The sequence below is a fragment of the Phodopus roborovskii genome, unplaced genomic scaffold (genome assembly GCF_943737965.1).
Source record: "Phodopus roborovskii unplaced genomic scaffold, PHOROB, whole genome shotgun sequence".
In the NCBI taxonomy this organism is placed as follows: domain Eukaryota; kingdom Metazoa; phylum Chordata; class Mammalia; order Rodentia; family Cricetidae; genus Phodopus; species Phodopus roborovskii.
The window spans coordinates 11,111,039-11,255,217 of NW_026126459.1; positions in this window are offsets into that span (position 1 = coordinate 11,111,039).

Sequence of the window (144,179 nt, forward strand, 5' to 3'; positions counted from 1 at the left end):
TTAAAAAAATAGAAAGAGAGTAGCTGGGTGTGGTAGCACACACCTTCAATTCCAGCACTCAGAAGGCAGAGGCAAGCAAATCTCTGTGATTTCAAAGTGAACCTGCTATGCAGAGTAAATTCCAGGGCAACCAAAGTTACACAGAGAAACTGTATCTCAATAAATGAAAAAATAGAAGTAAAAGAAATAGAGTGGAGGGATACTCCCTTAAGTCCTAGTCCCTACTTCAAATGACTTGACAGATTTACATGACCCCATCTGGATGGCATTCCCCTACATGTGGGGTGGGAAGATGGGAGGGGAGGGTGGTCAGGATGCATGTGGGGGGAGGGTAAGAGGGAGGCAGGGAGGGAGGGATGGAGAGGGAACTGGGATCGATATGTAAAATAAAAAAATATAATAATAAAAATAAATAAATAAATAAGAAATAGAGTAATAAAAAAAGCCATGTAAAAATGGAAAATGCAGGAACAGTTTGGATACTGTATGCCATTGTGTTGTCTTTGAATTGCTCAATTGCTAAGGAACAACAACTGCTAAAATACACTTTAATAATGCTGCTGAATTAATACAAATTATATATTTTAAACATGCTTTGACTTCAAAATTTAAGTCTAAGGACAGGTTACTGGGGAAAAGAATTTTTGTTTTTGTTTCCACAGAAAATGAAAAGCTATGAATTCCTTCCAGACTAATATAGTTTGATCAAGCAAGACCACCTGAAGCAGTGTCCCAGGTGATCCAACATTCAAAACAGCTGGGAAAAGGCATTCTTGCAGACCAATAAGCCAGGATTTCTGTGTCTTCTTAGGATCCCCATGACAGTGCCCCCTGCCGGCAGGAAGCAGATTGGAACGAATGACACCCAAATTCCCAAATATTGTCTATAAATGTTTGTGTTCATTTAAATGTGATTGGTTACAAGTGGTAATGATCACAGTCAATCTCTTTTTAAAGGTAAAAAGGTGATTATGGTATAGAAATGAATGCTTTGTTTTGGAATGGATTTTCATTTATTGATACAAATTTAAGGTCAATTTTATGATATGTGTATTTCTCCTCTTGTTTTATTGTGTTTATATAGCTCATTTAAAAATGTAATATAAGTACATATTGTAGGTAGTTACCTATGATAGACAAAACTTACAGTTAAGTTAGGTTTTCTAGATATATAGAAATATATTTCAAATTAATAGACATTCAACAAACCTTTCAAAGACCTACAGAATATGGTATTTAAAATGGCTTAAGGTTTTTCTTAACAGTGAGACATAACTGCTCCTGGCAATATCACCTGTGTCAGAAAGGAAAATGGACATCAAAGAAACTCGTAATGGAGTTTACTCCCAATATGGCAAGACTAGCCATCTGGGCAGGAAACTGCTCTTGTCTGAACTGTTTGACTTTATGTTATATAAACGGACATGCAGGACCCACAGGAAAGTGACTGCTAAAACAAGATGGACAGTGCTACAGGATTCCTGCTTCATGGAAGAGCCTGCCAGACATTCTACAGGACAAACTACTAATACAGGTGGACAGTTTAAAGTTTCCTGCTTTGCTGAGGAGTCTGCCAGACACACTATGACCTATAGGCTAAAGATGAAACATTACAGAAGAACTTCAGGTGACTGACCAGGCAAGTTGTCTTTGTCATTTCTGGAGTTTATAAGCTTTCCTTCTGTGGTCTTTGATGCAGTTGAAGTCAGGTAGTTATCATTATAGTTTTCTTTAGTATTAAAAAATGTTACATATAAGACTTTAGACTCACAAAGATATGATAGATGATGGAATATTTTCTTTAAATCTTACTAAATGTTAATGGACTATATATTGTTAACTATAGTTCTTGCTTAATAACTGTTTGTTATATGTAATTTTACTATGTTAAAGTTAAAACACTTCTTTTTATTTAGACAGAGAAGAGGAGATGATGCCGAATGTTCTTCTGTATATGTTTGCCTTATTGGTTGATTAACAAAACACTGATTGGCCAGGCAAGAAGTGTCATAGCATGACAGATACTGCCACTAGCTAGCCATAGATGTCTGGAGGTCTGTACAGACAGGCAGGAAGTGACATAGCCGGCCAGAATCAGAATACAAGCAGGAACAAGCAGGAAATCACTCTTCTCTGCAGAGATGTAGCAGGCAAAGAGGATGCAGGTCTGGCATCCTGGTAAGTCAAGACCACGTGAAAACACTTAGATTGATAGAAATGGGTTAGTATTTAAGACAGAGCTAGCCAATAAGAAATGCTAGTATCTAGCCAACAGTTACATGATTAATACAGAGGTTCTATGTGCTATTTGGGGCTGATGCGGCTCTAGGATCAGGCTGATGGGAAACAACTTGTAACACCAGACGTGGCTCTTGTCACCCACAGACTCCAGCTGAACACACACTCTTTCAAAACACAGCATTAGACAAACTTTCTGTTCCCAGTGGCACCACTTTTGGACCCTTGGTGCTATAAGTGGCTATTGCTCAACCTAGACACTTCAGCCTAGGAATAGTGATCAGGTGTTTTTCAGGCTCTCCTATTCCCCAGGAGTCATACTGGGCCTAGAGGCTCATGGGAAAAAGGTAGAGTCCCTCTATCACTGTTCTCTGGCCAGCTCATGGATCTGAACAGTAAGGTGTATCTTTCTACTGCCATCTCCATTCCTTCCAAGTTAGCAGCTGTTCTCAGTGAGCCCCACACCCAGCTGGGTCTAGTTCATTGTCTTTACATGCAATGACCTCATTATGAATTCACTGTGATTTTTTAAAGCTTTGTCAGCATATATTAATTACACACAGTAGTGAGTCTCATTATGACATGTTCATGCATGTATTTAATGTATGTTGATCATATTCTCTGCTGCCACCCACCCATGTCCCCTCATGCTTCTTATCCCTTTTCTCTTGCTGAGTCCCTCTTCATCGTTGTTGTCTTTCTTTCTGTCACCCTATGTGTTGCACTAGACTTTCTTATGTGAACAAGAGTAAGGGGTTGTGTTACGAGTAGGTTTTTCCTGCTGATCTGGTCCTGCTGCCACACTTGCCCCAAGTAACACACAAAGACTCTGTATTAGATATAATTCTACTCCTAACAGGGTTATTTTCAGAAGTGCAGGCACCTTGCTTTATGGTGTAGTTCCTGGTGAAACTGCAAATGAAAAATGGGTGAATATGGTCAAATACATTGCATTTTGAGTCTAGCACCTCTGTGATATGATATGACTGCCTCTAGGACATCATTCTGCCTTTGGCAGCTGTGGCTTGCGGCTAGCCCTGTTGCACTGTGCCTCCTGTTTTTGCTTGTTTGTTTGTTCCATTAGGTTGGCACAGTATTTCAGAAGGATAAGACAGAGATGATTCTTTTCATCCCCTGCAACTTTGACAAATGATGAGTAGCTAGCTGGACCTATAGTGTTTAGATAAGTAGAGTTAAGGAGGCAGAAGCAGTAAGATCTCTGTGAGTTTGAGGCCAGTCTGGTTCACAGTGCAAGTTCCAGAACCATGTCTCAAAATTACAAAAACAAAACAAAACAAAACAAAAAACCTAGAACTTTCAAAGGCTCTAGAAATACTCATTGAAACCTCTACTACCACAACATTGGTCTGTCTTTCCATCCATGTTAGACCTTTATGGTCTCTATTGGTCCCTAGTTATCAACATTGGAATTGTCCTGGCCTGTAGAGCCACACACCTACAGTCCTCAATCAAGCTTGCTGACATCCAAAGGCTCCTTGTGATGTTCAGATTTGGTATATGTCATGCTGTACCACAATTTCCTTGCTGGTTGAGACAAGGTAATCTGTGATACAATGGGCCAACTTCAGGAACCACCCACACAGCATCAACTGGAGAGACCAGACATGAAGCCCTCCATAGACAGCATACATTGGCAAAGTCACAACCTCATGAACTTGGAAATTGACCCTTTGCCAGCCCAGCCTCAGCTGTGACCTCAGCCCTCACCAGCATCTGGACTGAATTGCTATTCTACCTGCTGACCAATGGAAACTGTGAGATAAGCAATGAAATAAATGGGTACACATCTGAAGGATATCACAGCTTCATACAAAGCACAGTGATGTTGACACAGGCCAGGACTGGCAGTACCAAGAATAGACCTTCCTTGCCATATTTCATGTTCTATTGGCAACACCTTTTGTGCATGTGGTCATTCCAGTGCCACTAGCCTAAGTGTCCCTTTCTCTGACATTGGCTGCTTCATCGCAAGCTCCTGAAGAAAGGTGCATGCCTATTTCTGCAGCTGCTGTTGGATGTCTGGGGTCTCTCTGGAGCAATGCTCTGTATTTTCAGAGACCCCCACATCCAGCTCCTATCTTCTATCCAGGCCTGGCTTGCTGTAGCATAAACTCTCCTGCACACATCCATGCCTCTAAAGTGATGATTGGATGATACTTTTTGTGAAATTTTCCAAAAGATAATTACTCAATTTTCATCCATTTAGACTTCATAGCTTTCACACATTTCAATATTATCTGGCTAACATTTTTCTTTCTATGATTGGACAGAGGAAGAAAGGGTCAAATATGTGTCTTCGAGCATTTCCCAGATCTCGAGAAAAATCTATATACTGCTGAGTCTGTGAATAAAGAGACACATCTGAAATTACACACCTAACACCCAGAGGAGTCAGAGCCAGCACTCCTAAACATGGATGGAGATAGTCCAGTCTGTGTTTGAAGATCATAGCTGCTGACAGTGATGCACGATAGTCTTATTATCTTCATCATCATTATTTTGGACAGTAGTCATTGGTCATTTCCTATGAGGCAGGCTTTCTACAAGAGTAGATAGATCAGACGATTGATTTTTTTTTAAATCCCCATAACAATTTGGCACAGTTCTGTAAATACACGCTTTATAGACTTCCTGAAACTGCCTGGCTGGGTGCTGGCCCTGCACGGATTTATTGCTTGCCACTGACCCGATGGTATGTAATGAGAAACCACTCGCTGCCCACCATCGGGCTGGCTCAGCGCAGGGCTCACCTGTCCCATGGAGAGGCAGAACACTGCCATCCGTCCTTAACTCCAAACAGTCCCCAGACATATCGATCTCAGGACCAAATGTCAAATACCCCACTTTCCACAACAAATGTCTCTCTTGGAAGTTCTGTGTAAATTGAATTTTTATAAATCAAATTGCAGTTATGGAGCCAGGAAAGAGAAGTGCTGTTTATGGGAAGCTTGCTGTGTCCCTCCACAGGCAAGGAAAACCGCGCCGTGGGAAATCCTTTACTAACTGCTTTGCAAGCTTTACAACACTGTTTTTAGTTTTATGGCATCAAGGTATGATATGTGCATGTGTGTGTGTGTGTGTGTGTGTGTGTGTGTGTGTGTGTGTGTGTGTGTGTACAAGAGACTGATGCCAGGTATCTCCCACTATTGCAGTTTACACAATCTTCTGAGCTTTGGGAATCCCCATCTCCATCTCCCCAATGCCACAGTCATAAATATGTATAGCTATGCCTGACTTTTTTACATGGGTTCCAGGGATCAAACTCAGGTCTGCTTGTTTTCTTGACAGGCACCTTACTGTCTGAGCTGTCTCCCCAGCCCTACTGTATTCTTTCTCTATATCACTCCAGGAGATGTGCTGTGTCTCAAAAGGATATAAGTCACTGGTGGGCTTAACCAAGCAATTGATCAATCAATCAAGTAAACACTTGGAAACTCTTCCATCTTCTTGGAATCTCTGCAACTCAGAAATGTGGTGGATCTCAATTTGTCTTCAATCCTCTTTGGTCTGACACCCTTCAAGCTCATTTCCACATATATTCCTCAAGTTTCTGCTGGTGAAAATTAGCAAAATCTCGTGGGTTTTTTTCACACTGTATGCTATGCTCGCTCCTCTCAGGGCAGACTTTAAACTTGTCCCTTTGCAAAACATGGGTATTGGTTCTCCCATAGGCATTGGAGTGAAGAGGCCCATTTTGGTGAGATTGACACCATTTTATAAGTCACCTGCCTTAGGGGAGCGTACTGCAATGTTGCCAAACAAGGGCAGGTTAACGGAACTTCTTAGAGTTAGAATAACGTCTGCTGGCTAGAGATCTGAAGAGAGGATTGGGAGTTTAACAGCCCAACTTTAGGGGCTAAAGGGATGAGTCCATGCATAAGTGCATGTGCTGCCCTTGCAGAAGACTCAGGTTCAGTGGCCAGCATTCATGTCAGACAGCTCAAAGCCATCTACTGCCCTCTTCTAGACTCTGTGGGAAATTACACACAGGTCATGTATGTATTTTCACATGAGCACACATGAAGTACACATAAATAAAAATCAATTAACTTTAAGGAAAGATTTCCAACATTACTTCCAGATGCAGCCTGTTGAAGTCTCAGCATTTTCTCAGTCAGCTCTCTGACTCTCAAGGAAGATGGTCAGTTAGCTGCATGGTCTCAAATCATATTGACAATCTGAAACCTGGGCAGATGTACCTTGACTCTGCCTATTGAGAGTCCTCCTGACATCAAAGAAAAGAACAAGGCATTGAAGTGGCTCTGAAATTCCCTTGACTCTTAGGCCATGACTGGAGCTGAACTTCAACTGTCAGCTCCCCCCCCCACACACACACACAACTCTCCAGTGTGGGAGAAGCTGGCTTTTACCCCCTCCAGCCATGCAGTCATGTGGTAAATACACCACTACACTATCATGATCAGGTGACACAGCCATCTGGTCCTTTGCAACATTTGATAACCACCCACCCCACCCCACTTCTGCATTGCTGTCAGCCCAGTGCATTTGAGCTTAATGTCACATTAAAGGCAACGAGTATGACCAAATAAAAGGCACAACCGAAGGAGTGAGAAGTAAGGATAGGTTACAGCTGGGTGAGGAAAAGAAGGGGTGACCTTTCTGGTCCCAGAAACCTTGGAGAGGGCTGCCAGGAGCATGACCTGACCCTCAAGAATAGAACAATCCCCCATTATTGCCACTGATGATGAGGTAGTGCCTCCTCTGACTCTGGCTCCATCTGCCAGCCTGGCTCCTGGGAGTCTATGTGTAGAGCTTGTTTGAATGTCAGCTAGAAGAGAACAATAGACAATAGAAGCACAAATGGGTGATTTGCTGAGAACACAGACCTTACTTTGAAAAGAAGAAACACAAGAGCTCAGGGAATTGGGGTTCATTTAGAGGCTGAGAGATGAGCAAAGGGGAGGGGGTTCTAGGCTCCTTATGAAAAGGAAATTGAGAGAGACACTAGAGGGGCTTCTGAAGACATTTCTTAGCAAATGCAGTTCCACTTCTCTGGTGCTCTGGGGGAAAGATGGCATCCAGGTTGGAGCTGAATTGAGGTTGTCATTCTTTTCGCAGGTGTGGAGAGAGCTCCTCTACCTCATTGCCATGCTCAGCTCTGCAAATTGGAGCCACCCACTCCCCATCTCAACTGCCTTCTATTCCATTAGGGAGACTCACAGTCATCCTTGCCTCTTCCCTCCACATCTGCATTGATGTGTTCCACATGTGTGGTTAGATTGATGTGAATGGCTGAGAAACAGGCAACCCTTATGCACAAACACAAATGTATTGAAATGTGTGTGGAACAGTGCTATAGATCTTTTTGTTCATTTTTTTCATATTACACAAAGCCCCACATACTTAATTTTGTCATTATTGTTATTGTTGTGGATCTATAGCTCATAAGCACTGTCAGACAAGCATGTAGAATGACACATGCCACCTTTTGAGGCTAGTTTATTTAAGTCCCAGTCACAGACTCTCAGATGTCTGATGTCCCCAACACTGCCATGCACCCAAATACATTTGTCAAGTCTCAGGTCTGCATCGAGGAAATAAGGAAACTTTCTTTTGTTAAACTGAGGAGTCATTTCCATGGCACACAGTTTACCTTATAAAGAACACACACACACACACACACACACACACACACACACACACACCCCGACATCTCCACTGTCTAATTCCAGGAGATTTTCATCAGCCCATAAAGAAACCCCACCTCATTAGCAGTCACTCCTCATCCCTGCAGCCACAGCAAGCCATTGACCTACTTTCTCTATGGATTTGCCAGCATTTCTTTCCTTTAAAAATGGGGTTTATTAAGTTATTGGCCAGTAGATGAGAAAAGTTCAATCAATTATATGTCTCAGTCCATAAAACATGACCCACTGTCTGCTTGCCCTCTCTCCTTTCTTATCTCACGTCTTCCCTTCTTTCCTCCTTTCTTCTTTTGTTTACTTTATCTTCCTTCCATTTCTTCTTCCCTCCCTCACTCACTCCTCACTCTCTCCCTCCCTCCATTTTTCTTCTTTCTTTCCAAAATCATCAGCTTCTTTTCTGTCGCCAGTCCTGATGCCCTGGCTAACTGATGTTAGCCCTGATAACACAGGTTAAGCGCCCTTTTATGTGGGTTTGGTCTGTGCATGAGTGTGTGTGCTGCGCCTTCTTCCTTTCTCTGTGCTATAGCTTGGGATTCAGAGCATAGCTATAACTTTGTTTAGGAGTTAAAACACTTCCTACTGAAAGGAAGCAAAACCCTGAAGAACTGGCCCAGTGGCAAGTATAGGTCAGGAGCTGCTTTGGGCCCAACATTTCTCTTCAGACCTGACAGTGGAATCAACCAGAGGTACTCCTGGTCATGGAAGCTTCCTCAGAAAACAACCTTGAGATCAATAAAGACTTGAAGCCCTGGGAACTGGAAAACATCAGACATTTAAATCTGTAAGTTTGCAGTATCACTGAAACAAATCTCATCGACCAATTGTGGAGGATGGCAGGCAAGGGATGCATTTAACCTGAAACCCGTATTAGGAAGCTATGTTCCTGCTTTCCTGTGTCTGAATTTACCTCTAGGCAACAAACTGCCATGAGCAGAAGGTTCTCCTTATAACATGAGAAATTACAAAAATCAGAATATCACACTGTTTTGGGTCTCATGGACAATGGTTGTAAGACAATAAATACTAATAGTTGTTGACAAAAATGAGGGTCATGTAGACATAGTACAATTTACTGTAGATGAGCAATATGATACCCAAGAAATGCTTCCACCATGACAGAGCAAAACAAAAACAACAAAATATAATCACATTTCCAGAGCCTTCAATTTCCAGGAATTTCACAGGGCATGTGAATAACCCAAATCACACCCTGTCAATGCAGTCAGCAAAATCCAGGCACCCAGAGATCCCAGTCGAGGATGCCGTGGAGGTAGATTGAAGGGGAGAAAATGCTTCAGTGTTCTCATGCAGTAAAGAGCCCTGTGAATTAAAATACCAACTTTCCAGGCAAGATGACTTGCTGGTATAGTGGTGGCTCAACTGTGACAGGGACAAGTGGCATTCTCTGGTTTTGAGGCCCATTCCACAAGAATGAATTCGTGCTTGGTACTGTCAATCCAATTAAAAACCCATCGCTGGGGTTGTCTTGGGTACTAGGATGGAATTTATTACTATTGCTTAGCTGAATTGACCCAGCACCATACTTCCTTCTAAACACTTGCACTGGCACCCATAGACAAACACTGCTGTCAGTCTTAGTCAGAGAAAAGTCTCTTCCCAGGAAGCAGTGGTGAATACTGAGGCTGCTCAAGGTGCTAAGCAGTGATAGTTGGGTGTTCAGTCCTAAATAGGACAATTCCTATCACCACCACCTCTCCCTCCATCAGGCTCAGGGAAGAAGGAGAGAAGAGTGTAATAACTGGTAAATAGGGAGAGGGATGTGAACAGATATCTCCAGGCATGGTGTAGCCAGTGCAAACATGGTCTCACAGCAGTTATGGCTGGCTACAGTGAGCTCTTGCACAACTAGACTTACAAATAATCAATTAGAAATCAAGAAGAGCCATACCCCTTCCTGTGTCCACTGATAGATTCTGGGAGATGGGACATATTCTTTCTTCAGTTGTGTATATACCTAGATACCAATGAACCCTCCGGGCTCTCTAATAGATAGTCACTAACCCATGCTCACATGGTCAGCCCTGGCTAAACTCAGTGTGGTCACAATGAATATGGAAAAATGGCTTGTACAGTGGATGGGTGACTCAAGCCAGCAGGAATAAAAGTCCTGAATGGCAAGGTTTCAAGAGAAAAGCAAGGATGAGGAATAAAGGAGGGGAGAAATAAAGAAGACAATAGAAATGGCTGGGAACAGGTCTTGTGTAAGTGGATGATATATGCTAAGCCAGTTTATAAAGTGTAGCATTTTATCTACTACTTGTAGGAGGAAAATGGCCAAGATCAGCAGAGAGCAAAATTGGACAATGTTGGCAAAGACAACACAGGATACCACAGACATAGCTGCCTCAGGACTCATATCCACAGCCCAAGAGGAAGAGTCAGGTCCCCAGAAGTTTCAGCTTTGCCTGCTTCAAGGCAATAGCTCCAGCCCCAAACCAACCTTACCAAGTCTATTGTGAGGAAACAGAACTTAAGTTCCTTTGTCATTTTATCAGGCCCTCTGAGAAAACCTCACATTGGTCTGGTTCCCAGCAGAAGGATAATAAGTAGTGTGAGGGAGATAAGGGAGGATGGAAAGTGGCAATAAGCAAAATGCAGTGTGTGTGTGTGTGTGTTTGACTGTGTATGAAATTGTCAAACACACACACACACACAAATTTCTTGAAATATTTTTAAAAATCCAGGCCCTGGGAAGTACAGGAACAAGTATCTCAGACTGAGTCTTCAACAACATTTCTAAGAGGAAGAATGAAGTTGTGAAACAAAACAACAGACATGCACACCAATCCCAGGCACAGCTGCCTTCATAGGTACGTGGTCTTGAGCTCAGAGATGCAAGCATGTAGGTTGCTAGAATCACTTGCAAATGCTCATAAAATGCAGACACCAACAGTTTACTTGATGATAGTAAAGAGTGGTGGTTGTAATATTCAGAATGGAGCTAGAATATTATGAGTTAATCCACTGGGAACTCTATTCAAAGAAAAATTCATGTTTCTGAATGATGTCCTTAAAGAGAAAATCATATTCTCTTTAGGATTTTGCTTCAAAAATAACCACACAGGATGGGGTAGGTGGGTGGAGGCACAGCAAAAACAGGCCTGGCTGCTGATCTTTAGTGTGAATGCTGAGGGAGTGCAGGGAGTTCATGATCCAATTCTCCTGTTTCGCATATGTTTGAACTTTCCAATCATACAACTACAAGCAAAAGCATAGTTCTTTGGAAGACCTTGATCTCCACACACCCCATATCTTCCTTGTTCCATGGAGTGGGCCCTCCCTTAACTTCTCAGACCCTCTGTTTCTTCCTTTGTGAAGGAGAGATCCAACAGTTAATCATATTGGAGAACATTTAATTTAGCATATAAATCAAGGTTTGCAGAGCCATGTGGTACTCTACAGATATCCAGCTCGGTATGCAGGACTTCCACAGATAACTTCATGAAATGGCCTCAGTCAGCTAAGCAGTCTGTAGTATAATCAGAGGAGTCCTCTAGCCTGTTCCCACACATAAGAGGGCTTCAGATGACAAACCAAGGATGGAGATTGCTGTGTCAGGGGGCATTTGCAAACATAACTTTTCTAGTGACTACCAAACTGTCAGTCTTTGTGTCTGGACATTTGTGACATTATCTTCCTATCTGTTGCAGTGTGAGTCTTATTTTTAATTAACTTTTGCTTCTCTCTTAATTTGATTTCTATTACTATGATAAAGACCAAGGCACATAGAAACTTGAATTAGAAAAGGTTTACTTCATTTTACAGTTTACAGTCCATCATGAAAGGAAGCCAGGGAAGGAGCTCAAGGCAGGAAGTGAATCAGGGGCCAGGGAGGAATGTTGCTCACTGACTTGCTCCCATAGCTTGCTTAGCTTGTTTTCTTACAGTACCTAGGATTGGTGCTTTGCAGGGGTGGAATTATTCATTCAGGGCCCTCCACATCAATCAGTAAAGGAGAAAAGTCCCACAGGTTTGCCTATGGGTCAATCTGTTGGAAAAATTTTCTTCAGTTCAGGTTCCTTCTTCTCAGAAGACCCAGATCTCTTGCCCATTCAGCTTGCCTGTCCTCAAATGGCCTGTCACAGTCTGGGTCGACATTTTTTTCTTATTTTCTCACAGGGAAACCCAAAGGCCCTTGCAGATGCACTTTGTATATTTTACTGTCATGCAAGTCTCCCCTCCCCCCGCCCCCCCACATCCTTAGTCTGGTGTCTTTTCTGAAAGAGAATTTAATTTCTGGTCAGGTTTCCTCACGCTATCACTTTCACCTTGACTGTGCTTTCCAAGATTTGGTTGAAAAAAAAAAACTGTCTCCCTCTGACTATCACATATTCACACTGTATATTGCACATACTATATCTAGTTGATCCAAAGAATCTTCTTGCTGATTAGTTGTAAGCTTCATGCAGGGTAAAGTTTCAAATATATCCCTTTGAAATGTTCTTTATTCTTGAGAATTCTGTACTGGTACACAGAATTGCCCAAATTCCCAAATATTGTCTATAAATGTTTGTTTTAATTTAAATGGACTTGGTTATATAAAATAATAAATAAAAAATTTAAATGAAAATAAAACAAAGGGAACATATACAAAACAAAACAAGCCCATGAAGACAGTTTGTGTTGCCTAAGTGTTTCCAAGCATGAGGCCTGCTCTGGGATGTGGTTGATAAACTCTGTCATTCCACTGCAGAAAATCAACTTTCCCTCCCCAGCAGTTGTCAGTTGCAACTTCTTCTCCATTCTGTCTGGTTTGAATTTGTACAGGTGTTATACATATTGCCATAGTCTCTGTGTGTTCCTACGTGCATAGCCTTGAGTCTGGAAGACTGATCCAGTGGAGCCATCCACCATCTCTGCCTCTTAACAACATTTCTGACTTTTCTTCTTCACAGACCCCTGAGCTTTAAGGAAAGTGATGGAGGAGTTTGATGAAGACACCCTTTTTTTAGGGCTGAGTGCTCCAAAATCTTAGTCTCTACACACTGTCCAGTTATAGGTCTTTGAGTTTAATTCCCATTTACTCTAGGAAGCTTCTCTGATGAGGGTTGAACAATATTCTGCTCTGTTGCTACAGTAGTATGCCAATAGGAGTCTTTTTATTGTCCTTTAGCCAAATAATAGTAGTCAATTTTCTCTTAGGTCTATGACCTACATAGTCTCAAATTCTTGGCCAATTTAGTGGTGTTGGGTGTGGGTTCCATCTCATGGGATGGGTCTTAAATCACTGAAAAGCAGTTGGTTAGCCTGCAAAGTGTGTGCTACTTTTGAACTAGTATTTTTTCAGGCAGGTCACTGTCATAGCTCTCAGTGTTCATAGCTGGGTTAGATTGATGATTGCCTTTTTCCTCTGGTAGTTTGTATGGCAACTTTTAGCCCTGTGAATGCTAGTCCATGGGGATTAAGTTTCCACCTGAACACCAGCTCAATTTGTTGTTGTTCTTCTTATTATTATTATTGGGTTGCAAATCTTTTTTTTAACCTATTAAGATTTAGGTCCCCAATTACAAGTTTCTCATAAATGTATTCTTTCATTGCGTCTTGTCTTTTTCACTTTGCCATCAAAATTTCCTGGGGAACAAATATGTTTCACTGTTATAAATTCTGAGTGTTCAACAGTCTTACATGGTATAATTTTGTGTCTTGTGAAAAGATCTATGAATGACAAAAATGTTCTCCACTTTTTAAACATGTTCTTTGGAGACTTTTAATTTATTGTTATTGACAGTCATCTCATCTATTCTTTGTCATTTGAATTTCCATAAACTTTAGAGCAGTGGTGGTTGTCAACCTTACTAATGCTATGACACTATGACACTGTTCCTCATGTGGTGATCCCCAGATGTAAAATTATTTTGTTGAAATTTCATAACTTTAATTTTCTACTGTTATGAATCATAATGTAAATATCTGACATGTGACCCCCATGTTGGGAAACACTGCTTTGGAGTCGTGTTGCTTGCTTTTTTTTTTTTTTTTTTGGTTTTTCTTCTTTCTGTGTATGTGTGGTGCTGGGGTTTGAACCCAGAATTTTTCACTCCTAGGTAAGTACTCTATACCAAGATACATCTCTAGACCTTCATTTTCTTGCTTTCTAAAAGAAAAAGATTCCCAATTTTGTAGCACTCTACTGAACGTTTCACTTAACCAAGGGATAATTCACACCTTAGTTTTGAACTGTAGGCTTTATTACTATCCATAGAGCAAGGCCAACAGATCAATAGCTGAGTATCATTGAGTAAGCAAAGCACTTTATGCATCTGCCCCAAGAGGAGAGGAAACAACAGTGGGAGGAGCTTGATCAGGAGCTTTGACTTATGGGAAAGGCAGTACAAACCAGTTAACCAGGAATGGTTATCTCCAGTTGTCTGGTCCCCAATCTGGGATGCTTAAGACAAAAGAATCTTGCTTCAGTGGGTGAAAGAAGTAGGTAAAGGAGGCGATAGTTGTATGGACAACAAACCAGTCTCTTATGTGAATGGGGCACTTTGGGTAGGATGGTTCCTCTAAGGTTGGTTGGCAAGGCCAATCTCTCCCCAGTCAATGAAACCCCAATACCCAGAACATCAAGAACATAGAAAATAAAAAACCAACACAAATTTTAAAAATGGTAATTATTTCAGACTATGAATGTGGGATTTTTTTTCATTTCCTCCCGTGTTTGAGAATGGCATGCATATTTCACACACAAGGCAGAAGAAGCACCTCTGTTCACATTGTATTTGCAGTCAGGAAGGGAGAATAAGCAGGAAGTGTGCCACAGTTATAAAATGTCAAGGCCACCCCAGTGACCCACTTCCTCCAGCAAAAGTATACATCTTAAAGGTCCCACAACCTTCCCAAACAGACCACCAGCTAAGGACCAAATGTGAGCACACAAACCTCTATAGGGCATCTCTCATTCAGACCACAACAGGTACAATCTGAGCAGAGCTTGTAAACATTCAGCATTCACTCTTTCATGGTGAGTGTGTAAAATTAAACTAAATATAACCTCTAAAATTTATTTTAGCCTCCCATCCTGCCAACTTGCTGAGTGTGATCATTAATCGGTGCAGCTTTCATCTCTAATTCAGTTCATGTTTTCTTCTGTCTTTCTGTACACAGTGTGCTTGCAGTATTTGTTTAATAACCTGGATTGCTGATCCTGTTTTCTTTTGTCTTATCAGTGTCTCTGCCTGGACTCCCATCCTGCTTTGTGACACAATGTGGCTTCTGCTGGTTATGGACACTGGTTTCAGGGTGTTGGCTGCAGGTGTTGGAACACTTTTAATATCTTACTTCATTTCAGCAGGCACTTAAGTTTTCTAGTATCAGTATCATTTTTTTATGTTTGATTTTAAGCTTTATTAGGATATTAGGAAGTAGATAAACTGCAGCAAATTCCTCCCATTGAGCACTGTATTTTTTTTTTTTTTTTTTTTTTGCATTTTGATGCTTTATTTCTAAGCCATGGTGGACTGCAATGGAAACAAACACATGACCACTGCCAAGAGTCTGAGGCTGTTTTTAAGACAGAGAAAGAACATGTACTTGGGAGTGTAAGGAGTGGGATCTGGAAGGGGCTGGGGGTTAGGAAAGAATATGATAAAAAATGCTGCATGAAAGTCTCAAAGAATAAATAAATTAAAAAAAAAATGAGTCCAATATCTTTGCTGTCCACTCTCTCTCCTCCTTCAAAGGCTCCTTTTAAGAGACCCAGGGTTCCTTCCATTGCCTTGGATGTGTATAGCACAGTATGGCCACTTCTCCTATCAAGGAGTGAAGAAATGGGAGGAGAGAGTGGGCTTTGCTCTCTGTGCTGTTTTGAGAAAGACTCATGTGGCTGCAACTGCTCCACAGCAGAGCATCCGGATCACATAGGGCAACTGGACCAAGTGGCATTGTAGCAGCTTTTAGTTAAGTCAGGCTGTACAGCTCAGGCCATGGACGTAGGAAGCCTATTAGACAATAGCTCCGTTTGACAGTATCTCTGATTGAAGCACTGTATTTTTAAGGAAGTTAAAACCTCAAATACTGTGTGATGCTTTGGGGACACAAACACTGTGATCACACACACACACACACACACACAAACACTGAATGTCTAGTAACTGTCAAGAAGATCGACACAGCATTTTGAATTCCTGATTATGTATTGTTATGATTGGTTGTTCAAGTTGATGTCGGGAAGTATTTCCAAATGTAGTGCCCCTTTAGACTAGTGAGGCTGCTGAACACACTGTGATCATCCCATTTTGCACTATTCTATACAGTTAAATGTTTCCTTTGAGTTTCATTTTGCATTTCTATTTTTATGATGTTTATTTTCATTAATTCTCATTATATAAATTAAAATTCTTTAATAAAATAAGGGAGGGCCTGAAAAAATTAAAAGGCCATTATATTTCATTGTTCTTGTTTATAAAACAATAACATGCATCTATCAATTTGATAGCATTGGGGAAAACACAGAAAACAGGTTTTTTTTAAATTTGGTTGTGAACTTACAGGTCACTAGGTATTTAAGAAGCTATTCTCTGGTTTTGATATATTTCCTCAACATGACAAAGGTGATGATCATAATGGTGGTGATGGTAGTGATGATAATGATGGTGGTGATGGTGCTATAATGGTGATGGTGATATTGATGATGGTTATAGTGATGATAGTAATGGTGAGGTTGATGATGGTGATAGTGATGATAGTAATGGTGATGACGGTGATGATGATGATGATGATGAATGATGGGGATGGTAATGATAATGGTGATGATGATAATGGTGATGATTTTGATGGTGAGGATGATATCAGTAATGATGATGATGGTGATGGTAATGATAGTGGTAATGGTGAGAATGATTTGTAATGCTGGAGATGAAATTTAGGGTCTTACTTATATGAAACAAGCAATCTACAACTGATCTGTGGTCTCAGACTTTCTGTATCTTTTTTATATTTTGAAGTAGAAATAGAATTTCACTTAGTTATTCAGGATCACCTTGAATTTGTGTTGTAGCTCATGCAGGAATTATGCTTCAGCCTTCTGTAGATAGGATTGGCAGGGCCCTGTTCTACTATAATTGTTTTTGAATGATATTTTGGGGGAGTAGAAGTTAATCTTATCAGTAATAGGAAAATCTCTGGTCTTGCTGCAATGACTGAAAGGGAAGTAAAGATTACTCTTAGTGCTGGTTGGTGGGGATTGTGAGGCTCACACATAGGGTTGGGGGAATGATGTGGTATACAAATGGAATCTGTAAGTATATTCACTAATGCCCAAAATACAGACATGTAGGTGTTCAGTACCTGGAAGACACTCAATAGTTCTGACATGCTCTCGAGCCATGTACATGAGATTTGTGGCAGCCCTGTTCACTACAGCCCCACACAGCTGATAGTTCTGTGTTCCATCAACTGAGGGATATATAGAAACCATAACAGACTCATGTAGTGCAATTTAATTCAGGAAGAGTAGTACATGTTAAACAGTAAAGTTCAAGGGTATTTTCAGAATAACAGGAATGAAAAGAACCATCCCAATATACAAGGGAGAAAAACAGGGGGGAAAATCATAACCAGGATAATCACAGTGTCTGGGGTCATATCAAAGGTCACTGTGGTGGCTGGAATCAGGTGCAACATTGAAATGATATCTCTGGGCTTGAGTTGGTACCCGAGAACTTGGCCATCATATGTTTCTGAGAATCATGGGGCTCTGAACATTGCAATATGAATGCCAAAAGATGGGACAATGCCTGGTATGCCCCTGATCACCCTCAACAGAACTACATCTGGGTAGATAATGCTCATGAGGGTGGCTGAATCAAGTAAAAGGCCAGCTAGATTTATCCAATCAATCTTTTGGTTGTTGGTTAATGCCAGGGACTTGGGAGATAGCTTAATTTGGAAATAAGCTACCTTGCAAGCATGAGTACTACAGTTTGGATCTCCATAACACACATAAAGTTGGATGCAGTGAGGTAGGTGTGGTGGTGTACATCTGTAATTCCATTCCTACAACAATATGAAAAATAGAGACAAGAGAATTCCTGAAAGCTCATGGGCCACCCAGCCTAGACAAGAAGAGACACTTTCTCAATCAAGATGGAAAGTGAGTACTGAGACCTGAGATAGTTCTCTGACATCCATATGCATGCTATGGTATACTTGTGTTCTCTCTCTCTCTTCTTCTTCTCTCTCTCTCTCTCTCACATGCACACACTTTCACACCAACTAAGATTAAACATAATAAACTATCAAAGAGTTAGAATTCTGGGATGCCAGTTCAGTGGTAAGGACATTGTCGCTAGGTCTTGGTTTCACTGTAGGGACCAGGATAGTGAAGCTGTCCTGGTTGGGCTTTTTGGGATGTTTGTCTAGTGTCTATAGTTTCAAACCAATCAAATTATGAAAAGGGGGATGAGGATGTGTGATGGGAGATGTCATTCTGTATATGTTTCTCATACTGGTTAATAATAAAGCACTGTTGGCCAATAGGAAAGGAAGATAGGAGGGACTAGGAGACAAGGAGGAAATAGGAAGTAGGAAGGAGGAGTCAAGATGGAGAGTCTGGAGAAAGCAGTATGCCGCCGGCTCCCGGGTAAGAGAAATACATAGATCAGCAGAAATGGGTTAATAATTAAGACAGAGCTAGCCGATAAGAAACTAGTAACTGGCCAACAATATAATATCTAATACAGAGTCTCAGTGTGTTATTTGGGGCTGGCTTGGTGGCGGAACAAGAGCAGGTGGCGGGCAGAAAAACCGTACGCCTTACAAATGGTGTACTGCTTGCCTAATATGCATGGAGGATTTGGCACACATAAACAAGGCATGGTGGTACACACCTGTAATGACTCAGTAAGTGAAGGTAGGCAAATAAAGAATTAAAATCAATCTGGGATACATAAGAAGTGGCTGCAACAGCAAAATGTTAACCCAGGAATCCTGACTCAAGGTCCATGGGCTGTCCTGCCCAAGGAAGCAGAACTTCTCACACTATGATCCTGGGTATAAGTAGCTCCCCTTCTCTTCCACATGGTCTCAGAAAAAGCACCCCTGGTGTCCTGCTTAGAGATATCTCATCATCTAAAAGGTCTCCAAAAGAGTATTGCTGGTGTCCGGTGGAGAAGCTCCTATTATTAGGGACTCCCTTTTGGTATCAATACAATGGAGAAGTGATGGTCAGTCTCAACTAGGGACTTGACAGGATGTATAATGACCTGGAAGCAAATCTCTGAGCTTGTTTGTAAGGAGCTATCTAGATTAGGTTAACTGAGGTGGAAGTACCCATCTCAAATATAGGTGGTACCATTCTGAAGGTGAGAGTCCCAGACTAGACAGAAACAAGAAAGCCAACTGAGCACCAACGTTCATTACTCTCTGCCTTCTGACTGGGGATACCATGTGACCAGTGGACTCAGGCTCCTGCCACCATGTTGTCTTTGCCATGGATTCTATCCCTTGAAATTCTAAGCCTGAATAAGCCTTCCCTTTTTAAAGTGGCCATTGTCAGGAATTTTGTTTGAGCAAGGAGAATGGTAACTGATAGAGTTCTCATGTGCATGGGAGAGCAACCCAAGCCAGTCCAAGGCTGGGCAGAGACTAGCAGGCCTGGTAGGCTAATAAGAGGAAGTCCTTGTCTGTGTGACCACCTGTGTCCCGTCTGTCTACTCTCCACTATGTTCTCCTCTGAACAAGGCCTAGACAGTCTGGCCTCTGCCCTTATTTCCTGTACTGTATCTCTGCCATCATTCATTGCAGAGAGGCTGGAACTTTCAGAGACATCTCCCTATAGCCTGACTGTGAAGAAGAAATGTTAGATGGCCAAGAGGCAATTAAGTATGAGACAACTTCATTGATTCGTACTTTAAGCTTTTGATTCACCTACACCTCAATTTGAATTCCTTCCCATAAACCCTACCAATTGCCCAATGCAAAGCAATGGTTAGAGAGCTCCAGGGACCAGAGCTGGAAATGACAGCAAATGGCTTCAAAAGCAGTGTGTATGTACCCTGTCCAGTTTTTCTCCACAGAGGCCTGAAGTCATTAAACATGCTCTTATGAATATAGCTTAATATTGATCAACAGTGGGGTTAAGGGGGATGTTGAACCTTGAGGGACTGAGAACTGAGAGATGGACTCAATGATTTTCTTCCTGGTGGATCATTAAAGAGATCTCTGTCATCATGCAATTTTCCAGACAGTTGGATCAATGATGTCAACTCTGACCCAAGGGTCTGAGTGATGACTCAGGTTTGGAAGTTCTGTATTAATGGATAGAGGAGACAGTCACGTCCTCCCTAATGGATAGTTATAGAAGCACCCAACGTGACCCACAGGAAATTACTCACTAGACTGTTCCCGAAGACAAAAGCAATCGCCTGTCTTCTCCTCCTGGGATCTCACTTATTTTAACTGCCACTGCACATCAAAAATGTATTTTCTGCGGCGAAAGGCAGCGCGTTGAGGTCATCTGAGCTGCATTTCTGTCTGAGGTGTTGTCAGTGATGGAGAATTCCAGCAAGCTACAGAGATGTCTGTGTATCTCAAGATACTATGCAAGAAGCCCAGTCCGACAGCATCTTCTCCTCTCTCACAGGAATGGTGGAGACTTGGAGTCGCAGTGTAGCCTTACCTCAGTATCTCACACAATACCTCTCAATGACGCTTGGTGTCTTACTTTTGGTGTGCCCTGCACCTACCTACCCATGCTTGTCTTCCACCCTGGCAAATCCCTTTCTATTCTCAGCATAGTAGATGTCAACCCAAGTGCATGTTGAAGCCCTCCTCCCTGAAAACAAGTCCCCAGTGTGACGATAGGTACATGCAGGCCATACCACACTATCACATTTTATCAGCTCTGCCTGTAAACCCAGAGATGTTCCAAGGTTGCTTGTGATTCTCCTAGGAAGACTTGAATCGGAGTTTGTGGTGCTGTCCTTCACCACTTGACTTGAGGTCCCTACAACCTCATATTCTCTGTTCCTTGTTTACATAGAAAGTCTTTTCCATTTGGGATGGGCAATTCCTGTCACCATCTTCCCAGATATGCATTTGCTCTTTCCCAATCCAGCTGGGAACTCCAACTATGTAAACCCGCCAACCAATGGTCATGGGGTCAAAGTGTGCAGCATGCCATTCAAATGGTCACACAAACTCCCGCTGTCTGTTTTTCTGGAGTGTTAGAGTATGCCTTTTTACTGTTCCCTTTGCAGTGAACACAACAAGTTAGGCAGAACGATAGGAGAAGCTCAGCCAGAGAGACAACTGTGTGTCTTGCTTGTTTTGGGGTAAACCTGGCTCCAGCACAGTCAGTACAGTGTTCAAAGGTCAACCTATCACACATCAAGTTTCCTTGGCTCTCCTGCTGTTGTTCTCTGTGCCTTCCCTGATGGAGGACTGGATGCTGTGGGTTTTGCTTCCTCATGGGCTAAGGAGATTCTCCCGGCTCAGCACTGGCTTAGGTGGAGGTTCTTAACCTATTTACACCATGATGGCCTCAGTTTTTGACACCCAGATTATGGAGTTATAAAAATTCCACCCAGCTTAATTATGACCCAGCCCTTTCCAGGCCCCCTCCTCAGTCAATCTGTGTAGGATGTTGCGGATTTAGTCTTGGCAAGAAACATGCTGAACCTGTGCATTAAGACTCTGACACTCTCTTAGTATCTGAACACTTTGAGCCAGTTCCCCATCCTCCACCAGCCCCAAGAAGTATCTGATCACCCTGGCCTGCCATCAGTAACAGACCCATAGTGTTGGCTTAGCACAAATTGCTTCCCCTCTCAGTAATCTCCAATTTGCTGAGACCCTCACTCCTGCACCTTAACTACAAGTCTCTTGCTCATACCCCTTGCTGCTTCATCTCTTTCCCTCTCTGCAATATTCCATTGCAGTAATTCCTGTTCTCACCATTACAGTGGTCTGAACACTTTTCTTGGCTCTACTTTTCACAGCCAGTTGCCACCTTTTCCTTTAACTAAGTGTCCTTAGCTGTAAACACCTTGACCTAGGTGGTACAACACAGAGAAGAGATCCTGATTTATTTACCCTGTGCCCATTGAGGTATGCCTTTGACCTGCTTGAGCTGCCAGCCTGGTCATCCACTCCGCAAGCAGGGATTTCTTCTCTCCATAACCTTCACATTGTATTGTGATGGCTGGTGAACTAATTTTCCTTCACATCAGTAGTAGCATGATGAGCTCTGCATCTCAGTCACTGATCATGCCACTTGGTATGATGGCTACTCTTAGTTGTCAACTTCACTTGGTTAGAAAAAAGGAACCTTAATTAAGGAATTGCCCCTATAGTAACTGGCCTCTGGCCATATCTGTGTGGAACTTTCTGGATTTCGATGATTAATGACTATGACCAAGGAAACTTTAGAAGAAAAAGAGCTTAAGGTTAGGGTTCCAGAGGGTTAGAGTCTGTGACAGTAGAACACACACATGATGACAAACAGCTGAGAGCTCACATCTTGATCCACAAGCAGGAGGCAAGAGAACACACTGGAAATGGTATAAGGTTTTGAGTACTTAAAGCCAGCCCCCACCAGTATCATACTTCCTCCAGCAAGGCCACACCTGCTAATCCTCACTCAAACCAGCTGAGAACCTTTGGTCCCCTAATCTGCTTTTTCCTAAACTGGCAGCCATATTTCTGTTCCCAAAGGCACAGCTTTTTTCCACCCCTGCACCTGCTGACATCTGCATGTCTTCCACCCATGCTATCCAGTCTGCCAGGGCCAAATGCCACTGAGTCAAATCTCAGATACTATCTCTGCTGAGTCCTTGCCCTTACCAAGAAGACCTTTCTTGTGCCCCTACCTTTGCCAGTGGCAGGCCCATCCACTCCACATTGAGGGTCTCCTTGAGTCCTGTCACATAGTTATTTCTCCCATAAAACCATCACTCACTAGGTAGTGGCCCTGTGTCATATTATCACCCCTGCTCCCCCTTAACTGTCCCTGATGAAGGGAGATACAGATGGGTTCAGCTAATGTCCACTGCTTGACCAGTTTCCACCAGAAATCTGGTTTCTTAGCTAATGAAGCTTCTAGTCTGAAAAATATCCCAAAAGAAGAGCTGCACATCACAGTGATAGGCAGATATAGGCAACTCTATGAATATTTGCTGCATTTAATGGAATTGAATTTCCTAAAGGCTGAACATTTCCTCCATCAAATATCCAATATGTCTTAACCATGAGCGATAGATAATTGAGTATCCCATCACTCAGCATTTGTGGCCAAAGATAGACAGTTTGTTAAGGAACAAAGGCACGCTGGGAGGAGGTCTCCTGAAAGATGCTTTGAAGAGCTCATTAGCTCCCTCCCTTGGAAAGGGTCTTGCTTGATAGCAAATGAAGGGAGATGGATGCAGCTGCCCTCACAGAGGATTTACTGTGTGCTTTGAATTGTTTGTGAGAGCACACTTGTTTTTCCCTTCTCCTTAGGGGAGAACATGGTTCTCAGAAGTAGACATCCACCTACCTCAGAGTATAAGCTCTGAGGTCAAGGTTGGCTTGGTGTCAAGGTGCTGGCTTTTGTTCTACTTAATATGCTTCCCACTTGGGAGAGAAAACATGAAGACATTAAGAAAACCTGGGTGATGGTAGTAAACTGGGTGTCACCTCCCTGAACATATTCCCACACTCATCCTTTGTGTTTTAAGATATATATTTAATTAGATGCAGGTTAGGGGTGTGTGTGTGTGTGTGTGTGTGTGTGTGTGTGTGTGTGTGTGTGTGTGTGTACATGTGTGCATTGAGTGCAGTAATCTGGAGAGGCCAGAGGAAGACACCAGATCCCATGGAGCCAGAGTTCCAGATGGTTGTAAGATGATACTTAATGTGGGTGCTGTGAGCCAAACTCATGTCTTCTGGAAAATCTGTAAGTAATCTTAATAACTAAGCTATCTTCCTAGCCCTCATGTTTTAAAGTCAAGTTGGAAAATGCCCTGTGGGTCTAGGTGGGTTCATACATGCTGAGTGTTATATATGTGTCCCATGCAGTGGGGCTGACACATAAAATGTGGGATACCCATGAAACATTAATTTTGAAGATGCAATAAATAAAAGTTTAGTGTCAGGATGCAATTTAGGCTCTAGTCCTGCCTAACTTAGAAGGTAGAATACTTCAGCAAGTAGGGCTTGGTTGATGGCAAGCTATAGAATGTCTGAGCCATGTTCAATGATTGGTTGAAACTATCAACTGTATGTATAATGAGAGGCTCTCTGGGCCTACTAAGAATAGTGCTAAAGGGACAACTTCAAAGACCTTTCTAAAACCCACTTTCAGATATCCATCCAATTGTTTCACCTGCTTTTTCTTCCTTCCATCTAATTGTACATTCATCAATAACAGATAAGATCTCAGTGATGTACACTCCTGTAGGTGTTGGGCACAATACAACACATATGTGACAGGTTACTTCTATGCCAGGTAAAAAATTAATTACAACTCTACCAATAATGATGATGGAAGTAAAGTCCAGGTATGGCAGGATTGAAGATAGGCATTAAGATTGACCTATGAAAGAAGCCAGTTGTCAGAAAAGACTGAAAGCCCTTTCCCACATGGGCTCCATGCTACAAATAGAGCATGCCCAGGATAAGCCCTTCATAGGCAGTTGCTATGAAAATGACTTGTAAGGGTCATGTGGTGGTCCATGGTCCAGTACTTCTGAGCAGATGTCTATTTCCAGTACTAGTTCACTCCCATTCTTAAGAACACTTTCTTTCCTTAATAAACTATCTTTGCTTTCACTGCCCAAACTCTTGCCCTGGTACAATTCTTTGTCCTAGAAGAAGAGAATACAGAAACTTCAGATGATGTCCCCAGTACTCAGATCTGCACCTAAATCAGTAGTCCTGGCAGATGCATTTATAGATTGACAAGCTCCTCTTTGCTGTCCCTTTTCTTTTCAACACATTGGAAGCATCTGTTATCCAACCTACTGGGTATGTGTCTGCCAAGTCTAGAGTACCAGGACATGTGACACTGAATAGAGCACAGGATGCATGGTGCTGTGAGTACAATGGGGACAGGATACTGGAGCTGGGACATAGGCCTCCAGGGAAAATGAACCCTACAGAGCAGGCTGTCCCCAGGAGTCTACCATGGGAATATATTCTTGGCCAGCTCTCTGCTGGCCCCAGCTTGCTACCTTCAAGTTACCTCAAGAGCAGCCCTGTTCTGAAACAAATGGCTGCAAGGAAGCATGCTCAGCTCTGCTTGCCTTAACCAACCTGAGATGAGTTTTTATAGCTGTGCTTTTCAAAGTTTCTGCCCCATCTCCGTTTCATTACCCATAGAATTCAGAAAGTAAGAAAAGAGATGGATTTTTCTGTAAATCTACAAGAAAGCTGAACTGAAGAAAGTGAGGGATCTGCACAAGGGCCAGCTCACAGGTCAGCCACAGTCAGACGTGAATCTGATCCCTGGTCACAGGATAAAGTATCTCTCCCTCTTAGGCAAAGACTAAGCTGTGCTGATGTGACAGCTGAGTGTTCTCCCAGTATCCTCCACAGTGACCCTAAGCTTAATGCACAAATCCCATTTAATGTGCAGCCTGCGTCTGCTGCAGAGAATGGTTTCCTACAGTCACCCAGCCCCAGGTGGCTATGGACTGGACAATGGACAGAGCATTTGGAGCTCTTGGTGAAAGGACTCATTGAATTACAGGGCTTTATTCTCCTAATGTATTGGAGACATAAATTGTCCTTATCTCAAACCATTCTCCATGAGATTAAAAAGGAAATCTGCATTTCTTTGTAGGATGAAGAATACCAGGCCAGAGGTTGGGTTTGGACACAATGGGGAACTGAGACAACAAAGAAATCCAAACCAGAGCCCACTGTTCATCCCTGTCTATCACTGTGCTGTCCACCTCTAGTATGGGGATGTGAGAAGGAGAAGGGGGCTTTTTGGACCACCAGTCCCTGCTGCCCTCTGGATCTATGGATTTACAGTGCTAGGTAACCGAGTCCAAATAAAAGAGACATCATAGGGCAGATGGTTCAGGCCTGGAGATGATCCCATCCCATCACTGCCCCACCTGGGGAGCTGGGATCAGAGTTTTCAGCTCTCTGCACCTCATTTTTTTCTTACCTAAATCTGTGCTTTCCAACAAAAGAGCATCAGGCCATCTGTGGCCATTTAAATTCCAAGTCAATGTGATTAAAATGAAATAGAGAGTGAGGCTCAGTTGGTAGAGTGCTTGCCTTGGCACACAGGACACCTTGGATTTAATATTCAGTAAGGTATAAACTAGGTATGGTGGTTTATGTACATCTGTAATGCAAGTCTTCGGAAGGCATTAATGGTGCTGAAAGTGATCCTAGGCCTCATAAGGAGTTCAGGGTCAGCAAAGACATCTGTGAACCTATCTCAAAGAAAGAAAGAGGAGTGGAGAGGAGGGAGGGAAAAGGAACCCCCCAGTTTCACCAGCTACCTGAAGTATTCAGTAGCCCCTAAGGTCTAATGGAAAATTCCAGGCTGAGATGAAACTTGAAATGCACCCCTCTGGTCTGAGCACTATTTTGAGCAGATCAGTGTAAGAATATAACTTTAGAATGCAGCCTTTATTGGGGACATAATAGTTTCAATAGCCTTCCTCCTCTGACAGACACCCTACTGAGACAATGTCTGTGTGTCCTTAGCCAGCAGACATCCCAGTGTCAGGGTTTCACACCCAAGAACTGAATTAACATCTAAGTGGATGTCTGCTATTGGCAGTACACAGCCCTGCTACCCATCCTTTTCTCTGCTTCCAGTCCCGAAATCAGACAGCCTGACTGTAGACTCTCCCTGAGAGCCTCCCCATCCTCAAAGGGTCTAGGAGGCTCTCTCATCCTCTATGGAGGCTCTGATCTCTTCAGAGACTCCAGTGTGCTGTCTGTCTCTGGTGCTAGCACCTAAACTCTCCTCAGAGTCGCTGCCATACTGTTGCTCCTCTATCTGTCTGTCCAAGGTGTTAATGACTCCTCTAATAAATGCCTCACTCCTAGTAACCAGTCTCATTGTCCTCTTGAATCTGACCAATCAACTGGAGGCACTGCCTAGCAGGGAGAGTCTCTAATAGCAAAGAGAAGTAAACTTTTTGTAAAAGGAATTCCTGCCTACAAAGGTACTCTCTGTCCATCAGGGTGTCCCCTCTCTGCTTCAGGAGGTGAGGCTGACTCACTAATCTATGGGAAGGCACCCACATCAGTCACAAAGTAAGCCCCACCTTGTCTGCCACTGGTCCCATCCCCACCACTTCCCTGACACCATTCCTCTCCCTGTTTCAGCAGGAGGAGGTGCCAGAGTATGAGCCCCGAGCTGCCGTATGAATGTTCATGTGTCTTTATGGTACACGTGTTTTGTTCTTCATTGGTTATTCTGCCTTTCTTTGAGGGATTCATCTCAAGAGAAAGCTGCAAAGCAGTGAGGGATGTATTCTTCCAGTGACTATAGAGAAGTCTTATAGGTCCAGGGTCAGAGCTGTAGAGAAGGCAAGGAATACTGCAGTCAGGTGGTCATGAGGTAGGGGTTACACCCTGGGGAGAATGTTTTGACTATCAGTGCTGTGAATATTTCAAGACCCTACCAAAGGGCTCTTGTATAGGCAGAAGCACAGTCAGAAAAGCTGGATGGAGTGTGGGAAGGTGTGAGGAAGAGCATTATAGAGCATAATAGATCAACATGCTTCCCTGAGAGGACACAGTTCTCAGAAGGGTTCTGTGCTGGGCAAGATGAAGTTGACCAAGGTTCCAGGTTCTGGAGGAAGTGAGTCTCTAGCATTGGTGGCTAGTGGCCTTTTGTCCAATTTGAACAATGGAGGCTGATGAGAGATGTCATTCTGTATATGTTTCTCATACTGGTTAATAATAAAGCACTGTTGGCCAATAGGAAAGGAAGATAGGAGGGACTAGGAGACAAGGAGAAAATAGGAAGTAGTAAGGAGGAGTCAAGATGGAGAGTCTAAAGAAAGCAGTATGCCGCCAGCTCCCCGGTAAGAGAAATACATAGATCAGCAGAAATGGGTTAATAATTAAGGCAGAGCTAGCCGATAAGAAACAAGTAACAGGGCCAACAGCATTGTATATAGTTTTGTATTAAGCCTAAATCTTTTCTTTAGACTAAAAGGGAAATTGTAGTGAGGTAGTCCTTCTGTAGCACTGACCACGCCCATTGGGGGGTGGAGCGATGGGCGGAGGTGACCTAAGGAAGGAGGTCGGAGGGGGCCAGGAAGGCGCTCTCTTTCTGGCGTGACTCGGACAGGAGAGGATCGGGTTGAATTTCCTGGTGTTCATCTGTCTAGGTTGTAAGTTATTTCTCCCTGATTAAACATCTATTCGGCCTATTTGTTTATCCTGATCCTTATTTACCGCAATAGGAGGCCATCCCTCCTGAGGCACACAGTGGGACTCCAGAGTGAGTATGGCCTTGCCATGGGTAAATGAGAATCAACCATAATTCTCACCCAGCTCAAGTGAAAAGGGGGTTTCCTTTTGCAATGAGCTATTACTGGAACATAAGTGAAGAGGGCATGTCTTAAACTTTTCTCTTTACTGTGAATTCAGTAAAATAGATGAAGATGACACAAGGTGTGAGCTACAACAATCATGTGCCTCAAAGGGGGCCCTACAAGGAACATACCTGACTTTATGCTTTCATTGCAAAACCAAGGACAAAGTAGTGATGACACAGGATTCATATCCAGTTTTGAAATTACAGACACAAACACACATGGAAGCCACAGTCAGGGCAACCTCCCTAAAATTGCCCTTCCCATAGTAGTCAGAGATGGTGAGTTAGCTGCCTGTGACTGAGCTTAGACACTGGGCAGCATAGACTCAACCCTCTGCCAACTGAAATATATCTGTGTCAAGGACCAGAAGGGGATTTCTGGGTGGGAAGCTTTCCTAGACAGATATCCCCTTTCCTTTGTTCAGAGTTACCACCTGACTTGCTCCTGCTCAGACCTTTATGTCCTGTCTGACTCAAGCAAGTGTCTCAATAATTGTAGGCTTTGTCTGCACCTCCTTGGGTCTTTTATCTCTACTCTCCTTGGGCCCCCAAACCAGCACCAAAAATACCATTTGCCCAAATCACATAGGATGATGGCATTTGGAATACACCCACCCAGCAGACGCTTCCCTCGGCTGGTATCTACAGACAATGACAGTAATCTCTTCCTTTTGTATTTGTGGTAAGAGAACAGCAGGACAGTCCCCCGCCCTGAGAAGGTGCCCATTGAGAGAGAGACACTGTTTTGTGGGCTCGCCAGCTGCAGCCAGCAGTAGAGCTGCCTCCCTTTGTGGCATGTATTCTAAAACCTTGCTCCAGGTTTGATCTGTTGCAAAACAGCTCCCCAGGGGAAGTTCTGTCTTGTCTCTTATCTGGAATACCACTTCACACACATACACTTTGTGTGTATAACTGGACCCATCCCTCTGTTTTCCAAAGGTCAGTTACTAATGACTGTTGGTCTGTCCCATAGCCTCCTCTCTCTAGTCTGAGCAGGGCAAACTCTCATCCCCTGGCTGGAGCCAGTGGGGTCAACTGTGTCCTCTAGAGTCCCATGACCCTATCCACACAGCACAGAGGCTATCCTGAAGAAGTTCTGAGAGACCTCAATGCATTTCCACCTAGCCCCAACCATGTCCCCAAAGATGATTCAGACATCCACCAAGTAGCAGCATTGACAAACATCAGAATGCCTCTTGTCTCACCTGTCTTTAGTTATTCTTCCTAATTAGTTCATTCTGGCTGCCACAGCAAAAGTCGATAAATGGAAGCATGTGAGCCTCAAAAATGACTTATTTGGATGCTAGTGGCTGGGCATGTGAGTTCAAATTGCTGACAGACAGGCTAGTGAGGGCTATTTCCTGTTTCAAAGACACCTTGTCACTGTGTTCTGGCATTGTGGAAGGAAGAGACAACTCTTTGGTCTGTGATTATAAGGGCACAAGTTGCATTCATGTAGGCTTCACCGTTGGGATTTAATTCCTTACATCCTCACACTACCACCTTGGCAGTGAGACAAGTCAGAGGGAGACTCAGCCCTCCATTCCACCTCCCACATGGGTTTGTTCTGTTTCCTGGATGCTTTTTCCCTCTCTTCCTCTGAACACTTCATCCCACTCTCACTCTCCACATCTCCTGGGCATGTGTGAACCTGGCCTCGATTTGCACTAGCACTACCATCTCCCAGCTCTCCAGTGTCATGTACAATCTGTCCCACCTCCCTTATCCTTTCTACTGCTGGTTTTCTTTGACATATCAAATGTTCCTCCCTCCATAGAGTATCTCCCCAGGCCCGTAGAGTCTCCAGGCCCTCGCTTTCTACATTTCTGGCCCTATGAGCAGTCTGCTATCTTAGCCAAGGATTGATCACATGTATGAAGGAGTTCCCTCAGCCACCTATCTTTGTGTTGATGTCTCGGCATACTGGGCAGGCACTGAGTCATCAGCAGCTTCCAGAAGGATTCACTTGGAAAGATTAGTAAAGCCGCCCTCCTGGACTTAGGTCTGAGCACATCTAGCATCTTATCAACCTGGCTAAGAGGAGCTCTCAGGATGTGGGCAGCATCCTGAGAGGTTTTGTCTTCCCGGGATTTGGACTTCCCAGCCATACCCGAATCATCTCTGTGCTTCCTGATGCCAAGGTAATTGAGAAGGCAGGCAGGCTGTGGTGGGGCCTGAGTGGAAGGCTGAAAACTGGTCTTCTTGGTTTTGTGAGGAGCAATGGCATGGAGGCACTGCTATGTGGGTAGGGGTTATCTTTGCTTTCTCTCACTCTGGGTGTTTCCTGCTTCCAGCCATAGAGTACCTCCCCAGGAACTGCCCCTCAGCCCTGTCTGCACAGAATTCACTCCCACCCCTTCCACTGAGCTGCACAAGCTGCTGCCTCTGGGGATAGCTGGTGCGAATGTCTGGGAGCACCTGTTCTCCAGGGTTTCCGGATGCCGTGTTGTAGGCAGATGTCAGACAGTTGTGATCCATTTCTAGCTCTCTTATTGTTACTCTAATTTCATCTCAGAAAATGACTGATGGAGAGTGAGATGCTGAGCAGAGACTAATTCACAGCTAATTCTTCAAAACAGAAGCAACTGGCTGAGCAAGTGTGGTAAATGCTGCTTTCTCTCTCAAGTTGTCTTTTGTGCTGGGGAGGCCTGGCAATGACCACTCTTGGGATCTTGACCTGCTGATAATTGTAAGCATGGAGCCAGGGATGCTATGGAGGAGAAGAGCTAGCTTTGCAAAATGCACAAAGGGCCAGGAGCAGGGAAGGACATGGAGAGCCTATTACAGACCAAGGTGGCCTCAAACTGCTGCCACTTTAAGTACATCAGAGACCTTACCGAGTACCTTTGCTGGGTTGACATTGATGCAGTTCTACTGACCAGAGCTAAAAGCAAGAGGCACTTTCTGGAGGGCTTGCTAACCTCCCTGGGCAATTCTGGATAAGAGGAGCTTGCTGTATGGCACACCACCAAAATTGTTAAGGGGATGGATGAACCGACAAGGAAGTGAAGGAAGGACCTCTGCCTAAACTTGCACTGTCCTCTGCAAGTGAAGCTATGTCTACCTACTCTGCACTGTTGCTTGTTTTGAATTTGATAGACTTTGACTCACATAATATATAACTATCTGCACTTGACATAATGTTTGGGGATTTCATTTATGTGGCTCTGCATGTTGATAATATATCTTTTTATAAATCATTATGGAATGTTTCACTGTATTCTGATATTACTCCAATTTTGATAGTCATTGGGGCTGTCTCCAGTTTGCGACTGCCATCTATACTATGTGATTATTCTACAGACATCTTGGTGAATTTATGCATGTTGTCTTGTTGAGTTCACATCTAAGAGTGAACTTGCTGGATTCTGCCTTCTGTGTGTATATGTCTTTCCTAAATGCTATCCAACAGTTTTCCAAACTAGCTGTAAAAACTCCTCTCTTGCCAGCAGAATTTGAGTGTTCCAATCACTCCATGTCTCTGCCAACACTTGATGTTGTCAGATCTTTAACTTCATCCTTCTGGGAGACATGTACTGGTTAAGGATAGGGGTACACACTGTTTTATGGATTCTGGGTGGGTAGGATACCTATGTGGAAAATGTCTATTTGTATTTCATGTCATGTGTTTTTATTTTCTCATTGCTTTGGAAACCTTTGGTATTTGTGTATAAACATGCCTTCCAGTCAATGCTCTGTAAAGGTCCCTGGTGTTTTGATAAGCTCAAGTCTGAATGTAAATATCAGTGTGGTGTTCTGTGTGGTGACTATAGCCACAGGCCACTGAGACACTCTCCTCAACTGTCTCTCTTCCATATTGAGATTTATGTCTTTGAAAATGAACTTGGCATGTGATGTGGAAATGACAAGATTTATCTTTGTCCATCAGCAGCTCCAATAGACTCAGCCATTTACCAAGAAGACATCATTTCCCGCTGCCTGGGACACCATGGCCATCAGTCATCCACCTGTGGTCTGCATCTCTACTCTCATCCACAGTGTCCTTGTTTGTCCTTGTGTCACAATGCCATTTTAACCACAGTATCTTTGCAGTTAATTTTGATTTCTGGCGAAGCAATCCCCCAGACTGCTCTCTTCTTTGACCTTTACCCTTTGCAGAACTGTAGAAATCTTAGAATCCGTTCCTAAGTTTTAAAATAGACTGTTTTGCATTTTTCTCGGGATTGCACTAAATCTATGGCTCTACTTGGAAAGAACTGATGTTTGACTATTATGTACTTAAATCCATTTTTTTTTCTTTTTGTTCAAAGTCTCTGAACAGTATTTTGTCATTTACTATGAAGAATGCCTGCATATTTTGCTGCCCATAGGAATTCAGATGTCCTTTCAATAATGGTTAATAGTATTCTTTAAACTTTTTAAGTTTTTAAAGTTGCTTGTAGCATATAGAACTGACATTGAGCTTCTCATTTGACCCTGTCTCTAATGACTGTGTTAACTAGCTATCTTGGGTCATTTGTACAGCCTAGCCCTTTCTAAAAGCATGTGATGACTTCAAGGAATTACTTTTTGAAATTTTTTTCAGTTGTATTGACTTAATTTATTTTTCATGCCTTATCACACTGTTTGGAACACTCTGAGTAGAAATGTGGCTTATTTGTCTGGCTCCTAACATTGAATAAAAATACTGTCTTGTTCTTTCCCTAACCATAACATTCACTGTGGCCATTACATAGCTTTTCCTATTAGAATCAGTAGGCTGGCTCTATTTACATGAAACCCCATAAATATTTTTAATGACAATGAAACATTGGAAATTTTCAAATTTGTCAAATGTTTCTCTTAAGATGGCCATTTGATTCCCTGGAGGAGCAGCTCTTTGCATCTTTCATGCTTCAAAGTCTACTTTGTCTCATTTGTGATGAAGTTACATCACACTGTGATCAAGGACAGTATTACCTTTCTTACTGTTGACTTGGCATAATACTTTACTTTTCTCATTTTAGGCACTGACCTTCTTGAATCTCTGATATCATACTTATAAGAAATAAATAGCTGTATTTTCTTTTGATGTGAAAATCTTTGTATTTTAATTAATGTAGTTATAATATATCTGTGTAATATGACCATGATTTTAGAGTATTTATTTATTTGTATATGTATATATCTGTACTTGGGGGTGATGATTGTGCATGTGAGTAAAATGGCCATAGAGGCTGGAAGAAGATGTTGGATACCCTGAAACTGGAGTAACAGTTGTGAACCACCCAATGTGGGTGTGTAGAACTGAATCCAGGTCCTCTGAAAGAGTAGTTAACTGTTTAGTCAACTCACCAGCCTTTGAAAATTGTTATGTTAAACTTTGGATTCCCTCTTGATATTTCTATTGCCTCAAAGTGATGTGATTCCACTTTCCTCTCCTCTTAACTGTTTTTTTAATCTATATTCCAATCCTCCCTATTTTGTGTGTGTGGGTCTTTTGACTGCATGCATAGTGGTATCATGTGCATGTTTGGTGTCCCCAAAGGCCAGAACATAGCATCATGTCCCCTGTAACTGTTGTAGATGATTGTGAGCCACTATGTGGGTGTTAGGACTTGGGACTTGGACCTGAATTCTCTGGAAAAGCAACTAATGGTCTTAAAATCTGAGCCATTTCTCCAGATTTATTCCAATATTTTTATAATTCTTCTCTACTTCATAATTTACTTAGCTACACAGTTAATAGTTAACCCATATTATTACATTGTCCTTCAGCTTTCAACATCTAGAATAGTTATTCATTGCTTCATTTTGTTATTTGGCAATATGTGTGTATGTGTGTGTGTGTGTGTGTATACACATATTGCATTATGACTACTTTCCTACTTTTATCTTCCTCATTTCTGTTAATAATTACCCCAAATATCATTATCTTTCTTAGATTCATGACTTTTGTGGTTCATTTAGTTTAAAAAGAACCAACTACATGGCCATTGAATTGAGAATGTCTATCTACAGGAGACTATCAGGATGATTGTAGGTATAAAGCTAAAGTGAATGACCCTGGCATTCTGCAGGCCTTCTATCTACCAGACGTTACATTGTCCCCTCTTTTGTAATGTTTCTGAAACTTAGAGAGAATGGTATAAATGCCTTATTGAAGGTTGAACATTTATTTGTCACTTAGTCTTAGCACCTTGTACAACCATACTTCTCCACATTCACTTTAGAAAGGAGTTTCTCTTATCAAGGACTATGTCTATAAGTGTAGACATAAACACTTTCAGAAGGTAGTTCTATTCCATGTAAACTTAGCCAAACAACAGTGTCCAGCTCCTCCCCAGAACCTTTGATTTTCCTTGGCATAGCTTTCTGGCAAGGTTTGCAGTACCAGGCATGAACTCCTCCCAGTGGAACAGGCCTTAAATCTAAGTTGAGAGCAATGGGTTGCCACTATAACATTACTGTCACTATTGCATTAGTGGGAACTTATTGCCTGGCAGATTGGCCTTGTAGTTTGTAGGGAATGCAGTTGAGGAAAGACTACAAATACTTTCTATCCATCAGCAGACTGCATATCACCTTCCAGGACCATGAAGTCTAGCTAGCAGGGAGAAAGCTCTTAGGCAGTTCTAGCTTGATTTCTCTGTGGAGAGGGACATTTGGCTTTCAGTGCTGTAACTATGTCATCCACTGTCTTTGTTACTTTGACTCTGATGAGAAATCAGTCTCTAGATCTCCATTGTTCCCCTGTGCCTGAGAATTGTTTTGTTCTTGCTGTTCTCAAGACTATTTTCCATTTTCAATCTTGATTAAATGTGCCTCTGTATATGTCTGATTAATTATATCCTACTTGGAGGAATTTGAGTTGAACATTTGAATGTGCACACTTATTCAATTTACAATGCTTGGAAAATTTCAGGTGTTATATCCACAATATTTCTTTGTTCTTTGTACTCTCGTTGTCCCTTTGGGAACTCCTATCACTAAGGCTGGTGAGTTCCATACCTCTGCAGATATCTGAGATCCCATTCTGTTTCCCTATTCATGTTTTTATTTACTTTACATTCTTCAATTTGACTGGCTTCAATAGGCCCCTCTTTAAATAGGGGCTATCCATATCACATCTTCTGTAGACTAGACTTGGGGATCATTGAAGAGGTGGGAAGAGCATAAGAGCCAGAGGTGATGCATGACTACAAGGAAACTGTTTCTCACACCTGTCAACAGCTGCACATATTAACTTATAGTGGTTGTAACAGCACACACAAGGCCTGTATAAGCTTAAGGCAGACAAGATTGGGGTTGTGATTCCTGTAACTCACATCATGGCCATTTAATGACTTCTTTGAGTTAGTCTTGTGAAATCTGCATTATTTGCTATGTGACATTCTGGGTGTATGTTTTTGCAGAGCCCAGTGGTTACCAATTGCATGCAAAAATCTTCAGAAACTAGAACCAATACATTTCCCGGTTTGTCTCAGAGGCTTTGAGCTTTGGGAGGCCCAATAGCCACTCTGCCTCCCTCATTTCCACTTTCTTCAGGTCCTCTAGGTTAGAATAGAGCAAGGTTTCTCAGATATCCCATAGGCATCTCCTTACTCTCATTCCCTTTTAACTCTCTGCATCACCTCATAGTTTATAACTAACAAATGATGTCGGCATCTGAAATGTTAAAGCACTTATCTGTGACTGTTTTCAACAAAGGTGGGAGACAGTGAGCTCCATGTTGGCCTTGTGAGAGATTGGCTCACAGAAACCATTTGACATGTCAAATACTGATGAGAAAGTCCTTCAAACAAGCCCCAACTCTGCTCTTCCCTCTGACACTAGGGGAAATGTGCTATTATTTTTCAAGGCTTCTCTGAGCTGAACAGCAAACTACTCCACAGACAAGAGTTTCTTTGCATATGTTTGCTCATCTACTTTCCTGGAATGGATACTCTTCCAAGCTCCTTTGAGTCCTTAATTAAGTGTCACAGTCCAACAATACAGCTGGTTCTATTAATTCCTGTCAGTCAGTTATTTTCATTGATTTTATGGACAAATGAATTTTGTGACGTTTACACTGTGTTTTCATTGACCTCATTCCACTGGCCTGTCTTAGGCTCCATTTTCTTCAGCACCTTGCTGAAGTTCTTACTGCCATATTTTAATTATAAATTCAGCCCTTATTTTTCTAAATACATTCAGTGATTGTAAATGACTTCACTCTCTTGGTATCTAGGTATCTTGTGGGGTCTGTTTCTAATGTTGGTTTGTTCTCTTGGCCTTTGTGCCTTTGCTTTTACAAGTGTGAGCATTGAATCAGGTAGAACTGATTGATTTTCTTTGGATATCAGATGCTGTGTATAAAAACTGTGTGGATAATTTGGTGACACTATCTTACTTCCAGGACTGCTTTCCATGTAGTCTGGCAGGCTCTGGTGCCAGGGCTATTTCAAAACTGTGAATCCATTGATTTGAAGCTTGGCTTCAGTGTTTGCAAATCCTTGTTTCATTTTGGCGTGCTCTAGCTCTTCTATTGCCTCCCAGACATTCCAAATAAAAGTTTAGAAGTGTGTTCTAGGACCTTTCTTTCAGAGAGATAATAAAAAAGAAGCATGTTTCCTGACCACACAGAGGTTCCAAAGCTCTGCTCAGTTTCTTAGGCCCTCTTCTGTCATCATAAAACATGCAATATTCAGGAAAACGAAGATTAGCCAAAGCCAGCCTTGAGTGGTTGAAAATCCCCGAAGCCTCCCTGAGCTGCCAGGCTCTGAGTGAGGGGTAAATGTTTTGGGGAACCAAGTGGTTGTCTGCTGGGGACCTTTCTTTCCTAAGAAACTCCTCCCACCTCTGCACCTTTGCAACTGTAAACATCTCATAGATAAGGGTTTTTCTCCAAGGCTGTTTTGCTGTCCAGTTAGAAGAATGTATTCACATATCAGAATCCACTTTGCCTTGTAAAATTCTATAAAGCCTCATCTAGATTCTTCAATCCTCTCATGGTCTGAATACAAACATCTTTCAGAACAATTCAGAACAATTTTACAATGTAATCAACCAGTAATATGGGTACCTTCTTATGTACCTTGCAAACTGGTTACTGTGTCTTTGACTCAAAGCTCAGTGTATAGCACTAATTTTTTGGTTTGATACAAACTTGCAGAATGAGGGGCTGCGGTGACAATGGCTGACAATTGTCAGGAGTATGGTAAGTGCTTTTACAAACATGGCATTCTAAGTCTCACATTAAGTTCCTGAAGAAACTGCCCATGCCAACAAGAAAAGAATGCTCTCCAAAAGCCTTTTTGGGCACTTCATCAGTGAGGGAATTAGACTTCAATGAAGTTAACTTGTTGGTTTGAGATGATAAACTTTATAATAGAGCTGGGATTAAAATCCACAATCTTTCCATTTTGCTACATGCCATATTCATATAAGCTGTCTTTCATGAATATGCCCATGCTATCTGAAGCAAGGTCTTTTGAACCAAGGTTGGCTCTCTGCCAGGGTTAGCAAATACCATTATTTTCACAGTGGGAACACAGAACTACTATTGCTTACAAAATTTGGAATTCATCTAAGGGATAACTGAATTTTCAGACACATCTTCCCCTTTATCTGGGAATGTTCACAAGGCAAAGGAAGGTCAGCAGCTGCTTCCTGCGCTTCTGTGAGAGTGTGATGCTTGTGTTGGTGAGGAGTGATGCCAGGAGGCTGCTGGCAGCTCTCGTCAGCTGACATAGAAACATCTGTTCCTGTAAACACCCTTCCCACAGACACATTTGCAGGGAACAAGTGTCTCCTCTGGTAATGTAACTGCAGGCCCAATTCAGTAGCCTTGGTATGGAATTTGGGTATTTTCTGGGCCCCTCAAGCTAAGCACTAGAGTTTAGGATTACCAGTGTGATCTATGATCAGGAAAAGGTCCCACAGAGTTGATAGCTTTGGAGTGACTTTCCAAGCCAAAAATGATTGCCCCAAATTGTCTGGCCTGATGAGTAATAGGCAAATGCCTCTGGGCTAATGTCAGGGTTGGACTCTGAAAGTGCCTTTATCTAGTTCTGAGGCAGTGACAGTAGGGCTATGAGTAATAGGACTATGATAAGGATGGGAGACAGCAAAGAAGAGGTATCCCTATTTTCTTTGAATAGTTGAGGGAGAGGGGTCCTGCTGGTGTGACTGGTGACTCACATGAATGTGAGTGCTGCCTCAAGACTCTGTCAGAGTGCTCATAATTTTGACTTCTGAATAAGGTGCAATAGGACCCCAATGCCTATGGCCACCTACACTGCATACAGCCCAAGTCTCTACTCCCTTCTCCTCCATAGTCCTCCTCTCTGTCCAACTCGCCTTGGCATTGTGTTAGAATTCACTGTAAACACTGTCAAAACACCTAAGAGACTCTGACCACATTCCAATGGTTCCATAACCTTCCTAAGCAGTGCTACCAACTAGGTATCAAGTGTTCAGATACACGAGCCTCTGTGGGATGTGTCTCATTGAAACTACCACCACAGTACTCAGGGAACAAAAACCATTGCTTTCAGGGTCCTGGATTAATGAATGAAACACTCCTGCCACTCTCTGCTGAGCAAGGTCGGCTCCAGGAAAGGAGAACACACATTTCTTTTATTCAGTATATTCAACAAAAATGTGTAATTCAAAAAAAAAATTAGAAAGTGCTAAACAGCCAAACTGCAAATGCACAAACTCCTTCCAGAATGTACTTAATGGCAACTATTAAACACACAAATGAGAACACTGGTGTATCCTTTCTCCGCAAAACAGCACTGGGTCTTGGCAGTCTCGAGCTACACTCAGTAGTAGCTGGAGATGCACAGATTCTGACCTACATTTCTTTGCTGGTTTGGGTGATTAAGATCACAAATGAAATCACTGTTAATTGACTCTATAAATTTTTACATATGAAAAGAAACACTTTTTAATGAGTGCAACTTCATAATTTAGCTATGTTTTTAATAGTGGCTTAGAAAATTAAAAAGCAAACAAACTCGTGATTGTTTCAAAGCTGCACCTCATGAAACAGAAGAATCTTCTCTGGGCTGTATTCATGTGTGGTAGCTCTTTGGGTGCTTGCAGAACCTCTTACCTAAGCTGGACATGATCTTGATTCCTGGAGGAGCTCAGTCCCACCCCTGCACTGCATCCCTCCTCCCTTTTTTATCCAGCACAGGGATCTGTCACCCATCTTTCAGGAGACAAAATGATTTGTTAGGCTCCAAAATCCTCACCTGAAACCTCTAACAAGATCACCAGTACTCCCATCTACTTCCAAGTCTCTCCCAGATGTCAAAATGTTGACTTCGTCCCTGCTAAAATGTAGCTCCAGAAAAAAATCACATCTTTTCAAATTTTGCGCAATTCCTGTCATTTAGAGCATATGTTCGTGCATAATGATGTTCCTAAGTGAAATGACATTTCAGAGTAATGAGGCTTCACTGACAACGTGTGAGAGATGTGACAAGCTTTCTGTAACATGGAAAAGAAGCATAGACGACCCAAAATCTGCCACCAAAGCCACCCAGCTGTGCTTGTGGCTTGGCCTTTCAACCTGCAAGGGATGTAGCAAGGTAAGGGTGAAGGCTAGTGCTTCTTAGAGTTTGCGAGACACGGTGTGCAGCCTAATACAGGCCTGTCTTCAGCCATTCCCAATAGTTGAGATGACAAGCAAGACCATCTGCCCATGGGGTTGCATAGAAGGGAGGATTTAGAAGATTGTGACAGGGAATGGAGGCCAGCTCTTCACCAGTGCAGAGCTGGGTTGCATAGAGCCCCACCAGCCATCTTTCACCTCTACACACCCACACCAGTCATCCTTTCCAGGAGGTCAATGGTAATCACGTTCCAGGAATGAACTTGATAAATGCAGAAGGGACTCCTTACCACTCCAGCTGTGGTATGAAGATGTCCTCCATGGTCCCTGCATTGGAAACTTAATCTACAAGGCAGAGATATTCAGAGGTGGAGCTTTTAAATATCAATTAGATCGACAGGAGGTAGTGGTGCACGCCTTTTATCCCAGCACCTGGGAGGCACAAGCAGACAGATTTCCATGAGTTGGAGACCAGCCTGGTTTAAAGAGGGAGTTCCAGGTCAGCCGGGATTGTTTCGCAGAGAAACCCTGTCTGGAAAACAAACAAACACAAAAATCAATTAGATCATGAAGGGTCTGTGCTGGTGGGCAGATAGATTAAAACCATCATTTCAGGAGTGGGTTGCTTATAAAAAGATAACTCTGTCTCCTCTTTCTCTTTATTTCTCCTCTCCCTGAAATGACTGGTCTGCTCTTTACTTTCCATTGTATGAGACTTTTTCTAAGGAGACAAGCAGAGGTCTACTCACTACTGATGAAGAACACACAACAGACCAAAGTCCAACTTGATGAACCAGTGAGTTTACTGAAGCAGCTCTTAGAAGTGTGCTTGAGGGGTCACTTACAGGGTCATGAATGACTCAAAGGTAATTGCATCAAGGAAAATCCCACTTCAGCCTGAGTGACAATTTACGAAAATTGTATCTATAGAGCTCTCCATATGACTACAGGCAACTGGAGAATATCCTCTCCTCACTTACTGCTTATACAAGCTTGGGTAGAAAGGGGCCAAGGGCATCTGGTCAGTGTCAGGAACTTCCTGGGAGTTGTGGGTTGCTGACCTCCTGAATTTTAATGAGCCTCTTCTTAGAACGTTTTGAGTCTTAAGAAGCTGCCCTCCAGGATGGAAAGTTTTTGTTTGTTTGGTTTGGTTTTTAGGTTTTAGGTTTTAGTTTTTTGAGACAGGGTTTCTCTGGGTATCTCTGTCTGTCTTGAAACTTTCTCTGTAGACCAGGCTGGCCTCAAACTCAAAAGTCCACCTGCCTCTGACTCCGGAGTTCTGGGATTAAAGGCATGTGCCACCACTGCCTGGTCTCAGGATGGAAAGTTTTAACTCAGAGGAAAATGCTGTCTAATACCTTCCACTTTCCACTTTGGGATGATTCAGCAAGGAGGCTCTTGTCAGCTGCCAAGTCTTTGCTTTGTCCTCCCCTCCCCACCGGACCCCAGAATTGTAAGGAACAAATCTGTGTGCTTTACAAGGCATCCAGCCTTAGACATTGTAACATGGTAACACAGAATGGACCATGAATATCAGCTCTTATTTTAAAATGTGTTTTACTTTTTAACAAAGTGGAAGGACCTTTATGGAGAGGACTCTGGAAACAGAGGCCTTATCTGCTCACCTCATTGAAGGAGGGCTGCTTCTATCCTTGGTCATGGTAGTACCAAAGGAGTTGGACACAGGACCATCTCAGACAGCACAGGGTTTTGCTGCATTGCTGTTCCTCCATCACCCCTTGGCTCTTCCTGATTAGCCCATGGCTGCTGACTCTACCCCATGAGAGCCAAGAGAGCACAACTTACCTCATCCCACCCTATCACGGATCCCTGACCAACTGGGTCTTACCAGGACAATAGAGGTATATAGACAAGGGCAGTCCTGGTTCACCCACAACAGCAGAGGGTACCAAAGATACTGTTGTACACCCAATGAGCTACTTTCAGGGACTGGGGGGCTATCTCACTCATGTCACATGGGGGACATCTGACACCCCATCATCTCATTGACATGACAGGTCCTCCATGTATTCCCTGACAAATGAAATTTGTCTTAGCAAGGCCCTGGGGCAAGTGAGGTGGAAGCATGCTGAAGGAGAAGACAAGCAAAGGCAGGTACATGAAATTAGTAAGGAAGAGGCAATTGCAATGAGTGTTCAGATGGGGCTGCATTGGACAGCAGTGGGTGGGTGATAGACAGGGTGACTTTGGACTCCATTCCTTACTGTTCCCTTCATAAGGGAGGCCTGATGGTTCTTTTGTCTAACATCCATTTGTTTAATTCTTGCCTCCCTCGAAAGCCTCCAAAAGCTACATTAATAATAAGTGATATTTATTTAGTAGACTAGGGTGACTCTAGGCTCAGAGGTTGACACAAATTACCTCATTTCATTCTCAGCCTATCTTGGTGGAAGTTCTGGGGTTTTCTATACAATAAAGAAGTTAGAGGCTAGGCTCATTCACAAAAGCAGGAACCTTGTGGTGGCTAGTGTGTAGGAGTGCTCAGCCACATCCAGGCCCCTGGCTTTTAATGGAGCCCCTATTACCCACCTGCTCCAAAGGCTAGGGTTCCGGTTTGCTCTTCCACCCTGGACCATCTCCAGCTGCACGCACAAGCACCTGCCAATCTCATGTTCAGCAAACAAAGGAAGAAAGGAAGGAGCCAGCCAGATGACCCAATTCCCCATCTGTCATAGTGATTGTTACTGTATCAGGAACCCAGATCTCTGTCAGAACAGCATTCAATCCCATTACAGGCCATAGTGAACCATAGTGACAAATACCCTGCTTCTCTCTGAGTGGGGAAACACAAGGAGTGCCTTTGAGCTCAAGGGAGTAGATCGGGCCTTTTACTCTTAGGGTGGACTTGGGGGAAAGGCTCTCTAGTTGATCATTGGCAAGTTCCACAGGGACAGAGCACATGATGTCTTTGCAGAGAACAAGACAGCATTCAGTTAAGCTTGACATAGTCCCCTCTACACTGGCCTGGGGAACCTCCTTTCTTGATGCTTAGGCAATAAAGGAGGGTAGAAGTGGTTCCCACTAAGTATCTAGCATGTCTTAGGCAGTTTAAACTCTACTCCACTCTGTGAAGCACAAACGTCTTTTTATGAAGAGGCAGGGGAATTCGACACATGGAGCCAACCAGGTTTTCGGAGTCCTTGGGTTCCATTGATAGGTGCAAAAATGGACAAAAAGTCTGGGGTGCAGGGGAGAGTACCTGGGCCTGGAGCAGGAGGAGTCTGCTCTGAGTATTCACTGGCTTGCCTGATCAGTGGTCAGCTTTGTACAGTATACAGACTATTGTGTACCTTTGCTGCAGCTCTCAAACCCTATGGCATCCAGAAACATGAACATGTACCCAGGAATCCCAGATAAATGCAGTAGCACACCCAGGAGCTGTGGGTCTCAAAGGGTAGCCTGGACCAGAGGTCACAGACACCTGCCTATCCAGGAGGTAGTGATCCAATATGGAGCTAATCCACACAATTATCTCATTTTTGAAACTGAATGCTGTTCTGTTTTGTGGCTCTGTGTTCAGGAGCTGTCTCTTTGCTTAATGTATGCACTGTGCATGGCATATCTTGATACCTGTGCAATACCCTTGCATCTGGCCCATGAAAACTTGTGAGGGCATGGGGCCTGTGCTAGTTAAGTTTCTGTGAACTTGACACAAACTAGGGTCATCTGGGAAGCAGGAGCTTATTTGGGGCTGGTGTGGCTGTGGGACAAGGCCGGCAGGGAAAACCTACTCATAACAAAATGGCGCCCAACTTGAACCGAAGAACTTCCACTTGAAACTTAACAAAAGCTTAAAAAAAGGTTTTAGAAACAAAAGAACAGAGACAAGCAAAGCTTCTTGGTAACAGCATTTTTCTCAGTTGGACTCTGTTTACTAGAGAACAGCCGAGATTTGCGCTGCTCCTTTAAGGGAGATTTCCTGATGCAGCATAAGCAGCAATTAAAAAAAAAAAAAAAAAAAAAAAAAAAAAAACAACAAAAACAAAAAAAAAAAAAAAACTGCATGACTTTAAAAGAGCTCTGCTAACAACTTAATGGTGCGTACAAGAGCTGGCAATGGCAGTGACCACATCTCCAAGCAGGCAACATACTGTTGGATGGCAGCACAGACCAAGGCAGTGAGCACAGCTCTCAGTTCTGGCAGTAAAAATACCCGCCGCCATCTTGGCTAGACCAAGGCTAATACAGCTGTGGCTTTCATTTGACCAATGTTGTTTACCAGATAAAATACTTGTGGCCAGAAAAAGATAAAGATTTATAGTAAAGACAAATTCAGATTAAGAAAACCCTCTAAAGGTTTACAGTGTGTTTTAAAATATGCGTAGGCTTGGGGGAGAAAAAGAAACAGGATTCAATGGTTTAAAAGAAAATAATGAAAAGACAGAGAGTAGCCGGGTGTGGTGGCACACGACATTAATTCCAGCATTCGGGAGACAGAGGCAAGCAGATCTCTGTGATTTCAAAGTAAACCTGGTATACAGAGTTAATTCCAGGACAGATAAAAATTACACAGAGAAATGAAAAAATAAAAGTAGAAAAACTAAAGTAATAAAAAAAGCCATGTGAAGATGAAAATTGCACAAAGAGTCTGGATACTGTATGCTATTATACTGTCTTTAAATTGCTCAATTACTAAAGAAAAAATAATTGCTACAATACACTTTATTAATACTGCTAAATTAATCCAATTTATATATTATAAAAATGCTTTGACTTCCAAATTTAAGTCTAAGGACAGGTTACTGGGGAAAAAGGATTTCCATTTTTCTTTCCACAGAAAATGAAAAGCTGTGGATTTCTTCCAGACTAACATGGTTTGATCAAGCCACACCCCCTGAAACAGAGTCCCAGGTGATCCAACATTCAAAACAGCTTGGACAAGGCAGCCTAGCATACTACAGCCGGGATTTCTGCTGCTTTGTAGGATCCCCAAGACAATGCCCCCTACCAGCAGGAAGCAGTTTGGGAAGAATGATGCCCAAATTCCCAAATATTGTTTATGTTTGTTTTCATTTAAATGAGATTGGTTAATGAGAACAACCAATCTCTTTAAAGGTAAAATGGGATTATGGTATAGATATGAATACTTTGTTTTATAATGGATATTCATTTATTGATACAATTTAAGGTCAATTTTGTGATATGTATATTTCTCCTCTCGTTTAGGTATTGTGTTTCTATAGCTCATTTAGAAATATAATGTATAATTTAATACAGATTATAGATAGTTATCCATAATAGTCAAAACTTATAGTTAATTTAGTTAGGATTTCTAGATATACAGAGATGTATTTGAGATAAATAGGCTTTCTTCAAACCTTTCAAAGACCTACAGAATATGGCATTTAAAATAGCTTAGGGTTTTTCTTAACAGTGAGGCACAACTGCTCCTGACAACACCACCTGCATCAGAAAGGAAGATGGATATCGAAGAAACTAATTAAGGAGTTTGCCTCTAATATGGCAAGACTAGTCATTTGGCCAAGATACTGCTCTTGTCTGGACTGTTTAACTTTATGCTGTATAAACTGGACATGCAGGACCCACAGGAAAGTGACTGCTGATACAAGATGAACATTGCTACAGAGTTCCTGCTTCATAGAAGAGTCTGCCAGACAGTCTGCAGGACACAGAGAAAAGTGACTGACAAACTGTCGATACAGGTGGACAGTTTAAAGTTTCCTGCTTTACTGAGGAGTCTGCCAAACACACTATGGCCTATGGGCTGAAGATGGAACTTTACAGAAGAACATCAGGTAACTGACCAGGTAGCAAGATGTCTCTGTCATTTCTAGAGTTTATATACTATCCTTCTGTGGTCTTTGATGAAGTTGAAGACAAATAGTTATGGTTATAGTTTTCCTTAGTTAGGATTAAAGATAAGTTAAATATAGGACTTTAGACTCACAAGGATATGATAGATGATGGAATATTTTCTTTAAATCTTGCTAAATGTTAATGAACTAAATATTGTTAACTATGGTTCTTATTTGATAACTATTTTGTTATATATTTTGCTATGTCAAGGTTGAAACCGTTCTTTTGATTTTAGACAGAAAAGAGGAGATGACGGGAGATGTCATTCTGTAAATATGTTTCTTGTATTGGTTATTGAATAAAGCACTGTTTGCCAATAGGAAAGCAAGATAGGTGGGACTAGGAGACAAGGAGGATACGGGAAGTAGTAGGGAGGACATTCAAGATGGAGGACCTACAGGATAGTATGCCGGCTCTCTCCGGTAAGATAAGACCACATGGAAATACTTAGATTAATAGGAATGGGTTAATAATTAAGACAGAGCCAGCTGATAAGAAACTAGTAATTGGCCTTATATGAAAGTAATTGGCTTTATATGAAATACAGTGTCTCTATGTGTTATTTGGGGCTGGCACAGCTGTGGGACAAGGCTGGCAGGGAAAGCCTACTCATAACAGGGCCCTCCATTGAGAAAATGCCTCCATCTTTAGACATGTCTGTGGAGATTTTCTTGATTAATGATTGATGTGAGAGAACCTGCACATTGTGTGTAGTGCCATCTCTGGGCAGGTGATCCTGGACTCTATAAGAAGTAGCTTGGAAAAATGGAGCAAGTCAGTAAGCAGCATTTGTCCCTGGGATCTGCTTCAGTTCTTGTCATCAGGTTCCTGCCTTGTTCCTGCCCTTACTTCCCTTTGAAGGACTGTCATGAAGCTATCAGGTGAAACAAATGCTTTCCTCTCCATGTTGGTTTTAATCGGTGTTTTCATCACAGAAGCAGAGAGCAAACTAAAATAAGACCCTAATGTCACATGTACAGCAAACAGGTTTTCTCATGTCCAGAGGGATGGCCCTGTCACCTTGGACAATAACATTGACCCAGCCAGATCACTGCTTCCACTTAGTGCTGGTGGCTTTGGTCCCATTGTCCTAGGTGGCCAAGTGCATTAGGACACTCCAGGAAGGGATGGGCTTCCTCCGTGTCTGCTCATATGAGAGGGGGCAATTTTTGAGAATGGCTGGGAAGGGAATGTGCCCAGGGATTTATGCTGGCCTTTCCCCCAGGAGCCCTGGCTTGTACAAACCCCATCATTCCAGCTTTTATGTACTCATTACAGTGGTTTGGGAAACATTTCAAAATTAGACAGGCATTAGCTTAGCTTATAAAATTAAAAATAAACGGTAACAGCTTTAATGGTGTTGTATTAAATGCCAGGCCTAATAATACCTCACATTACTTTAATATTTTATGGCTTGAAACACACTTTTAAATAACTTTTCATCTTGTATGGTTTTTCAGAACAACCCCATCTGGCGAGAGCAGGAGTTGCTGGCCTGTCTCTCACATGGGGTGGCTGGCAGGCTGCGAGGGAGGCTGATTTCCTGATTCCCAGTTAAGGCCTCTGTGTGGAGCATGGACAGATTTGAAGTCTGATGGAGAAGCCAGAACTGTACGTTGGTATCTCCTTAGCACACTGTGTCCCTCAGATTACCTCTGATTTCCCGCCACATCTCTTAGGAAGACAGGGACTTCAGGACCTCTCTCACTGACCATGGAGGACAGACTCTATGTGACGGCTCATGCTCCCTCATTCTTGTGGCATGGATGAGGTCATCTAAGGACATGCTTTTGAACTGCCCATGTCCCTAACCACTCCAAGCCTCCTCCTCTCTCTAGTGGAGTAACTTGGAACAGTAGAAGAATATACATCATACAGATTCACCACACAGTCAGATGTAGTGAGCTTTCATTAGTGACCAGCATCCTCTCATTTTTAACTTTTTATCAAATTATTTTTATAATATTTTAAAATTATATTTGATTGATTAATTGAATTTGTGTATGTGTGTGTGTATCTGCATTTGTGGATGCACATGCACATGCACATGCCGTGGTACATACATGGAGGTTGAAGACAGCTCTCCTACCACCTGGGTCCCAGATTTTCAACTCAGATTGTTATGCTTGGCAGCAAGTGCCTTTACATCCTGCCTGAGGCTTCATCTGTGATACAACCAACTCCATAAACCCTGAAGCCATAGAGCCCCCCAGACCACATCAGGTGCAGATATATGGTTTTCAGGACTCTCAATGAGAGTTCAGGACAGTAGGGACTTTAGCCTTGTACATCTGCAAATGAGTCTGTGCTTCAATGGGTGTGCCTAGAGGCTTAGCACACAGGGATCCCTGAGTAGGTGGGTAAAAGCAATTACTACTACAGGGCTAAACAAGAGCTCCAGAGAGGAAGGACATAATTGCCAACCACTGCAACCCTCTCTCCAAGGAAGTCTTAGGCCAAGGGAAGTCCCTGTGCCAGGGTAGGGGGCTGGAAGTCCTCAGAGGAATTATACATCCATTGCTGCCCTGCAGGCTCAAGATGCGTTGGCCACAGTGGTGATGGCAGACTTGGAATTTTCTTCCCTGCCTGACCTGGGCACTTCTGTGAACTTTATTCTTACAGTGACAGGACATACCACAGCATTTAGAATAAGTATGTCTGGAGTAGAACCTATACTCCACTGTCCAGCTCATCTGCAAAGCTTCATTCATCAAGCAACACTCAACACCAGCTTGACAGGCTAGTGACAAGTAGAGGATATGGGCATGGTGTGGTCATAATTTAAATTCTTGTTGCCACCCGCAAGAGCCTGAGGTCTTGACCACTCTGAATTCTTCCTACAGGTGTTACGTCCTGTGGGAGACCCCTAAACACAAGAGTGAACATAGGGGCCAATACACTGCTCTGCTCCATTGAGTGACTTGGAAAACTCTTCATCACTTTCTCACATCTCACTCTCAATAATGGGAAAAACATTCATGAAGAGCCTGGCTAGTGAGATAAGCCATGGTCTTCACGCCATAGTAAGATTACAGCAGACTCAGCAAAGCAGCTTATTTTATGGTCTTGCAAAGTGAAGGGTTAGCCTAGAGAAAAGGCAGATGTGGTTGGCCTGACAATTTAATATAAAACAGTAGGTTTATAGTCCCTAATTTTACGGCCAAGTCCTAAGTCCTCATCAGCTAAGTTTTTCAGGGAGGTATGATCTTCTGTGTCTAGCCCTGTCCCCTTCCCAGATTCCCTGTCCTTTCAGTTCAGGTCACAAAACCATATCTAATGTATATGTTGGGGACATATCCCCCTTTTTTGCTATGTGGCCTCAGTCATGTGGCAGACTTGCTCCTAAACAAGCAGGCACCAACAGGCAGCCCGGGAAGACCAGGGCCTAGTGCCTCCTGGTTGCCTGTGACTCTGATGAGATCTAAGAACACTTCATACTGAAAATAAACTATGATGGTTTACTTCTTGCACCAAGAAAACAGAAGGAAGGCCAAAGATCTGGCTCCTCCACAGGACCAAGGGAGAGGAGAGTAAGTGCTGATCTTTCTTCCTTCTTCCCGACTGACTGGTGCTCCCACCAGGGTCTATTCCCAGGTCACTACCACCCCAGGCCCCTGAACCTTCAAGTGTCTACTCCCCAGGCACACTGCCATGGGCCCAGTGGCTTTTCTCTGGTCCTTCTTGGTCCATGATGACCTAGAAAAGAACAGAACTGGATCTTGTAAGCTCCTTGAACGAGGGAAAGCTCTCTTCCTCCAGCTCAGTCCTCCAGGAGTGTGTCCTGTACCCTGCTTGTAATGACAGCATGAGCATTCATAGTGTTTAGTTTGAGTTGCCTGTCTAGAAACGGCATGGAGATAAGATGGGCAATGAGGTATTTTGTTCTTTGGCTATGACCTGGGAAGTTCATACATCTTTCTATATGCATGATACAGGAAAAAAAATTATAATCTTGTTAATAAGATCATGAGCTGGTCCTGAAGTGGACTGCGACTTTAGTAAGTTGCTTGGCATGGCTGCATGTGTCTTTCTAACACCAGTTCATCAAGCCTTCCTGACAGCTGATTGACTGCAAAGGAAGGTCTATTGCAGAGAAAACTCATTCCCCACTTCCAGAATAGAGAGGGCTCATTAGAAGAGTCGCCCTCTGAGACGTCTGTGTCGACTGCTTCAGTGGTAAGGGCAAGATTTCTAGAAAGGAAAAGAAACTGAGAACATGCCCTGAGCCAATACTTCCAGTTTTTCCTTGGCCTCTCTTGATTTACAGGCAGTTTGCTTCTGACACATGAGCTTTGGTGCCTCAGGGATCATGTCCTGTGACACCCACATGGTTTTTGCTACCAGTGCACGTAGAGGCTGGTGTGGTTGTACTTTCCTATACTTTAGACCAGTGGTTCTCAGCCTTCCTAATGCAGTGACCCTTTAATACAGTTCCTCACATTGTGGTGACCCCCAACCATAAAATTATTTTTGTTGCTGCTTCATAACTGTAATTCTGCTACTGTTGTGAATCATAATGTAAATATCTGATATGTGGATGGTGATTCCTATAAAAGGGCCATTTGACCTTTAAAGGAGTAGTGACCCACAGGTCCTGGAAACAGATCTCTGGATGTGTCGGTGAAAGAATCTTGAGATTGGGTTAGTTGGAGTTGAAGAACCCGTCCTGCTGTGGGAAGTGTCATTCTATTGGCAGGATCCAAGACTGCATGGAGGAAGTGAACTGAGCACTGGCCTTCATCTCTTGCTATTCACTGAACTTGAACTCAATGTGACCAGCTGCCTCAAGCTCGCACTGCCACATCTTTCCAGATGGACCATACCTTCAAATTGTGAGCTGAAAGACCCCTTCCTGCTTCATTTACTTTTGTTACATATTTTGTTTTGGCTAAGAGAAAAGCAACCCATAGTACCTATGGCTGAGCGTTCAGCAGGGAGAAAGGACTGTGTGGGTGAGGGTGTGGGGGTGTGTGGGGGTGTGTGGGGGTGTGTGGGGTGTGTGGGGTGTGTGGGTGAGGGTGTGGGGGTGTGTGGGGGTGTGTGGGGGTGTGTGGGGTGTGTGGGGTGTGTGGGGGGGGTGGGGGTGTGTGGGGGTGTGTGGGGGTGTGTGGGGGTGTGTGGGGTGGGGGTGTGTGGGGTGTGTGGGGTGTGTGGGGGTGTGTGGGGTGTGTGGGGGTGTGGGGTGTGGGGTGTGTGTGGGGTGTGTGGGGGTGTGGGGGTGTGTGGGGTGTGTGGGGTGTGGGGTGTGTGGGGGTGTGTGGGGGTGTGTGGGGTGTGTGGGGGTGTGTGGGGGTGTGGGGGTGTGTGGGGGGGTGTGTGGGGGTGTGGGTGTGTGGGGGTGTGTGGGGGTGTGTGGGGGTGTGTGGGGGTGTGTGGGGGTGTGTGGGGGGGGTGTGTGGGGTGTGTGGGGGTGTGTGGGGTGTGTGGGGTGTGGGGGTGTGTGGGGTGTGTGGGGGGGGGTGTGTGGGGGTGTGTGGGGTGTGGGGGTGTGTGGGGTGTGTGGGGTGTGTGGGGTGTGGGGGTGTGGGGGTGTGTGGGGTGTGTGGGGGTGTGTGGGGTGTGGGGGTGTGTGGGTGTGTGGGGGTGTGTGGGGGTGTGTGGGGGTGTGTGGGGTGTGTGGGGGTGTGTGGGGGTGTGTGGGGGTGTGTGGGGGTGTGTGGGGGTGTGTGGGGGTGTGTGGGGGTGTGTGGGGGGGTGTGTGGGGTGTGTGGGGTGTGTGGGGGTGTGTGGGGGTGTGTGGGGTGTGTGTGGGGTGTGTGGGGGTGTGGGGGTGTGTGGGGTGTGTGGGGGGTGTGGGGGTGTGTGGGGTGTGTGGGGGTGTGTGGGGTGTGTGGGGGTGTGTGGGGTGTGTGGGGGTGTGGGGGGGTGGGGTGTGTGGGGTGTGTGGGGGTGTGTGGGGTGTGTGGGGTGTGTGTGGGGGTGTGGGGGTGTGTGGGGGTGTGTGGGGGTGTGGGGGTGTGTGGGGGTGTGTGGGGTGTGTGGGGGTGTGTGGGGGTGTGTGGGGGTGTGTGGGGTGTGTGGGGGTGTGTGGGGTGTGTGGGGTGTGTGGGGGTGTGTGTGGGGTGTGTGGGGTGTGTGGGGTGTGTGGGGGTGTGTGTGGGGGTGTGTGGGGTGTGTGGGGGTGTGTGGGGGTGTGTGGGGGTGTGTGGGGTGTGTGGGGGTGTGTGGGGGTGTGTGGGGGGGTGTGGGGGTGTGTGGGGGTGTGTGGGGTGTGTGGGGTGTGTGGGGGGTGTGTGGGGTGTGTGGGGTGTGTGGGGGTGTGTGGGGTGTGTGGGGGTGTGTGGGGGTGTGTGGGGGTGTGTGGGGGTGTGTGGGGGTGTGTGGGGTGTGTGGGGGTGTGTGGGGGTGTGTGGGGTGTGTGGGGGTGTGTGGGGTGTGTGGGGGTGTGTGGGGGTGTGTGGGGGTGTGTGGGTGTGGGGGTGTGTGGGGTGTGTGGGGTGTGTGGGGGTGTGTGGGGGTGTGTGGGGTGTGTGGGGTGTGTGGGGGTGTGTGGGGTGTGTGGGGGTGTGTGGGGTGTGTGGGGTGTGTGGGGTGTGTGGTGTGTGGGGGTGTGTGGGGTGTGTGGGGGTGTGTGGGGTGTGTGGGGGTGTGGGGGTGTGTGGGGTGTGTGGGGTGTGTGGGGTGTGTGGGGTGTGTGGGGTGTGTGGGGTGTGTGGGGTGTGTGGGGTGTGTGTGGGGTGTGTGGGGGTGTGTGGGGGGGTGTGGGTGTGTGGGGGTGTGTGGGGGTGTGTGGGGGGTGTGTGGGGGTGTGTGGGGTGTGTGGGGGTGTGTGGGGTGTGTGGGGTGTGTGGGGTGTGTGGGGGTGTGGGGGTGTGTGGGGTGTGTGGGGGTGTGTGGGGTGTGTGGGGGTGTGTGGGGGTGTGTGGGGGTGTGGGGGTGTGTGGGGGTGTGTGGGGTGTGTGGGGGTGTGTGGGGTGTGTGGGGGTGTGTGGGGTGTGTGGGGGTGTGTGGGGGTGTGTGGGGGTGTGGGGGTGTGTGGGGTGTGTGGGGTGTGTGGGTGTGTGGGGGTGTGTGGGGGTGTGTGGGGTGTGTGGGGTGTGTGGGGGTGTGTGGGGTGTGTGGGGGTGTGTGGGGTGTGTGGGGTGTGTGGGGTGTGGGGTGTGTGGGGGTGTGTGGGGTGTGTGGGGTGTGTGGGGTGTGTGGGGGTGTGTGGGGTGTGTGGGGGTGTGTGGGGTGTGTGGGGTGTGTGGGGTGTGTGGGGTGTGTGGGGTGTGTGGGGTGTGTGTGGGGTGTGTGGGGGTGTGTGGGGTGTGTGGGGGTGTGTGGGGGGGTGTGGGGTGTGTGGGGTGTGTGGGGGTGTGTGGGGGGTGTGTGGGGGTGTGTGGGGGTGTGTGGGGGTGTGTGGGGTGTGTGGGGTGTGGGGGTGTGGGGGTGTGTGGGGGTGTGTGGGGGTGTGTGGGGTGGGTGTGTGGGGGTGTGTGGGGGTGTGTGGGGTGTGTGGGGGTGTGTGGGGGTGTGTGGGGTGTGTGGGGGTGTGGGGGTGTGGGGGGGTGTGTGGGGTGTGTGGGGGTGTGTGGGGTGTGTGGGGGTGTGTGGGGGTGTGTGGGGGTGTGTGGGGGTGTGTGGGGGTGTGTGGGGTGTGTGGGGGTGTGTGGGGGTGTGTGGGGTGTGTGGGGGTGTGTGGGGGTGTGTGGGGTGTGTGGGGGTGTGTGGGGTGTGTGGGGGTGTGTGGGGGTGTGTGGGGTGTGTGGGGGTGTGTGGGGGTGTGTGGGGTGTGTGGGGTGTGTGGGGGTGTGTGGGGGTGTGTGGGGTGTGTGGGGTGTGTGGGGGTGTGGGGGTGTGGGGGGTGTGTGGGGGTGTGTGGGGGTGTGTGGGGGTGTGTGGGGTGTGTGGGGTGTGTGGGGGTGTGGGGTGTGTGGGGGTGTGTGGGGGTGTGTGGGGGTGTGTGGGGGTGTGTGGGGTGTGTGGGGTGTGTGGGGTGTGTGTGGGGTGTGTGGGGTGTGTGGGGTGTGTGGGGTGTGTGGGGTGTGTGGGGGTGTGTGGGGGTGTGTGGGGTGTGTGGGGGTGTGTGGGGTGTGTGGGGGGGTGTGTGGGGTGTGTGGGGGTGTGTGGGGTGTGTGGGGGTGTGTGGGGGTGTGGGGGTGTGTGGGTGTGTGGGGGTGTGGGGGTGTGTGGGGGTGTGTGGGGGTGTGTGGGGTGTGTGGGTGTGTGTGGGGGTGTGGGGTGTGTGGGGGGGTGTGGGGGTGTGTGGGGTGTGTGGGGTGTGTGGGGGGTGTGGGGTGTGTGGGGTGTGTGGGGTGTGTGGTGTGTGTGGAGTGTGTGGGGTGTGTGGGGGTGTGTGGGGGTGTGTGGGGTGTGTGTGGGGTGTGTGGGGGTGTGTGGGGGTGTGTGGGGGTGTGTGGGGTGTGTGGGGGTGTGTGGGGGTGTGTGGGGGTGTGTGGGGGGTGTGTGGGGGTGTGTGGGGTGTGTGGGGGTGTGTGTGTGGGGTGTGGGGTGTGTGGGGGTGTGTGGGGGTGTGTGGGGTGTGTGGGGGTGTGTGGGGTGTGTGGGGGTGTGTGGGGTGTGTGGGGTGTGTGGGGTGTGTGGGGGTGTGTGGGGTGTGTGGGGTGTGTGGGGGTGTGTGGGGTGTGTGGGGGTGTGTGGGGGTGTGTGGGGGTGTGTGGGGTGTGTGGGGGTGTGTGGGGGTGTGTGGGGTGTGTGGGGGTGTGGGGGTGTGTGGGGGGTGTGTGGGGGTGTGTGGGGTGTGTGGGGTGTGGGGGTGTGTGGGGGTGTGTGGGGTGTGTGGGGTGTGTGTGGGGGTGTGTGGGGGTGTGTGGGGGTGTGTGGGGGTGTGGGGGTGTGTGGGGGTGTGTGGGGTGTGTGGGGTGTGTGGGGGTGTGTGTGGGGGGTGTGGGGGTGTGTGGGGTGTGTGTGGGGGTGTGTGGGGGTGTGTGGGGGTGTGGTGTGGGGGTGTGTGGGGTGTGTGGGGGTGTGTGGGGGTGTGTGGGGTGTGTGGGGGTGTGTGGGGGTGTGTGGGGGTGTGTGGGGGTGTGTGGGTGTGTGGGGGTGTGTGGGGGTGTGTGGGGGTGTGTGGGGGGTGTGTGGGGTGTGTGGGGTGTGTGGGGGTGTGTGGGGGTGTGTGGGGTGTGTGGGGTGTGTGGGGGTGTGTGGGGGTGTGTGGGGGTGTGTGGGGGGTGTGTGGGGGTGTGTGGGGGTGTGTGGGGTGTGTGGGGGTGTGTGGGGGTGTGTGGGGTGTGTGGGGTGTGTGGGGTGTGTGGGGGTGGTGGGGTGTGTGGGGGTGTGTGGGGTGTGTGGGGGTGTGTGGGGGTGTGTGGGGGTGTGTGGGGGTGTGTGTGGGGTGTGTGGGGGTGTGTGGGGGTGTGTGGGGGTGTGTGGGGTGTGTGGGGTGTGTGGGGTGTGTGGGGGTGTGTGGGGTGTGTGGGTGTGTGGGGGTGTGTGGGGGTGTGTGGGGGTGTGTGGGGTGTGTGGGGGTGTGTGGGGTGTGTGGGGGTGTGTGGGGTGTGTGGGGGTGTGTGGGGTGTGGGGTGTGTGGGGTGTGTGGGGGTGTGTGTGGGGTGTGTGGGGTGTGTGGGGGTGTGTGGGGTGTGTGGGGGTGTGTGGGGGTGTGGGGTGTGTGTGGGGTGTGTGGGGGTGTGTGGGGGTGTGTGGGGGTGTGTGGGGTGTGTGGGGGTGTGTGGGGTGTGTGGGGGTGTGTGGGGGTGTGTGGGGTGTGTGGGGTGTGTGGGGTGTGTGGGGGTGTGTGGGGGTGTGTGGGGGTGTGTGGGGTGTGTGGGGTGTGTGGGGGTGTGTGGGGTGTGTGGGGTGTGTGGGGGTGTGTGTGTGGGGTGTGTGGGGTGTGTGGGGTGTGTGGGGTGTGTGGGGGTGTGTGGGGTGTGTGGGGGTGTGTGGGGGTGTGTGGGTGTGGGGGTGTGTGGGGGTGTGTGGGGTGTGTGGGGTGTGTGGGGGTGTGTGGGGGTGTGTGGGGGTGTGTGGGGTGTGGGGGTGTGTGGGGGTGTGTGGGGGTGTGTGGGGGTGTGTGGGGGTGTGTGGGGGGTGTGTGGGGGTGTGTGGGGGTGTGTGGGGTGTGTGGGGTGTGTGGGGTGTGTGGGGTGTGTGGGGGTGTGTGGGGTGTGTGGGGGTGTGTGGGGGTGTGTGGGGTGTGTGGGGGTGTGTGGGGGTGTGTGTGGGGGTGTGTGGGGGTGTGTGGGGGGTGTGTGGGGTGTGTGGGGGTGTGTGGGGGTGTGTGGGGTGTGTGGGGTGTGTGGGGTGTGTGGGGGTGTGTGGGGGTGTGTGGGGGTGTGTGGGGTGTGTGGGGTGGGGGGGTGTGGGGGTGTGTGGGGGGTGTGTGGGGTGTGTGGGGGTGTGTGGGGTGTGGGGGTGTGTGGGGGTGTGTGGGGGTGTGTGGGGTGTGTGGGGTGTGTGGGGTGTGGGTGTGGGGTGTGTGGGGTGTGGGGTGTGTGGGGGGGTGTGTGGGGTGTGTGGGGTGTGTGGGGTGTGTGGGGTGTGGGGGGTGTGGGGGTGTGTGGGGTGGGGGTGTGTGGGGTGGGGGGGTGTGGGGTGTGTGGGGGTGTGGGGTGTGTGGGGTGTGTGGGGGTGTGTGGGGGTGTGTGGGGTGTGGGGTGTGTGGGGGTGTGGGGGTGTGTGGGGTGTGTGGGGGTGTGTGGGGGTGTGTGGGGTGTGTGTGTGTGGGGGTGTGGGGGGGTGTGGGGTGTGTGGGGTGTGTGGGGTGTGTGGGGGTGTGTGGGGGTGTGTGTGGGGTGTGTGGGGTGTGTGGGGTGTGTGGGGGGTGTGTGGGGTGTGTGGGGGTGTGGGGGTGTGTGGGGGGTGTGTGGGGTGTGTGGGGGGTGTGGGGGTGTGGGGGTGTGTGGGGGTGTGGGGGTGGGGGTGTGTGGGGTGTGTGGGGGTGTGTGGGGGTGTGTGGGGGTGTGTGGGGTGTGTGGGGGTGTGTGGGGGTGTGTGGGGGTGTGGGGGTGTGTGGGGTGGTGTGGGGGTGTGTGGGGGTGTGTGGGGGGGGGTGTGTGGGGGTGGGGTGTGTGGGGGTGTGTGGGGGGTGTGTGGGGTGTGGGGTGTGGGGGGGTGTGGGGGGGGTGTGGGGGTGTGGGGGTGTGTGGGGGGGGGTGTGTGGGGGGTGTGGGGGGGTGGGGGGGTGTGTGGGGGTGTGTGGGGTGTGTGGGGGTGTGTGGGGGTGTGTGGGGTGTGTGGGGTGTGTGGGGTGTGGGATGTGGGGGGTTCAGGGGATGCTGGGGTTCTGCCACCAACCCTTTAGTACTGTGACTTAAGTCCTCATCTTTTCAGGTTCAGGGCGCTGCAGGCAGACCTCACATCACACAACCTTGCTCAGGTCACTGTCACTCTCCTCCATGCTCCTTATCATACTTGCCTCTACTCAGACTCACAGCTGCCCCCACACACCAAAGGACATAAGACCTGCCTTCTGCGCCTCTTCATCCTTCACAGACCACTGAGACATCCAATGGCTTGTACACCTGTGAAACAATACTAAGTACCCTTTCCAGGGGGAGTTTTTTTTTGGTATTGTTATTGTCTCCTGTAAATCTACTTCTTTCCTTCTAGGACATGCATGCAACTTGCTCTAGACCTTATAATTTCTAGACCCAAACTTTAAACCTCCAATTACCTAACCTTATAATTTCGGACTGTGCAGGTTGAAAAGAGTCCTTGAGATTCTTAGAAGGAATATTTCTTACCAATTACACTTCCAGGGCTAAAGATTACAATTTTATAAATATCCTTAGTCATTTCAGAATAATAACATACTACAGAATAATAGATTTTGTAGCATAAAAATAAAACAGACTAATATGATTTGTTTATATTGGGGATAAGTGATTCTGAATGGGGTTGCAGAATATCCATGTAATTATCTGAGCAGGGAAGCAATGTTTTAATCCATATAAGAACATAGATTCATTTTAGTTTGTTGTGAATGTTTAGCAAATACTGGCTGCTTTATAATCCTTCTCACCCCCAAATCAATACAGTATTTACAATAGACAGATAAAAGTATCATTTGAAAATGAATATAAGGCAAGAATGATCTCACCAATGCATTGTTAAGGCTCTGCCAATCATGTTGAGGGTTAACTTGTAAAATAACACCAAGAAGCCTTCAAATTCCCATCTCCTGGTGGCTGAAGAAACATGTGTCCTAAAGCTGTATAGGTATAAATAATTCTGTCAGGTCTTGTGGTTTTCTTTTAGTTCCTCTCGCTTTTGATTTTCTTGTTTTCTCCCCTGGAATGGTCTTTATCCCATTTTAAGTACACTTTCTATTTAAGGCAATGCAATATCTACAAAAAGCCATGGGCGGTAGTACTAGTAGTACTTGGCTTCTGCCAAGCTCACACCTCCTGTCCCCATTAGCATCTCACAGACTAGTGTGGTGGGGATGAGGTCACCCATCAGCTACTGTGGACTGCCACTCTCTGATGTCTCCACTTTATCCCTATTCAGTTTTCTCTGAATTTCACGTTAGACCGCAGGACCCTGTCTAGGCTCATACATCATCTGTAGTCTTGTCTTTGAGTCTCTTCTGTGCTTGGGGTGTCTCTCAGACACTCTTTTTTTGCTGAAGGTACCTGATACTTTCCCATCATCTGACAGGGCTTCTGGATTTTCAGAGAAGATTCAAGTGGGGAAGTGCCACACCTTCCACATGAAGCTTTAGCCAGATCCTGTCACTTCCCATTGGTGAGAGTGGCAGGCTCACCTGAGTGAGAGTGAGGAGATAGCAGGTTCCTCCGTATAGGGCCCCTTTCCACCCCAGTTTTTATACACAGTCTGGTGCGAAGTCACATGTGCAGTCAGCATTCAGGAAGAAGAAAGCTATGCACATCCACAGAAAGTATCCACAAACTGAGATTGGACTACTTAACAGAGTCACCCTTGCAGCCTTAGTGTGCATACTGGGCAACACTCAAGCAGTCCTTTATTAGCTCTGTGGGTAAAAATGACGCAGCTTTGGCCTTTTAAGATTCTGTCATGGCTCTTGTGCACCTTTGACATGAGTTATTATGTGTGTATTTTGTGTGTGCATGCATGTCTGTGCTAGTGTGTGCACATGTGTGGGGGTGTTGGCATGTTCATATGTGTATACATATGCATTGGTTTTTGTGTAGGAGTGTTTGTAAATGCTTACATGCAGGTGTGTGTATATTTATGAAAAGGTGTTTATATGTGCAAACTGTTTGTGTGCCAGTGTGTATGTGTTTGTATAGATGTATGTTTATATGTAGGGAGATGTTTTGTGCAGGTAGAGGTATGAATGAGTTTGTGGAAACGTGTTTGTATGCAGAAGCTGCTTCTGTGTGTGTGTGTGTGTATTTGTGAGGGTTGTGTCTGGGGTGTGTTTGTGGATATGTCAGGTATCCATGTGTAGATGTAGGTGTGTGGCTATGAGAGTATTTGTATGTGTAACTCTTCCTTTCTTTATGGCATTCTAGGAACTGCATGTCCATCTTACATCCACTGAGTCTTTGTTTCCAGTCAGACATCTTCCCCAACAGGCATTGACTCCTTTCATGGAAAGAGAGGTGAGAAGCCAAGGAAGAGCCCAGAGATGCATATGCCATCATTTAATTATGTGCACATAGTCTATCTGTGTGCATATTCAGACCCCCAAGATTCACTACCTACCGCTCTAACTGTGGAGCACGCAGGCCTGCTGCCTTTGTGAATCTTCACCTTCTCTGGCAGTGAGACCCTTTATTTGATTGTTCTGTTTCCATTGTCCATCTGGATTAGATTTGAAATTTCTCACTCGCACTCCTGTGGGAAATAACTATCTGCTAGAGCCTGGTGAATGTCTACAACTGCTTCCACCTTCTGCCTCTAGATCCCTTGGCTCCAAAGTCACCAAGGTCAGCTTCTTCCTCTTTCCTCCCTGGCTATAAGGTGGTGTCATCCTTGTAAATACAGTTGTGTTCAGTCAGGCAAGCCTCTGTACAACTAAATTCTATGGGATTTGAGAAATGCAATCATATGTCACCCTCCTATAATGGCGGTGTACCCTCCAAAGTCCCGTACCCTCTCTCTTCATCTTGTGCCAACTACTGAAGGATTGACTGCTTCTGTAGTTATGACCCTTCCAAACTGCCATACAACCAGAGTTTCTCAGGGTGACGGAACTTCTTCAGACTCACTTCTTGCTTAGCCATGTGCATTTGGGTCAGTGAACAAGATGGTGCTCAATTGAGGGTTCATGTTTGGTTCATCAGTTCGCTCAAGCAAACAAAATCCTTCATGCAAAAATTAGCAATATCTTTATTCACACACATCAAGAACTGGACATGAGCAAGATTACCTTCAATGCTTGTTTGATTATGGGTGAATTTTCAAATCCCAGCAGTGCCAGGAGTATATTTACAGGACACTGTAAGACTGTGCTCAGCTTGGTTTCTAAACTGCCTGTCCAGGAGCCACCATGAACTATTGCTCCACTCTGAGGCAGAAGTTGCTATTGTCGTTTACTTATTTTAGGAGTTTTATCACGTGTATTCTGAATAACACTGTTATTTTACTTTGCAATTTTCTATTGTCCCCAGTCTACATGATGTTTGTTTGTCCAGTGATTCCTTCCTTTTATGCAGTACTTGCTCAGTTACTATTTCTTAAATGAGTTTCTTGTTTTCTTACGGTGTCTTTATAAGTTGCTCCTTCTGAATTTTGGATATACATCTCTGCTAGTGTTGTCTTATACAAATATTTTCTTCCAGTTCACAACTCATCTTAAAGCTACCCTTAGTAGACTAGCTGTTTCGAATTTTAGGAGACATGTGTACATATCTTTGCAGAGGTTAATCCCCGTTATCACCTTGATTGTATTGTGCAGCACCTGAGAGATCAATAAAGCATCGTCTGGCTGTGTCTGTGAGGACATCTGCAGAGAGGATGGACCAGAGGGGCAAGACCAGCCCAGAATGTGGGCAGAACCTATCCTCATCAGCTGGAGACTAGCTAGTCAAGCATCCTCCCTTCTCTCTCCTCCCTCTTTCTACCCTTGTCTCTCCTTCCTCCTTCCTTTCCCTCCTCCTCTCTGGCCTAGATGATTTAAGCTTCTTGCTCCCTCACACCCTCCCTGCCACACTAGGCTGAAACTCTTAGGTGGAACAGACCTTTCCTATCTCAGGTTTCTCAGGTATTTGTTGACTGTGAGGGGAAGCTGACCAGCAGGCTCTTTGCTGGGGGAAATTTCTGTTGTATCTAAGGCTGCTTGCCAAAGCCAAGACCACATGTGACTTTTATAAGGGTATTTTCTCTCCTCTGTGTCCTTAGATATTTTTCTTCATTCAGCATCTAGGTTTTCATCTTTTAGCTCTATTGCTTCTATTGAGCTATTTTGTGCAAAATGTTTAAGGCCCATGTCTAGGCTTATGTTTTTAAAATGTGGAGAGCCAATTGCTCCAGCAGAATTTCTTTTCTCTATATCAAATTGCCTATGTCCTTTTGTCAAAGATTGATGGGCTGCACTTGTGTGGGCTCTCCACCCTGTTTCATTGATCTGTGTCCATGTTTTTGTCAACACAACACTTTTTTGATTATCATGACTCTGAAGTCTTGAAACCACCCAACATGAAAACTCAGCTCTCTCCTTCTTCAGTGTCATGGCATCTAATCTCTTTCTACTTTTCATATAAACCTTAGACTCAGTTTATCAATATCTACAGAATACATTTCTGCGGCTTTGATTTGAATTGAATCAATGTTGTGGGTGGAATGTGAGAAAAATCACCATCTTAATAGTATCAAGTTTTTTGACCAATAAGCACAAACTATCTCTCCAATGAACTTGGCTATTTTAATGTCATTCATGCAATTCCCTTCATTTGTGATTAGATACATATCTAAATACTCCTTACTATTGTTTTAAAGTTTCCAACTACAACTGTCTGCTGTTAGTACACATGAGAAGAATAAATATCTTTTGTCTATCATTCTTATATTCTGTGACCTTGCTATAATTGCTTATTATTTTTAAGGGTTATTTGATTTGGGGTGTGTGTGTGTGTGTGTGTGTGTGTGTGTGTGTGTGGATTTTTTCCAAATGTAACATCAGGTATTTGCTTTGGCTTTTAAGGCTATTTATTTATTTATTTATTTATTTGTGGCTCCTGTACTCCTTTGACATGATTGTGTGTGTGTGTGTGTGTGTGTGTGTATACACCCGTGTGTGGGTATGAGTCATGTTTATATGTGAGTACGTGTTTGTCAGTGTGTTTGTGTGAATGTGTGTTTCTAAATGCAGGTGTGGGTATATATACAGGAGGATGTTTGTATGTCAGAATTCTTTGTGTGCATGCATGTATGTATTTGTATGGGCATGTATTTATATGTAAGGAGGCATTTGTGTTCAGTTATGGGTGTCTGTCTGTGGAAGGGTGTTCATATGAAGGGCTGGTTGTGTGCATGTTTGTTTGTGTGTATATGTTCTTTCCTTTTCTTATGGCCGTACTGGTTTTGAAAGAGGTGCTTGCCAATAATGTGGAGAAAGAGTTCCATATCCCATCATGAGCTGTGGGGTAAAGCTGGAGCTTTGTATAGATGTTCTTATCAAGGTCACCCTCCTCCAGTCCTAGTTTCTCAGGGTTTTTCTCATGAATGATGTTGGATTTGGTCCACTTCTCTTGAGAGAAGATAAGGTGCAATTCCTTTGGTTGATTGCTGGTGCTGAATTGGTCTTATACACTACAGTAAGGTCCATTCAGCTCACCATGTACAGGTATTGTTTATGTGGCTAGATTTGACCAGCTATCATTTTGTTTTTTAAGATTATTTTTAAGGTTTCTTTTAGTGTCTGTATGTATGTGTGTGAAGTACATGTAAGTATAGATGTTATTACAGGCCAGAAAAGAGCAATAGGCACTTGTGAGCCACTTGACGTGGGTGCTGGGAATCAATCTCTCATCTTGTGTAAGAGCAGTCAGTGATGTTAACTGCTGTGGCATTTCCCCATCTCATTGTTGAGGAATTCTTGTGAGGTATTTCCTTCTGTGATTCTCCCTTTGCTAAGTCTCCTGGTTTTGGTTTTACTAAAAGGTTGTCCTCAGAAGATGGATTCCCTCTAAGTAATTGGTGCTAGGTTTTAATTAAGTAGTTGATAGAAGGCACCAATGAAATAATCCTGGATTTGGTTTTTATTTTGTTCTATTTTCAGTTTATTGAATTATTTACTTTTTAAATTTAGTTTACTTACTATATATGTCTATTCAAATCTATTCAAGCAATCTTTCTCTGCTAGTATACATTTTGGCGGTTTATATCTTTTAAAAATTGATTTGTTTCATCTAAAATATAAATTTTATGGTCATAGCCTTCTTTTAAATGTAAGTTTTCATACAGTATATTGTGATGATTTCCCCCTACTCAAACTCGTCTCAGTTTCTTCCTAACTTCCTACCCATCAATCTTCATTCGATCTTCATTTTTTTTGTTTCTATCTCTTGCCCTGACCTCTTGTTCACTCTCTCAAAAAACAGAAATCAAAACTAAAGAATGGAAATCCTGGTGCATCAACCACAGTCTAGGGCAGGCCTCATGCCCAGGAGTAGTTGGCCAACACAGAGAATTCCATGCTTTTGTTGGTTTATATATATATGTGTGTGTGTGTTTGTTTTGTGGGCTTCTTGTTTTATTTTGTTTTGTTTTGGCATCTGAGGTAGATTTATTTACACTCCTTCACCTCCATGAGGTAGATTTATTTACATTCCTTCACCTCCATAGTTTTACTAAGGCATTAGAGATTTTCATGTTTGTGTGGTTGGATACTGGAGTCAGCAACAATGATGACCCTTACTTAAGTTTTGACATTGATAATATGTCTTTTTTTTCTTGTTTTTTATTTTCTTTTTCTAAATAGAAGTCTACTGGTATTATAATAACTTTCAAAGAATCAACTTGAATTTTGTTGATTTACCCCATTATTTTCCTGGCTTAATTTATTAATTTCTGCTCTCTTTGTCCTGATTTATTTCCTTCACATCTTAAACCCTGCTCCTTCCCCTGGGCTCTGGGCTTTGGGCTCTGACTAGGGGGTCTAGATCATTTATTTTGTGTCTCTTATAATTATTTGATATGAATTTACTTCTGGTGATTTATTTTTTGGTTTTTATTTTATTAATTTATTTTTTACATTCCAATCCCAGTTCCCCCTTCCTCCTCTCCTTTTCCACCCATTCCCTGCCCCCCACCTCCCATATGCTCCATGGAGAGGGCAAAAGCCTCCCCTAGAAAGTCTACTAAGTCTGTCCCATTATCTCATTGAGGCAGGACCAAGGCACCTCTCCACCCCTACACCCCTATGTCCAGGCTAGGAAAGCCTATTGACTTATGATTGCTTCTTCAATCTAGGTATCTTGTAGAAGTACAGTGTCTGTCTCCAAGTACTGGAGGGTTCTCCAGATGCCTCTCTGTCACTTTCAGAATTCGAATAGTAAATGCGGTTTTTCCACTGGTCATGTGTGTGTGTGTTGTTGTGTATGTATGTGAATGTGCATATGGCAGTGCACAGAACCTGTGTGTGCATACATGAGAGACTAGAGATTAGCAAGGGATGTCTTCCTTTTACTTCCCACCTTATTTTTTGAAGCAAAATCTCTTACTGAACCTGGAGCTCAGCAACTGGACAAGACTGGCTAGCCAATGAGCGCCACTGACTGCATGTCTCCTCCTCTTCAGTGCTAGGGCCACAGGAGTGCCCTGTCACACCCCAATTTTACTTGGTTACTGATAGTCCAAACTCAGATCCTCATGTTTGCATGGTGGCCACTTTACCAACTGGGCCATTTTCCCTGCCCCTTTCCTTCATTTAAATTTGTGAAGAGGCCCCTATGTCCTCAAATGCAACCTTTATTGGAAAATATGCTCTTGAGCTTGAGAGAAGTATGTGTTCTGCTGCAAAACAGAGTGTTCTGTAAATGTCAACAAGATGTGGTTGATTGATGGTGCTGCTCAGGTCAGCTGTCCCCGTAGTGATTTTCTGCCTGCTTGATCTATCCTTCGCAGATATCAGGGCATTGAAGTCTTCCAGTGTGATAAAGTTTTGCCCCTTGCTTCTTTCCCGTGTTGCCTAGAGTGTTTTGACACTCCACTGGGTACATATACTTTTAAATTGCTGTGTCTTCTTGGAGAATTGACTCCTTTATCATTATGTAGTACCCAGCCTGGTAACTGTTCCTGTTTAGCAGTCAGCTTTGTCAGTATTTGTACAGCTGTTCCAGGCTTCCTTTAATTAGCAGCAGTGTCTCTTCACTTTTAACAGAGTCTTTATGTGTTAATTAGGGACTTTGTGGGAAAACATATACTTGGATTTTTTTAAGCTACTTTGATAATCTCTGTGTTTTAATTCGCATATTTAGACCATTCACATTTAAAGTAATTTTATATAAATGTATTAATATATACCATATTTGTAGCAGATTCTTTCTTCTATCTCTTTCTCTGTCTGTGTCTGTATCTCTGTCTGTCTCTTCCCCTCCCTCTTTCTTTTTGGTAACTCTGTGTGTTTGTGTGTGTGTGTGTGTGTGTGTGTGTGTGTGTGTGTGTGTGTGTATTGTATATGTGTTTGCTAGCAGAGGTATGTGAATATATGGGTACAGGTATGCCACAGCTGGAGGATTCCAGGTTTCCTTTCTATTACTCTCCATCATATTCCCTTGAGATAGGGTCTCTCATTAAATCTACAGGTAAGCTGTTGGCCAATAAGCCACATTGATCCCCTATGTCTTTTCCCTGAACAACAATGGGGTTAGAAGAATATGGGAAGTGGGGGACAGTGAATGGAGAGAGAAGTAGGAGAAAGAGAAGGGGAGGAGAGGAAAGCACATGCGACTTGGGAGATTGAGTCAGGGTAGGAATAGAAGGTGTGTGTGTGTGTGTGTGTGTGTGTGTGTGTGTGTGTGTGAGAGAGAGAGAGAGAGAGAGAGAGAGAGAGAGAGAGAGAGAGAGAGAATGAACATAAAAGAGGGAGCCATTATTGGTTTGAAGAGAAAACTGAACCTAAAGAAAGGTCTAGAGACCTACAAGATTGTGGCCAACTAACAATTTGAGCAACCGTGGAAAGGCTATCATAAATGCCCTTCCCAGATAGTGAGGTCAACAACTAACTTATCCACCATTATGGAGCCCTCATCTAGTACCTGTTGGAAACAGAAGCAAACACCCATAAGTAAACACTGAGTAGAATTAGAATCCAGATGCAGAAGGAAAGGACAAGACCAGGTTGCAGAAACACATAGAAACAGCTGACCTGAACAAGGAGGAGCTAATGGGCCCCCCAGACTGATAGCTGTGAATCCAGCATGGGGCTGATTCAGGCCCCCTGAATATGGGTCTCAGCTAGAAGGACTGAGCAGTCTAAGGGACCTCAGACAGTGAAACCAGGATGTATACCTGGTACACAAAAGACCTTGCAGACACATCCCCAATGGAGGGACGCTTCCTTGATCTAGAGACAGGAGAGAAGCCCTAGTCCCTATTTCAAATGACCTGACAGATCTACATGACCCCACCTGGATGGCATTGCCCTTCATGTGGAATTGGGGTGGGGTGATAGGAGAGGATGGTGGTCAGGGTGCATGTGAGGGGGCAGAGAGGGTAAAAGGGAAGGAGGGAGGGATGGAGAGGGAACTGGGATCAACATGTAAAATAATAAATTAAATTTTAAAAAGCCTCACTTGTAATTGCTACTTCTTTCAAATTTGAAATGGAAAATAAACAATATGAAAAAAAAAGTCACTTTTAAAAAAAATAAATAAATAAAAGAAGCACACAGCCACATCTGCTGTTTGTATGGGAGTGTTCTGGGATCCAAATTCAGGTCCTCAGGTTGCAGCTCTTACCCACAGAGAGAGCCTTTGACTTCTCAGCCCACATATTTATGTTTCAATTATGGTTGTTCTTGTTTTGTTTTTTTTTCCAAATATCCCCATCTTTGTTATGTTGTTGTTTTATCCATCACACATGAATGAGAATGGTGATGTTTGCCTTTCTGTGTCTGGTTTCTTTCACTTATCATAATTTCCTCTTGTTCCATCCATTTCTCTATGATTGGCTAATTTACTTTTTCTTTATGTCTAAATAATATTGCATATTTTCTTTGAAGGATAGTGTCACTGAAAATAGGATTTTAATGTTTACTTTTCTCTCCTCCTGCTATGTCACATTCTGAAGAAAATGCTCCTGAATTCCTGACATCCTCTCATACAGGGAAGGGGCTTCCTCTGAGCTTATCTCTTCACCCCTGGTTTGTGGGTCCTGAATGCTAGAGTGTTAGGTACTCAAGTCTTCTTCTTTTCTTTTGTCAATCCTAGGTCTGCAGTTTACAAGCTCAGCAGTCATTCAGTTGTCTTCTCACTGGTCTGTTTCTCTTTCTGGTGTACACAAGTATTAATGTTTGTGCCTCCCTCATACTCCACATAGGTGCCAAGACCCCAGGGTGATTTCTTTTGAGATAGATCTTGAAAGGTCCTAAAGGCCAGACCCTGAGGAACAGATTTAATGAGGTCTAGTGCTCTAGAGAGGGAGAGAGACAGGGAGTGAGAGTATGAGAGAGAGACAGAGCTCGTGTTTCTGTCTGTGAGGAAGAAGGCATCTATGGATGGGTGAAACAACAAGTTCTCATCTGAAAGAGTCCACTGATGCCTTGCTTTTGGGCTTGCAAGTCTCCAGAAATAGTTCTGCCACCTGGAGGAAGGTGATTTTCACACAGAGGGATGGACCCAGACCATCTTTGAGTCTGCCACATGCACCTTAGGCACTTATTTACTTGTCTGCTTCCTTTTTGCCTCTCAGCATCCCACCTCTGCCTTTCCATCCATGAGCTTGGACTGAGCATAAACTCCTCAGTTGCATTTCAGTGGACACTCTTTAGTTTCTGGTGTTTCCCTTTTATTCTTGGAGTTTCTGTCTCTCTGATTATTTTCCTCCACTTTCTTGTTACGTTCTCTTTGTCCTTTGGAATCTCTGGGTTAGTCTACCCTCTGACTCTCATTCTCACTCTTGCTTTGTCTAGAGATTGATTTTGCAAAAGTGTAGGGGAAGGTGGGCCACCTTCTGCTGTAAGTGGTAGGAAACAATCCTGCCTATTATAAGTATCCTTGTGGAACAGAGGGGTTGAGGAATACAGTCTGGGACCCGGTCAGAGTCCAGTCTCTCCCTGCATTCAGCCAAAGGCATTCTCCAGGTTTTTGACAAGAGCATCAAGTTTACATCTGATTCAGAGTTTCTCTGTCTTCCCTGAGTACTATCCTTCCCATAATCCCCATTTCCCAGGTTCTTATGTCCATTTAGTCTCCATTTACTCAGGCACATTTCTGGGCGGGCTATTCTCATGAACATAAAGTAAGACATTATTCAGGTGAGAGCTACTCACCCAGGCCACCGAGACCATGGAAGGAACCACAGAAGACAATATGGGGGATCCACAGGAGACCAAGTAAAGATGATGCCAGGACTGCATGAGCACTGACAGAAGACCACACAGGTTACCCACAGGAAGCCATAAAGCTTCTTGGGAGACTATATAGCAATCCACAAGAAACCACACAATAACCCACAGGAGATCCCTCGAGGAAGAGAGTGGTAAGTTAGACAAGGCTTAGCTGGCTTTGTCCAGTGGTCAGGCATTTCCATAGCTCCAATCTGATGGCTACTTTCTGGGGATCTTTGGATGAAGGCATTATGATTTAATTACTCAAATGCAGAGTTCTTTCCCATCCTCCCTCTCACAAACCTCTCTCTCCCTAGCAGATCTTAATATGAAAAAAAAATTATCTTTCTATGTAAAATCCTCTTTGGAAAACTCTGGCCAGGATTTCAGGGAAACTAAGGCAAGGGATCTGCCTTCTGCTTTAGGTTTCTCCACCAAGGCAGCTATGATTCTGTAATCCAGGCTCAAGGTGGGAGTCATATACCATCTTAGTATTTCCTGGTTCTCTGACAATCCTTCCTCTCTGGCCCTCAGCCTGATGGGGTATGACAGAGATCAGTGATGTTCAGGGAGGAGTGGACAGCAGCTTTTACACAAAGAATTGACTCTAGGTTTGGTTACAGGAGGGATCCTGGTCCAGGTGGGGTCTTGAGGATTTTGATACTAATGCTCCAAGATTCTTGAGTCCCCAGGCAGGAGAGCTTCTCACAAACATGCCCTGCCAGCATGAGCCAGTGTGTCTATAGTCTCCCAAGTTCCTTGCAGGGCTCCCCCTACATTGTAAACATTTAGCAAATGTTTGTTGAGCTAAAGAATAGAAATTATACCCTGGAATTTTTATAAGTGCCATCTTGGGAATGATAATGAACAGATAGAGTAATTTAAACCAGATGCCAAGGAGATTTTTAAATGTCCCAGGGGATGGCATTCCCATCATCTATTTGGTGAAAACTGCTCTCTGCTCCATTTTGAAGCCAGCTCTTTCCTGGCTCTGGAGACACCATTTCTAAACAGCATTTAATTCCAGGACGCTCTTCCCGCTTTCTGTTCCTGATCCAGTTTGACTTTAGGCCAATCCTGATTGGCCCAACATGCTGCAAGCCTATCTCTCCAGATCTCACTGCAGGCAGCAATGGCCTCTCATTTTTACAAGACATAGTTAGAACACGAAGGGACCTCACAGCACCTGTGTGGTACCCTTGCCATACAGCAGGCCCTGATTCTTCATTTGTGCAGGGAGCAGGAGCTGAGCCCCTGCCTGGAGTGCTCCATGAAGGGGAGACTGGTGCTATCCCAGAGGGAGGTTAAATAAGGGGCTAATTTTAGACAGAAGTGGAGGGTGGGGTCCAAGAATTGCCAATATGGGTATGGTGCTCAGGGGGGCAGGGAGGCACAGGAAGGAGAGGAAGGACTGTGAGATTACTGAGATTACTGGGATATCTGCATACCACAGAAACTCTGGGGCTATGCTGATGGTAGATGTCATTCTGTAAATATGTTTCTCATACTGGTTAATGAATAAAGCACTGTTGGCCAATAGGAAAGCAAGAGAGGAGGGACTAAGAGACAAGGAGGAAAGAGGAAGAGTAAGGAGGAGCCAAGATGAAGAGTCGGCAGAAAGCAGTATGCCGGCCGGCTCCTCGGTAAGAGAAATACATAGATCAGCAGAAATGGGTTAATACTTAAGACAGAGCCAATACTTAAGCCGGTACTTAAGCCAATACAGAGCCGGTACTTAAGAAAGTACCAGGCTAATAGCATTGTATCAAATACAGAGTTGGTGTGCGTTATTTGGGGCTGGCTAGGCAGTGGGACAAGACTGGGCAGCGGGTAGAAAAACTGTACACCTTACACTATGCAGGGGGGGGGATCCAGATAGCTGAGTTTGGGACTAACAGCCTGAGATGGTAAGGCAGTTAGACCTGCTCTTCCTGGAGGCCAGTGGTCGAGGGGGAACTCAGGGTGCATATACTACAGGAAGCCCAGAAACAAGATGTGAAGCACAGTGAGCTGAGCCCAGCCGAGAGGGATCTATGACTGTGGAGAAATAGGAGCATGGGGCATTCTGATCTGGGGATTTGGTGTTAAAACACAGGACAGTCAACCACACTGAAAGCTATTTAGAAAGACACACACACACACAATGCACACACAGTTGAATGCATAAGTGCACATACACACATACAAACAGATGTACAAACATAAATGTACACAGTTATACACATATCACACACACTTAAACACAAGAGCTCTTGTGCATGCCAGCAGGTTGTCAGTGGTCTTGGAAAACAGCGGGATCAGGGAGTGACAAGCAGAAGCAAGACTAAATTGACCTTAGGAGAGAGAATGAGCGAAGCAAAGATGGAGACAGACATCGTGTTATGCTGGGAAAGTGAGGCTGTAATTAGTGGGGAGAGAGATGACATCAAGGCTGAGCTATATCAGGTTTTAGTTTTTAAGGAGGTACATGCATATCACTCTGCAAAATTTTGGAGGATATTGGGGTTCAGTGGGCACTGATCACAATTATTAGATTCTTGTTTCCTGGCACAAGGAATTAGAAATACAAGGACAGTAACAACATCAGAAACAGCCAAGAAAGAACACACTTCCCAGGAAGGATCTATGCTGGAACAAGAAGGGAGGTTGGAAGCTCGAAGGTTTCTACCCGTACACAAAAGGTGGGGACTTTCAGCAGCTAGCAGAGCCCTCACTGTAAGCACAAGGATCTGGGCACGTAATCTGTCTCTACCACTATATCTCTGCACACTAACCATGCCTCTGCCATACAGCTTCACCATTCTGCTAGACCATGTGTCACCCTAGGTCTAGTCCTGCACTGCTGTCTCTGCTGGGAAACCTTTCTCCAGAAAGGTGGGTGCTGGGCTTCTTTGACTTCTTCCCTTGTTCAAATGTCAATTTCCCAAGCAGCTTTCAAAGTCTTCCAGTCTCTGCAGCAATCCTGGCTCCAGTATTTTTTCACCCCTCTGGTTCTCACACAATGTATATCCGTCATTTCACATCTGGCTATACTCACATGTAAACATTTGGACAAGGTTTTTGTTTTTTCTTTTTACCCATGTGGGTTACTTCATTCTTTGTGTTCCAAACATGGAAGCTACTTCACAGCATTTGTTTTAATAAGTATCCAATATATGAACATAACTATTTACAACAACATCTGTGACCATGAACTATGCACCCTCTGCAATTTCTGCTTTCTCTAAGGGATGACTTAAAGTTTTAAGTATGAAATAACTCCATTTACCCAGAATATTGTGGTAGAGACTATTCTGTAGCAATAAGTGTAGCATTTCACAGTAACTAAAATCTTCACACACCAAGAGTTGGCATCTATGACTTTATTGTTTTGCCTACTTGATCTGTCAAAGAATAGAGAGTAACTGTTCAGCTCTCGTGGGCACTTAACACATTCTCTCTATATTTCAATCTGGCTTTTCTCTCTCTGGTTTGATTCTCCATTGTTTGGTCCATGAAGGCTCTCAGCTGTCACCTCCATGTATCAAAATGAACACTTTGTCAATAATTCACTGTCCATTTTGTCCTGTTTAATGTTTTTTTCACTTTGATTTTGCTCTGTACTGAGTGTGGATTACCTCTTGAGCTCTCCCTGAGTTTTGTGTGCTGCACATCTGTCCAGCCCTTCACTTTTAATCTTCCCAGACTTCTTTGCTTTGGCCATGTGTCTGTTAGTGTGCAGACTGATTTCTTTTTGTTCCAGCTTAAAGGTCTTTAGTGATGAACTTAATCCCTTCAAATGTACTGCCAAAGTGTTTTATTTGGTCAAATTCCTCATGCTCTTTTTATTCTAATTGTCTTCATTTTATCACTGCAGTGCCTTCCTTTTGTGAATTAGGACTGTGAGCATCTCTGCAGTGTTGATTCATACCTTCCAAGTTCTGCATACACAGATGCACACATACACACTTAATGTAAACACAAGCACACAGCACAGATGCATATATTCATACCTGCATGTATACACATGCATAAACATATACAGAGTACACATTAGAGAAATTCTGCATTGTGCAAAGTCACACTTCCTAGTGTTACACACACACATACACACATTTTCAAATCCTTGAAAAATTAAGCCTCCAGATTTTCAAGTTCTATTGTATAGTCCACAATTTAACAATATTTATTAGCTTCAATTCCTTTTCCTTATATATATTCTAGTGTAAGAATTATTGCTATGTGGCCAGGAGCCACAACCACAGCAAACATTAATTGTGAATTTGAATGTTTCAGTTCAGAGTTAGCATCTCTTCCTATGGTCCTCCTGTTAATTCTAGGTGGCTATGTTTCCTTGACTCTGTTTCCAGGTCTATTAGTGTGTTAAACTCTTTGTCTAGACAACAGGACTTGCTTGCTATAACTTCCTTTTCTTTTTTAAAGAGGGAATCTTTGTAAACCCCTGAAATTGTGATCCTGCCTGAGTCCTTGAGTGCTGAGATGGCATCCAGTAAGACCACTATGTTTTCAAATCCTTTGTGTCAAGCATTTTAAGTTTCAGATGAGATTTAATATTTTTTAAAGCTCAGTTTCACACAAAACAAGAATAGGATATGGGAAAGCTTCCTACTTACCTTCCTCTTCCTGAATGCCATGAAGAGCACAGAGTACTGCACCATTGCATACCTATAGAGGCTGTGAAGTGTGAGGCAGTGGCTTTTGTTCAGGGAACCAGATACCCAACACCCAGGACCAGGCATCAGCCTCACAGAGGAGGCTAAGGAGATTCCTGGTGTTTGGATCACTAAAACCTCTCATGGCTTCTTAGTCATAATGCATTTTCACCCTCCTTCCTTAGCCGATAGTGAAGCCAAGCTTAAGGAGTGACAGGTTGGCTAGGTCCTAGGCCAGGTATGGGGCCAGGCTCAATCTATCTTATCTGTTTGCCAATGCTGCTCTCAGAGTGGGTTTGACCTGCTTCCCCTCCCCATCCCAAGGTCACTTTCTCATCAGTGTGTTTTCCTCAGGGAGATGTACCCCAATATATGATCAAGTCAGATAAGAAGGGCAGAGAAAGAACAATAAAAATGGCCTTTTAGGTTCCAGTGCACCTCTCCCTAGGGGATATGTTGCCCTATCTGGTCACACTGAGATTTAAAGTGACCCTCTGGTTGCTTCACATGGTTACTATGATTTTACTAGAACAGAAGTGGCTTGGGGCTGGTGCAACGAATACAGCCAGGTCACCAATTCAGACTGCCATTAGAAGTGGGGTGAAAATAGAAAGAGCAAAGAACAGAAACTGAGCTTCCCAGAAGAGCACGTTTCCTACCTGAGGAAGCCAGAGATTACCTCATTGGAGAGAAGAAGTCAGAATAAAATTAGCAATAATATTTTATCTTATAAGAGATGCATATGTGTATCTATAATTAGCAAAGACACTAAGCACAAGTCTGATAGGTGTGTTATAGAAATCAAAATCAGAAAGAGTAAGGAAACCTAACCACACAGTCCAAAGCAAGGGCTGGGTGCAAGATTTGCTTAGCTTTCATGGGAATCACAAAGGCTGCTGAGTCTAGCCTGGGTGCTGAAGTACACAGCTGGTGACAGAGGAAACACACCTATATCTGAGGGTTACTGTGTCACTTACTTTTCTCTTGTTATGGTAAAATACCATGGCCAAACCAACTGACAGAATGTTTCTTTTGAATTAGTGTTCCAGGATAGAATCCATGATGGCAAGAAAGGCATGGCGTTGCAGCAGGAGGAGAAAACTGGCTAATCACAGTTTTATCCACACATAATGAAGAAAGGAAGAATAGAAAGTGGGGCAAGGCTATAAGTCCTCACAAGCCCACCCCCAGTGGCATACTTTCTCCAGCAGGGCCCACACCTCCAAAAGGGCTCATAACCTCCCACAGTCAGTGCTGTCAGGGGAGGCTCAGGTTCAAACACATGAGCCTGCAGGTGATGGTTCTCAGTCAAACCACAGCAGTGGTCAACTTAGGAATCTACTCAAGTTGAGAGATCCTTCAGATGTTGTGCTGGGAAAACTGTATAGTGATCAGCTATTGCATGTAAGCACCAGTGGTTACTTACTGAGCCAGTCTTCTGATAAGGTCAGTGGAAATATATCAGGCCAGGTTGGAGGGTTCTCAGCAAGAATGAGGCTGAGATAAATTTATTCCAAGCCATTAGGCTTTTTATACACTTATTAAAACAGAATATAATGGCAGTTTCCATGATATAATTGCAGTTCCAAGCCAGACAGGGTATGCAACATTGATGTCTAATACTAATTGTTAGCCAAGCTTCTACATGCTTCGCTGACTTCTGAGGAACAGAGGAAAACAGGTAAGCTACATGCTTCACTGAAGGGGTATCTCAGTTTCTTAGGAACCAAGAGGCACACAGTGCCCCATGAGCTGTGCACTGAAACCTTAGAAACCCACGATGCATGCATGCCTCTGAAGGCAGTGAGACCAGGCCAAATCCAAGATTCCATGAAACCATGTAAACTAGTTACTGTTTCATTGATGTTAGCAAATATTCAATAGGAAGAAACTTAAGGTGAGGTTTATTTGGGTTCAAGGTTTGAGAGGACAGGCCATAATAGTAGGAAGGTAAGAGAGTAGAGAAATCATAGCATTACTGAGGTATCAAAATTGACATATAAAGAAAGGCATTAGGCAGAAAGTCTTGAAATCCCTCCCACCAGGATTACAAAAGTGTTGCAGAGCATCTTCACAGTTTAAACACATAGTCAATCATAGCAAGGAAGCCATGATAACAGGAGCATGAGGCAGCTGGTCACACTGCCTCTGCAGTTAGAAAGCAGAATGAGTGTCCATATTCAGCTCACATTCTCCTTTTTGTTCAGTCTGAGACCCTAGTTCATGGCATGGGGGTACCCTCCTTTAGGGTTGGTCATCCTTGCTCATTAAACCTTTCTGGAAACACCCTTATGACACACACAGAGGTGTGTTTCCATGGTTATTTTAAATTCATCTGAGTTGACGATGAAGATGAGCCATCACTGTTATCTAGGATTACAGCTTCACAGAACTGACAGGGCCATGATACGGGCCAGGTGCAAAGTATCAGAAGCCAGGAGAGGAGGTCCCTGGATCTGCTGTGCAGCAAGAGGACTATAATTACACAGCAATGTGGAGACTTCACACATGCTCAGAATAAATGCCATAAAGAAATATTCAGTGCCTGATGTGTTCAGTGTTTTAATTAATTAAATTATTCTACAATACTCGTATAATATCACATTGTGCTCCATAAATGTATGCAATTGTTACTTGGCAAAATTTCAAATATCTCATACCAAAAACTGACAGGTAAATGAAATAGGAATATGTTAGTGGGATTTATGCAATCATTCCACATTGTATATAAATATAATAGCACAATGCATGCCATCCATTTACATATAATTATAATTTGTCAACTAAAAATATCATTAATTTAAAAATAAACTATACAAAGGGAATGAGAATCTATCAAAACTGAGAATTACAACAAAATAAATCACAAAATATGTGAAAATAAAAGGATGTTTAAATTCACTCTCACATTTTGACTCAAAAGCTGTTCAAATATAACATCCTTGGACTAAAATATAGACACCATGAAGTTATAAGATACTGGTACAGAAGCATGTGAAATGGAGATTTTGGGGGCTTGGGTAGCAGAAAGAGATTATATGAGCTTTAAAATTCAAGGGGAAAGAGAAAGGAGAGACTATATAGAAAATGAACTAAAACTTTTCAGTGTTTATGAATACTAATGATTTCCACAAAGCTTGCCCAGCCTCTAGCAAAGTTCAATAACTTCAAGCCCATATCCAGGTAAAGCATCACATCAAAGGCCAAAGGAAGACCTGAAAGGTACCAGAAACACACAGGAAGCATTACCTTCAAAGGAGCTATGAGTAATGGACTCTTGTGACCTAGTGGAAGCCAGAGATACCAGAAGACCAGCCATGTGCTGAGAGAAAATTATTGCCACCTGATGTGTTCTTAGGGAGTAGAGATGAATATTTTCACATAGACAACCCCCTCCACACACACAAACACATGCACAAATCAATATCAGACTTGTATAGTTGGGCTAGGGTTATCTAGAAGGACAAACAGAAGGGAAATGTATAAACAAAGCTAGATGGGGGAATCAGAAGAGGACTGGCTCACCTGATTCTGGAGACTGAGTCCCAAAGTGAGCATATTGCAAGGGGATGCTCTGGGTTACCATAGTTAGTCTGAGTAGTCTTAGAGGGCTCAAAACTAGACAAGACCCCCCCCCCCCGCCCATATTTCTTTGCCTGAGGCTGCAGACCTAAGAGCTTAAGGAAACATCTGGAAGTCTTGGGGTCTAAAGTCAGAGATCTTGGAGTTCTGATATCCAGGGACAGGAGAAAGCTGTCCTGGCTCCAGAAGGAAGAACATGGGTTTGTCCTTCCCATATCTTTGAACCCCATATGTTGGATGCTGCTCACTTTCAGTAGGAACTTACCCACCTTATTCACTGACTCATCCAACTCACAGACACACTTGGAGTATCAGCATTCTAGTTAAATTCTCACCCATCTGAACTCCCATTTTAGAGTGGTGGGGAATGGGCTCTGTATCCAATTGAATAATTAACACATTATAGAGAATAGGCAATACTCTGAAAGACACAATCAGCCATCATGCCACTGAAAGTTCTATTTCAGTTGTAAGAAAACTGATTTCTAAAGGGACACCTAAAGTCCAAAGAGGACCCGACGGGCCTGGTGCTGGGTGGTAGAGTGCTTGTCTGGCATGCACAAGACCCTGGATCTTACACATTCACAGACACATGTCACAGACTTTGAACTTTCACTCTCTTCAACAAAGTATCAACTGTATTCTTGGGAGTCAAAACAGAAGATGAAGCTAAAAGCTTTAAAAAAAAATCCCCCAAATAGTTCTATACGTGGTGTAAGAGTAGATATTATTGCCTTTGCATATAGTGTTTAAGAAGCAGTTAAAGACAAAATTTTGTGGAGTTTAAATTCAGTTCAAAGTTTGTGGTATATTCACAAAGACATAAATAGAACTAGTAGTTTTATTAAAAAGAAAAAAGAAAAAAAAGGATGGGATGTGGTTCAGGTCTGATTTAGGCTGATGGTCCTGACCTGTCATATATATCAAAATGGACCACACAGCTAGCATGTGGCAAGATACAGAGCACAGGGAACAAGTATGGAATACTGTGGCCCTGAAAGAAAGAAGGCCATAGGAAGTTCTTGCATTGCTTTCACTGTGCACCTATGGGTATTTTTCAGCTAATACATAAGAAGGGGTTCCCCTTAGAAGACAGGAACCTGGATCAGTTGAGAAGACAAAGAACAAATGTCTATTCATACCTGATTGGACACCAAGGATTTTCCAAAGACACAATTCTACCCAAGTCCTTCTTGAAGAATAAGTAGTTTATCAGACTTCCTTACAGGAACATGGGGAAGGTGGTACTTAAGGGACATGGTGATTCAAAACCAGCTACATCATTGAAAATGTCTACTCCTGCCTGGGTGACAGCCTCAGTAAACAGCATTATGGAGTCCCGCCTTCATGTCATCTTCTAGCCTCTTCCAAGACCACCTGTAGCTAAGGCACTGAAGAGAATAAGGACTGTAATCCCAGGGGAGGGACTTGTGACCCAAGTCCATCCTTCTACCAGAGAGTGTAAACAACTCTACAGTTTCCAACTACCTAGTGATTACTGCATTGTTCTGCTTATTTTGTTGCCATGACTACAGGGTCAAGTGTTCTATAAGTATCTGTTGCACCCTCTGCTCCATGACAGTGAGGTCAAGCAAGGAGGAAATGACTTCCTCCAAATACAAGTTCAGATGTGTCAGATGGCCCAACTAGGACTAGGGGGAGGTAAACTGGGCTCTCTTGACCCACAGCACTGGGGCAGCATAAATTCTGACCAGTGTGTGTGTGTGTGTGTGTGTGTGTGTGTGTGTGTGTGTGTGTGACATTGTATACAGGTGCTCACAAATTCCAGAAGAGAACAGTAGATCCCTTGGAGCTGGAGTAACAGATGGTTGTGAACTGCATGATATGAGTGCTGGAAACTAAACTTGAATCCACTGCAAGGGCAGCAAGTCCTCTTAAACACCGAGTTCTCTCTCCAGTCCTCATGGGCCTCATCCACTGCTGGGCTCACCACTCTCCTGTGTTTACCTCCTGTGATGTTCTGGATGTAGGTGACTCCCTTTTCCCAAGTAAAAGTAATTTTTCTACCACATATTTAATCCCAGCACATTGAAGGAAGAGGCAGGAGGAGTTCTGTAAGTTCAAAGGCAGCTTGGTCTGCATAGTGAGTCCTGGCCCAGCCAGTAATATATGTCTCAAAAAAGTGATTTTGCTCAAGATGAAATATATAGAGAACCTCACTCTAAATTTTAGCTTATTTCTGTAGTTTTGCCTAATATTGCATTGCTAATGATATATAGGATATTGAAATAAGGAAATAATTGGATGCAAATTTGGGGACTGTGAAACTGGAAGAAGCTATTTTGCATGTGAAGCAAAGGCTAATTCAGAGGATAAAAGGCAGATTGCCCAGCACAAAACACCCCCACCAAATGCCCATCCCTATTCCTGGGATCCTTACACTCCTTATATACATTGTATGTATAGAAAAGATGACTGGTAATGAATATGTTTTAGAAGCCACTGTGCTTGTTGAAATTTATCACAGAAACAACAGGAAACTAATACAAATGGAAATTACTGAAGGAAAATTAGCACCTGAAATTAAGGGCCAAATACATGAGTTTACTGCTAATTAATCCCCAATAAAGTACTCAGTAGAAATATCCAGGAAGACGTTCAGAAAGGTATGAGACAGAAGCGATGGCAAAGAGAGAGAAAGAGAGAGAGAGAGAGAAAGAGAGAGAGAGAGAAAGAGAGAGAGAGGAAAGGGCCAGAGAGGGACTTAACAAAGGCTCCTATAATAAAAATGATAAATTAGATAGTATGGATATCTTCTAGAAAAATATGAATTACCAATTACCACAAGAAGAAATCATTAGAGAATTTGAAACAGTAATTTAAAATCTCTCCACAAAGATTCCTCGAGGTCCACTCATTCTTTAGAAGTGTTTGAACCATTTTGAGAAGAAATGTTTCATTTTTCTCCACCTGTTAAGGATGGTATTACTGTGAACTGTTCATGGAGTTACTGTGAACATGTTAACCAGTGTCCAGAATAGATAAGAAATAAAACCACAACAATGAAATGAATGTGAACCCAAATAAAACATGGGTATGCTCAACTGAGATACATTTTTATTGCATTGTGAAGGTGAAGGGGCATGTAGAGGCCGGAGGTGCCATCAGATGTCTGTCTCTTTCATTATTCACTTCATTATTAAATTTTTATTAGTCAATAGTTGCATACATTTATTAATATAATGAAATGTAGTCATTGTAACTCACCCATACCTCTCTCTGACTCCACTCCCTCTTCCTTCTCAACAAGTCACCCTCCTATTTGCATGTCTTTGTGTTTGTGTGACCCATTGGGTTCAATTATCTTCTAGCCAGAGCATGGCTGGCTAGGCATGTGTGGATGACAATTTACTAGAGCATGAACAACTTTTCAGTGGTTACACTGCTGAAGGAAATAATATCCACTCCTCCAAGAACTGTTAATAGTTCCTCAAGGAGGGGTGGATTTCAAGGGTACCTCCCCTATCCATGATGACACATTAAGGAATCTATCCTGCGCTGATCTTGTATAGATAAGGACCGCTCATGAGTTTGCTCATGAGAGCTGTAGCTGTGTCTTGTCCAGGAGACATCTCTTTGAAGGATATCTTCTCATTCTCTGGTAATTATTTTTTGAGACAGGGTTTCTTACTGAACCAGGAGCCTAGTGATTCTGGTAGACTGGCTGACCAACTGGCCAGAGAGTCCCAGGTATCCTCCTGTCTCTAGAAGTTATCCCTTCTAAGCACTGGGATTACTGGCTCATGCAAACTGTTTGCATAGGTCCTATGGATCCATACTCAAGTCCGCATGCTTGTGTGGTATCCAGTGTTGATTGAACTATCTCCCCAGCTATTAACCCATGTACACATAAAACATCTAATTCTATCACAAACAGGTTTCTTCTTATAGTACCAACTTGTCAGAGTATTAACATCAAGTCAACTCAAAACGCCTACAGATTAAAGTTGGAAAATGAAAACAACAACAGAAAATTGGAAATCAGTCTACCTCAAGACCCAGAGATACTACTCTTAGGCATTTACCCAAAGGATACTCAGTCATTCCTCAAAGGGGGGGGGGAATGCATGGATCTCCCTGGGAAGAGAAAATAGAGATCTCCTAATTTGGCTGGGGGAAAGTAGGCATGGACACTTGAGGGACTAGGTTGGGGGATGGGCAGAGGGGAATAGTAATGAGAGAGACTACTGGAAAGCAGGCCATTATGGGTTGGGTAGAAGCCAGATTCAAGGGAACAACTTCCATGAATCTACATGGATGGCCACAGCTAAGACTCCTGGCAGCAGTGAATGCATAGCCTAAACTGGCCATCCCCTGTGAATGGGTTGATGACTGACTACCCGACTACCCTAGTTGTCATCCAAGAGCCTTCATCCAGTGACTAATGGAAGCACATTCAGATTTTCAGGCTAAACATTGGGATGTACTTGGGGAGTCCTGCTGAGGAGAGGGAGGAGAGATTGTAGGAAACAAGGGGAACATTGTAGGAAGTCCCACAAAAACCACTAGTCTGGCTCATGGGAACTCACAGAGTCTTAACAAATGACTAGGGAGCCTGCATGGAACCTATCTAGGATCTCAACCTATATGTGACAGTTGTATAGTTTGGTCTTTATGTGGGACTCCTGGCAATGGAAGCAGGGGCTGTCCTGGCACTTTGATTGGCGGTTAGAAACCTAATCCTCATGCTGGATTGCCTTGCTATCTTGAATCCAGGGGGAGGTGCTTGGTCTTATGGCAGCTTGATATACTATGCTTTGTTGAAGCTTTTGGAGGCCTACCCTTTCCTGACAGATTACTGAAGGGTGAATTGGGGGGGGGGATAAAAAAGGAGGAGGGAGTGGGAAGAGAGGAGGGAGGGGAGGCTGTGGAAGGGATGTAAAATAGATAAACTTAAGAAAACCCCACAAAATCAGAAGGTGTGAAACCAACTGACTATTTCATAAAATCCCTGTCCACTCACATCCTCTGAAGGCTTCCTTCACACTGAGGTTGGAGAGGGCTCCTAGTCAGGTAAATACTATGGATGCTAAGCAAAGATGTCATATAAAATGGTGAGATGCTGGAAGCATTGTCTCCCAATGTATAGTGAGGAAAATGGTGGCTGTCCTCCACAAGAGACATATGGGGGAAGGATAAAACTGTAAATGTTGAAAAAGAGAGATGGGCTTCTAACTGCTTTCAGATAGGAGAGTTACTTATACAGATGTCATCAGAAACTGCAGGAAAAGTGTACTAATGGGGTATTAGCATAAAGCAGATTTGCATATCTATATGACAACATTTAGGAAAATGTAACTAGAATCACACCAATTTTCAGTGAAAGTCACAGAGAGATCATTTATCACACATGGTGTAAGAAGCTGGCTGAGGATGCTACCTCCCAGAATTAGAGCCCCAAGATTGGTGGCTTGGCTGCTCCTAGCCTGTATCTGGAACTCACCATGTACCACATGAGTCTCCCATCGGGATGCTAGGCTCTCTGACCCTGAGGCTGCCTAATGATGGAGATACAGAAAGTGGACAAATGAACCTCCAATTTGTCCTTTCAGAGAGAACTGTTGTCTTAAAATCCAAACATTTGGCTGGCTACTCAATACATAATTGGAATATTTGAAAACAGACATGTATCCTACATGGAGGAATTATAGTAACTGGATGTGATGTGTGCTCATGGAAGCTTGGGGGTATGATCATAACTCCATAGCCTTGGGATGTAGAGCAGACAGTAGACAATTGCTGGGGAAACTAGATCTCTATCTAAAACATAACCTAGACTTTATGTCATAGTTCATTCAAGCTTCTGTTCCAGAACAATAGAGTATAAAAGTACAATTAATTTTGAAATGAACAGTCCAAAGGCAATGGAATAGGAATAGAGATTATTTAAGCAGGAAGCACAGGATGAAAACTTGGGCCACAAGGACCACTCAGCAGGAAAAGGCACTCACCACCAAGCCTGATAACTTGAGTTTGATACTCAGAAACCATACTGTAGAAGAAGAGAACCAACTCCCACAAGATGTCCATTAGCCTCCATGCAAATACCATAGCATATATATGCCATATACACAAAATAAAATTAAAACTGTAATTTAAAAAAGAGAACTCAATAATATCAAAGGCATTAACATTTAGACCTTTTCTAGATCCAAAAGTCACATTGAAAAACAGGATTGCACCCAATGAACTGCAAAATGATCTTTGGAATGGTTGTCACTGACAGGTTGGCCTATGATGTGACGTCAGATAGTCAGGGTCTGAGCTATATAAAGAACTCTTCCAAATCCATCAGAGGAAATTCAATACAAGTGCTCTGAAAACATTCAAAGAAATGTGCTCATAAATAGAAAAGCCAATGGAAACCAGAAATGAGAAATGATAGTCTGACAGGGTATAAGTCACAATTAGCTACCAGGAAACAGTCCCTGAGCTACTCTGGTGAGCCATTGCACAGTCTCCAGGGCAATGGACACTGGAGTCTGACAATAAGAACCCTGGCCAAGCTGTTGAGTGATGGGGACATTATACATAGTCGGCTGGAGTATAAATTGATACAAGGACTTTAGAAGGCATTTGTCACTCCCCGATAAGTGAGAATGTGAATGTCCTATGACCCAGCAATTCCACCCTTCATCTCATGTGTCATTTACCCACAGTTGAAGAGACGAATGTGGCCATGGACATAATGAGCCTACATCTGCGCATGTCAATGAAGACCAGACAGTGAGCACCTTGCCACTGACCAAAGCATGCATGCTGTGGAGGAATAATGCTAACCATGAAGATAATGCCTAGGGCTTTCTGAGAACCACCATCTAGTTCAAGAGTTCCATGTATATCCTCAGTCTTAGGAAATGCACTTTGTCATTTGTCATTGTCTACAAAGGAGAACACAGAGGGACATGGCCAAAGATAGGTCTTGCCCCATAGCTGCCAAGATGGAAAGTGGAAGCAATTCAGGTCTCCAGGAACCAGGGGCTTGCCAGAGAACACAAACTCCTGCCTGAGAGATTTCAAACAAATAAAACTGGAGCAGGGTGTATGAGAACATCTCAAGTGGCAAAGCCATGAAGAGAAGCAAGGGGACTACTTGAAATAGCTAAAGCCAGCCGATCTTGGAGAAAAGTGTGATCCTGTTTCTGGGCATCTTGCTGTCCCTCTGGAAATCCCAGTGCTCAGGCCAGAGCATCTCTTCATAATTTAAAGCCATTCTTTAAATGGGTGAATACCATCGTTAATGAAGTTAGAAGTCTGTGTCCTCTACACATTCCCACAGGGAATCTCACCCCAGGATGATCATTCCAGAGAAGGAGGTTGGACGGGGTCAGAGATGTAGGTGCAGCTCTATGGGTGGTATCCTCACCAAGAAGCCTTTGTCCTGCCTTGTACCTTCCAACGTGGAAAACATACCAGAAATCACTATTTGAGAGCCAGGAAGTAGCCCTCACCACACATAGGTTCCACAGTTGCCTTGGCTTAGCCTTCACTTTCTAGAACAGTGGTTCTCTACCTTTCTAATGCTGTGATCCTTTAATACAGTACCTCATGTTGTGGTGACAACCATAAAATTATCTCATTGCTCCTTTGTAACTATAATTTTGCTACTCTTCTGAATTATAATGTAAATATCTGATATGCGACCCCAAAGGGGTCTTGACTCACAATTTAGAACCACTGGTCTAGAAACACTAGGAGCACATGTCTATCTGCCATGTTCTCTATCAGCTGGGACAGATGGGTGACTAAAGCCACAGATATCCAACATGTTCTTCCCATTGTGTCACCCATGAATAGTCTTTATATGGGAAAAATGCCACCATGGTCACAGTGGAAGTAACAATTCCTTTTCCCAGCTTCTGGGGAAGGCAGGATTTTCGCTGCCAAATCACCCACCATGGCTTCCTAGTTGGGCTCTATGGGGATGAGACCCTTCTATCTTGTGTAGACTCATTTTCATAGAAAGTCTGGGTCAATGACCAGAGCAGAGGTGCCGTGAGTCATTTATTATATAAGAATAAAGCTCTCACCATCATTCCTGAGAGCCAGGATGTTAGTTGTGTGATATGTGTAACACCAGCACACTCTGAACACCAAATATGAGTCACAGGACAGAGAACTGTTTTGATAGCCAGTTGACTCACATGTATAATCAGTCAGAAATGAGCAATTTAAGTTTTGCGGGGCTCAGACCTAATCAAATGGATGCACCATCAACCACAACTTTATAGTTGGTAGCACTATTGGGGAAGGAGACAGGTAAGAAGAGAGTCACTGGAGTCAATTTCTTGAGTGTTGGCTTGCCCTGGTGAACATTGTCACCCTCTACTCTCTTCTTGCTCTTCCGTGATGGACTCATCTCTAAAGTCATGAGCCAAAACAAGTCACTCCCCATTTCAAGTAATTTATTCCAGGACATTTGTCACAACACTGGAAAAGTAATAAAAAGAATGGCTGTGAGGGACACCCCTGCCAGCTGCTCTGGGACAAGCTGTTGAGGCTGCAGCTCCTGGGACAGCTTAGTCATGGCTTCAGAGTCAAAGAAACCCTCCATATTTCCCGTAAGAGATACCTGCTCTTAATGAGAAAGGGAACCCAGAGTATGGCGAACAGAGAAGTCAGGTTCATAGAACTGGAGAAAAGATCTCGTGACTGGGGGGGGGGTCTTGCAGGGGTGACTGCCTAGCTAGGACTCAGGCATTTCTAAATCTGGGTGTCCCCATATTAGCAGGAGTCACAGTGTCTAACCTGTCCTGGCTTGAGAATCCTGGTAGCATTTATGTTTAGTGTGTCACATATAACTGGCCTCAACCAGAAACTACTGTTTGGGATTTCCTTTCAGCATATATTTAAAGCAATTTGCAGCTTCACATAGCTTCACTGGTTGGTACCTGTTGGGTACTTCCCAGGTATATTTATTTGTGACTTGTGACCAATCAGAGGCTGTAAAGAGGTGAAATGCCGAGTGACACATTTAAATGCCTTGTGTGTCTTTGTTTACTTGTCACTGTTCCTACAATTGTGTGTTTCACAAGTTTGCATGAGAGATGCCATACTCCTGTGTTGTCCAAGAGCAGCCTGCTTTTAAACTGATGATGATGCTTATTCAAATTCAAGGCAGGTTCCTCACCATGATATGAAAATGGTTCCAGAGAAGAAGAAAGATGGTGTGATCTGCTTGTTGGATTCTTGACCCAAATACTCTAGACTATCCCCCTGAAATGCTCCTGGGTAGCAGTTCAGAATGTAACCAGCCTGGGTCCTGCATACCTGCCCTCCACTCCTCTCTCCAGGCACAGCCATTCTGCATCCAAGTGGCCCAGGGGATTCTCAGCAGCAGGGCAGAATCTCAATTTCTGATATCTCCACATTTTGGAGCTGAATGCAAAGTGATTCCTCCTTCCTCTTGAGGTCCATGGAGGTTGCTTAGAATGAAATGGGATTTCTGCATTTGCTGTGAAGGAGAGATAATTATATACAGCTGGCAAGCACAATGTTCATTTGCATCAGTATACCTGGATCTCCCTGTGGATATCCAAGACAGGCAGGAGAAGCCTGTATGGACACACTGCTCACCGAGTTGTGAAAGACATATCTGTGATGGGTCTATGGATCCACTCCTCTCTGCATTCAGTGTAACCGTCTGTAAGCTCCTCTCATAAGAAGACTTGTCCCACCAGACTCAGTCCCAGTTCAGCTCTACATCCCAGACACCTGGCACATTAGCCAGATAAGTTAGTTGTTGCTGTATTTCTTTTTGTGTGATTGTGTGTCATGTGTCTCTCAGTGTGGTGTACATGTATGTGTAAGGGTGCACAAGTGTGTACCAGTACATGTACATATGTGTGTGCATGCATGTAAAAGTCTGCAGTTGATACCAGGAGTCTTCTTTGATTTCTCTCTAGGTTATTCTTTGAGGCATGGTCTCTCACCTGAACCTGGAGTTAACAGATGCAGACTAATATTGCTAGTCAGCTTACTCCATAGATTCCTCTGCCTTTGCCTTCCAAGTACTATAGTGAGTGACTGGTCTGCCTTTGTACCCACTCAGCATTTATATAGGTTTGGGCGATTACCCCTAATTCTGGTTCTCACACTTCCAAGGTGGGTCATCTCCCTAGTCAAAGGTTTTATTTGCAAGGGGAATATTACTATTAACAGTTGAGTAAAGCAGGTAGGTGGGTTTGGTACTTCATCCATTCAGGTATCACCACTGGCCTGTGATGTTCAGGAACCTCTTCCTGTCTCTGTTCTCTTGGTGCTTGGATTGGGTTACAGACATGTGCTATTGTACCCCATTTTTACACAGGGGTGCAGTATCCCCAGTTGGGTCCCTGTGCTTGTGAAGTAGACAATTTACTAGCTGAGCAAACATCAGCACAAAACTTTCATATTTCTTATTTCAGTATCATTTCTTTACCCATGAACAGGAAATCCACAGCTATCTGCATGTTGAGTAAATGATCAAAAAATAGCCTCAAATAAGTAATACAAGTTTTCTATAAATACTAGATACTAAAAAGCCTAAATTAGTTAAGTTATTTAAATAATGACTTGTTTAATTTGGGAAATTTATTGTGTCTTCTTCCCAAATGTAGATATAGGGTGTGCATGTTCTATTGACCTAACACCAAGGAAGTTGTGTTTGTTGACAATTTTATTTTTCACCATATGACCCTCGTTGACCTGGAACTTGCTATGTAGACCAAACTGGCCTTTAACTCATAGTGATACATCTATTTATGCCTTCTGAGTGTAACCCACCATGCTTTGCCAATAAAGACATTTTAAATGAAAAATTCTTGCCACCTAAATCTAGGGAAAATCATTTACTGAGATGAGATGCCATGAAGGTTAGAATTCAGGATGATTTGTGATTTCCAGTGACAAATTGAAGTTTTAATATAATACAATCAAAAATTCACAATGTCCCTACACTTACACAATTTAAGTATCCTATATACATCAGTCAAGACATGTTTTGTGTCAGAGTTAACTTTGGATCTAAAACACACCCCAGAACTTCCACAACAACCTAGACTCAACTATCTTACAGATCAGTGTGGTGTTCCGTGTTCCTACCTTGCAAGCCAGGCCTGTGGCTTCACAATGACACTGTTTCTGAAAGAATTCTCTGTACTTCTGTTACATTTTGTTCAAAACTCTTCAATCAAATTATTCTACATATTAAGTTCCAAAGTATAATTGAGGATTTAAGGCTTTGGGCAAATTGCAATTATTGTAATATTTATCTGTCTTAAAGCAAGCAAGAAAGGGATCCTGTTAAACTGTAAGACTTTAATGGAGATAATATTTAATTTCAAAAGTCTATAATTCATTTTGTGATGTGTCTACTTTTGAGAAGAGAGTTTTGATTAAAGTATTGCTCTCTTACTATTCTATTAAGAGAAGTTTCAAATATGCACAGAGACAGAAAAAAAATCTTTAGGGACCAGCATGAGGTCTCAGTACCTTATCCAACAACATACTTAGGTTGCCACAGCTCTACCCATAGGTTTATTATTTAGTCAATGAGTTTTCTAGTCATTTTTATGTAAGTTTTAGACGTCACATTTCACCTCTGAACATTAAGATTTGGGACTGGTGAGATGGTTCACTAGGAAAACAAGCTTGCTGCCAAGCTTGATGGCATGAGTTCAATCCCAAACACCCCCATGGTGGGAGGAAAGGATTGATTCTTACAAGTTGTCCTTGGACCTCCACACCTGTGACATGGCATATGTGGGCTTGTGCTTGTACACATACATAAAACAAACAAATACATGCAATTGAAAAAAAAAATTCCACATGTATAGAGCTAACTTCAAAGTACATTTGTAATCTTTCACCTAGAATTCTTGTACTGTTGAAGGCTCAGTTTTTAGGCTATTTGAATGATTTTGACAAGAGCACTGGCAGATCTGGGAAGATACAGTCCATTCTACTTCTGTCCCACTTCACCCAGCAGCCACTGAATTATGCCGTGCAGTTGGGGAACCTTGGGTAAGCATAATTCTGGAATAACAGAAGGTTTTAGAAAGTGGATTCTTTTATTCAGAATGAGTTTATGCAAACCATCCTTGCATTTGTACCATGAGAAATTCCCTAATCTACCTTATTCAACACACTATAGTTTGTTTATTAGGTGGGTGTGTTTAACTGTTGGACTATTGGTGAACACATTTCCAGTTCAGGGCTCCATGAAAAAGGTGTCAGAACACTCTTGAAAAGGATTTTTCATACACATATGACTTCATTTCTTGGACATATGTTTGTTTTAGAAGAAACTGTTCAATATTTTTCAAAGTGGTAGTAGCATTCAAAAATGTTATCCAAAGTGTGAGAGTGTCAACTGCTGTCTGCCCTCTTGCATCCTATCCCATGCCACCATGGCTTTTAGACTCAGAGCAAGGGCCTTGTGGCTTAAGTTAATTCCTGAATACTAATAAGGCCAAATATTTTTTCATGTATTTGCTGGCTATTTGTAAGTCTTTCTTAAGATATTTGCATGTTCCAAATTAGCTTGTTGCTCTTAGACAATAAAAATTCCCTTCAGAGACATTCTGGAGTATGTATATGTATATGTATTTGTATATGTATATGTATATATTTGTGTGTGAATGTATGTGATATATATATATAATAGTATATGTAAATGTAACATAGTGTATATAATATAGAAGCATGATATATACAATATATGTGTATATTTATATATGATACACACACACACACACACACACACACACATATATATATATATATATATATATATATATATATATATGGCCTACACATCAACTTTATTTTTGTCTTTAAATCAGAAGATATAAATTTTATGACACAAAAGCATTTTTCATTTTCTCTGTTTTTAGTGACTGATGGTGCCATATTAAGAGATAACATAGCTCCAGTTTATAATTTTGTGCTTTCTCCATATATATATATATATATATATATATATATATATATATATATATATATATCATGAGGTAGGAAGCAAGGGTTGCAGTTTTCCTATACACACCTGGTTCATCCAACACCATGTGTTCTTTTGACTATTTCTTCCAAATACATAATTATGGAGCTGTTGTATGCACCTGTTTCAGTTTATATGTACCACATGCATGCTGAAGCTTGTGGAGGCCAGAAGAGATCATTGTATACCCTGGAACAGGGGTTTGTTAGCCAACGTGGGTACTAGGTACTGAACTGGGTCCTCTACAGAAGCATTAAGTGCTCTTAACCATGAGCCATCTCTCCAGCACTGGGGCTATTTCTTTAAAACTTTGTCTTAATTATCTCAGATGTAACCAAACACACCCTGGAATTATCTGATGGAGTCTCAATTGAGGAATTGCCTAGGTCATATTAGCCTGTGGCTATATCTGTGAGGGATTGTCTTGACTGACAATGGATGTGGGAGAGTCTAGCCCACTGTGGTACTATCCCCAAGCAGGTGGTTTGGGGATGTGTAAGAACACCAACTAGCTGAGCAAGGCAGAGAGCCAACCATTAATTAATGTGTCAGTTTCTTCTTTAGTTCCTCAGTGTAGGACTGGAGGTATAGCTTTCCTTCCCAAGTTGCTCTTAGTCAGAGGGTTTTGTCCTAGTGACAGTGAGGAAACGGAAAGAGATTTTCTATCAAGTTCAAGAATTAGTCTCTATATTCCAGCCTCAAAATCATACTGTCCTCATTATCTTAAGTTTAGTAACTCCAGAAAATTATTTACTTTCAAAGATTAATTTCAATGGTAGTTACTTATATTTCTTTATAATGTTCTGAAGTTGTCAAATTCTACCAGGATTCTTTATTGATATTGTGGTTAATATACAGAGTGAAAATCAACTAGGAAGCAGGAGTATCTTAACAAATGGACTGAAACTGAGGCTCTTCTGTCTGTCTGTCTGTCTGTCTGTCTGTCTGTCTACCATGCACGTATCATCTATCTTTGTCTCTCTCCTTTTATTATAGATTTTGGGCTATTCATATTTTCTATGCCATTTTGGGTCTGTGTGTCTTATTCAATGTATGTACCCAGTTATTAAGCTTAATGGCATAAAGGTTTTCAAAACGTGACTTTATGTCCTTCTATTTCTATAAGGCCTCTAGTGATGAACCCTTAATTTATTGGTGCAATCATTATGTGAATTTTACAGCAATTTATTGATATTTTGGGTCTTCAAAAATCCCATTTCAGGGAGAGGTGGCAGGAGATTGTAAACTCAAAGCCTTCTGGGATGGAAAGTGAATCCAAGGCAAGCCTGAGTAAATTGGCAAGATCCTGCTTCAAAATAAAGTAACAAAGAAGGGGCGAGGGCTGGAGATGTGCCTTAGTGGGGGAACCGCCTGCCTAGCATGCAGGGGCCTGAGTTCTATCCCAAGAACCACACAAAAAGGCTCATGAACTTCTCTGCTGCTTTCCTCTTTTTAAAATAATATTGTCATTTTTAACTTTCTTTATTTAAATTTATGAGATAGGGTCTCACTATGTAGGCCAGGCTGGTTTGGAACTTATAGCCATCTACCTGCTTCTGTCTCCCACGGGCTGTGATTGAAGGTGTTCACCACCATGGTGGGCCAATTCTTATTTTTTCTTATCATTCTTCCTACCTATAGTGTCAGTTTCTTTTTTTTTTTTCTTTGTCTCTAAAGAAAGTTGACTTTCTAACACTACAATTTTGAGAACTTTTAGTGCTTCAATTCCCCCCCCCAAAAAAAGTGTGGCTTCAGAGCTACCCTGTGTAAGTTTAATTCAGACCCTGAAGTTTTTATGTATTTTCATTTCCACTGTGGCTGATACAATTTTCTCTTGTGATTTTTCTTTGGATCCATTATTACTTAGGTATGTTGCTTAATTTCTATGTTTTCTTGGATGTCATATTGTTGAATTCCAACCTAGTTTCTTTCTATTCAGTGATGGTATCTCATATTCTTACAATTACTTTAATTTATTGATCTGTGTTTTACAGTCTACCTTATGGTATTTTTTAGTGATCATTTCACATCTGCACTTGGTTGACATGTGGATTTGAAACTGCTACTTGTGACATAGGCATCAATAAAAGTCAGTTCAGTAAAGGTGATTGCTAGGTTTTCTGTGCCAACTGGTTAGATGGAATAAAACATCTGCTATGGACATTGCCATTCTAAGCATTTTCTTTTTAAAGTTTCAGTGTTTCTTCATATTTTAATTTAGTTCTTTGGGAATTTCATATTCAACCCCTAGAATCCTCCTAGATCCACACCCCCTTTCCTACCACCCAACTTTGTGTTCTGCTTTTCTTTTAAACCCATCAAACCAGTTCGTACTACCCATATATCTTAGACTTCTGATCTTCCACTAGAGCATCAGCTACTTACCAGGAGAAATATTCTTTTGTTTGTTTGTTTGTTTGTTTTTCCAGACAGGGTTTGTCTGTGTAACAGCTCTAGTTGTTCTGGAACTTGCTTTGTATACCAGACTGGTCTTGAATTCATAGACATCTTCCTGCCTCTACCTCCCAAGTGCTGGGAATACAGCTCTGCCCCACCACCATCCAGAAAGAAACTGATTCTCCCTCTCCAAGGAACTATCAATCACCCACAGCTCCTCAGCTAGAGGTGAAATTTTGAGCCCACTGACTCCTCTGTGCTGAGATTTGGTCTGGCTTGAGCTTGCACAGATCTTGTGCATACCGTCACAGCATCTATGAGTTCATATGTGCAGCTGCCCTCTGTATCCAGAAGACACTGCTTCCATGTAGTAAGTAACTCACCATCTCCAGGTCCTACTCTCTTTTCTCCTCACTTTATGAAATGATCCCTGAGGTTTGATAGAAGGGGCATAATACAGACATCCAATTTAAGACTGGGAATTCTGCAGTCACTTATTCTCTACCTTGACCAGTTGTGAATCTCTATGCTAGTTACCATCTACTTCATAAAGAAGCTTCTGTGATATATATGCATACACACACACACACACACACACACACACACACACACACACACACCATATGATTTAATAACACCATGACCAAAGCAATTTGGAAAGGAAAGGGTTTATTTGACTTACACTCCCATATCACTATTCATCACAGCAGGAAGTCAGGACAGGAAATCAAATAGAATAGGAACCTGGAGACAGGAGCTGATGCAGATTACCATGGAGAGCGGTACTTCTTGCTGTCTTGCTCGGCCTGATTTTTTTTTTTAAGAATCCAGGTATTGCATAGGAAATAATATTCTGGGACACAATATAGGCTGATTGATGTTTATTTGGAGGAGAAACCAAATAGATATAGAAATAGATGACTGCAGCAGGTTCCCACTCCAAGGATGCCCCCCTGGACACAACTTGTGACCTGACCAGGAAGTAGGAGAGCAAGCTGGGAACCAGAACCCCAGACCTAGACCCCACAGGTCATGTCTGCACCTGTCCCCTTGCCCCAATGAGCATGGTCATTGCAACAGGTGTTGGCAGGGTGGATGGACATCTCACTACATCTGGGATTACCAGCTCAGAGCTGGCATCTGGCATCACCCATGAAGATTGCTGAACCCTGTCCCAGTAATCGCTAGTTAAGAAAATGCCCTACAGGTGGATCTTATAGAGACAGTTTCTCAATTGTGGTTGCCTTCTTCCAGATTACTAGTTTGTATCAAGTTGACATAAAACTAGCCAGCACTCAGAATAGTATCAGAAACTCTCCTCTAGGGCCTATGACCTATTATACATAGTCATATGTTCTTATTACTAACAACTGTGTCAGGTGTAGGTTCTTTTGTGTATAAGACTTAAATCAAGCAGAAAGTGGTTGGTTACTCCTGTAGCACCTGTGCCACTATTGAAGAAATGGCCATGTCCTGCCAGGGCAGGTATTATAATAAGTCCCAGGATTCACAGCTAGGTAAAACTGACCTTTCTCCCCCCCCCCCCCTTCAATGACTCGAATAGCTTGCATGGCTATTTCCATGAGAGTGCAAGCTTGACTTACTTCTTTATGTTCTATGACTCAAGTACAAGTATATGGTGTCTTTAGACAACCGGGTCTTACAACCAACTTCTAGAGGGTAAGAGCAATGGCAGCGTCCTGCAATGTCTGTAGGATTCTATGAGACCCCACTGACCAACAACTCCAAGAACTTTCACGTCTGACATTAAGCTTTTTTATTTCATATCCTGTGGTGTCTAAATGAAGCATTGCCCCTGCTCCCACTATTAAAAGGTAACTCCATTTAAACTCTTTTAAATATATGTATGTATATGTTTTAGGAAGTTCTTGCAGTAGTAGGTTTCCAAATGACCTTTTCAAAGGTCTTCTGATGTTAATTTTCCCTCCCTATACTCTTTCTTCTACTCTGCTTTCCCAACATTTTTATGTTAATGGAAACACTGGGTGAAAGTGCAAAGTTCCCCTGTGGCTCATTTCTGAAGCTTCTCCACTGCCCCATCATGGCACCTTTGTTATGACTGATGAAGGAACTGTCAATTACTCTCTGTTATGAGCCATAGCCCAGGATGGACTCACTCTGGATTTGAGATTTTGTGGGTTTAGGCAGAAGATGATGCCCTGTTCCTTCCTTATGACAACACACATCAGTGTTGCTGCCCCAACTTCCTTATGCTCCACCCCCTCCTCCTCCATCTTCCTGTGATGCTGGTAACCATGATCCTTTACTGCCTTGCAGTTACATCTTTTTTTCATAATGTCACTTAGCTGTGATCACATATCCTACAGCCTTTGTAAATTGACCCCTTTCACTAGTAGTGTACACATCCATTTCCTATATCTTTTTACTGCTAACAGCTTAGTCACACAATTGCTGGTTCCTTGTGCTGGGTGGGGCTCCTGAATTGGAACTTTTGTGACATTCCCCAGACACATGACCCCAGTAAATGGATGCCTCACTCTTGTTTTAAAGGCACTAGAGGGCAAGTAGTGGACCACAGGTCACATAGAGATCACCTCAGTCCCAATCCTAGGACCTCTGATACCACTAGTGCTCCACGAAAAAGGAGCAGGATAGCTGTCTAAAATCTAGGCTTTCTCAGCCCCTCTGGACAATTTGCAAGCTGATCTTGCATTATTTCTGTCTACAGGATTACCCTGGAACTTTTTAACAATAATGTAACTGGTTATCTTTGAGCAACCCTCAGCTTTCCTAGATTAAAAATGGACACTAAGCTACAAGTTCTGATTCTCAAATGCCAAATGCATTTATCCCCAGCTAGAGCCCCACCCCATTTAGTGACAAGAGTTGAAAAGGAGAACTTGGATCAGACAGTCTTGTTTGAATGCTCAGTGGATCTGCAGGAGCAAGGTGAAACCCAGAAGCTAGAAGTAGGAGTTCCCAGCATGTCACACCATAACGGCTTCCTGAGCTCCCAAATCTAGGGCATGGGAGATATGGGGACTTGGGTCACCATGACCTGAACACAGGTGAAAAACAACAACTCTAGTGAGGTGATCTATGAACGACTCATGGAGGGCAGAAGTGACCCTGGGAGGATAAGGAGGTGGCACCTTTAGGGAGGGTCTTTGAGCTGAATCTTGAGAAGTCAGGGACAGCTTCAAGCTCCATCTTTGCTTCTATGTGGCATTTCCTGTCAATGAGGTAGCACAATTCCCTTTTGGGGAGAGGAAATCTGAAGTCTAGCAGGTATCCATAGTGCATCCTGGGTAATCCAACCCCAATGAGAATGCATCAAAGCTGTCAAAGATATCTGTGAGTTGAAGTATAAAATGTGGAATTTAGGTGATCAGTACTTTCCCCATGTACTCTCCATTGACCTCTGGAGGCTAATGTTTAGCAGGGCGCGCATACCCAACCACTAGACAGATTAATCCCATATGGGAGCTTTCCAAAAATAGAATTAAATCAAGGAAGCAGTTATAAAGTGACACTCATACACATCAACTCAGGCCAGCCTACACTGCCAATTTGGGCCCCTCTTAGGAGCCAGCAAGAGTTTGTGCACCTGTTATGACCCCTGTTAGGGATTAAAGGTATTGTGCTGAGGAAGCTGTCTGGCTTTATGACAAAGTAATTAGCAAACCTGTCCTGAGCATCCATGAAGTACCTGGCTCCATGGTCACAGAATTGGATATAGACAGGTCCCAATGGAATTAAATTCTGGAGCATAGATGTTTTAGGATAGATGCTTGATAGCTTCCACACCTAAGATTGAGGTACAAGCTTGCACCTTTAATTTGTGTCTGAGAGATGCTATCAAATGCAAATGTGTCCCAGGATGGAAGTTGTTTGAAACTGATGGCATACTAAGCAATTCATGTCTTTGTGACTCTGTATTCAGTGGTTTCTGGCTGAAGGTCACAGCTGAACGGTGTTCATAGGAGCTTTCAACATCAATCTGTTGGCATAGCCAGCCAAATTGCAGTGTAGGGCTTTCACCTGTCCATCAGTCCTGGATTTGCTTGGGATGCTAGATGCTAAAGGACAACCCTGGATAGGGCTGTCTGCACTCATGTACCTGGATAGGGTAAGGATTCAGGAAAAGGGGATTCCAAGAGCTGTGGTCTGCTGAAGCCAAAGTCACCAAGGCAAATTTCAGCACAGCCAAAGGTAGTCCATTTGTAAATAAATGAGATTATATAGGAAGCTGGATCTGAATCTCCACAACAAATGCCTCTTTGCAGACTGGGAAATGGCCCACACCTTATCACGGTCTGATCTTGATATAAAACCACCAGAGAGCAGCTGGACCTCAGAGGAAAGGGAACTTCAAGGTTTGGCCATGATTTACATCAACAAGGCAACACTTTACCACCACCTCAGTGATCAACACCTATAAACCAAGTACCCCCATTTGTAGGAGCTTAGAATGGAGCAAAAAAAAACTACAGTTCCCAGATGCCAGTCTGATGGTGTCACCTGGACCTATCCATATGGTAATTCTGAACTTCCAGACAGACCAGTGATGGGGCTTCACAGATAAATGAGGTTCTGCTGGTCACCATACACCCATCCTCTCAGTCCCCAGAAGACAAAAACAGACTCATGTTATGAGGGGAGTCATCCAAGAGGCTGGGTAGAACCCCTCAGAGGCAGATCAATGAACACAGGTTTAGACAAGGACCTGCAAGGACCTGCAGGTCCCATACATATAGATCTCATGAACCATTTACTCAGTTTTCCTGAAGGAAAATTTTAGAAAACCATGGTGGTTCATGGTCTATAGCATAGATGGATGTCAACACTGACAAAATAACAAGACAACACCTCCCTATCACTCAGAAGTCTCCCTCCCATTGTTCTTTTATAACCCACCAGCTTCCTTCCTGTCCCTTCTGGACTCCTTATAACTAAGGAACTGTAGTGTTTCTAAAATGTCAGTTTGAGGTTGATAATGAATCAGAGCATAATGTTCTACTTTTGTTCCTGTGGCTATATATATATATATATATATATATATATATATATATATATATATCTCCTGGCCAAAGGGGGGGAAAAACTTAGAAGAGGAAGAATTTGTTTTCTTTGAATTCCAGGTTACAGGTCATCATTGTGACCTAATTTGCAATTGTTGCTCACATCATATCCAAGTCAAAAGCAGAGACAACTTAATCAACTTAATTGCCTGCCTATGCTCGGCCAGCTCTCTCCACTCATACAATTCAGAACACCCTGCCTAAGAAATGGTGCTGCCCATAGTAGACTAGGTCTTCTCGTGTCAATTAAGACAATACTTCTATAGACATAGTCACAGTTCAATATGACCTAAATACTTCCTCATGATCCTAGTTTGTGTAAAGTTGACAATTAAAATTAACCAGAATGTGTAGTGTGTGTATTCTTCTGGAACAGCTTTTTTTCCCACAGCATATACTCTTGGAAATCTGTGTGTTGTGCATAATAACAGATCACTGTTACCACTGAACAAATGGCCCACAGGGTCCTGAGAACATGATTCCTTTACCAGTTGCCCATGAAAGGACAGTTAGGCTTTCTAAAACATGTCTTCACATGTTTGTGAATGTTAATCTTAGTTTTCCTGGGATAAGTGTTCAGAAGTTCAGTTGCTACATTGTGTGGGAGGAAAGTGTCTGGTTCTATGAGAACACTGGGCTTCTCTCTAACAGCTGCTCTGTCTGCAGCCAGCATCTTCCACATTGCTTGGAGTTGTCAAGCAATGTTATTTTCAGTCTCCCTATAGGTGTGATATGGCACCTGATAGATGGTAGATAGAAGATAGGTAATCACATATATAAATGATAAATGGATGACAGATAGATAGACACATAGGTAGATAGATAGATAATTGAATATAGGCCAATGATAGGTAACAAATAGATGGCAGGTGATAAAATTGATAGATTGTTTAATAGATGACTTTTTCATTGATTGGCACTGGGAAGGGTCTAAAGTCAGAGCCCTCCCCACCAGCCACTGGCTCAGTGTCACGGAGCAAGGGGCTGTTCCAGAGCTGACCCACATTGACTCTAATGGAGCCTGCATCCCTGAGGTTTTTGAAAATGAAGCAAATGAAGTGAAGGTGGTTAGAAGTGCTAGTCATGAGTGTTTCCAGAGACACCTGTAATGACAGCATCAGGGGAGTGACTATGGAATGCTGTTTTTCCTTATTGTAGCTAGCATTGGTGGTGACAGTCCCCAGTCCTGTGTTTTTGTAGTATGGGATATCACTGATCCCAGAGCAGCTCACAGAGGGTGAGAGGAGACACCGTGCTTCTCATTAAGAACTTGGCAGGAAACAAGACCAGGTGGGGATGTGTGAGGCCTGTTATTCCTTGTTTTGTGGCTTCTGTTTGCCCAGGTGTTAGCACAGAGATGAAGTAGGCTGGAGTCCATCCACACTCACCCTGCCATAGAGCCACATTGTCTCACAATCTTGGTGGCCATTTCTCTTCTGATTGGTCTTCTAAGCTGTCCCTTGTATGAGAATGGCAGGGAGGGCCTGGCAGCCAGTCTGCCACTATGGGAGTAACTGACATGTTTCCTACCTCAACTCTTGTTATCCCAGATTATTCATTTCTTCCACTAGTAAAAAAGAAGAGGTAACACTGTGTGAAGACTATGTAGTGTGCTGGGGAGAGCCAACTTGCTCTTCCCGGTAGTTCTGGCCACACTGAGATCCAACAGAAGCCCATCAGTAAGGGTCATTACCAATCCCCAAAGCACCTGCTCCTCATTGAGGGGCCCCATCCTAGCCTTGCATGTACCTGCATTCTATTCCCACATAGAGCAGTTTATAGAAGCCTTTCTGGAAGTCTCAAACCTGTTGTGACAAACTCTGGCTCTGTGCAAGCACTCTGGGCTTCTCCAGATGGCCAAGCTTTGGTTCAGCCTTATAATCAGCCTGCCATTTTATATTTGAAAATGTTCAGTGATGTTCTCAAAAGACTTCTATGTGAGGATTTTATGTGGTTCACATTTGATTTCTGAAATCAAGTTCTCCTGATTCAGAGTCATACATAACTATGGTGAGGAAGCAGTTCAGGAAACAATACCATTATAGATGTCTTTCCCCCATTATCCTTCCTGATAGCAACTCTGAGCAGGATGTTTATGACCATACCCTTAGAGTGGCCATCTCCTAGCTCACCTACTGTGGTGGTTTGAAAGAAAATGACCCCCACAGGGTCACTATTAAGAGGTATGGCCTTGTTGGAGTAGGTGTGGTTTTGTTGGGGGAAGTATGTCATTGTGGAAATGGGCTTTGAGGTCTCATATATGCTTAAGCCATGCCCAGTGAGACAGACAACTTCCTGAGAGTCAAGATGCAAGGATTCTCAGCTTCTTCTCCAGCACCATGTCTGTCTGCATGCAGACTTGCTTCCTGCCATGACAATAATGGATTAAACCTCTGAAACTTTTTTAAGCCTGCTCCAATTAAATGTTTTCCTTTGTAAGAGTTGCTGTGGTCAAGGTGTTTCTTCACAGCAATAGAAACCCTAACTAAGACACACATCATCTTTAGAGCCATCTAGCCCAGGATCTCTTTTGTTCTGAGTTCTGGTAGTATTTCACCCTCAAATTAGATTAAATGGTGGCCTCCAAAATAAGATGTGTTCACAACTTAACCCTTGGACTTTTGAGTATGTTCTTACTTTTGCAAGGTGTTGCTAAAAATGAGAGGGTAAAGGCAGGTGCTCACTACATATTTCCCAACTTGTGCTCTCTACAAACCCGAATAGCCTGGGATAGATTTTCCTCCAGAATTTCTAAGAGGGATCAACCCCAGACATTAGATCTCCATCCCCTCCACTATCTCTGCAGTACTAGGGAACAGAAAATGTTATTTTAAACTAGTTTGTTTAACTGCATTTGCATGGCAGCCCTGGCTAAATTATATACCCTTAAACTCAGAGTCTGAGAATCCATATCCTATTACAGTTGCTTACTGGCTTATTCATAACTTCTCAGTCTTCAAGAATGTATTTCTCTGGTGGACTCAGGTCTGTGGCCTCTGTATGCAGCTGAGAACAATGCTCTTGTATTTGACAGTTCCCAGTTCCTGTCTCCTCTGTATCTGCTGGGGACCAACTCCACATGTCAGCTCTGCCACTCTCTCGACTGTGCAATTTCTCCCACATTGTTACAGGTGTCCAGACTTTGCTTCTTAATGTCATAGCAGTGATGTCCTGGTCTCTCTAATATCCTCAAAAGTAGATGACACTGGCAGAGGGTCCATCCTCACACATAATGAGATGCTGATGAAGAGGAAGTGAAATCTCAAGGTCACAGGCTGAAAGTTGCTGAGCATCTTCACCAAAGCCCAGAACATCACTGAAGCTAGACCCACATGTTGTCACATATTAAGCCAAGATGACTTTGGAAGATAGCCTGCCCATGTTCAATTGGCACACCTGCATCCATGAGCATGGTGCCAAGACATTTTCAGGAGCAAGTGGGAGATTTCTGGACACTCAGTCCAGGAGTCAGATCCTGGTGAAATCTCTACTAATCGTGTGAGTTCTTTGCTTGAATTAGTGTCGATTACCCACTTTTGAAAAGTCACCATTGTTGCTTGTGTGAAAAGTGTAAATCCTTGGTCCATATCCATAGGAGACCTTGGTGTTGTTCAGAAGGAAGACGAAACGGCACAAATTTTAGAAAATGTGATATTTAAAAAACAGTTGGTCTTCAGTGAGAAAATTTGACATTTTAAAGACACCTTCAACTTTTCTAAAACAAAAATTTAAAAGGTCTATTTCTGCCTAGAGAGAAAAATGTATAAAACAGGGAGTTTTGCCTGAGAAAAGTTGCATTTTCATTTTCTGTCTTTGTGAAGTTGAAATCCAGGAGAGAAGGTGAGGCTCTGCCAGGGTAGATGGGGCTGAAGGGCAAAGAAAGAGCAGAGGGTGAGGCAGGAGAGGAGGGTTAGAAGCGCCCAAGGCTTCTCTGAACCACAGAACCCAGCTGGCCACACAATGAACCTGCAAACACTACCTGAAATAAAACAGTGAACACTTTTTGTAAATTAGAGTCTCACAGGTGGAAATCTCTGTAAACTGCTCCTGGAACTAAACAATGTTTCTGGAATCATGGCCCTGAGTTCATGGTTTGTGCTGCTGTTTTCTGTGGCTTCTGTTGTTTCTGCTTTGGAAATTCCAGAGGTCCTGGATGGGAGGAACAACTCTAGGTTCAAAGTGCATGGGAGTTAAAGGAGGGACCTTTATCTTCAAGTGTAGACAGCTGTGCCTTCAGATTGGCATGTGTGATTTGGCAGACTTTCTTGAGAGGGCAGGTGTCCCAGATGTCAACCTCCCAGCAAGTCCAGAGAAAATGAGGTGTAAGTGTAAGCATGTCTCTGGTCTACAACTTGACATTAGACTTGGAAATAAAACTGTGTAACCATCAGAGCCCCAAAATCCTCTACTATCTCTCTTTTGAGAGTGTGGGAAACACTAATCACACTTCTTGTAGAGTGAGATGCTTGTCACTATACACAGCACCCTACTCCACAGTAGTCAGTAAATGCCATTGTCACACTTCAAGGGGGATGAAAGCTTTCTGAGTGCCCACACAAGAATATAGATGTTTTCAGCCCCCCAGGATTCTGCTCTTAGATGACTAATAACAGACACCTGTTTAATGTTAGTCATGTGACAGGACATAGTGACATCATCCTACAGAATATACAAAGTGAATGGTTTTAAGAGAAGCTTCTAGACAGTTAGAAAGGACACAGAGCAGGAGATAAAGATTTACATGATCCTCAAGAGAACATGGGAACACACATTGAAACCATCGCCACTTTCTCTTCAATATATCAATCAAGGATGTTGGCCAAAGCATACATGAAACAATTGTTCATAGCTGGGAGAAGGTTCCCAGGCATTCCACGGTTTCCTTGAGTGGAAAGGCGTGAGTGAGGAGTCAGATATTGCAGAAGGCCCCACTCTGAAGATTGAAAGGGACAGGAGCTTCATTATAAAAGCAAGGACGCAACACAAGTGGCTTGTTCCTATAGGTCCTGTTCTTGACCCAGAGGAATGCAGTATTCCCACTGTGAATGGAAGAGGTAGTGTTTCTTCCCAGGGGGTGGGAAGGGTGAAATGAGGCAAGCCTGGGGATATCCTCAGAACATGGCCTGTGACAAAGAAAGTTCTAGACAACTTAGCTGTTGATGGCAACTTGATACCCTGGGGCTCCATGTGGCCCAGATGCCATTGGATAGTGCAAAGGCCAGGCAGACTGGTAGACTATTTTTTTGTGTGTTAGTTTGGCAAGGGGCAGCTATCCAGAGGTTCATCAGAACCCTGGTTATGGGAGTGAGCAAACTTCCCTCAGAGATAATAGTGGTTGGCTTCACCTGTTCATCTCAGCCTCCAGCCTAGCTAAGGTCCCCAGGGACTCCTTAAATCATAGATTCCAATAGAAGAGCATTTAAGGCGAGTCACTGGGTAGTGAAAGGACTTCCAGAATCTTCATCAGGCACAGGGGGCTTGAGGAACAGAAATGCCTGGGGATGATTAAAAACAAAGGACATTCTCTGAGTGCTTGGGGGACTAGCAAGACAAAGCTAGAGCCAATCGAATGGTGGAGCCAAGTCAAACCCAAGGTCTCCAGCTGCTGTAACTACCTTCCCTAGACTCAGCCATACCATCCATACTGTTCATTCACATTCACAGACACAGTGCCCCACCATGGCAGGACCACAGGCCCAAGGCAGCTGGGGAAGTCTCTGAGCCCCAGTTTTCTTTCAAATTGTAGTTCTAATGGAACCTTCAGGTAGTCCCTTTTGTGCAATCCTGCTCCAAGTCAAGCCCAGGCCAGCTGTGTCCCAGAAAGGTGAGGACTGTGGGCCTCATGCAGGAAACTGGGGCAGGTGGCACCTGCATAGTATGGAAGTCAGGATGGAAGAGGTCAGCTGTGAAGAGCTGTACACACAGGGGGTCAGATTAGACAAACTTCCAGCCTGAATTCCAAGTGTGATGGAAAGGCAAAAGTCTGTGGAAGCCTACATTCTTCCTGAAGCGTACAAGGAGCCACTCCTAGAATTTAGGAGGGAGTGGGTTTGGACAGGTAAGTTGATATTTTTTCTACTTTCAAAAATAATTTTGTTTTTTAATATTTTTCTGAGTATTTTTAAGAATTTTATTTCTAACAATTTTCTTTATTATTCAAATGTGGTGTGTGTGTGGGGGGTGCTCATGAATGCAAATGAAAGGCAAGTAGAGAACATCAGATCCTCTGGAGATGGAGTTCAAGGCAGTGAGCCACCAGGATGTGGGGAATTGAACTTGGGTCCTCTACAAGAGATGTTCTTAACCACCGAGCCTTTTCTCTATCTGTAAGTGATTTGAAATTAGTGGAGGTAATGTCATAGGCATAACTCCACCTGGACATATGGAGGAATAGTTAAGTATAACAAGACATGTCCACTCCAATTTCGTAGTCAACAGCAGTGTGGGTTCTGTCAGAAACAGACTCCATACGCCTTTTCTGAGACTTGCTCAGTTTCTAGAGTGAGTCCTGGTCTCTTCCCATCTCCCATCTGATCCCACTGCTGCTCACTCAGACCCCTGGGTTCCTAGCATAGTCTCCCTCAATAGCTTTTACAAAGGCCTTTCTAGATCTTGTTTCTGAGTAAGCCCTAGTTAGCACCCATTCCTGAACCTTTAATCACCCATGTGAGAAAGTACAATGTCCTCTGCCTGGCTGTTAAACCTTGGTGTCTCCCACATCATTTCTGTCTCAACTCCTTTTTTGTGCCTTCTTGCTGTGCCTGGCTTCCACTCAGGGAGTCCCCTCACTCCGTGTGCTCTTCTTCCAGCTCCCCCTGTTTGATCTGTCCCCATCCATCAAGGCTCCACATAAACATGGATTCCTCTCAGGATGTGCTTGTGAACCAAACTGATCTGTATTTGCAAACTTCACAGCATTTGTTTTACTCTGTCTGGTGCCAGCCAGCCCCACATGCACCACACTCCTCCAAGGTACCCATCTGTCTCCCTATCTCCTATGCCTCTCACCCAACAAGGGCCTGGTGGCTAGTCTTCTGATCTAGTCAAGACTTCCCTTTCCCATGCCATGAAATGACAGGCACCCTGACCTTTGGCATAAACTCCTGCTTCTCCTGTAGCCTCTGGGATGAGAGAGTGACACCTACAGGTTATCAATCTCCCTTGCCAGCATCCATGTTCTCTCACATGTACTAGTACCAACCATTCAACCTAGACTTCTCACTACTCTAAGGACTCCTAGTTCATAGTTAAGGAAAATGATTAGACAGCCAGATTTCTACTTTTTCCACCAAATAACCTTCAAACATGGATGACTCAGGAAGCAAAGCCAGACAGAGTTGGCCTCCAGTCAAGTGCTCTATTATCCACTACTCCTGACTATCTCTCCCCCTGAAAGCAGTTCCTTTGCACTGACCAGATCTCATCTGGTGCTGGCTCAAACTGTCCCCATGATGAAGAGAACTTTTTGTGTGGTCTGTGTGGTCTGACCCAGGCTTGGCAGAGAGAAGTTTCTTAATCGATATTTTTAAATGAGCTAGTAATAAGGTGGTTTGAGACCCTAAGAAAAGGCAAGCAAAGGCTGGCTGTTTAGTCATGAAGAATGAAAGGAAAGCCCCAAGGGCTTGAGCTGTTGAGATTTTAATATGCATCATTAATGGAAGCACTGACTCATCACAGAAGAACATACACAAAATCTGGGCAATAAGAAAGTGAGTAAAAATATTTAGCATCAAACAGGAAGCGGGGAGGAACCAGGGACAAGTAAGAATTCTAGAGCAATGAGTAAATGTTTAGGAAACTCAAGTTCAATATCCTGAAAGAGCACGGAATCATTTCAGACTGGGAAATTCTCTCCCACCATATTTACAGAGGATGTCAGAAAACCTCCAAAGGTGATGTGTGAAGTGTAAGGGCATGTGGAACTCCAAGAGGAAAAAGGAGGTTGCCTGGTTACCCCTTGATCTCACAGCACAAAACTACAAGAACAGGTCCAGTGCCAGACCGCAAGGTGACCACAAACCCTTACAGGGATTACACAGGGACACACACATGCTTGCCCCCCCCATACACCTCCACAGATCATTGTCTAGCCCAGGGGCCTCTGGAGCTCTGTCATTATGGACAGCTCAGTTTCTAATTACTCTGGAAAAAAATCATGGGGACTTTTGGGGCATTGTGCAGTGCAATCTCTGCATCCTGCCAGCTTCAGCCGCACTCTATCTCTGTCTAATTTCTGTATGCTGATTGTGGGGTTTTGCCTGTTAACCTTGTCACAGGACAGCAAAATGCATGGAGTGTTGTCCTTGTTTCCTGTTACATTCCCCCCCCCCAGTGTGTGTGTGTGTGTGTGTGTGTGTGTGTGTGTGTGTGTGTGTGTGTGTAAAGCTGTCTTCTATGTGGATGGTGTTTAGAAATATAAGTAGAGTCCACACTGCCAATGGGAACCAGTCCCTGTGTCATGGGATTCTGGTACAGTCCTGAGGTCCCATGGCTTCCTGGCATGAGAATCCCATGGGAAACAGCCAAAGCTTGAGTTACACTTATTCCTATTCTTGCTAGGAAGGAATGTGCATCTGTCTGTGATGTCATAAGAAAGGTTGTGCTGTCCCTGAAGGAATCAATCCAATTATGGGGCTAACTGGAGTCACTGCTCCCTTTAAACCCAGAGTTGCCTAAAGTAAGCCTTGAGGATGATTTCATGTCAGAAAGATAGGTCTTAGCTGCTCTACTGGGACCCATGGATGGACAAATGGATGCAGTCACTCCAGCTAAATTGGGGAGTTGTTTTCAACATTTGCTTTAGGAAATTGTGTTTCCTGTATCTAATTTGGCATGTGGGATACATGATAAAGAGTAGAGAAGGGGAAAAAACTAACCCCAGCTTTCTCTCCTGCAGGGCAATGACTCCAGTGCAGATGATGAAGGGCACCCACCTTCATGGTTATCCTGATGTCAAGGTGATGGGCATATCTGTCACCTAGGTCTGCTCTAGCAGCCTAGTATCCAATACCACTATGTCATCTCATTTATTCCCCAGTTTTGGGGATGCACAATAATGTCTTCATGTCATTTCTGAAGGCATGAAGCCCAACGATGTAATATGTTCTCTGCTCAGACCCTCTTCATTGTGCCAGATCTAGAACTCCAGATAGATTCTGATAAAATAACACATCAGGGTGTGAACCATGGTCACCATGGTCACCCCGTCATGATGGCCCTGGGATCCTTCAAGTGAACAGAATGCACGCCCTGCTCTCCAGTGTTTCTGATGAGGAGCCCCAGTAAGAACAGTCCATCACACTTACAAAACTGTGTGTCCTGCAACTGAGGACAGAGAGATGTGCACCTGACATCCCAGGAAAAGAAAGCCTTCTCTCTCAGGGTGTAGACACTTGTAGACTATCCAATGAAGTCATTTTGGGGTCAGGCTGATGGAACTTTGGAGAGTTGGTGAGGGCTGTACATGACATGAGAAGTGGGCAGCCTGGACAATGTGAATGGGGTAAAAGTGTGTGTGTGTGGGGGGGGACAAAGAGTTCATGGGAAGACCTTGCTCAAGAGTTGGTCCTGTCTTCCCTGTCCATACGAAGCCTCTAGGGGTGGGTACACACAGGGCACAGTTGAAAGTTCAGAAACTCAGCAAAGGAACCAGAGTCAATGCAGGAAGGTCCCCTACCTGTGGCCAGGACTTTCAGAGTGTCGGCAGGCAGCAGTGTGGCCTGGACATGAGGTTATATCTCAGTGAGCCACCTCCAGTAAGGTCAGCAAGGAGAAGCCATACACAGACAGAGAGCTTGGAGGGAGCTGAGCGAGTGTGTGAAAGAACTCTCTTTGGGTACAGGACTCTCAGGAACGGTGGCCCAAACAGATAGTGGGGAAAACTGATGAGCACCTGAGGAAAGAAAGGCTGTGGAATGCCATAGTAGGGGTATGAGATGAGACAGCATGGCCTATACAGCTGGAGGGTAACCTGTCACCCAGGAAGCTGGCAGCCAGGAGCCCATGGCCATCCCTTGTTCAAGAGAGGGTGGCTGTAAAGTGACAGGATACAGGCAACAAGAGTGGAGGTCAGCTGAAGAATGTCAGCCCCTAGAAGAGGCAGCTGCCTTGAAGGAGGACTGGGGTGCCCCCCCCCCCGCCAAGGGGTTGGAATCTCAACTCTTCTATGTCTTGCGGAGTTGTGACACACAGTCTTGTCTCTGGAAGATGTGGAATAATGGCAGACCAATGTAGGTTTATTGAGAGTGAAGGGACAGTTTGAAAAGCAGTTCTAGTGGATCATGCTGGGTAGAGTCAGGAGGGTGCTGGATGTTGATGCCCCATGCCCCATACCCAGCACCTATGGATGCTGGATTTTGGCTATTATCTCCCGAGAGACCTGTGCTGCCCACCTCTCCAGGTTTGGATTGATACTCTGAACTTTTTAATCACCCCACATCTCCCCTGAAGGCGGGGAGTCTTATCTGTGCCTCTGCTGCTGCTACTCCCATTATTTTAGTTTTCCATCACTGACCAACACACACACACACATACACACACACACTCCAATAAAGTGATGAGAAACTTTCTTGATGGAAATGATGATATAGCAAACATGTCTTCTGTCACCATATTCTCACTGGACATGTAACAACCTTTTGTGCCAAGACAAGGGATCAGCTATGTGCTCTGCTTTGGTCAGAAAGCAGGATGTCTTGTGCCTGCTCTGAGTCGGCTTTGGGGAGTATTTTGATTTCATCATGCCTTCAGTCCTTACCACAAGCATGAGACTCATGCCTCTCATGGTCAGCAGTTCCTGGAGGAAGAGTGAAGTGAAGGCAAGGGACAGACATCTATCTTGAAGCTGAACTACCCACCCAACATGCTCAAAACTAGCTGACCTCAGCTGAGCCAGGACACAGCAGCCACATATGTCTGGTACTAAGTGCTCATTCCGGGTGATTCTGTCACCTGCTTTGATACCCCCAGACCCTAATATCATCTGGGACAGCATGACTCAGGAGTATTTTGTACCAAAGTGGGCTCAATGGGTGTTGTCATTATGTAGATCTTGCTTAGGTGACCATTTTGTTGAGATTTCACAGGTGCAGCTTCCCAGGCAGCCTGGTCTTCTGGTTTCTTGTTATCTTCCCACCCATTTCTCTTGTGTTCCCTCAGCCTTAAGTGTAGTGTTGCATTGTAGTTGTATCTATTGGGGCCAAACATTCTATGACCACTTATTCTCTGCATTTTTACCAGGTATGTGGTCTTCTATAATTGTCCCCATCTGCTATTTAAAGGGAGCCTCTTCGATGAGGGCTGAGAGCTGCACTTATCTGTGGATATAAAGATAAACATTAGAGTTTAGTTGGAGGTCATGGATTTGAGAGTGAGCGAGGGCTAGACACAAGCAATTGGAAGGGGGAATGTAAATATAGTAGCTGTGTATGAAGTTCTTAAAAACATAAACTATTTAATTTTTAACAAAGGAGATCATGTTCAAACAGGCATCATCCTAGATGGGCTTTCGACCTTGACTGCTCTCTGGTCCTGGTACTATATTGTACAGGGAAGCTGATGGAACTTGTCCTCACAGAACTATAACTTCTAAAGATTTTCTCACTCCATAGCACAGTGGCAGCTGTAGACTAGGCTGATACTTCAGATGCTTGGAATAAAAAGTATGTGTTCCCAAAAGCCACCCACAGCACATGTGAAAAAGTTGTATACCCAGGCCTGCAGCAGGATGGGAAGCCTCAGGTTCAGCATCTACAGGGCAGAGTAAAGGGCCAGAATCTATGGACAGGAATAGAAAGTTACACAGGTGACTCTGCCCAGTCTCGGTGGGCTGACTTGTATTATCAGGTTAGGGCCTTGAGAGCAAGGTCTGTGACTACAGAGAGTAGAATATGGATGTTGATGGATGGGCCCAAGAATCTTAAACCTCTTGAAAAATACATGAACCCTAAAGGTTAGCAGAGGAAGCCCTTCTCTTGGGCTTCTCAAAGCTGGAGATTGCCCTCATCTGACACTAATGACTCAGAGTGAACTTTCATACCCACTGTCATGGATCTGATATCTCTCATTTCCTCCAAATTCAGCACTGTGGCCTATGTCAGTCTACATTCATTCTTCTAGCTCCTGGTAGCTGACTCTTGTGTCCCCTCTGCTATGCTTGGCAACACCTTTTTGCATGTGGCCCAGGACCTAGGTCAGGGACTCCAGGTGTCCCATTCCATCTGGAAGGAGCAGCTGGATGGTGGTTAGCTAATGGACCCTTTCAGAATCCACAGCATACATCCAGGAGTGACTCAATGGTACATAGGGTCTGGAGAGGCAGCAAGGAATGTCATTAGGGAAGAGTGGATGGGTATGAGGACATGAATCATGGACAAAGGAGGTAATTGCACACCTTGAAGCCTGAAGATTGACAGATAATAGAAATAAGAAGTTCTTCCAGCTTGTTCTCTCTCTGAAGCAGGAGGGTGGGACCTGGGGACCTAGCAGGTGGCATGATAGGTGGATCTTTTCTTTATGACTGTGTACATTAGATTCTCTGTGGGACTTAACTGTTCTTGTATTCATAGTCTAGAAATGCTACATGGTATGAATGACACAGTGGGGGAAGACACGATGTCAGAGTAGCCAAAGCCAGTGGTGTGATGGGCCACGGAGGCCAGATAAACACAACCCTCTCAGGGTACCTAGCTAGTGTAGCAATCAGTATCTTGACCACAGGTCGGCTCTTAGTTAATGGAATGGGATGACATCTCGTGTGGGTAGAACCCATCTACCAAGATCTAAGATCTCAGGAACTTCAAACAAAAACTGACATCAATTGTCACATGGAAAGTGGTGGATCTGATGGAATTTTGAGATCACACTGGCAGATCCTTTTGTCTAACTCATCCAGAGCACTGAAAAGGCTTGGCTGTGATAGAATACATAATGGCCCCATTCTCAAAATCATATTGGCTGATTAAAACCTGCAAGCAACTTGCTTGTTGTGGGAAGGTATATAGCAGTAAAACACAAAGTGTAGAAAAGCACTGTCAGTCACAGCATCTGACCCTACCCCTTCCCAGCAGGTTCTGCTTTTAGCTCCATTGAGATAGGTCATCTCTGATCAGACCCTAGGTTCCTGCTTTATATTATAGGATGCTGTGGTCCTCTGGTGTGAACTCCAGAAAAGCTATGTAGACTGAGAAGGAAGAGGCTAGGGAGGGAGAGACAGCACCAGGTGTCTTATTGTGCCCAGAGTCTCAAACTGAGAGCCACTCTGATGGCCAATGCATCGTGGGGAGATGGAAAAGGGAGGACCTTTGTCTGAGCCTTTGGGTTCTAGGGACACAGATATCTTTGTTGGAGTCTCCTTGACTGGGACCATCCTGGGCCTCAACACTGTCTCCTAGAGTTCTCAGTGTTATAGTGACTTTAAAAGTTGCAGGGTTAACATTATTATGGGATTTTTTAATAGAAGGTGTCTGCAAAATGAGGCCACCCTGCCCCTTCCACCAAACATAAGAGAGAGTAGCAAAAAGGTTAATTAATTTTTTCTGAGGTCTCAGCACAAGAGTCAATAGCATGCTAGTGAGAAAATTCCTCCTTCACTATCCCACAAAGGACACACTACACTCTGTCTACCCTGCACTCCTGCCACCCCAGTATGCCCACCACCTTAGTCTATCTGACTCCACCTGAAGGTCTTTGGAGGTCCTCATGTGAGGCTGACTCTCCTTCAGAAATGGTTCTATTCTGAATCCATTGGAAGCTCTCACAGAAGGCATCATGGCTTCCTTGACCTTTGGAAAGAGGTCCCTATATGGCAGAAAAGGTATCAGGGAGGGAATCCTGTGGGAGGTGGTTTAGGGGCTCTGTAGCTTAGATTACTAGAGCAAGCATATGAGCAGCAGTACAGAATCTCAAAGTACTTCTCTCTCCATTAAGGTAGACATGTTTGATGTCTTTGGAAATGAGAAATCATCAGAGCACATAGTGAATAGCCAGGGGCATGGGAGGGACAGGGCAGTAAGAATGAAAGTGTTATCACCTTCATTATTTGGTGGCCAAATATCCAGGAAGAAGGGTGTCTACCTGTTCACTACAGAGTTAGCATGAGAGAAAAGATCCATAGTCACAGTGTTTCTCAAAACTGTAGCCTCCCATCCTCTTTGACCTGATAGACCTTGCTCAGTAGGTAGCCTTGTCTGGTATGACCTGAAGGCTAGTACAGTTATGCTTGGAACCAACCTCAGTTGGGTATTAAAACCAACTTTCCTTCTGGCATGGGTATGCTTGGGACCAACCCCAGTTGGGTATTAAACTAACTTTCCTTCCATTTCTAGTGGCCAAGGATAGGGCTTGCTCTCCATCCATCATGAAGCACTCTAGCAGCACCCACATTTCTGTGATGAATTACTGCCAATGAGCACCTCTATGTGAAGGGCAGTAGCTCTAGTCTGCAACTCAGGTCTGGCAAATAGCAGCTCTTCAACAAACTTCAAGGGGCCTTACAGATTCCGCAGGAATAGGGCTGCAAGATCTTGAGGTCACCCCAATCTCTGTTCTGTACTGAAGAACCATCCAAAGATGCCTATGTCTGGTCCTCATCCCAAATGCCTGGACACATTGATTTGTGGGATGTGAGAGACTCAACATAAATGTGTGAGGTAAGGATCTAAGGTAGAGGTTCCGAATTATCCTGGTGCATCCTGAAGCCATCATAGTTGTGGCAGGAGAAAAAAAAGGAGATTTGACCACAGCCGGAAAGGCAGCATGAAAGCTGAGAAAGATGATGTGGAGATGGTGGCAGGCAGGGCCCAAAGCCAAGGAGTTTAGGTCTAGACACTAAATAAAGCAGGGTCACTCTTCAGCTTCTCTGGAAAGGGATGAGCCATGTCAACACTTTGATTTCTGCTCAGTGAGTCAGATTTCAGACTTCTGGCCTCTAAACAGTAGGAAGACATGTATGTGTATTAGCACTTAGCTCACATTGTCTTGTTACCACAACAGTCACAGTAACAAACCTCTTGGTGTCTTGCTTGTGCAGTCCCCCCCATGCGGTCTTACTTCCTCTCCTCTACTGAAGATAAAGTACTGATTACAGCTGTAGAAGCACCTCTCACTGCTCTCCTGTCAGGGATGCAGTATTCATCTTCCCAAGGTTCTGTTCACCCACCCCTTATCCATTGCTTTAAGTCCACAGCATCATGGAAGGAAGAACTCCAGGGTCATGGCTGCTTTCTTCTCAGAAGCCTTCACATGTTCCAAGTCCATGGTGGGTGATAGTCCTTTGTCCTCAGGCTGTGTTGGCTTGTCTGAGCTTGCTTTTAATATCAGTAATTAACCTGACAACTTCTCCTCATTGCTATTAAACATTCCATCCACTAGGTTACCCTTAATCTACCTATCATGATCATAAGTAAGCACTATCAAACACATGCCAACATGTTCCAGGCATTTATTTCTTTAGACCTCATGCCAAGAGGGAAGAAGGCACACTGAGTGGAGCAGACATCTCTGGCTGGCATATCTTTGAGTTGACACAGTATCTATCACTATCATTCGCAGGAGAAAGGACCTTGAAAACCCTGCTTCATAACCGAATCTACTAGAAATGATTTAGCTGTTCACAGGAGTCTGGCTACTGGCCTGCATGTCTGAGCAGACCACCTGCTGGAGGGCTTGCTCAGCTCCTCAGAGGCCTGAGTGTTTATAGAAGGCCTGAGTAAGAGGCAATCTACACACAGGACTCTCCCCAGGAGTCAAGTGTGAGAATATCCATGGGCTCTCGGACGGATCCCTTACCGCCCTCATTAGCCTCCAGCTCGATCCGTCCACTGTTGGAATGCAGCAGATGGACTATAAAATATGAAGCAGCTTTCCAGCCTGCAAAAACTCCAACCTCAAGGCAAATAAAGTCTGATTAATCACCTGGAACAGAAGCCAACACCTCCGGCTTATTGAAAGGGTGATCATTTCTGTGCATGGGAGAGAATCTTGTAGAATAGCAAAAATATCCCTTTCCATAGAGGACAGCTCCATGCTGAATATGAGTGGAGGAGAAGTGCCCTCACCTGAGCCTTGCTAGGAGACCTGCTACAACCCTGTGTTTTTACTAGGCTGGGGGTCTTGACCTCCTCCAAGAAAGCATTTGGGGAGTTATGTAGAGGAGAATGGGCAAAAGGAGGGTCATAACAAGGACTCTAGAGCACAGAACTGTCTTAAGAACGGATCCAAGAAATGCATGTGAGATAGTGGTTACCCAAGTCCCCAGGAGATCAGTCAGAGTGACAGGAGGGGCTTTTCCACACAGACAGGTGGGGCTTTCCATCAATTTTACATGCTAGGTGAGAAGGCCTTTACCACATGTGGTGCTATCTGCACTGTGGGAAGACACTTGGCTCATAGGTCTTTATTCAACCAATATGGCATACTGTGGTGTCAACAGCCACCCATGTCCTTTGGCCACCAGGATGTGGTTTTCATGGTTCTTGAATCTCAGTGTCAATGGTCCCTACCTAATGGAACCCTTACCACTATGTCATATTCTCTCTTTTCTATTAACCCTGCAAGTGCCTGGGATGAGCCAGTCTCTCCATTTCATCATGAAAAGTACATACACAGCCCTTACTTTTGCTGTTTAAATGAGCTTCATATTGCAACTCACCATAAGTGTGTGGCCTTGAGCAATTTGATATTTGCTCAGAGATTCAGAATCCATAAGGCCACACTCCTTCTGTGGGCTCTAGGGAAGTCCCCATCCAGCCTTTTCTAATTTAGTGGACCCCTAATATTCATGGTACATGCTACCCATGCTCTTCCCATTTCACCTCTTCCTCACCTCCTCAACATTTCAAGGTTGGGGAAACCTCACCTTGAGAACTGTAATTATGTCTGCAGGGACACTCAGGCAGTTCTCTCTCTTCAGCCCTCCCTCTGTAGTTGTGACCAACCCTGGATCAAAAATGACCATAGTCCTTCATGTGTTACGTAGTTATATGGACCTTAGTGGCATCAGAACTTCACATGTGCAGATTTCCTAGTCACTGCTCTTCCATGGGTCATGTAATGGATTTCTGGAGATCGGCAATTTGGCAGATAAATTTTCTTGGTACATAGTTCAACCTGTAACATGTTCTATAGCTGGCCAAGAGTAGTACAGGCCTTTGTGTTAGTTCTCCCAACATAGTGACAAAATTCTCTGACAGAAAACTTGTGAAAGAGGTGACTTATTTGAGGTCACAATCTCTTGGCAGTTCATGGTCTGTGGACTCCATTGCTCATGGGCTGGTGCATGACAGGAATGAACATCATGGAGGCAGTGTGGGAGGTGGGGCAAAGCTGTAAGCATGAACTATGGTGTCACATGAAGGGACTCCATATATCACAGCCAAACTCTGTCCTGAGATTTTTGCTTTAAATGGATTCACAGGGCTGTGAGACATGTGGAAGTGGGATTTTAATTAGATCTTGTGTGGAATATACCCCTTGCTGAATATCAAAGAATAAATGTAAGCTAACTTGATATTGCAATAGTCAGGGCAGAAACAACAGATGTCTGTACATGTAGGGTGACTATAGTGTTTGTGTATGTGTGTGGTGAGTGCATATAGTGTATGTGTATGCGTAGTGAGTATATATATATATGTATATATGTATATATATAGTGTGTGTGTGCATGTGGGAGGGGGTACCATATACATGTGGGGTATATACAGCATGCATGTGGTATATTATGTGGTGTTCATGCAATGCATGCTTATGTGTAATGTGTATGTCTGTGTGTGTGTTGGAGGAGGGCATTGTGTAAGTATAATGTATGATATGTGTTTATATATATACAATGAAGAAAATACACTGACAGATATAATTGTTATAAGAAATTGGCTCAGAATAGACTGGAGACTGAGGCATTCCCTCATCTGCTCTATGCATGTTAGAGGCCAAGTGAGCTGCTTGTGTCATCAGTTCTAGTGTGAAGGTTGAAATCAAGGCAGTACAATGGTGTAGATTCCAGTCTAGGGAAAGATTCCTCAATCCAGCTGGAGCAGGCAGTAGAGACAGAGGGAGCACAGATACAGTCTTCCTCCACCCTTTGTTCTGGCTGTATCCCTGAATACATCAAGTGATGCTGTCCACACTGAGGAGGGCTCTGCATTGCCCAGCCTGCCTGACCTAACAGCAATCAGCCTCAGGCAGAATGAGAAGCAACATTCATTTGGGCTTCTTGATGCTTAGCAGACTATGACATCAAACCTTTCAGAATCTGTGCCCATACACACAGACAGACAGACACAGACAGACAGACAGACACACTCTATATATATTCACTACACGTGCACATACATATATAGTGTCTGTCTATGTCTCTGTGTGTGGTGAATATGTGTGTTTCTGTGTGATATATATATATATGTATGTATATATGCATGTATGTATGTATGTATGTACATATGTGTGTGTGCACTGTGTGACTGTATATATAGTACTATGTTTGTATGTGTCTGTGCATGTATGTCTATGTGTCTCTGTATGTACACACACATGCATACTCACATAAGTAAAGATCTGTAGCAAGGACAAAAAAGGTTTGTGATCTAGGGAGCTGAAGACATTTACCATTGCCAAATGACCAGAGAAAATGAGCTATGAACATGCTGATCTCACTGTTCTCCTTGCCTTCAAATCCTCTGTACACAGTGCCCACCCACTGCCCATGTAGCTGTCCCATCACCCCAGTCCAGGGCCAACCCTCCTTTGCACCCACTGCTGGGTAGGTCTCTGAAGCTTTGGACATTAATCTCGAGTGACCCATGAAACCAATCTTTGGGAAAAACCCATGAAGGGCTATACAATGAAGCTTTGGACATTAACCTGGAGTGACCCATGAAACCAATTTTTGGGAAAAACCCATGAAGGGCTGTACAATTATGTACATGCCAACATTCTAGAACATTCTTTTCATATCCTCTAAATATTCTACTTAGAGGACAGCTGATCCATGCTTTACCTAGGCTGTGGTTCTGACTTCTCATTTCAGGGATGAGAAGGATATGGCTGGAAGGAAGTGCTTTTGAGAAGCCATGATGCTGCCAGACGCAGAATTCAGCTCTAGATCTGGGCTTTCTGCCTCTGAGCTCCAATTCTTGCCCACATCTGTGGGTCATCTATGCTCTGTGGCTGAGACAGGGCCCCTTGTGCAACTGCAGCTGGGAGATGCCTCAGGCAGGCCCAGCAAATCAAATAGTTCCTCACATTTTACTGAAGAATGAGGCCAGTGCATGCTGACTGTCCCTGCCAGCACTGTGTTGTCCTAATAAAGCTGACAGTGGCCTTGGGCCTTCAGGGTCCATGAGGCTGGGGTGGGCAGATTCAGCCAGTACAGAGGTTGAGCACAGTCTGGGCCACTGCAAAGTTGGCCTGTATAGGGCATTACTGGCCCATCCATCCTGCTAATCAGGTCACCCTGGCAGCTTCAAGTTGTCAGGGATGTCTGGCTGTGTCCCCAGTCAGATTGGTTGCCATATGCTATTCTGTTCCCTAAAGGATCTTGGCCAGAGGGTGATGGTGAAGGCTGGACAGCAAGCTCAGAGGAGAAGCCTGCTAGACAGGAGGCTGGGGCCTAATTCTGGACTTCAGAAGGCCTTAAACCTAGCAAGGGGTATTTTCTGAACTGGGTGCCATCAGCAACCCTGTCCTGACAGACAACACAGGTGAAATTTGATCCAGAGATTGCAGGGGGCGTGTAAATGAAGGTTTCTTTGTCCCACCCCATCCCACAGTAGCCATTTATAAATAATCACCCAGAGGTTTAATATTAATTATAAACTGCTTGGCCTACAGTTCAGGCTTATTACTAACTAGCTCTTACATTTAAATTAACCAATTTCTATTAATTTATGTATTCCCCTATGGCTATGGTTTTTACTGGTCTGGTGGTATCTTGTTCTTGGGCGGCTGGCTGACATCTCTCTTGACTCCGCCCTTCTTTCTCCCTGTATTTGGTTTGTCTTTCAAGCCTAGTCTTCTTCTGCCTTGCTATAGTCCAAAGGAGCTTTTTTATTATCAATGAGAGGAATACATATCCACAGCATATAGGAGGATTATCCCACAGCAGAGGGGGACAGCACTGGGCCTCCTCTAAAGGATCTTGCAGGGTAGACTCAGAGATTCCCCTAGAACCAGGCAGATGTACACCACCCCTACTCCAGAACCTGACAAGTGTACCCCACCCCTATCCCAGCAAACCCAGGCCTGTGATTTGACATTCGATCAACAACTTGGTGATCCCCGCAGGTCCTCACTTGCTTCAGAGAGGAACAAAATAAGCAGTCTATACACATTTGCTCTGTAGAACAGAAGGCTACATGCTACATCTAGGTGACTGAACTGTGATAGAATTGGGAAAATGGGGATTAGTCCCAACAACTCTGGGATAGGATTTCCTGCCATTGAGAAAAAATGGGCTATGGAAGAAGTATTTGGCCTTGGACATGTGTCAGGTAAATCAGCAGTCATCATGCTTACCTTCTAGAGGAAGAACCAAGAACCCAGATATTTACATATATATAAATATAACAGCTAGAAATCTTTCCACTGCTTGTGGGTACTTGGATTCTCAGCTACAGGACCAGTTAGCTCCTTCCTTCCTCCTTTTTTCCTTATTTGAGAAGCAGAGGACATCTAAAGCCCTGCAAACCAGTGAAATGTGCTCAGGTCTCTGCACCTCTGGGTATTCTAGGCAGCCCCATCCTCCCCATCTAGCAACAGATACATGTAAGACACTTTGGGAGCATGAACTTTCTTAATGTGTTTGCACCCAGACACTTTGAGGAGAACCAGGTTGCACCTCAGGACTGTCAAGTCTTCACATTAAAGATGGGGCCTTGGTAAGGTTTGCTTGCTAGTGCATGCTCCCAACCTGCATGGCCAGTAGCTATGAAGAGCATGAGCACTGGCTGAGGAGCCCTGGTTTTAAGAGCTGAAGTTAATCTCTGTGAGTCTGAGGACAACCTGGTCTACAAAGTGGGATCCAGGACAGCCAGAGCTATTACACAGAGAAACCCTGTCTCAAAAAAAAAAAAAAAAAAAAAAAAAAAAAAAAAAAAAAAAAAAGAAAGAAAAAAAAAAGAAAAGAAAAGAAAAAAGAAAAAGAAGAAGAGGAGGAGGAGAAGGAGAAGGAGCTTTTAACACACCAGAAGAACAAGTGGACTATTAGGTGGGTACAGTGGAAATAATCTGCTCATGAGCATAACAACTCTGGTCTACACCAAGGCATTGCTCTATCCCAGTATTCAAAATACTTTTATAGCAATGGCCTCATTTGTTTTCATGGTGTCATGGTGAACAGGAAAGGGCAGTGGGAGGCAGGGTGTCCTTCTCCTGGGAATATCAAACTGGCTTCTAGGGGATCTCTGTAGGGATAGAAGCATGGCTTCCTCCCATGCAGTGAAGATCAAGCTTACAGCAAAGGCCTCCACGGGTACTCTGTCCCACCCTATCACATTTTACCCTATGAAAGGATAATTTTCTGTTCCTTCATTTACTATGGGGTGGGGGAGTGGGGACCAGGAGTTTTCATAGCAATGGGAATTGCTATTGGGGCCCTACGGGTCATTCTTCTCTTGGAATAATCATCTTGATGTAGATACACAGGGGAAAGGAGGAGGTGTATCAGAACTTAGAGTCATATGCATAAATGCACCATGTGTGTGAATGCAGGCATGGATGCATGCACCCATAGAATACAAGTCTACCAATAATAAGCCAGGCTGCCCAAGCTTTCCATGGCTGCCATAACAAACACTGTGGCCCATATGGCTTTATGTAATGGAAATGCAGCTTCCCAGTTCTGGACGCCAAATCCAAGGTGTCAATAGGTCTGTGCTCCCCCAGGATCCCAGGAGCCTTCTGCTTCTTCTTGATTCTGGTACCAGGAGCTACTTCCCTCTTCAATTCCATGAGGCCAGGTTCTGCATTCCTGTTCTAGTGACCCCTTCTATTTTCCATCTACTTCCTTCTTCTCATGGGCACAACAGTCACTAGACTAAGGACTTGCCTTGACCCAGCATGACCATATTTTAGCCACATCTGCAAGGACCCTGTGTCCAAATAAGGTCACAGTCACAGGTGCTATGCTGGGCTTGAACATACTACATTGGTGACAAGAAAAAGACAGACGTGAAGGAAATGGCTTTTGGGCAATGACCTTGCACTGGCCCTGAAATGGTTTGTCAGTGTCCTTATGTCTATCATTGTATCAGAAGTTCAGAGGACAAGACACTCCCCACAGCCCACCTGATTGGGAGACAGAACAAGGGCACTGAAAAGTCAGGGTCTCTGCTTTCTCTTCTTAAAGCAAAAATCCTTTGCTCAGTTGTCCCACCTGAGCCAACAAGGTCAAAGGACTTTGCTGAAAACTGTCTCCTTCCAGTTCAGCCCAGACCTGTCCCCCAGAGAGATCAGAGGAGGCCAGTCAGATGAGGTCATGCCCTACACTAAGGGCCACTTTTCTCCCAGTTTCTGTCTGTTCTTCCTTGATATGCATAGGTAGCTGAGCTCGGTGGGGCTCAAAATGCTCATATTTGTTGGAGACTCATAATGCAATGTAATTCCTAAGTATCATGGTGGAACATTAGTGTGACCCCATGTCATAGGAAGCCAAGAGGCAGAGACACAGGTCATACCTATGGTTTTCCTGGGTCAGATGGCCACTCAGACTTCCTCCCTGGAACTGCCTGTTTCTCCAAGCTCTTGCCCTCTCTGCTTTGCCAGGCAGCTTCCTCATCATGGCCTTATTAAAATGAGATTATAAAGTGGCCCTGGAGAGGTTGCAGCTACCACAAGCTCTATTGACATTTTCAACACATGCTGTGGGCATGTCCAGGCTGTCTTCTTAAACATTGCTTCACTCTGAATGTCACCCCAAAGTCCTATATCGACATTTAACCTCCATTGTGGTGGAACTGAGATTGGAACTCCTGGGAGGTGGCCAATCTATGAGTGCTCTATCCTCACCAATGGGATTAGCACATAATCAAGGGCAGGAGGGAACTAGTCTCTTGCTATATTTCCATTCTGTTGCTATAATAAAATATCCAGACTAAAAGCAACATAGAGAAAGAAAGGGTTTATTTGGCTCCCAATTCCAGTAACCATCCACCTTTGCAGGAGAATCCCAGTGGTGACAGTTCGAGGCAATAGTCACATCCACAGTTAAGAGCAGAGAGAAGGGAGTGCACCCAGGCTGCCTGCTGACTTGCTGCTCACGCTCAGCAAATTCTCTTCACTCTTATGTAGTTCAGGCCGAGCCCATGGAACAGTGCCCACTACAGTAAAGTGGATCCCTCCCACATCCACAAGGAATCAAGAAAATATCCCACAAATGTGCCAATCCATTCTGGATAGTTACCCAGCTGGGACTAACTTTCCAGGAGACTCTAAGTTGTGACAAGTTGATAATTAAAACCAGATGTCAACAGCTCTCACTGCCCTTCTGCCCCCAACCACATGAGGATGCAATTTCAAGGTGGCCTCCTTGAGGAAGAGAGCAGCTCTCACCAGATCCAATATGACTATGAGAAATAAATATCCATTTACAAGTTACCCAGCCTCAGGCATTTCCCTATAGCCACATGAAAGGATAAAGGAGAACTGGGTGAAGATTTAAAGGTCAAATGTTCTTGGCAACAAGTTCCCATGTCTACCATGTAGGCTGAAGACTCCTGTCCACTAACAATCTAGATGTATGTTACACAGACAGAAGACACACCCCTCTGAAAGGGGATGACTGAGCAGTGAGGTAGGTACATACACCACAGAGCTGTGGGCAGTCATGAACATTCTGGGTCAGCCTGATGCTACTTGGAGCAATTTGTTAATGTGTTCCAGCTCACTCATTAGATGCCATCAAGGACACCTGGATTCAAGAAAGGCCATCTTTGAATTAGACGAAAGCCAGGAAGTCAGAGAACCTTCATTCCAGGGGCAGAAGTTCAGGATATCTTTACTTTTCCTCTGTGCTCTTACACCTCACCCTTCTCCCATCCAGAGGTCTGCCTTAAATGAACATGTCATAACCCCACTCTTCCCTCTGCTTCGGCGTGGTTTTATCCAGGGTGCACAGGAAAGACTGGCGAGGCAGGCAGGAGGGTGGATCCTGAGAGTGAGCACCCAGTATCCTGCCACAGGTATCTCTATGAATGAATGACTATGTCCCTGTATAGCAGGGGCAGGGGACAGCCCAGTCTCTGAGTCCTTCTCCATCAGCAGCAGCTCCTCTCCAAGACTCTAGAAAGTTCTCACCCCCTCATTTACCTAGCCCCTGTTGGTAGTTAGTAAACTTCTCCCTACTATTGTCCCTGGTGTGCCCAGTGGCCTTCATGCTACTGGCTGCCCTCAACCCTGTCATTTCTCTGTAAACACAGGCTGCATTAACTATCTTTAATTACCACTGTCACCCTGCCAGGACTCCAATTGATAATGTGCTTGCCGAGTAAATCTCTTATGAGGCACTTACTTAATCGTGGTGCAGGGATCTAGGAAGTGAGAGCTTTAGGCCTGTCACATGGAACTAGCACACAGCCCAAGGTCTGGAGCTGGCCTGGCCTGGCTGCAGACATATAAACCCATCTGCCAAAGGAAGGAGGTGACATTCAAGGGAAAAGGAATACCCAGATGTGTTGATATCTTCAGTGAATCTGGAGATGAGAAACAGCAGCAGCAGTAACAGTGACGAGTGTGTTCCCTTCCTGGGGGCATAGGTGACTTCTGAACACTGGTCCCTCCTGCAGAGTGTCTGTGTGAGGTGCCCCCCCTCATCTTTTATATTGAGAGACTGAGGCAGAATTCACAAAGTAGCCAGGTGAGCAGGTGCTGCCTCCATGCTGATGATGGCAAAAGCACTGTTCTGTGAGACCCATAACCAGCATCTGAAACACCCCGCTCCATCTCTTTCCCAGGGCAGCTGGACCCTGCAGAGTAGCCTTCATGCCTGGCTACCGCTCACCATGAGAGGCAGGGCTGCTGTGAAGATCTTCTCTCCCTTATTAAAGTCTTGAAAGCCTTTTCCTCTTCCAAGTTCACAGATGATGAAAAATGCATTTAATTCCACCATGGCCATGCGTTCATTTTTACTTTGCCTACACCAGCCCATGGAAATTAATGTGTACCTGAGCTTCTGAGCATTTATCAATAAAAGCCCCGATCTTTGTACCTTTGAACTCTGTGAGAATATTAACCATTGCCACAAGGACAGAGCCCTGGCACTTCTTGATTCAGCAAGGTAATCAAACTCCATCGATCCCATTATTGCCCAACTTTAATTAGCACCCTATTCAAGTCTGTGAGGCCCCATACAATATCACAAGCAAACGGTGGGCCTTCCAGCAATGATCAGATGATTATGAGAGTGTCCGTTCTACATATTTACACTGATTGCTTTTTCATTTACTCTACTTTCCATTATGGAACACAAATGGAGAGGTGTCCTGGAAGCAGCTTAATTGAGTTCAAGTTGTGTCGCTGGACACTTGGCGATGCTAAAAGCACGTTCCGCTTCAGCTAAGTTGCTATTTGGCCCTCAACCAAATGGATCTCAATTTTTCAAAGAGAATGCATCAATAAATACATGTAGGGGGAAATACAAAATAAACCATCTCATTCACGTGGACTGTCCACATAGAAACATGTGGTTGGTGCTAGGATTAAACACCAAGGCTCTAACAAATGTCTCACAGAATCAATTTTAAAGCATATCTGTAAAAAGGAATACTCCATGGCAAGGAGGATCTAACAGGTGTCTGTTATAGATCAGGCATACTGTTCTGAAATGCTGGTGACCCATTAGCCCAGGATAGCTTTAGCATTTGTGCATGCAGGAAGGGACAGGTGAGGTCTAGAAGGCAGTGGGGTCTGTCCATGTGGAGGTGGCCGTGGGCTCAAAGTCAAGGTGCATTGCCACCCTCCCTGGTGACCCCAGGCCTGAGACTGACAAGTCAGATGACTCATCAGCAGTGCTTCCACTCCTCCTGAAAGGCCACACTTCCAATGTCTTTGACACCCACACTGCAGATCATTCTGTCCTGGTCCCATGTGGAGGCCTGAGCAAGCCAAGGCTCTGATGGAGAGTTGTTGTGAACATGAGGCTTGAGTCTGACATGCAGTCTAGAGGTAGGAACCAACGCTGCCTACACTGGATTCAGGTGGAAAGAGGTGAGGCCTGGATGGAGATGTCAGAGGTTGCTCCACTGTACCAGCTCCAAGAGTTCTGGCTATGCCACTGTGAGCCCTTGGTCCCACTGTGGTCCTTGGCTGCTCTCCATGCCTGGATGGTGACTGTGCCAGTGCCTTAAGGTTCCTCTATAGGACAATCGTCCAAGTTCAAGTTCCATGAAGCAGTCTTCCAGGGAGACACTGACTAACTTCATTTCTCTCGGCAGAGCCCCAGCTTCAGCTCTCTGTCACACAGCAGTGGGCATCAGCTCCACTGCTTCCTGAGGACCTGGGATGAGAGTGGCCACATGTGAGAGTCCTGGCTGTTGTCAGTGTTTGACTCTTGACTTTTTGCTGTTTGGGGCACCCTCCACCCAGCTCCTAAACCAATTCACATGGAGACTTGTTCTTACTTACAAATGCCCAGCCTTAGCTTGGTTTACTTATAGCTAGTTTTTTTATTAATTTAAATTATCCAATCTATCTTTTGCCTCTGGGCTTTTACCTTTCTCTATTTCTGCATGTTTTTTCTTTCCTTCATATTCCATGTCTGGCTGTGTAGCTGTGTGCCTGGCCCTTCTTTTCCTGTTTACTCCGCCTCTCTTCCTGGATTTTTCCTTCCATTTGTTCTCTCTGCCTGCCAGCCCCACTTATTCTTTCTCCTAGCTCATTTTTGTCTATTTAGCTCTTTAATTAGACAAATCAGGTGTTTTAGATAGGCAAAGTAACATAGCTTCATAAGTCAAATAGATGCAACATAAAGGAATGCAACACATCTTTGCATCATTAAACAAATATTTCACAGTATAAATAAATGTAACATACCTTAAAATAATATTCTACAATATTAGGGGACTGCCAAAATCTAAATTAGTGATCTCAGCCTTGGGGAGTTCAGACATAGGGAAGGGAAGGGAGAAGGCTGTGGCTCAGAGGCAAGTGGTGAAGACAAAGCATTAGGCATGTCATTATGCCACCTTACTGGGAAAAAGTAGGGCAGGAGTTGACAGACAATGATAAACAACCAAGATATAGAAGCAGCCTAAGATCTATCAATGGGAACCAGGATAGAGAAACATAAATGTGGCATGTACAAGCATGCGCGCGCGTGTGCGTGCCCACACACACACACACACACACACACACACACACACACACACACACACATACACACATGCTTTCAATGACATACCCAGTGCTCTGAGCAGCACTCTCTAAGTTCCATTTTATTATCTTTCCCTTTCACTGTTTCCTAACAGTATCATTGTCAGGAGACCCAGCCACCAACTGAGATGGCATTGGGTGACATTCCAGAGCTGATCCATAAGAGGCTGCAGCATGAACTATAGCTATTGAGAAAGGGCTGTGTCAGATCCTTTCCTAAAAATACAACAGTGAACCAGACATTTTCAGAAAACCACAGTCGGTAATCATGAGCAAAAATTGGTTATATGATGTTAGCTTTAGAACTTTGGAGGATCTCAGCTGGAGAAATGCCTCAGCAGTTAAGAAAAGAACATGTGCTACTTTGGTAGAAGACCCAAATTTGGTTCCTAGAATCTATGGCAGGATGCTCACAATTGCCTGTGCCTGGATCTCCAGGAGATCCGATGCCCTCTTCTGGACCCCATGGGTACTGCACTCACATGCACCCACCCACACACAGGCACACCAACATGTGTAATATAAAAACAAAATAAATCTTTAAGGAAAGGGATTCCATAGAATCCGGAAGTATTTTAAAAATGTGCTTCCATTTTTCTACCATGCATATGATCTGTGTACAACCAAACCGGTTTTATACAATTCAAGCAAAACAACATATTGCACCAGTTAGAATGCAGAAGGGAGTTGAAAACCCATCTGTCTCCTATTAAGGCAGCCACTGAAGAGATGCACAGAAATGTAAAAATAATGTCATGCTTCTAGCTAGTTTATGCTTTTTTAAAAAAAATAATTTTCATTAAAAATAACTTATGTTTACATGAAACGGGTTGATTAAAGTTAATAAATAAGCAAATGTTTTCATGTATTCCAGTGTTAGTTCGCCATATGGTAAGATACCAATAGACAAAAACCATGTGACCAAAGGTTTGCCTCACTCTGAATGAACACCTGACAAGCAACTTACAGGTAGGGTTGGATTTTGACTGCTGTTTCTGTGGCATAGCCCACCATGGTGCTCAGGGAGGCATAGCAACCTCAGTTGTGACGGTGGAGGTATGAGGCTGCTTGTTCAGATCTTGCTGGGTCAGGCAGCAGAAATGGGGGAATTGAGGTGTGTCTCCTTCTCTCAGCTGACCCTCTCTGGAGCCACCCTTACTGAAAGGCCCAAAGATGTGCCTCCCTAATGCCTTGGGTGTCCCTTAAACATGTCAAGTGTGCAGTTAGAATTAACCTCCATGGTTCTCAGTAATACTTGATATTGGAAAGAGCTCCAGGGATAGAACATTTAAGAACAACTGACCCAGGGGCGCAAGTGTCACTCCTTGGGTCTCCTGAAAATTTGTTCTGTTTTTATTTTTGTTGTTGTTATTGTTTGCCCCATTATCTATGCCTTGTTCCCTCCCCATCTTCAGATTTACAAAGGTATGAATTGACAAATAAAATGTGTGACTATTGTACTGGCTAGTTTTATGTCAAATAGACACAAGCTAGAGTAACCAGAGAGGGAGGAGCCTCAATTGAGAAACACCAAAATATCTAGCTACAGGCAAGCCTATAAGACGTTTCCTTAATTATCGACTTATGAGGGCGGGCCCATCCCGTTATTGGTGGTGTCATCCCTGGGCCTGAGGTTCTGGCCCTAAAAGAAATCAGGCTGAGCAAACCACAAGGGACAATCCAGTAAGCAGCACTCCTCCATGGCCTCTGCATCAGGTCCTGCCTCCAGGTTCCTGCCCTGCTTGAGTTCCTGTCCAGACTTCCTGTGATGATGAACTGTTATTGAGAAGTTCTGGCTGAATAAACTCTTTCCTCTTTAAGTTGTTTCAGTCATGGTGTTCCATCACAGTAATAGTAACCCTAACTAAGACAACTGCCCATATGTTAAAATAAATACTTCAAGAAGCCATCTGCCCCTTTATGAACATTGCTGTAGAAGTCAAAATAGCAAAGATGAAAACAACCACCTGAAGATTGAATGAAAGACTGTGGTAAAACATCCGAATATCATTCTGCCTTTAAAAAGAAATCCCACTATTTGTTTGCAATCACATGAGTGGAGCAGAGGACATTACACTGAATGAAATAAGCCAGGCAGAGAGAGACAGATACCACCCCATATTCCCCAGCCTCTTCTTGTTGGAGCATTTCTGTGGACTCCCACCCCATTTATACTGCTCCCTGCCTGCCCTCTCCTAGCAGGGGCATCCTCAAGTTCCTTTCTGGATATTTGGCAGGTACTAGCATTAGAATGTAGCAGGACCCAAGCATGTGACACAGAAGCATCCTAGTCTCATGTCCTTTAGCTACAAGCAGGTCAGGAAACACAGCTCCTGGCTGGACAACTAACACACATGAGTGGTGTCTGGGAAAAGGTCTCTTTGGACTTCTAGAGACCATTTCCATTAGATAACAAGAAGTGGACCCTCTGTTTTTGACGATGGACAGATGGACAGTAGTGGAGTCCAGCTCTCTCTTCAGGCCAGGAATAAGGTGTTTCACTGCATAGCTATGATCCACACAGGTCAAGGACATCCAGCAGGGCTTCTCTAACAGGCAGCAATGGAGTTAGATGAGACGACAAGAGAGCCATGCCTTGAATTGGAAACCAGGATACAGGAAGGGAGGACCAGAGAGAACTCGAGAAAAGACACAACACTGAAAAGAATCTAAGGGTCCTTCTTGACCACAAGATGACCTATTCCCATATGGTTATCTCAGAGCAAAGAGTGTTTCCACTTCAATGCTATAGGAATCTGGGAAGGAATCCCTGTCTCCATCTGCAATCTGGCTTGACTACTTGGGGTTCCCTCTGTGTCCCTTGTCTCCACTGTGCCTTCATAGAAGCCAGCTGTAAGAAGATAGGAGAATGTGGAATAAAGCAGAGAAAACAGCACTCTCCTACAAGTCTTCATGCAGCAAGGCACTGTATTAAGCAAAAGGCTGGAATGATGATGACTTGAAGCAGGACTAGTAGTTTCCTTTTGGACACATGAATAATCCAGGGACTGCATAGGGTGGGAGGAGACCCAGGAGGTCTCTGTTCTCTCTAATTGGTACTTATTGTTAGCACAGACAATCAAATCTGGGAGAAACCACAAAGAAGGGGTTGATGCTCCAAAATAATCCCATCTATAGAAATGGAAAAGGAGAGACAAATAAATGAGACAATGAATCAGAAATGAATTTATATAGTCACCTTTGGGGAAACAAGGGTAGAGATGGGGGAAGAGAAAGATCTCTGAACAGGCCTTCTTTCACAGATTTGATTTGGAAACTGTATAAAGTTTAAATAATTCTTAAAGATTGAATCCAAAGGAAAATAAAAGCATGAAATATTTAAAATAACCCCAAACAAACCATATTTGAAGTTAGGGCCCTAAATACACAGAACACTAAGGATTCTTATAATTGACTTTAAATTCAATATTCTAACAGCATCTCCCGGGAAGAGCTTCTCTTAGCACACCCATTATATTCAGAGGCTCCCTGATTGTAAGTAATGCTAATACTTTGAAGTGAGCCTGTGCACATTGGTGTGTCACATTTGTGAGATAAACCAGGCTGCAATTACACTGACATTATTGGTGCCAGGATTTGCAGTATAAAGGAAACAAGATACAAGTGCCTGCCTATGAAGTTGGGAAAACCCAGTAATTGATTATTTGAATGGGATATTTTGGTGTAAATCAGTGATTTGTCCCTGATAAACAAGCAAACAAAAATCAACAACAATAACAACAACAACAAAAACTGTATCTGGGCTGGCAAGATAGCTCCGTGAGCAAAGTGCTTGCTGTGTAAGACAAAGACATTTGATTTTGATCTCTGTAAGTTATGTTAAAAGAAAGATGTGGTAGTGTCCATCTGTAACCCCAGCACTCCCATGGGGATTTGGGATGTGAAGACAAGAGACTCACTAGGAAGCTCATGGGCCAGCTGGCCTGGGGTATGCAGTATGGCATAAATGAGAGGTAGAAGTGGGGAACTGACTCCCTACAGCTGTCCTCTGATCCTCACATGGGCACCATGGCACACATGTACCCACTTTCACATGCATACATATGCAAAACAAGTAAATGAAAAAAATAAAATTCAAAGCACAAATCTTCATTTCCATATTCCCTCCTGTAAATATGTTCAGACGTATTAGCAATCCAGAGTGTTGATCACCCTAGAACCTAGATTTTGGTCTCTATACAGTTTCACCAAAAAGAACCATGGCTGGGTCGTGGGGTGGTGGTGGCACATGCCTTTAATACCAGCAGAGACAGGCAGATTTCTGTGAGTTCGAGGACAGCGTGGTCTACAGAGTAAGTTCCAGGACAGCCAAGGCTACACAGAGAAACTCTGTCTTGGAAAACTAAAAGGGGGAAAAAGAACTATAGCCTCTTAGAGAAAAATAACTAAGTCCAATGCTGAGAACGTGCAAGGCAAACCAAAGAAGTTGCAAGATTGCAGAGTGAAGAAGCCACCCATGGTCACTGTTTAGACATGCAGCAAGGAGACAAATTGGGCATCAAAGAGGATGACTAGAATTGATTGAGAGACATTTGTCACTTCCTAAGGACAAGCTAAAGCAAGATGAAGTAATCCCCCCACCCACAGTCACCAAGGCAATCACTCATCTCTAAATGATGGATGGGGAAGAGAGGAATCAAAATTGACTTTGTTCTTCTGGGTGAAATACACCTCAGGGTCACTCACTAGTTGACAAAAGAATTCTTTATGTAGAAATAGTCTGGCTTGAGTATTCAGGGAGATGGAATAATAAACTAACATTCAGCATTCATCATTGACCTGGGAGACCTAAGACTCAGCTCCACAAGACACATATTTTTAGTTGGGCAGAGATGGAATAGGACACAAGATGGTCAGGCTGACCATTCCAACAGGGTAGAACTTCACAGCACACCCAGAATTCATGTTCAATGGTAGGCCACACAGGAAAGTGCCCACACCCCCAGGACCTGGATGAGCTCATCTCCATATGCTGTCAATTGAGACAAGGTCTTATACTGTGTAGCCCTGGCTGCTCTCAGATTCATTATGTAGACTAGCCTGGCATCAAACTCATTAGAGGTCTGCCTGCCTTTGTCTCCCAAATGCTGAGATTAAAGGCCTGTGCCACCATGCCTGGCAGCAATATTTTTAAGAACACCAAAATAATCATCCAAATTGTGATATTCTAGCATCAAATGGCTAAAGACACCAACAATAAATTTAAAAGGCATTTCAGAAAGAAACGAGGGACCGTTATACACTGAGTGACACTCCAGAGACAAAATCCAAGTAACAAACCTGAATGTCATTGCCCTTGACCCAGACAAATCAAGCACAGAGAGACACTTTGGAGACATGTGGATATGGCTCAGTGTGCTGAATCAGCTGCCTAGCATCACGTGTTTAGCAAACAGCAGAGTGGGGACTTGGATCTGGGACACTGAAGCCCATATCTTTTACACAGCAGGAGGACTTTCTCTGGGGCATTCTATGAATTTAATGTGGGGAAAACACTGAGCAAGCTAACCTCTGAGAGGACTGACCGAGGTGGCCTTCAGCCATGTTTGATGGCTGAGTAATGAATGAATGTCTGAACAAAGCACATCAAGACACAGAGCCAATGCATCCATGTGACTGGCTCCCTCCCCCAGCCTAACTGGAGAGGCTCAGGGAGCCCCGGACATCCAGCATTCCCCCAGCATACCAAGGCCTCGCCGAGCCTAATTGTCCAGCTGAGGACAAGAGCACGGACCTCATTTCCATGGTTAATTAAAATGACCAGTGGCATTTTCTGTTTCTCAGAAAGTGTTCAAGCTTCTCTAAATCTACAGGCTGCTTCTCCAACTGGGATGCAGGAGGCAGAGGAACAGGCTGCCAGGACAGAGTGAGGACAGAATGAAAGGCCTTCTCTTGCCTACAAAACATAGTCTGCTCTGGCAATGGGAGGCACAAGTCTGTCCATGAACAAGCTTGCCTCAGTGGATGGCACATTATCACTTTCATAGGACACACCTGAAGGCCCTGAACTCTACTGATGGTGAGTAGTTAAGGACCAGATGGACCTGAGATCACTCTTTTTTTTTCCTGTGAAAGTTTACATGTCTAGGCAGGACTGTTGCAACTGGGTAGAACCTCTGGCTCAGCGAACATTTACTTCATCAGTTCCCTGAAAGGCAGGGCTCTATTGAGAAAGGACCCATGGCTGGACAGTGTGGTGGGTGCTGAGGGGCCATGATGGAGGCATGTTTGAACATCTCTGCTGGCTCGGTGGACCTTTGTCTCTTATGTTCTATCTCAAGGTGTGTGTTGGGGCAAGTGCCTTTTTTTTTTTTTTTTTTTTTTCAGGGTGAGGAGTACATTCCTAGTTCAGACCCATCTGGGAGAATATAGACTTGGTCCCAGACTGAGAAGCTAGGCATTTAGCGTCAGGTATAGAAAATTCCTAGGAATGGAGAATGACCACTGTAGATCTGCCTTCCCAGCACGTGTCTCTCATGTCTGATCACTGTTCCAGGGTAGCTGCCTGCAGCCAGCTCAAGATCTCCTTTGCTTTTCTTTGTGCATAGAAACAACATGGAGCATCCCAAGATGCCCTTCCCAAGGCCACTGGGGCATCCGTGGAAGGTGGAGATCACCAGGCCAAGCAGCTCTCTTCTTGCAGACCTGGCTACAACCTAGCAACAGAGAACCTGAGACCTTAGCCTGACCTACTGACAGGAAAAAAGTAAGGACACTGTTCCTGAGCCATGCCTGCCTCCCCAGGCATCCTCTTCCTTCAGTCAGTGTCACTCCAGCTGACCACCCTATCAGCCATACACACCTGCCTGAGCCTTGCCAGTAGCAATCTACTTAATCTTACAGACTTCCCTGGGCCTCTGGTGCTCCTTTTGGAGTAGAGCTCTAGGATAGGTGTGCCTAGCTTAAACACTCCCAGACATAAAGCCTTGCAAGCCTGGGGGTCATTTCTTTTTCTTTTCCCTTTTTAAGGGGAAAAAGTGTTTATTTTGTCTTGCTGTTTGAGGTATAGTCCATCATGGCCAGGGAGTCCAGACAGGAGCTTGCAGCTGCTGGTCACACTGCATCTGGAGTCAATAGATTCCTATGGAGGCCTGTTGGTTCCCAGGGATCATCTCTAACCAGGACTAAGCATCCTACTTTCCCTGTCAGTCCCACAGTCACACCAGGCTTTTTTGCTGATCCCACCTCATTAAGAAATAAAGCAAGAGTGTTAATATGTGAAGAGAGGGAGGGACCCATACAGATGTGTCAACAATTACTTCCTTGAATGTGTAAAGGGGTGGATGTGAATTCCCACATTCTCTGCAGTGTTTTTTAAATGGTTGTTACTACTTTTATTTTAAAAAAAGAAAAAGAAAAGAAAGAAAGAAAAAGAAAACCCATTCTTATGCCAACATGTTTGCTGCTTTGGTTCAAAGGGAATAAGATAGTGGATACTTGGGCCAAATATATGAGTGACTAGGGCCTAGGGACCCAGATGCAATCCTTCAGAATAATGTGTTCCCATGCAGAAACTGTTACATGAAGGTTTTAAAGTGACAGAACAAAAGAAAGTCGTAGATCAAGGTTCTTTGCAAACACTTTAGTGGAAACACCCAGCAGGCATTTACAGAGGAGAATCTCTCCTCTGGGGCATATCCATTTTCAGATCCATAATGACACATGTGGCCCAGGATAGTTGTGCATAATGCCCAACACCAAATCATACACTCAATACATGATCTTACCCCCCCCCAACTAAATTATTCACTTCTCAGTTAGGAGTTTTGTTGTGGGAGGTTGCCCCAGGACATCTTCAGCATTCAGATTGGTGAAAACTGTTAATATGTCCTGACAGGTTTCATGTGAAAGTTACAAGGACCTAGAGGTGGCAAAAAGTGACATCAAGGGGACTGAAGATGACCTAAGGTAATTTGGCTCTCAATTTGTGCCATTTTAATTCTACATAACCACCATGTTCTAATCAATCAACTGACCTTGCCAGTCTTCAACATGGGTGAGGCTTTTTTCCTCAAAAATTCAGTTCAAAGGTATTTTGTTTGCACTTGATTTGCTTTGGAAATGAAGGATTTGAGACAGTGATCTGTCACCAATCACCCCACATGCCAGGTCTGTGGACATGTCACAGATTGATTCATGAAGAATGGCCACCCTACCCAGTTTTAAAGACTGAAGGAATCACACATCAAAGTGTGGGGTCTAGTGAAGGAGCTCTGGGTGTTTTAAGTCTCTGGCTTGCTCAGACTTGATTCCCATGAAACCTGATGGACCCTGGCTGCTGGTTTCTGTGCATTCTCCTGGAGGACATTCTCCCAGGAAAGACACTGACCTGTGTTCAAGTCATATCCAGGTTCCTAGCTGTTCTTAATTCATCCCAAGGGTACACCAGACTGAGGGAGACAGTGTTTGCGCTGCTACCCATTGTACAGTGACAACCTCTGAACATAACAGCCTTCATCTTCATCAGAGTGACTTTGACCATTTGTGAGAAAATGGCAAAATCTGACTGTTGACAATTTCTCACAAAACAGGTGAACAAGGAAATTAGACCTCATCTAAGATTCCAGTTGCTTTTTTCCTGCATCACTCAGTTAGCTGTATTTGATTTTGACCTAATTGCATGTAACCTTGTGGGCCCAGAGGTCCTAATACAGAGCATGGAAGGTTAACTGAAGGTGAACTCCATCTATGTAGCTGTGGGAAACCCTTCACACATGCTGCAGTGGTACTTTCCAATGGTGGGATTACCATGGAGTCCCCGTACTATTGTAAGAAATTTATGTAAGTAAACCACATAAATACATTCCTCCAAGTTGGACTTCAGTAGCATCATACTTCAATTTGCCATTGGTGCCCTGTGAGAATGGGTGAATATTTATTTTTATCTCCCCAGGGGAAGGGTTCCCCAATACAAGTTGATCTTGCTATGCTTGCTTAAATCCCAGCTCAGGGGGGAGTGCTGTGTCTCACCCTTTCTCCTCCCCAAACCCAGCATATGCACACACTTTTTCTGGGTGCATTGCAAAATGCCTCATTTGTGCCTCCAGGAGAGTGTACCAAAAAACTTAATCCCAAAGAGTCAGGTCCTGGGGTTCAGCCAGGTTTGGCTGCTGCATGAGCTATTCTCAGGCACCTCCTGTCCCCTTAGGCCTCAGCATTCCCATCTGTAAAGCTGGAGCTTAGATGGCAGCTTGCTGTGGCTCCATCTGCCATTAAGGAATCCCTTGGGGTCCCAGACAGATGGCTCTCGGGCCATGCTGATCACTGCCAGCATTCAAGCATACAGCCCAAGAGACAGTGCAGGCCACACTCAGTGCTCTTGTCAGAAGAAGAAAAAAAGAAAAAAGCAATGCTTAAAGTTAGCTAAAGCCAGCTTCCTGTCATATTTACCTGGAGCTTCCAAGCTGTCTGACAAGGCTAAGGAAGAAACTCTTCTCAGGACAGCTGTCCATAATGGGAGAACCATTCTCCACTGGCCAGAAGCCTGCTGTCCTCCCTACCTGCCTCTCCCCAAAATGCACACATGCTTGCTAATTCTACTGTCTGAGTCCTAGTTGGCATCCATGGAAAGATGAATGATACTGACTGGGGCTGGGATTCCCTCAGATGACAGAAGCCCACTCTCCTTGTCCAGGCTAGCCCCTGCTACCAAGCTGATCTCCTCAGGATGGGATGACCCTGTAAAGTGACTCCAGGCCAAAACAAGGGTCAGCAGAGCACTTAGTAACTGACTGATTGGTACTCTTGAGGTGGGCTGGTTTCTTTAAGCGTCAAGTGAGGAGACCCTTGTTCAGCCCAGCTGAATCTTGTCTAGCTCTACAGTTCATTGTGCTGGCTTGTTAAGAGGCTTTCTTACCCAGATTATTTCTTCCACTACATTAGCCACCCCTTGAGCTTTGATCTGCAAATTTGACAAGTGGACCTATTTCAATCTTTATCCAAGCCATTGATGGAATCACTGGACAGGGACAGGGTGAGGACAGGAGCACTCCACTCAAGACCTCCCTCCACCTTGATACAGATCTATGAATCAATGAGCCACTCTCTGCCATTCAGACTGTTCTGTCCTACCTGCCTGCTGCAGCTTCCATCCATAAGCCTCCATATGCCTGTGGTGACAGAGAGGTGACTTCATGAAGCCTCCTCTAAAGTCTGTATTAGAAGATTCACAACCTCAATGAATTTATCTCCTGAGGAAATATGTCATATGGACAACCCTGGGCCATCCATGCTGGATCTCCAAACTCTATGCTTGTCCTGCTCACCTTCACCCCAATGGGAAACTTCATCCTGAGTATGCTGGGGCAATTTCAGAGGTCCTTCCTCTTGGCAGAGCAGGGCCATCTAGTTAACCAAATGCCCTGTGCTGATGCCTAGACACAATGTGAAGGTGTGCAGGGGATCAGGGTGGAGGCCATGCACATTTCTCTTTCTGATTCACCATCTCCCAGCTTAAGGAAGAGCTCCAGTAGCTACCTAATAGGTCTGAGTGTGCAAAAGGCCATGTCTTCCCATTCTTCAGTGGGTCTTTAGCAGGGCCATGCCACCTGTTCCCTTTGTCCTTTGTGGGCCTCTGTTTCTTTATGTTTTTAAAAGGATAAAAAACTATTAAAAGATGGCATTTTTTTGACACATAAACATGAGGAGAGATTCAATTTTCAGAATCTCTAAATAAAGCTACATGTGTGTGGTGAAGCTGAGTACCCATGGAGACTCTACCAATAGCTGTTTCCACAGCATTGTGTGGAGTTCAGGCATTGGGCAGAGAGAGGCTGCATGACTCCCAGGGTCAAATGATGTGGTTACTGGCCTTTGACAGGGGACATCTTTAGAGCCCTGGGGAGTCAGCTGAGCAACACACTGGGTAGAGGAAATGTCAATCCCTAGGATAATTCATCCCTTTCCCCAGAGTGTGTTGGCTTGCAGGCCAGTTTACCTGTCAGATTACTGAGTGCTGGTCACAGAGGGGAGCAGGAAAATCAGACCCTTCTATCCTTATGTCATGGACATATAAAAAGGTCAAAAAATCATATACCTCCTTGCAAAGAAGAAAAAGGTCAACATAAAATGATGAGGGGCTTGTGGTAGAAAGGAAGGTACATGGATTTGGGTACAAGAGAAGATACTAGAATGAGGGTGAGGGCTAGAGATGCTGGTGCTGTGTGATCTTCCAGGAGCAACAGGAGAGGTCAGGGCAGATGTTCAAGGCTGTGTAGATAGAGGACTGGGCTCTGCTCTCAGAGGACAGAGCACTGAGATTTTGAATAGGGCAATGTGTCATGAAACAACTTGCTTTTTGAAAAGGATGGAGCAGACCTGGAAAAAACATCACTCATGTGACAGTGACCAGGGAGATAAGACAATTATGCCTGTCTTTCGCATGTGTTCTGTGTGAGGTGCAGGGTCCTACAGGCCAGAGCTATGTGGTTGTTTTGTTTTTGCCAAGGATTACTGTCCATTACTTTCTTCCTTTCCTTTTGCTAGTGCAAATTCTCAGTGTACCATTGTGGCAGTTTGAATAAGAAAGGTCTCCATAGGCTCATACATTTAAATGCTTGGTTACCAGGAAAATGGAACAGTGTAGAAGGATTAGGAGGTGTGGCTTTGTTGGAGCAACTGGGGATGAGCTTTGAGATTTCAAAAGCCCATGTCAGAACCCTCCCCCCACGGGCATGCAGCATTTCTCTCTGTGTGTGTGTCTCTCTCTCTCTCTTTCTCTCTCATAGGCTGAGAACAGAGCAAGCATGCAGGGTTCTGACTTGGGCCTGGTGATAAATGCCTGTGATTTAATCTATGTGGGAGGATAGTTGATGGCCTGCCCTGGCTACAGAACATACATGGCCTACCTAAAGGATCTTGTGAGATTCTGACTCAGAATGAAAACTTAGAATGACTGGATTTTGTTAGCTTAGTGGTAGCATACATAAGGCCCTAAAATGTATCCCAATACCATGTTTAGAAGTAGGGTTTTGGGGCATGTTTGAGGTTAGACAAGATCTCTGGAATTATGCCCCATACGTGAACTCTGTTCACATTGTGAGGAGAGAGACCAAAAGAGATGCATAGGTGTCTCTGTGTTGGCTTGGGACTTTACCACATTCTTGTCACAATGTGCTGTCACCAGGCATGCTCTCCCATTCTTGGACTTTGATCTCTACTAGTCAAAATGAACCACATTACCTCACAAAGTTGTCCAGCCTTTGGTGATTTGTTGTGATGATGAAAAGGAGACCAATATTCTGTATATCCGTCATTTGACTTTATCATCACAGACCTCCTTAACATCAACTCTCACCCGGACTAGAAGTTAAAGTCGTTACTTCCCACCTGAAGCTCCCACTGTCTTCTCTCTGTTTATACTGTGCTACTTCACCCTACTCCATCCTACACCCCTTTGGTCTTCTTCTTCCTATGCAAGGGCAGCTAGACTCTCTGAAACACATGCAAAACTTGTTCTAGAATCGCCTTCCTTGTGATTCTGATTCCCCCACTGCAGACAGCGCCCAGCGCCAGTGCAGACAGCGCCCAGCGCCACTGCAGCCCTCTGTCTCCCCCAGTACCATTTTCTGATGGCTGCCTGGCATTTTGTCTGTTCTTCTCCACAGGTTTGTTAATGTCTTTCTTTTTCACAGACAGGTCCTCCATGACTGGATAGTGCAGGCTCTCTGGAAAGGAATGAGATTCATATACTGATGTGACTGCTCCTTGGTTACCAGATGTGCTGGGAGACAATCAGAGTCACACCGCAGCCTCTACTCACACAGTCCAGTCCTTTGTCCCCTGGAATCTGACCTACTTTGGGAGATGTTCAGGGTATAAGATGCCTTCTGAATTCAAAGCAACATTGCCAGACAGCCAGCCCAAGCTATGCTGCTTGTGTCTCTGGGGTCCTGTCAACCTCCATTCCTAGTCATGACTCTGTTTCCCAAGTATTGTGGTTGGTGTCTGGCTCCTCACATGCCATTTTCTCAAGCCAAAGTCTCTGGGGGATGCTCAGTGGGGAATTTGCCTTCCACAAATGCTTTTCAGTCCTTCAGCTTGGCTCCTGACTTGTCCTACTCAGTGATCTTTCTGTATTTACCAGCACACCTCTGTCAGACACCAGTGCAGTGAATGTCACTCCCAGAAAGGTACCTGTCACTCCAGGCTCAATCAGTCCACACATGTCCATGTAATTTCCCTCTTAAGCTGCAGAGGTTTTTTTTTTGTTTTTTTTGTTTTTTTTTTTGTTTGTTTGTTTGTTTTTTTTTTTTTTTTGTTTTTGTTTTTGTCCTCCGCTCCCCTCAGAGGTTATATCCAAAAAATTGCAGGTTCCTCTGGTCTTTCTCCTGCCTGAGATGGCAGGTGGGCATTAGGTAGTTCCCATTGTTTGCATAATTGGGGGATATCAGGGGTGGATGCCCTGTCTCTCCACTCTGGGGACATATATTCCTTCCAAGTTAAAGTTAGTCTCTCTGCTGTTTAAGATTCTGCATCTGTATTCTGCATGAACCTGGAGGGAAAAATTCTTCCATACATCCTCTTGCTAGACAGCCCAGCAGATGACAGCACAGGGCAGCGTGGGAGAAGTCTTATATACAGTGAAACATCTTTTCAACCCCACCTTACATGAAATGTGGAGAACATGGAGGGATTGGGAAGAATGTTTTCATAGCTCCGAGAAAACAATTCTATAGCAGCATTTGTGTCTGAGTGTTAGCCGATCAGTGAGCCCCACCATCAAGCTGGGGCAGAGGTGTCAAGAGTCTACCAGAGCATGGAAGCAACACTCCTAGAGACACACAGCCAAGAAAGTAAGATGTGCAGCAAAGGCATTGAAGGAAATCTCAGCCTATTCCTTACCAGACCTGAACATCCATCCAGGAGAGACTTCAGTGGCTATGTAATAAACAATACAATTTTTGTAATGATAACTCAAGGAAACCACTGAACAACCACACAGTAGGACAACAGACATGGTGCAGAGCCATCTAGTTTTCAGAATGCTTACATGGTGTCACTTACAACAAATAGTTACAGTGCTGGAAAATAGCTCAGTCAGTGAAATGCTTAAAATATGAATGTGCAGGCTGAGTTTGAGTCTCAGGATACACACAAGAAGCCAGACATGATGGTACCTCCTTCTAATCCTAGCACTAGGAGGCAGAGGCAGGAGAATCTTGATCTCACCAACTAGTTAGTCTAGCCTCACTTATAGGCCCCAGGTCAACGAGATACACTGTTTAAAAAGAGGTAAACTGTTTCTGAGGATGCCACCTAAAGTTGTCACACACACACACACACACACACACACACACACACACACACACACACACCTAGAAAGACAGAGTGATAGACAGAAACAAGAAACTATAATCAACAGAAATGGGGTGGCAGGGCAGCCAGTACTGACTGTCCTTTAGGATACCCATAATGGACTTCCTGGGCAGAGATTTTCAACTAGCCATGTGCAAAACAGACAATGATGTCAGGGAAAGGAAAAGTAGAGCCATTGTCTTACAAATACACAAACAGCCTTATCGAAGTCCCAGCAAACCCAAACATCAGCATACGAAATGGATCATGACATTAGTCACAAATCTGAAAGTGAAACAGGGTGATGTGTCCTGTCAACAAAGGACAGAACAGAACCATTGTCTGCCTCTCACAGTATCAGAGAGAGGGGATATAACCATCATGGTGGCCTTCCACAGCAACAGCAGAGAATGCCAAAGACAAATCCTCACACACCCACTGTGAAATCTGGTCTCCTAGAAAAGACAGAGAAGCCTCGCCTAGAATATCCCAGTGGGATGGCAGCTTGAACAAGACAGCGACAGCATCAATAGATATGCTATCATGGAAAGGGAAAATTGCAAGGACTCCCATCCCTAGATAAAGTACTGTTTGCAACTAAAGGCTACTGAAAAAAAGAATTAGTTATCCCAGGGATGAATCCCCTAAGTAGTTATCTAGTATGAGTTATTCAGCCCTGAAATCATGTACATATAAGCAAAACTAAACTGGTTTAGTAACTTATTTTATATATTTATGTATTGTATTTAATAATAACAACAATTAAAGATAAAGAGGTTGTGAATAGGAGAGGGAGTGGGAGGGAGGGACATGAAGGGTGCCTGGAGGAGAAAGAAGGGGTAACCATGTAATTATATTTTAATTGAAAAATAAAACTGAAAATGTGTAGATCAGAATGAAAAGAGGAAAGCAATATTTACAGGTAATACAACACTGTGTAAAGAAAATCCTACAGAAACCCTTGCGTACAGCTCTTAGAACTCACAGTGGGGTCAGCAGTGCTGTGTAGTGGGTACCACCTGTCCCATCAACTGTTCTTCTCACATAGGAGCAAAGCAAACATAAAACCAGGGAAAACAAACCCTTTTCAACAGCACCCAAAATAATGAAGTCCTCTGAAGTATATTTTTACTTATTAAAATTTGGTGTGTGTGTGTGTGTGTGTGTGTGTGTGTGTGTGTGTAGGGAGAGTGTTGTGAGGGTGATAGGGCAAAGTGCTGTGGAACACATGTGGAAGGTAGGTGAAAATCTGAGGTAGTTGCCACTTTGTACTCTGTGGGTTCCAGGAATCATACACAATCAGGCCTCAACCTCGGTGGAAAGCACCTCTCTCTATACTGAAACATCTTGCTGCTCTCCTGAACTGTATTTAACATAGGAAGCACAACATTTACACACCAAATCTACAAAAGTTTGTTGTGAAAAAATTAAGAATCAAGTGAATTTTAAAAAGATCTCGTCACTCATCAGAACATTTAAAGTTATTAAGTAGCAATAGTCAATCAATCTTACAGCAAACTTAACAGAATGACTATCAATATCCCAAATGAATTTTTGAAGAAATTTACAAGATAATAGTGTGATTCTCACGAATTCATGAGGACCCCTGGAATAACTGAATAACCTTTAAAAAGACAAAATTGAAGAACCCACATTTCTCAAATAAGATTTACAACAGAGCAATGATCATCACGATGGTATGATAATTGCACCAGTTCAGGCATGGCCACACATTAAAGACCAATGCTGGACTCTGTACCCCACACAATAAACAAATACCAACCCATAATAGATCCTGTAAGACTAAGACCTTAGAAATGCTTGGGTCAGGTCCTTCACACTTAGCAACATTTCAGGTCTACCGCTCTCTGAGTAAACTGTAGGAGTACAGATCTGTGACCTTATGTAATGGTGTCTTAGCTACTACACCAAGTTCAACTTCATTATAATTATTTAATTATTTTTGAGGTTCAAATGTGGTTGTTAATTAAGTATAAAAGGCAACCTATGCATTGAAGAAAAACACTTGGAAACTATGTATCTGGTAAGATATGTGAAAGTCAGAATACATAGTCAACTTTTATAACTAAATCGAAAAAAAAATTCAAATAAGTCAATTTTAAAAATAGCCAAAGGTTTCGAGGTGTTTCTTCACAAATGATGCTCAAAGAAGTGTTATCAAGGATGCATGAAAACATCAGGACCTGAACACCACTTCTGGCATTTTATGATGATAAAGTTACTTTGGGGAGAAGATTGGCTATTTTTAAAAAATGTTCAACAGAATGTAACCACAGGACCTAGCAATTACACTCGGGATTAAATACTCAAGAAAAAAGAAAGTGTGTGTCCATACAAAAACAAGTGTATACCCACATAGGAACACTCAGCAATGTTATTCACTGGAGCTAACAAGAGATACCCAATGTCTGTCAGCTGGAAAAATGTGTGATCTGATCACACATGCTGCTTGTAGGACAATTTAAAGGAAGCATGTCCTGGCTTCCTGTCACATACCTAAATCTTAGATACATGGAGCTGACTCTAAGGATCTGGCCATAGATCTTAGGTATGATAAATTCCCATAGCCAGTCAACATCAGGCGTATATGGGGAGTGGAGAATAATAGATTGGTGATTTATAGGAGTTGAGAGGTGGGAGTGGACTTTTTTTCCAAGAATGCAGCATTCCCAAATGATACATGGTCAGTGTCAGGGAGATGGGGCAATGGTAAAGCTCTTCCCTTGCAAGCATGTAGACCTGAGTTCAATTCTGAGAACTCAAGTAAAAACAAGATGCATGGTAGAATGTGCTTATAATCCCAACTCTGGTGAGGTAGAGGCTGGAGGATGTTTTCAGCTTGCTGGCTGTGTTCTCTGAGCCTTCTTCATCCACAGACTTTCAGTGAAAGCCATGGCTGCTTTTGTGAACCTAAGATGGGGATCTCTGCCTAGAATGCCCTAGCACACCATCTTGCTTTCTTGAACAGCCATTTGTAAATTGATATAAAAAGTGACCAGCTTTCTTCAAGCCTTTTTCAATTCTACAATCCAGTGTCCATTTACTTGCACTCTGTGATATAAGCCCCTCTTCTGGCCTTGACTTCCTGGCTTATGTGGATGCTTGACATGTGTCATTGCATCTGGTCCACAATCTGCATACAACTGATCCTCCTGAGTTGTCCTCCCTGTCTGCCCTTCCTCCTTTTGTCCAAGGGCAGAATAAGGTGCTGCCATATCTGTAGAACTGTCCTTCCTCCCACATCTTCCTGAACTTTCTCAGGCCCTGATGGTGACCTCCTTTGGTGTTCCTTCAGTGCTAACTCTCCCACTTCAGTATGTGTTGTCTCTGACATCTATGCTGTAGCCAGAGAGCCCAGCTGGCCTTTCCCTCATCCTCAGCTCTCAGCCAACTTCTGGGAACCAAGTAGATACTTCATAAATTCAGCCAGGTGAAAAGGATTTGATAATTTATGGCCAAATAGAGAATAATCACCAATGAGAATTATGTGCTAATAATGCAGATAGCTCTAAGCACATCCTGTAGTTTCCCTCTTAACCTGATTCCCAACTAGGGGATCATAAAACCAAAGGTCGGTCTGTTTAGCAGGGATGGTGATGAACTGTGAATCTTCATTGCAGCCAGGCAGGGCTGATTATATAGATTAGGAATGCAGGTCAATCCAGTTCACATACTCTCAGACAGCTAGGAGGCAGGGCAGAACCAGGGCTCAGGGGTTACTCCATCTTACTGCTTAAGTTCTCAGGGTGGCTGTCTGTGCACATGGGATTCTGTTTACAAATTCTGTTTATAGAGTTTGAGCAGAGCTTCCTCTAATGGAAGGTCCTGACCTCTGTGTGGTGGTGGGACTCAGGGCCCCAGCACAGGAGGTGCTGAAGGCTAGTGTGGCTCTTCACTCCCCCCATGTCCAGAAGTTTTCAGGGAATGTATTGCCTGACCAAATTTCTTCTCCATTGGTAGGATATAAATTTGACAAGGAACACCAGTGTCTAACTCTGATACTCTGAGGATGGCCTCACTACTGAGCTTGTGAAAGCCACAGCCTTGGTTAGCCTCATGCCTCCACTTTATCCTGTACACTCCAATCTTGTGAACTGTCTGCAACAAGTGACACTATGTTAGATGCCAATGTGACACATGAATTCATGGATAAAATGGAAACACAGGAAGGGAGAGAGGGATTGGGGGAGGGAAAGAGAGAGAGAGGAGGGGGAAGGAATGGGTGAAGTAAAGAAAGGAGTGATGGGGAAGGGATGAGAGAGAGATAAAAGAAGAGGGGGCAGATGAGAAAGGAAGTAAGGGAGAGATGATGGAGGGAATAGAGAGAGGGGTAAAGGAAAAAATAAAAGAGGAAGGCAGGGGAGAGGAAGGAATGACAGGGGAAAGAGGCATGAGGGAGGAGAGAGAAAGGTAAGGGGAGGAAGAGAGGGAAAATGAGGAAACAATGATGGAAGAAGAGGAAGGGAGGGAAAGAGGTACAGATGGGAGGAAGGAAGCAGGCCTACCATCAGCCACCAAAGGGACCTCTAGTGGACTTCACCTTGCTGCATTCCAGCATCATCCCCAAATCCTTGGCCTTAGCCTCACCAACCCCAAACACTGTTGTTGCCTCTGTGTTTCACTGGGTATGGGGAGTAGGTGGGAAGTGTTCGTGGCTCAGGGACTAGCATGCAGTGCAACTGATGAATATATCTGCTCTGTGTAAGCATATCTTGACTTTGGCCATCCATTTTTCTTGTCCTCTTGTCTCTATGGTTAATTTAGTATTGGTGATGTGCTGCAGTGCTTCTCCAGGAAGAGGAGGAGGCTACTATGTGGGGAATTAGCTGTCCCTCTGCTCACCTAGCCAGGTCCTGTGGAGCAGCTCCCAGCAGATAGCTATGACATGAAGGAGCAACACAGAACAAAACCACAATAGCAGGTGACTTGGATGACAGACCCACCTCAGTGACTTTCTTCCTGGTGTGCTAGAGGTGGTGTGTCCTATAATGGTCCAAGAAACTCAAGACCCAGAAAAATCATCCTTTGTGCAGTTAGACCTGAAGCTGGCACCTTGGATGCTCCACTCCCCTAAGCTAGAAGGTGCCAGATTGGAAACTCAGTTCAGGGTTTGATTAACATTGAAACATGCCAGTATCATTGGGCAGGTTGAGACCATTAATCCCAGCATTTGCTAAGAGATAGGCACCCTAATCACAGCATGGGGATGGCCATGGAAAAGATGGTGGTTCTACATGAAGAGTTTGGGGACATAGATGAGAAAGATGGGGATGTAGAGGTCTGCTGTGAACTCAGGGGCCAAGTCTAACTTGGTTAGAATTTATCCTGTGTTGAGAGCAGAGCCTACCAAACAGAAGATACTTAATTTAGGTTAAGAATGGGTGAATGAATGGAGTTCTGCCTCTCTTCAGCCATTTGATGACTTTTGTCTTTGATTGGCATGTGACATTTGTACATATGGATGGGGAATGATGACATGGTTTGACTCACATACATCACATATGGATATTTGTCAACTGCTATAAACTCCAGATTCCAAGTGTTTAGGCATTGATAGCTTCAGCTAATTGGTCTAGTTCTGGGTCAGCTTGTGGTCTTATCT